General features: G+C 46.2%; 7 protein-coding genes, 1 long non-coding RNA gene and 2 other non-coding genes across 26 annotated transcripts; 7 read left to right on the plus strand and 3 right to left on the minus strand.

Moving 5' to 3' along the window:
- The first annotated feature begins 1,833 nt into the window (after positions 1 to 1,833).
- LOC105017809 (Krueppel-like factor 11) lies at positions 1,834 to 6,658 on the plus strand. 2 transcript variants are annotated; one of them, XM_034288005.1, is made up of 5 exons: positions 1,834 to 2,501; positions 3,445 to 3,666; positions 4,126 to 4,377; positions 4,615 to 5,563; positions 5,700 to 6,658. In XM_034288005.1, exons 3-5 carry the CDS (start codon positions 4,150 to 4,152, stop codon positions 5,993 to 5,995), a joined length of 1,473 nt encoding a protein of 490 aa, XP_034143896.1. In that variant the 5' UTR covers positions 1,834 to 2,501; positions 3,445 to 3,666; positions 4,126 to 4,149; the 3' UTR covers positions 5,996 to 6,658. The 2 variants fall into 2 exon arrangements, with proteins under 2 accessions (XP_034143896.1, XP_010881016.2); XM_010882714.5 differs by lacking the exon at positions 3,445 to 3,666.
- A 196-nt stretch (positions 6,659 to 6,854) lies between these two features.
- LOC105017810 (Krueppel-like factor 11) lies at positions 6,855 to 11,886 on the plus strand. 4 transcript variants are annotated; one of them, XM_029114664.2, is made up of 4 exons: positions 8,699 to 8,780; positions 9,195 to 9,250; positions 10,265 to 11,011; positions 11,137 to 11,886. In XM_029114664.2, the coding sequence occupies exons 3-4, from the start codon at positions 10,282 to 10,284 to the stop codon at positions 11,319 to 11,321; spliced, it is 915 nt and encodes a 304-aa protein (XP_028970497.2). In that variant the 5' UTR covers positions 8,699 to 8,780; positions 9,195 to 9,250; positions 10,265 to 10,281; the 3' UTR covers positions 11,322 to 11,886. The 4 variants fall into 4 exon arrangements, with proteins under 4 accessions (XP_028970498.2, XP_028970499.2, XP_028970497.2 ...); XM_029114665.2 differs by lacking the exons at positions 8,699 to 8,780; positions 9,195 to 9,250 and adding an exon at positions 6,855 to 7,053; XM_029114666.2 differs by lacking the exons at positions 8,699 to 8,780; positions 9,195 to 9,250 and adding an exon at positions 7,112 to 8,650.
- A 1,838-nt stretch (positions 11,887 to 13,724) lies between these two features.
- LOC105017811 (ribonucleoside-diphosphate reductase subunit M2) lies at positions 13,725 to 17,835 on the plus strand. Its single transcript, XM_010882718.4, has 10 exons — positions 13,725 to 13,962; positions 14,223 to 14,294; positions 15,055 to 15,198; positions 15,279 to 15,395; positions 15,550 to 15,683; positions 15,955 to 16,049; positions 16,153 to 16,286; positions 16,401 to 16,505; positions 16,724 to 16,837; positions 17,328 to 17,835. The coding sequence occupies exons 1-10, from the start codon at positions 13,870 to 13,872 to the stop codon at positions 17,478 to 17,480; spliced, it is 1,161 nt and encodes a 386-aa protein (XP_010881020.1). The 5' UTR covers positions 13,725 to 13,869; the 3' UTR covers positions 17,481 to 17,835.
- LOC114829453 lies at positions 15,739 to 15,877 on the plus strand. The gene has a single exon (XR_003777370.1). It is a non-coding gene; the product is annotated as a small nucleolar RNA SNORD94 (small nucleolar RNA).
- On the plus strand, positions 16,987 to 17,125 carry LOC114829454. The gene has a single exon (XR_003777371.1). It is a non-coding gene; the product is annotated as a small nucleolar RNA SNORD94 (small nucleolar RNA).
- A 664-nt stretch (positions 17,836 to 18,499) lies between the features above and the next one.
- lgals8a (galectin 8a) lies at positions 18,500 to 27,696 on the plus strand. 2 transcript variants are annotated; one of them, XM_020056245.3, is made up of 9 exons: positions 18,500 to 18,644; positions 19,923 to 20,011; positions 20,507 to 20,717; positions 21,799 to 21,918; positions 22,406 to 22,456; positions 22,710 to 22,736; positions 24,973 to 25,061; positions 25,252 to 25,417; positions 26,265 to 27,696. In XM_020056245.3, exons 1-9 carry the CDS (start codon positions 18,606 to 18,608, stop codon positions 26,412 to 26,414), a joined length of 942 nt encoding a protein of 313 aa, XP_019911804.1. In that variant the 5' UTR covers positions 18,500 to 18,605; the 3' UTR covers positions 26,415 to 27,696. The 2 variants fall into 2 exon arrangements, with proteins under 2 accessions (XP_019911804.1, XP_010881021.1); XM_010882719.5 differs by lacking the exon at positions 22,406 to 22,456.
- On the minus strand, positions 25,404 to 25,923 carry LOC114829429. The gene is made up of 3 exons (XR_003777346.2): positions 25,851 to 25,923; positions 25,591 to 25,686; positions 25,404 to 25,494 (listed from the first exon to the last, which is right to left on the minus strand). It is a non-coding gene; the product is annotated as an uncharacterized LOC114829429 (long non-coding RNA).
- Positions 27,697 to 27,797: 101 nt separating the features above from the next.
- On the minus strand, positions 27,798 to 47,302 carry zdhhc14 (zinc finger DHHC-type palmitoyltransferase 14). Of its 5 annotated transcripts, XM_020056244.3 has the most exons (10): positions 46,229 to 46,473; positions 38,510 to 38,670; positions 36,479 to 36,637; positions 36,103 to 36,240; positions 34,504 to 34,552; positions 33,662 to 33,764; positions 33,170 to 33,279; positions 31,015 to 31,117; positions 28,386 to 28,443; positions 27,798 to 28,211 (listed from the first exon to the last, which is right to left on the minus strand). In XM_020056244.3, the coding sequence occupies exons 1-10, from the start codon at positions 46,471 to 46,473 to the stop codon at positions 28,201 to 28,203; spliced, it is 1,137 nt and encodes a 378-aa protein (XP_019911803.2). In that variant the 3' UTR covers positions 27,798 to 28,200. The 5 variants fall into 5 exon arrangements, with proteins under 5 accessions (XP_019911803.2, XP_019911801.1, XP_010881024.1 ...); XM_020056242.3 differs by lacking the exons at positions 27,798 to 28,211; positions 28,386 to 28,443 and adding an exon at positions 28,498 to 30,192; XM_010882721.4 differs by lacking the exons at positions 27,798 to 28,211; positions 28,386 to 28,443 and adding an exon at positions 29,776 to 30,147.
- Positions 47,303 to 48,203: 901 nt separating this feature from the next.
- Positions 48,204 to 52,906, plus strand: tmem242 (transmembrane protein 242). Its single transcript, XM_010882723.5, has 4 exons — positions 48,204 to 48,511; positions 48,741 to 48,841; positions 51,028 to 51,165; positions 51,757 to 52,906. Exons 1-4 carry the CDS (start codon positions 48,427 to 48,429, stop codon positions 51,868 to 51,870), a joined length of 438 nt encoding a protein of 145 aa, XP_010881025.2. The 5' UTR covers positions 48,204 to 48,426; the 3' UTR covers positions 51,871 to 52,906.
- Positions 52,907 to 54,071: 1,165 nt separating this feature from the next.
- arid1b (AT rich interactive domain 1B (SWI1-like)) lies at positions 54,072 to 111,343 on the minus strand. 8 transcript variants are annotated; one of them, XM_020056199.3, is made up of 22 exons: positions 109,702 to 111,343; positions 104,437 to 104,640; positions 97,281 to 97,418; positions 92,875 to 92,964; positions 76,778 to 77,021; positions 75,807 to 75,896; positions 74,071 to 74,286; positions 70,955 to 71,324; positions 70,446 to 70,697; positions 67,685 to 67,836; positions 67,182 to 67,297; positions 65,439 to 65,588; positions 64,657 to 64,866; positions 64,326 to 64,530; positions 61,783 to 61,921; positions 61,289 to 61,461; positions 59,283 to 59,439; positions 58,950 to 59,066; positions 58,430 to 58,517; positions 56,997 to 57,795; positions 56,730 to 56,860; positions 54,072 to 56,257 (listed from the first exon to the last, which is right to left on the minus strand). In XM_020056199.3, exons 1-22 carry the CDS (start codon positions 110,977 to 110,979, stop codon positions 54,545 to 54,547), a joined length of 7,032 nt encoding a protein of 2,343 aa, XP_019911758.3. In that variant the 5' UTR covers positions 110,980 to 111,343; the 3' UTR covers positions 54,072 to 54,544. The 8 variants fall into 8 exon arrangements, with proteins under 8 accessions (XP_019911758.3, XP_012994053.3, XP_019911759.3 ...); XM_013138599.4 differs by having other exon boundaries at positions 97,281 to 97,421; XM_020056200.3 differs by lacking the exon at positions 97,281 to 97,418.
- Positions 111,344 to 117,090: the final 5,747 nt, after the last annotated feature.

Consider the following 117,090-nt stretch of genomic DNA (forward strand, 5'->3'; position numbering starts at 1 on the left):
CCTCCAACCACATTACCTCACTCAACCTCTCTCTTGCTCTCTCCTCTCCGACCCCTCCTTCCCATCCTTCTTTTCCTCTGTCCCCTCCCATCACCTCTCTCTCTCCTCCCATCACCCCTCTCTCTCCTCCCATCACTCCTCCCTCTTTTTCACCTCCTATCACCCCTCTCATCTTTCCCCTACCTTCTCTCATCCGCTCTTTCCTCCTTCCCCCCATCTCTCCCTCCCTTCCCATCACCTCTCAGTCTTTGCCTTTAGGTCTACTGGCTCTCTCAGCACCGTCCGTAGCACACCGTGGCTCTCAAAAAAGGCGGCACCCTGTAATTCCCAGCCAAACCTGCCCAGCTACACAAAAACAAATGAACAATGCCTTCTACACCCACCATCTCGGCAGCTGCTATGCGTTGTCTTAGATTTAAAAGCACAAAATAAACTGCTATGAGGAGAAATCACTGCTTGTACAATGTGAGACTGGGTTGTTGTGGCCTCATCTAGAACACAGCGAGATGAAAGGTGCACCCTAAAATTAAATGTTTTGCCCCCCAAAAAATAATTACTAGTTATTCTAGATATTTCAAATGGATAGTTAAGATGTTTCAGGAATTTTCACCTGTCATTTTCTAATTGATTTTCAGGCATAGAATAAATCTAAACGCAATTTCAAACAAGAAACGTATTTGCATTGTAACTTGCTTAAATATTCTAACTGTCATTAAAGGAAAGTCACAAATCAGGAAAAATCCCTGAATGGCTTTTAATTTTCTGGTGTGATTGTCTACACATTTAAGACAAAGGAAAGCTGTCCCAAACCTAAATTAATGTCCAATGACTTGTCATTTAATTTTCTCTTGTACATTGATGAAGATCTTTCTGGAAGGCTAACAACCTCATAGGAGCGTGTGGGGAAAAACTTATTTTTTTCTTTGTCTGCAGCAACCTCTCTGTCCGACTGACTGACGTGTTCTGTCTGAAATCTCTGAGACTCGCATAACACAGTATCTTCCCCCCGTTTCTCTGCATTTCAAATGTAAACAAGTGGGGTTTATTTTCTGCGGATCAGTTTACTCTCGGACAGAACAATGCCTGGTGGACCTAGATGTGGCACGGTCTCGAGCTTGGGCAGCACCGAGGGAAATACAAAGGTCCTTTTAAGGGTTAATGTACAGCCACAACAAAGCGGTTGAAGCTCCCTCCTTTTGCAGGCCCCGCCCTGAAATTCATAATAGGGAGCCTGTTTACAACCTGAATGCATAGAGTCTTCGGGTTTACTGGGTTCGCCAGCTGGGGGAGGGAAGGAAAGGGAGTCTGGGAGTTGGGTGCGGATTCAGTCACTAGAGTCTGGAGAAGAGAAAAACGTCAACGCGCAAAACAAAAAGGAAAGCAAAAAATAGTCAGAATGTGTAAATAAATCTGAAGTATATACTACATATGCAATTGAAATATAGATATAATGTACGTCGCAGTTTATTATGACTTGAGTTATTTGTACGTATTTGAAGTGTTGTTTTATTGGCGGTGTCCTCAAATGCCCTATGAATTTTCTATTCTTCCATACCATTTTCTGTGATCTGGTTACATCAGGCACGTAATTTCAGTGGGTTATTTGAGTCCTTACATTGTAGGATTGCTTTGTTAATGCAATTTAATTTCTTCATCAATATATTAATTGCATAACATTTAAGGCCCATTTATATTTTGACACGTGTTTACATTTATCAGAAAATAAAAAGCCAAATTATATTGTTTATTGTTGTATCTCTATAATAAATGTAAAATGTCCTTAATTCGTGGACACTGATTTACAAAATATATTTGCACTTATTCCCTGAGTAAAATGCATTTAATACATCAGTTATTACAAAGTGATTACACTTAACTATAACAAAACAATTTAGACGACATAAACTGGGATCAAAAACACTGCCAAGTCTTTACTTTCGAAGCCATCGTAGTCTACATTCTGCAGTGTTTCTATCCGTTTCTTTGTGAGTCCCCCATTTTGCGCATTCCCGCTTTGTGCGCGCTCCCCTGGCAATGAAAGCTAGACGCGTGCAAGTATCTCACGATTCCGACTGTTCGCCGTTTCAACCTTTCCCCTAGTTCTCGAGCACTGAGTTCACCGGGTTTACTCTGACACCGCTGACTCCACCGTCACGCCCTCCAACAGCCACGCACCCTCTTTCCTCCAATCGCGGCACAGTCACGTATTGATCACGCTCTGTCTGTGCTCTGATTGGAATGCGTCCGCTACACCTTTGTTTTTGATTGGTAACATGTTACCACCCGCCAGTCTGCTCTAAATTTTGTTTCTGTGTTTTTTTTCACCTCCCGTTTTGATTCACTCAGCTGAGGCCAGTCTCGGCTGTTGGCAACCGCAATACTTGTGTGCTCAGGGCTGGCTCTTTGAGTGGTCGCATTGCTACTGTCTCTATTACTATTTTTACTCATACGTTCCTATGCTTACTTTTACATCACCCCCGATTTCAGAGCAGTCTTGTCGGGTAAGTTTATTAAGTTTTACTGGAAATTGTCTAATTTACTAATTGCATTAAGTTGTTTGTTAGTGTCGCTATCTTCAGGTATTTTCCAACAAAGCCCACCGATATAATTACAGTGATTTCCATACATACTTGACAGTATTATTACTTTCAGTGTATGCAACCAGCCCAAGTGGACCGTTGTTTATTTTTTTATTTTTTTGCCCAGGCTGTCTGTTAGATTTGAGGTCAGACTGAAACTATCCATGCTCAACGGCCAATGGAATAACTGTGTGACCAAACATTGTTACACTGTATCCGCTCTGTTGCACTGCATTGTTACATTGTGTTAGTGATTGTAATATGATTATGCGTTTGTTATTGCGATGCAACGGAATAACAGTGGCTCTAACATGGAACTGACGAAATGCCAAATTGAGCCGATGAACTGTACACATATTTCTGCATTTTGTTGGGCTAGGTGAGGCAACAGTGGCTGTTTTGCAACGGGGCTTTTGTTCCAGTCCGCGTTTGTTGTGAACCATTTTGGACACAAACAGATTAGGAGAATTCATTGACTGGCCGATTGATAACTGATTTCACTATCTGTATTAGTTGGAAAGGGAATCTAGATTATGAGCCCGTTTCCTCTTGTGTCAACAAAACAAAGTGCCTGGCTGTTACTGCTGGGTAGTGTCCTGGGTCTTCAAAGAGTTGAATTGGGAGCGGAGTTGGGGGGTGGGGTGTTGAGTGGGGTTCTCAACCCAGTACTTTCTGGCAAGCCTGCATGTTTGCATGTTAATCACATGGACTAAAGTTGTTTTTGATTGACGTGGCACACGTTACTTGCATGTCTATTTTTGGCGCCCAAGACCAGTGTCACATTAGCTGCAGGGACTGATAGGCATTAGGGTTGGCTACACCCACCCACCAGCCACTCAGTCTAATGGCTACCTTTTGCCTGCAGCAGGGCCCTCCGCTCTCCTTTTCCTGCCTCTCCGCCCCTGTGAGGCAGCCAGCAGCCGTGCTACAGGCAACCTAGCACTCGGCAGACGCAAGGTGACTGGGCTATAGAGACACATTCACATCTGTGTCCTCGGAAGAGCCCTCAACCACTGTTCACTGACTGCTGTCTATGTGGTGTCCTCCACCATTTTGAGACCCAAACGATTCATGACTTGGACAAACGGTCTGTGGGATTTTCCTTAGCTTGTTACTGGTCATGAGATGGGCATGTTTATTTTCAGTTTCATGGGACCACAGTGATTGGTGGAGCACTAAAGAGATTTCCTGAGAATTGTTTCTGTTGGGAATGGATTGGCATTCTATCAGTTTTGGGTAAATAGGCGGGACTAAAGATGGACAAGCAGATCCATCTTTAGTCTAGTGGGGTGATCTGAAGTCAGCGTTTCTTTATTTAGCTGTTTATATGCCATGGATAAACTTGGGGCTGGCTGTTCCCAGTCTACCTCTGATGATGATCAGCAATGAATCCTGCTTGTGGACTCCCATCAGGGTGACCTAATGGCCCATGGGATACTGGTCCAAAGTAGTGCTTCAGACAGGGTATATGGTTCCATTTGGGACACGTGTATTGTGCTCTAATGGTGATTAATGGTGCGTCTGTCCTGCGGCCTCCCTCCCTCAGGCTGATCTAACGGACATCAGGGTGATGATGATGGAGAGGAAGAGGCTCAACAGCGAGCAGTCTTGCTGCAGCACTTTTGAGTACAACGACCTGGAGGCCGCCGAGGCTCTCGTCAGCATGAGCTGCTGGGGTCACAGGTCGGCAGTCCACAAGCCACGCCCCCTGACCCCTACCTCAGACTCCTGTGACTCTCTCCTCCTGCACCCTGAGGTCATGGAGTCCCCCAAAGACCTGATTGCACTTTCATCACTGGTAAGTTGAATCCCATTCCATGTGTTCCTTTTTGGGTTTTTATTACTACCATATCATTTTCCATTTCTAGCTCAGAAAAACTATTGTTTAGGATTCTGTAACCAAGACTACCATTTTAATCACATCCAAAACAATATGCTTTTTATTAAATAGAGAACTCAGTGGGTTTATTTCAAGTTGACAGTTCCATTCATGCTTTGGAATGTTTAATGTATCCCTTTTCTTTTTTTCCCCCAGTGCATGACCCCACCACACAGCCCCAGCTTTGCTGAGACCTCCACGACAACAACCGTCCTCACCGTCACCACCTCATTGGCTGGGTCAGGCCCGAGACCAGTCTTAACCCGGTCCAGACTCTGCGCGGGTCTACCCCGCAGGAATAACACCCCCCTCGTCCAACGGCCTGGCCCGGCCCCGGAGAGCTCTGCAGGTCCGGAGCTTCCTAGCCGAGCCATGGTGACCAGTGTTATCCGACACACTGCAGACCCGGCCCTCACACAGCCCAGCAACAACGTTCCACCTCAGTCCCTCATGGGACAGCGCACAAGCACCACTTCCAACAGAAATCCTACCACAGTCTCCCTGGCCGAGGCCGTTCCCATCCAGACTGAATCACGGAGCGGCAGCAATGGGCCGTGCGTTACCGTATCGAAGGACCAAGGCAGTTCATCCTCACCTGACACCAGCACAGGCTCCCCCCCTCCTCTCACCTCAAGGACCACACCCCAGCCCCCCGCCACCTCCCGGTCTTCGACACCCATCCCAAGCTCCCAGGTTCTCTGCCAGTTGTTTCCTGTCAGTGAGAGGACAGGGATGATCTCTGCTTTTGTCCAGGCAGGCCCGCTTCAGATGACCCAGGGGAACCCTAAGCCCATACTACCCCAGTCATCTTCCTCCTTCCCCCAGCCACTCCAGTTGGTGGGATCGACTCAGGGGACGGTGATGTTTGTGGTTCCCCAGAGCCCAGTGTCGCAGGCCTCATCGTGCCAACAAACTGTCATGACCCTGGGGAACACCAAGCTCCTGCCCCTGGCCCCAGCTCCAGTTTATATGCCCTCAGGGCAAAGAAGCAATGCCCCCCAGGCTGAATTCTCCCGCAGAAGAAACTACGTCTGCAACTTCCCGTGCTGTAAGAAGACCTACTTTAAAAGTTCCCACCTCAAGGCCCATCTCAGAACCCACACCGGTAGGCAACACCTCCACGTGACACTTCTAGTAATCAACTGGGTTTTCTTACGAATGGCAATTAAATTAATGGCCATGTTGAATGGTGTGGTGTGTCACGTTGCACTGACGGTTTTCATTTCTCCCCTCCCGTCCAGGTGAGAAACCATTCAGCTGTCACTGGGAGGGCTGCGACAAGAAGTTTGCTCGATCAGACGAGCTGTCCCGCCACCGGCGAACACACACCGGCGAGAAGAAGTTTGTGTGTAACGTGTGCGATCGGCGCTTCATGCGCAGCGACCACCTGACCAAGCATGCCCGCCGGCACGTGACCACCAAGAGGACCTCCACGTGGCCCGCTGAAGTCCGTGAACTGAACAAGATGGCGGTTTCGAAGGGCCAATCGAATGGTTCCAGTCTTCCTCTCAGTGTGCTGGTGCCAGCCCCAAATTAACTTGGGCTCTGGGGCGGCACAGTCATCTCAGGACAATATCCCACCAACAACACACAAAACTAGTTGGAAAAATTCAACGGAAACCACAGGCTGCTACACATTCATTGGACAGAAAACAAACTGACCTTGCACTGGATTTTTTTTTTATTATGCTTGTTTTGTACTTCTTTTGATCTCTATATGTAATTATGTTTACTATAATATGTATACAGTATGTAATGTTTAGCAAAATGTATGCATTTTTTTTTTTTTTTTGCCAAAGCCTTTGTGTGCTTCTGTGTTACTGTTTGTCTTTGTGCTTGTAAATATGTATAAGAATATCTATATATGAATGTTGCAGTATTCCAATCTACATCTATTGACAATACATCAATACATATTATTGATATTTTAAAATATGTCAGTAGACAGTATTCCTCACTGTGATACCTACTTTGTTGCTTTGCATATTATTTAATAAATGTTTGTTTTAAAGTGCTGTTTTGATAGCTTGATTGTGTTTTATTAAGGATATAGCAACCACTATAAATACCTCATATTATTACTTAATAAATACTAAACTTTATAAAGACTTACCATACTAATATTATGAGTAATCAATGTATGATTTATTTGTATAGATATGGTCGATCTTTTAAAAAAGTACTGTCCAATTTTGCCCTTCGCTGTTTTGCTAGTTTTTAATGCAGATTCAATGGTAATTATTGTAAGTTCCATTGTTTTTTTTTTATAATAAAATAGAAAATACCTAACTAATCTTGTCTGTCTGTTCGTTTTTTTCTCAGAATGTGAAGACAGTGTTGGGATTTAACAATATCTGCAGTTTTGACGAACAGTAGACTACATTTTGTTACGCAATCGCACTCGATTCCCTTTGAATTCGAATACCAGTCTCCCACACCACCCAGTAACAACGTTCCACGAATCACAATGCAGTATTTTAGAGCGCTAAAGGGGCGCGACCAATTGGAAAAGATACTATTATCAGAGGATTTTAAATGGCCAACACGTTACCCGCCCATTTGCCTTACTGACCGACATTCTGGCCGGGTGCAAAGGTGAGTGCTGTTTGGGATCCTTGGCGTGTCCCCATTTTGCGCATGCGTTGGATATCGCCCAATCACAATTCAGGGGCAATCTCAGCGCAGACTAGTTCTGGCTTCTTTGTCAGGTCAAACCTGTTAAACATATCCTGACAGAAAGTGTTTTAAATTTGTTTAAACGTTGATTTCAGTGCAATGTTATGTAGATATTTTGTACAAAATGTCAAGTGGTGAATTTGACTGTTTCAAAACAACGTACTGTAAATATGTGGATATGTTTTTTATTTCGCATTTGCCGATCCGCGGTTCAGTGAGGACATTAGCTTTGTTTGTAATTTCAGCATTTCGTGATGTAGAAATCCAATTCGTCTAATTGGTTTTGTATTTCATTTCCTAAAACGGTGTAGTTGTTTTTGTTGAGACCCAATCCCTTTGTCCACACAGCAATTGATGTCGCTTTTGACATTTCAACTGCTTGTGTGTGTCTATTTGGCCCAAATGAGCATTGGAATAATTGTAAATCAACAGTGAAAGGATTCAGTTAGTTGCAAAACTTTGGAAGAATTGCATTTTCTTACTTTTCTGTCACATCAGTAACTGTTGATTCTGCATGGGCTCTGAATTGAGTTGTGTCATTTGAGAGGGCATTAAATATGCACCCATCCGCGTGTGAATCGCGTGTGAATCTTGAATCAACAGTTCAAATGAACTGACGCAAAAAAAAATCATGGAAATTACGGCAATTATCACAGATCACTAGCAATTGATTTTTATAATAGTATGAGATGCCTACAGAATTCATCTCGAGAGAAAGATTCCAGTCAGGTGACACTACGCTATTACATTCGATACCAAATAGAAATGTCCAGTCAGTTGACACTACGCCATTACATTCGATACCAAATAGAAATGTTTAATCACTTTTCACAACAACTAAATGTAATATAAACTACACGGGGAAGAGTTGCTACTTGATGAAAATTCAAATTAACTCGGTGAAGCCATCTACTAAATTCTGATTGGGCAATGTCAACGCATGCGCAACACGAGGACTCGCCATGGATCCCGAATAGCACTGACCCCGGAGCAAGGGCTACCACTAAAATGTAGGACAATAGCGCCACTCAGAGGAAATAATGTACCATATCAAGGCAGTTCATCCTCACCTGACACCAGCAAAGGCTTCCCCCTCCTCTCACCTCAAGGACCACAACCCAGCCCCCTGCCCCGTCTCTACCCATCCCAAGCTCCCAGGTTCTCTGCCAGTTGTTACCGGTCATTGAGAGGACAGGGATTATCTATGCGTTTGTCCAGGCCGGCTCGCTTCAGATGACACAGGAGAACCCTAAACCCATAATACCCCAGATGCCTTCTTCATCCCCCCAGCCACTCAAGATGGTGGGATTGTCAGTGACTCAGGGGACAGTGATGTTTGTGGTTCCTCAGAGCCCAGTGCAGGCTTCGTAGCACCCAAAAACTTTCACAACGCAGGGCAACACCGGGCTTGTGCCTCTGGCCCCAGCTCCAGTTCCCATGCCCTCAGTGCAGAAGAACAATGCCACATTAGCTGAATTCTCCCGCAGAAGGAAATATGTCTATGATGTCCCGTTGTGTAAGAAGATCTTTTTTAAAAGTTCCTACTCAAGGCCCATCTCAGAACCCACACCGGTAGGCAACACCTCCACGTGACACTTCTAGTAATCAACTTTTGCAATATAATTAGGCTTTTTCTAGTAACAAAGGTTTGTACAACAGAGATCATGGATATAATGAAGAGATATTCAGTGTGTCTCGTTATTTTAAATGTATCCTAACAAAAGTAATGTTTAACAGATTGAGACGTAAATATGCATAACATTTAATGGCATTGTTAAATCATGATTTGAAAATACCAACCTAGCAGGGTGGAATTTTGCAGTTCCCTTTGTGAAAAGCAACACCAACAATTTTCATTCAACATAAAATATGTGTATAAACATAGAAAAATAAATACATGTATTACGTAAATAGCAACACATAATGAGATTAGTAATTATATAATACATTTTCTAACCGGATTTCCATTTAACGTATAATACTAATGTTTTACGAAAAATAATCCCATTGTTAGGGCGGATATATTATGATATCATTTCTTTGGTATAATTTGTTTTCAGATCCGCAGATACTTTTGCCGAAACTTCACTGGAATAGTTTCAGCGCCCGCTGGGAGGTCAGTGAATGTTATATTCAAATCAAATTTCCTACGTGGTGAATTCCCACGTGTAAATAAACGCACCAGTAGCATAATCGAATCCGCCCATTGGCTTAGAGCCTTATTTCGTCGTATAAGGAAGTAACTAGATAGTTCTTTAAAAGCTTGAAACTTTTCATTCTGCAGCTGTTAAAAACAATTTGTAAAAAAACATCAGCTATGTCGAGCATAAACCCGAGAGATAACTGTTCTGAATCCGGTGAGATGTTAGTTTTTTCTTCTCTCCAGTATATGTGGTGAAGCATACAGTACTTGCCTATGGAATTTAGTTCTGAATTCCCTCAGACATTTAGCTTGCTATCTGTTTAGCTATCTTACTAGCTAACGTTTACTAGTACAGTACAATCTGGTTACTCACCAGAATTATATTACGTTTAAAAACAGGTCTTATGACTAGTACAAAACCGCGTTTTGTGAGGCAGCTGTAGGTTCGGCACGAGCAAGCCTAACTGCCATTTGAAAATACTCCACATATTTGTTTGATCTCAAGTAGAGCATTGGTCAGTGTGAGATGGATTTAATAAAAACATGATTTCCCCTAATAGCCCGTATTGTGAGTAATTTTAATAAAATATTGTATACTGTCGGGGGCATTTCACCCAAGGACGGGGCGCTTGATCACATTGATCAACAATTTTGTCACTTGGTTTATTTTAGTCACGACCCCCCCCCACCCCCATACGACAAGCTGTATAGCGTATAATTCTGTATTTAAAGTTGTTACATTACTGAATTATGAAAACGGCTGATGATAAAATCAATGTAGGCTACTATTTAAACACTAGACATGCGTGATTTTAATATGACATTATCTATAGACATACAGTATGTGCATTTCTGTAACATACACCGTGTGTGTGACGAGGAAGGATTTATAATTGTATACCCGGATTCGTAATACGCAATGTGTTCTTCACATGAATGTACAATATTTTTGTGATTGAAACGAACATTTTCTGTTTTGTTGTTCAGAGCTGCTCTGCAGAGCCATGGCGATGGACAGCATCCGGCCGTCTACAGACCCGTCCCTCACACAACCTCGCAACAAGATTCCACCTCAGTCCCTCATAGGACAGCGTACAAACACTGCTTCCAACAGAAATCCTACCGCAGTCTCCCTGGCCGAGGCCGTTCCCATCCAGACTAAATCACAGAGCGGCAGCAATGGGCCGTGCGTTACCGTATCGAAGAACCAAGGCAGTTCATCCTCACCTGACACCAGCACAGGCTTCCCCCCTCCTCTCACCTCAAAGACCACAAGCCAGCCCCCCACCCCGTCTCTACCCATCCCAAGCTCCCAGGTTCTCTGCCAGTTGTTACCGGTCATTGAGAGGACAGGGATTATCTATGCGTTTGTCCAGGCCGGCTCGCTTCAGATGACACAGGAGAACCCTAAACCCATAATACCCCAGGTGCCTTCTTCATCCCCCCAGCCACTCCAGATGGTGGGATCGTCAGTGACTCGGGGGACAGTGATGTTTGTGGTTCCTCAGAACCCAGTGTCGCAGGCTTCGTCGCAGCCAAAAACTTTCACAACGCCGGGGAACACCAGGCTTGTGCCTCTGGCCCCAGCTCCAGTTCCCATGCCCTCAGTGCAGAAGAGCAATGCCACATTAGCTGAATTCTCCCGCAGAAGGAAATATGTCTGTGATGTCCCGTTGTGTAAGAAGATCTACTTTAAAAGTTCCCACCTCAAGGCCCATCTCAGAACCCACACCGGTAGGCAACACCTCCACGTGACACTTCTAGTAATCAACTGGGTTTTCTTATCAATTGCAATTCAATGAATGCTCGTGTTGAATCGTCTGTTGTCATCTTTGACGGTTTTAATTTCTCCCGTCCAGGTGAGAAACCATTCAGCTGTCCCTGGGAGGGCTGCGACAAGAAATTTGCTCGATCCGATAAGCTGTCCCGCCACCAGCAAACACACATTGGCGAGAAGAACTTTGTGTGTAACGTGTGCGATCGGCGTTTCATGCGCAGCGATCACTTGACTAAGCACACTCGTAGACACCTGAACTCCACCTGAGTACATTCATGTGGCCAGTTAATGTCAACAACAAGATGGTGGCATCTGAAGGCTCACTGGGTGGCTTCAATCTTCCCAAGTACTGGTTGCTACCCTAAAATCTCAGGATGAGATCTGACCATACAAAACTGTTTGAAGATTTTTATAAAAACAGTAGGCTGCCACATATTGACAGGAATAAGCTGCAATTTTAACAGGGTTAAGAGCAATGCCATGAGCTTAATTCCCACAGCTAGTTTGAGTTTAAGGCTACCAATTGATCATTTGTAGATTCCATGGAGTTGGAATCTTTTCAAAGAGGGTGGCCGTGTGCTTCGAAAGCATGTAATCACTGTTTCTGCCCAGTGTGGCAGGTGGACTATCAGTGGAGGAAGCAGAACTTCAGCAGTAGCAGCTTAGCTTTCATTTCCACTGGACGGGTAGCAAAATATATGGACGTTTGGATCATGATTTTGTTGGGGCTGTGTCTGTTATTGTAAATTTGAATGTATATGTGAATATCTATCAATATTATTTATTACAGTTTATTTACAGATAATACAACAATGTATTAAAGCGTTTGGTTTTTAACATGTTGGTGGGTCATAATTCTTTGTTTTTAGTGCTGTTTGATCGCTTTATTTATAATTTTTTTTAATTGCAAATACAGAACTCAGTATGGGCATGCTAAATACAATGCAATCTTAATTTAAGTGGAGAGTTGCCCCTATGTCGGTCTGGGAATTGACAATTCCCCTAATCACTACCACCACAATCTTTAGCAACTCCCACACATCGTAGGTTTAATTACATCAAAAGCGCATAAGCAGGAAACAGAAGTTAACCCGCTACAAAACCACATCCAACATTTGTCTTTCATAAACCGGAACAGTAGACTGCGTGATCTACAAATAATTGGTTTTCAATTATATGTATTGTGATTTTTAGATCAGATTAGTTGTTTGCATCCTTTAAACAGTCAAACACTGCACATTAAATGTTTATATATTTTGAAAGCCCAAATAATAGCCCTCCATGTGCTATTGTACAAAACCCAGGCTGCCAAGATGTGGTGGGGGATGAGATGCCATTTAGATATTTCCTTTTGTTCCCTCAGGGGTTGGTCAATTATTTTCAACATATAAGAGGTAGTAGATTATATAGCAGCAGTTTGTAAACATTTGAGCCTTGGGTTGGGTTTGCCAAACAATTGCTATTTTTTTACTCTTGCAAGCAACATTATTTAAATTAACAGCAGGATTCAGTTTGTATAATGTGTTTGGCGATGTTGTTTGATGTCTCTTTGCTTTCAGTGCAATCCCTACTCCAAACCAATAGATGGAGATACATTTAATTTCAGCATGGGCCAATTTCACCTTCTTGACAGTCTTTTCATCGTTGACATTGCGCCAAGCAAAGAGCAGCTGACAAAACATACGAGAAAAACGTATTCATTTCTTAAAAACTTTTAGCCAGAAAGTATAAAAGTAATTGGATATTCATATTAGTCTTTGAAATCCTACAATTACAATACGACATGTATCAAAATCAGAATGTACAGCTATTTTCATCCAGGCAGCTGCTTATTAACTGATTTTTAACGAGTGCTGGCATGCCTGAGATGACCTTGCAACTAGTTTAAGTGAAGATATGTAAGAGGAAGATTGCCAGGGCAGTTCATCCATTTTGATTGCTCTTTTCTGGAGTTACGTAAAAGTCATCAGTCACTTGGGAAATGTGACACGAGGAACACCCGTCACAGACCATATATTTAGCTAGAATCATACAAATTACTTTTTAATTGTTAATACGATTTTACTAATAATATTGATAAAAGAATCAATAGTCTAAACAAAAAAGCCCAACCAGGAGTTCAATCTGAGAATTAACTCGTGTGGCGGGAAATGAAAGGCTATTCTGTGCAAGATTTTTTTTGAAATGGCAACGTATATATAAGTTAAGTAGTGTGTAACAAAATAAGAAACTATAGACAAAAAGCATTAACCATAGCCTAGTTAATTGTTTGCAACACAACAGCTGCACTAGTAAGACGGTCGAATCTTGTTAGCCAGCAACAGTAAGAATGCGACCTAAATTGTAGGCATCCAGTTCTTGTAGACTTCCCTCAGCAGTTTTTTATAGTAATTTAAAAACATTATTACATTATATTTCCCAAATCGGCGTTTTAAACTATATGTACATAGCTATTTTGGTTGTATTGTCTCACATTAGCGCGCTTTTTCTTTAAATTAAGTTCTTCCGGGTTCTTCCTTATTCGGTTTTGTAACCATCAACAAAGGTTTGACATTTCCCGCGATATATTGAATAACACGTGACAAAATGGTGTAATATGATTGGTACCTTGCCCCTATTGGCTGCTTTCAATCAAGCGCCAGAATTTCAATATAAATTAGAACTCGAGCGTCTGGATTTAGTTGAGCTATTTTTCCAGGAGGATTTAGTTGTATTATTGATAGCTGTAAATAATTTATTTTTCTTTTACGTTGGTTATCATTTTATCAGTCATTATATTCTTAATTTATTATTGTATAACTCGTCTGTATTCAACATGCTTACATCTCGCACACCACTCTCTAAGAAGAATGAAAACCAGATCACTACTCAAATGGAAGACATTTCGCTTGATGACAAAGAAAACACCGTAAGTTTACTTGTGTAAAACTGTTATTTTGTAAAGTATTGTCTATCTTGAAATACGTTGGTGAAACTACTGCAGTGTAATTAACTTAAGATACTAGTTGTAGTTTCCTACAGTAATAATGGTTATGTAACTACAGCAGCTCCCACAATATATTTAATCAATCTAAAGTTACTGGAGCTACCTTCGTATTATATTTGACAGGGCTATACTAGTATTGCTTACCATGAAATCACCTAAAATTGCATTTTCTCCTATTACAGCCTCCTAGCTTAAACACAACCCGCATTCTGGCATCAAAAACCGCGCGTAAAATCTTTGCAGACGATTCTGAGGTGAGTACTGTAAAATGGGGAGACGTTTGCTTGAAATCCTTTAACCGTATATTCAGTGTTCATTTTTAAAATGTTCTAGTCACTATGTTAATTCACTAGAATGTGGTCTTTAGGCGGTGATTTGGCGCCAACAGCGTTGCCCATCCTAGTTTTGTAGTGTCGTCCAGGCCTAGTGTAGTCGCCTTTTTGAACAGTCAAACTCTTAAGTCAAACATTTTAATTGCGAAGTCATATATATATATATATATATATATATATATATATATATATATATATATATATATATATATTGCTAACAAACTTCGAACTGCTACTTGAGTATTAAATGTATAGCCATTTACTTAGTTATGGCGAGGTGGAGACTATATAAGGAGTCTTCCACTGAAGTCATTTTACGTAAGCCTTTGTCTTGGTGAGCTAGCCAACAATAACACGCAAGCTATTGCTGCGTGTTGTTTATAAGAATATTGCACTCGTTATGTCAATATTTTGGATTTAAACTGTTCCTTAAATTCTACTCCTGTTTCAGAGCTCAAATTACACGTTCAGTTAAGATACTGGTTTGATTTAAATTATCAAATGCTACACTTCTAGGATTAGTACTGTACCTGCAATTAATTGTGAAGCTCAGTTACTTAGTACAATTTGTACCTTGGACGGCAACTATTCTTTCAACCATGGAGGCATGTTATCATTCTCTTCAGGAACACTTTCTATTGGCCTAGCACATTTGTTACGTTTGTCTTTATTCCCGGTGAAGCCCAAAGAAGCCAAGAAGTTATACAGTGAAGACGAACCCCTCCTTAAGGAGAATCCACGGCGCTTTGTCATTTTCCCCATCAAGTACCATGATATATGGCAGATGTACAAGAAGGCCGAAGCGTCCTTCTGGACGGCTGAGGAGGTATGTCTCCATTTGACTTGTTCTTAGTTGTATGCCTTATCTGAATGTGACGAGCAGGTTCATTATGTATTGTTTTCCAGGTCGATCTGTCCAAAGACGTACAGCACTGGGAGTCCTTGAAGGATGAGGAGCGCTACTTCATTTCTCACGTGCTGGCATTTTTCGCTGCTAGTGATGGCATTGTCAATGAGAACCTGGTAAGTAGCTCCTGAACGTATACAATTAACATTTCAACCCATCTATTCATACACGGCCATGTGACTTAAGGGTTGCCCAGCATCTAGACATTGGATTGTGAGGACTTGCTCTTGACATGGCTTCTCTTTGCTTGTCCCCCACCACCACCATTAGGTGGAGCGCTTCACTCAGGAGGTCCAGGTGACTGAAGCGAGATGCTTCTATGGCTTCCAGATTGCAATGGAGAATATCCATTCAGAGATGTACAGCCTGCTCATTGATACCTACATCAAAGACCCCAAAGAGAGGTCAGTAAAAGCTCCTAGTTGTCAGAGGAGAAAAAAATAAATAAAACTGTTGTATCTGGCTGTGAAGAGACGCGCAGGGGTACGGACCTCAGCTGATCATGGGAGCTGAGTGTTGGCGCTGGTTCTCAGCTCAGTGGGCGTGTGGTCCACTGACTGGGTGGCGCCGACATGATAAAGACGCCTGACTGAGCCTCGTAGTTGACTGATTATGTAACGTGTGAGAACTTTGGAAACCAAAATGTCCTAAAGCATCCTTTCCTCTTCCATTCAGGGAGTACCTCTTCAATGCCATTGAGACCCTCCCCTGTGTAAAGAGGAAAGCGGATTGGGCCCTGAACTGGATTGGTGACAAAAGTGCCATGTTTGGTAGGCGCATTTCTTTGGATATCCTTAATGAGCATGTGGTTATGTTGTGGTCTGCCAGTTATCTGGTTGCCCAGTTTGGTTATGGGTTATATTTGTGTTTCAGGTGAGCGTGTTGTCGCTTTTGCTGCTGTTGAGGGGATTTTCTTCTCTGGATCCTTTGCTGCCATTTTCTGGCTGAAGAAGCGGGGGCTCATGCCTGGCCTGACCTTCTCCAATGAGCTCATTAGCAGAGACGAGGTGTGCTTCCTGGATTTGTCTCAATGTGACACTGCACTTTGAATTTGGTTACAAAGTTGGTGTATTTGGGGTCTTGCATTGGAATGTTTTCTGACTGGTTTTATTTCACTTCAGGGTCTGCACTGTGACTTTGCCTGCCTCATGTTCAAGCACCTGGTAAATAAGCCCTCAAAGGAGACCGTCACCAGTCTCATCAAGAACGCTGTGGAGATCGAACAGGTTTGTTCTTACTACACAATGAGGTCCTATCATCGTGGCTTATGTACGTGGCCAAAACTATGCCATTCTCACTATACTGACCCATGTGCGCTGGTCAACTGTCCTGCAATAAAAAGGACTCTTGTGGTCAGTGGGGAATCCTAGGCCTTGCTTGTTGTCTTCTGATTTGAATGATTATGGCAATTTTTCAATTTGTTCTGTTCCGTCTTGCATTTCAGGAGTTCCTCACAAAAGCTCTGCCTGTAAAGCTAATTGGAATGAACTGTGATCTGATGGCCCAGTACATTGAGTTTGTGGCTGACCGGCTGATGTTGGAACTGGGATTTGACAAGGTGAGATGAAGGCCTCTTTCTGAATCCCTAATCCCACGTATTCCATATCTGGTGCTGTCCCTCGTGACCTCTCTCAATGTCAAAGGTGCTAGATTGAAAACCTATGTTTGTAAAAGGCTGCCTAATCTCGGCAATAGTAATGAAATGTGCAAACGATGACGAGACGCGCAGGGGTACGGACCTCAGCTGATCATGGGAGCTGAGTGTTGGCGCTGGTTCTCAGCTCAGTGGGCGTGTGGTCCACTGACTGGGTGGCGCTGACATGATAAAGACGCCTGACTGAGTTTTGCCTGCAGTGCTATAGTTTACGTTTGGCCCCTTCCTAGATCAGTTTGGGCTTTTTCCATGGCCGTCATCAACCCAGATGTGACTTAGTCGGTGTTAATTGCTTAAACCAAGGGGCACGTGGGGTGCTGAGATGGACACGGTACCTCAATTATGGCAGGTGGGGAGGGGCAAACATTTAATAGGTCTGTTTTGATTGTTCTAGATCTACAGAGCGGAGAATCCCTTTGACTTCATGGAGAACATCTCGCTGGAGGGCAAGACCAACTTCTTCGAGAAGAGAGTAGGGGAGTACCAGAGAATGGGTGTCATGTCGGGCACCACTGACAACACCTTCAGGCTGGACGCCGACTTCTAATGCTCTTCCAGTCCCCTTAAAAAGGGGAGATGAAATGACAAACTATGTAAACACTTGAAGAGGACACGGACCAGTCTACAGGCTACTGGGTCACCTAAACCTCCATTCATTCCAATGAGTCAAATGGCTCCCTAGTCTGTGTAGTGCACTTCACCACATCTCTTTAGTGGTCCCTGGTTCTAGGTGCCCAGTGTGGAGGAGGTGCCATTTGGGGCGCAGTCATGATCTCATCCAAGGACAACAACTCACTTTATTCAAAACCCACTCTGTAGGTGGTACAACTGGTTTTTAGGTTTTATTGTGTCTTGTACAGTATTTTATCTTTTGTTTTTGTAATAAAAAATGAGCAATCCAACCTGCAGTGTCTTTAGTTATTTCAAACATTCCTTAAGCTTTTTTCTATTTTTTTTTTCCCTCTTTGTACTGCGTTCCATTTGTAATGGTGAAGGATATGAAACACATTAAACATTAAAATAAACTGCTTGCTGTCTGTCTTTAAGGAAGAATAATCTTTCTGAGGTTACAGGAGCAGGAATAATGGGTTGCAATATGTAATATTTGCACTGCTATGCAACTGGTTTAAAGTGACTTCACGGGCTGTTTTTGTACTTTCAGTTAATATTCATCTTGCTGTTTTTCTCTTCACATTAACTGCTATGAAATGTAGAAAAATTACAGTATCTCAAATGCTACGCAAACTATTTTGCTATAACCAATCTCATGGAAGTTGTTTTTATTACTTGCATACTTGGAAGTATTTTTTACATTTTATTGTCAATGGCAAGTGACTTCTCAAGTTTTTTGTTTAAACAAAATTCAGAACTACGAACAGTGAAAATAGTATACATGTAAAAGTCCAGCAACTATATCAGCATAGCAAAGATGTTCAAATTCATGCATATTACATTTGAAACGTCCACTTAATTGCCGTCGAGCCCATAAAACACATTGGCGAGGGCGTGGTTAGGCTCCATCTGACAACGAAAGTGGAGTTCCGAGAATTTCATTGGCTGAAAAGCCTTTTTATTTTGCGTCATATGAGGAAGTAACCGGGTGGTTAATTAAACGCTCGGGTTCTTGATATTGTGCCCATTTTCATGCTTATTTTTCGTGAAGCCGTCTATTATGTCTACCACGCACCCTAAACAAACTGTTCATAATCCGGTGAGATGAATTTATCGATTGTTTGTTTGAATTCATATTGATTGTTTGAATTCATACGCACTTAGTTATAGAAAGTCAAGCAAGATTCAGCACCGGGCAGTACGGTTGTGCTAGCTCCATGGCTATCTTACTTTCCTGGCGTAATTGAATGATGTGAAGCTTTCATATAAATGTTCTGATGACTTTTGGTAGAAGTAGCTTTGTGAAGTTTTTCTTGGTCTGTCTGAAGCCGTGGGTCTGCGGACACGTTTGCGTAATATACTGGAGATGGCTTACAGTACTGGGATTTTTTCATCGCTTTAAGACGTCAGATCATTATTTTACTTCAGCTAGATGAACAGTTAATTAGTTAATATTGAATTGAAAAAGTAAATTACACTGTTTTGGAAGCAAAAACGAAATCGGGATGACTAGATAAATCCAAGGCCTTCACAGTTTATCATTCAATTGCCTTGAAGTTGACTTTCGGTTTTGGAAATCATGCCTGGTTTCAGAAATACCTCAATTGCAGAAGGCAGTCGCAACATGGGAAATATATTAAGTTATTTAAGTGAAAGGTTAAATTAAAAACACTTGTTCACACCGTCCAAGAAAGGAAATTAGAAAGAAAACCTTTTCTCATTTATAGTCAGAATTTCAAGCATCACAGAAATCCATCTGATATGAGGGTAAACGCAAACAAAAACTGTATGTGATTATCTAGGACCCATAACGTAATAAATTAATTTGAAATGACTGCCCTAGTCCCCAAGTGGTACAGTGGTTAATCTTGCATTCATCTTCAGCACTTGTGCCACCCACAACTGTATGACAACTAGCTAGCTTGTGTTTTTGACGAGTAACCGTACATTCTTTTCAAGTAGTCTCTGATACAATATGGAATTCTTGGTTGACTTAATGATGGCCCGTTGGTCAGGATCTAAGGCAGCAAATCAGCCCAAAACCATAATCCCACCACATCCATTCTTTACAGTTGGTATCAGGTTTCTTCTGTTCAAGCAGTGTTTTGCTTTTACCCAAAATGTGGTCACATGTTTGGGAATCTGGAGCTCTGACCGCTACACCACACTCTGGAACCAATCCATTGTATCGTAGATGTAATGTCTCGTTGAAAGTTTCACGTCAGGACCGATGTTTGTTCCTTTTCATGTATTATGTTTTTATTTTGTTTTGTAAAGAAGGCATACTTGCAAAAAAGAACGTGTTCTCTGCGTGTTTTCTCGGACACGACTGAAATAAAATCGAAATAAAAAGCCAGAGATGTACTCCTCCACCCAGGCTATTCCCTTCGCTGGAACGATCCTCGGAGGACTAGAGCCAGGGGAGATGGTCCTTATTCAAGGAGCAGTTCCAAAAGATTGCGACAGGTACGGTGATGAAGACGGACATGCGTGCACGTGCCTTATTACTTACCAATATTTTGTCCTGCCTGTAGACACACACTTAAGACTGAGGGATCTCCTGGCAATAGCTTATGACGTGTGTGCGTGTGTGCTTTAGGTCTTACTAAACTCATGGGGACCAAATGTCCCAATGAGTATAGTAAACCAGAAAAATTTGACCCATTGGGACCTTTTGCCGGTCCCGTGAGGCAAAAGTCAATTTCCCTGTTTAGGGTCAAACGTACAATTTATTTTATAGTTAGAATTGGGGTTTATTTAAGGTCCAGGTGTTGTTGGTTAAGTTTAGGTTTACGGTCTGGCATTACATCTAGATAAAGTTTAGGCATAAATGTTATTTTATTGAAGTTAAGGTTAGGATTAGATTAGGGTTAGGTTAGGGCTAGGGAGCATGCAACTTCTATTTTCTGGTCCCCATGAAGGTAGCTGTACAAACTTGTGTGTGTGTGTGTGTGTGGCCAGGTTTCAGGTGGACCTTACTTGTGGCAACAGTACAAAGCCCAGAGCGGACGTCGCGTTCCACTTCAATCCCCGCTTTAAGCGGTCTCCTTGCATTGTGTGTAACACGCTGCAGAGGGAGAGCTGGGGCAAGGAGGAGATCCTGTATGAAAACCCCTTTAGACAGGGGTCCAACTTCGAGGTGATCATCCTGGTGCAGAAAGATGTGTTTAAGGTGAGGATGGCTCGTGGGCTCACAGCCTGAGTCTTGTGTCCGTTTCTGCTTTTTTGAAAGTGGCAGTTAGTTTCATTCTTTACATTGCGGCCAAATTAATAATATTATATAATTCATGATTTACAGTATTCAACAGAAAATAATGCTCCAAACATAAGCACTTTTCTCACCACTTCCTCTGTCAGACCTGACCCTCTATTCAAGATTCACTTTTATTTATTTAAAGGCATACAGTTATGAGCTTTTAATAATTCACAATAATAATTTCCCTGGATATCTGTAACATCCTATTGTTGATGACGCTGCAGAGGGATGTAACTTCATAGAGAACATGACATGCACTTCTTGGCACAGACAGACTATGGAAGCCTTTAGTGTGCGTGCGCGTGTGCGTGCGCATACACAGTAGCAATCAAAAGTTTGGACACTTAACCTATCAAGTGAATAGGTGTGTTCAAACGTTTGACTGCTACTGTGCAAAAGTTGTAGGCCACTCAAAAAAATCAATTATAACATTGTGAATGAACACAAACATGAATAAAATGAAAATACCTCTAAAACATAGTGTTTTTCAAACAAGTAATTATTTTCAGAATGCGGAGCTGAAGAAATTCACTTTGCTAAATTGTTGTCATATTTTAAGTTCTCCTGTGGTAAATTCTTCCTGCAGGATTTGCCAGAACTCTTCTTTTGGCTTTCACTGTGTTTTCTTTCTTCAGTCCAACTTGCCCAATGTCCTCAAATGTCTTCATGACATGTCCCCTAACCATCTCACAAGATATCAGTTTCCTCACAAGACATTAACATTTTTGTATTTTCATGTTTATCTGTATCTATTCTAATGTTCTAGTGTTTTGCATACAGATAAACACTAAATGGCCAAAAAATTTAGCTTTACACAAATTGCTTAGTCTGCCTAAGGCTTTTGCACAGTAATGAATATGGACAAGAAATTGAGTACATATGTATCATGTAGTGGGATTTATGTATTGGTTTATTTTTTTCTAGAAAGATTAATTTATTATGCATTGAAAACCTAAATCTGTTTATTTCAATGTTTCCTTACCTGACTTCTGCCTAGGTGGCAGTGAATGGTGCTCATGTTCTGGAATATAAACAAAGACTGGATTTGGATAAAGTGGACACACTGGCCATCTCTGGAAAGGTTACCATTCATGCCATCGGCTTCATCCCCAGCTCCGTGAGTAACCCAGCCTAACATCGTCATCATTGTTATTATGACTCGGATGAGTTTGAAACTGGTTTCATGATCTACTGTGGATATAAAAAGTCTACACACCCCTGTTAAAATGCCAGGTTTTTGTGATGTAAAAGAATGAGACAAAGATAAGTCAGGTCAGAACTTTTTTCACCCTTAATGTGACCTATAATGTGAACAATTAAATTGAAAAACAAACTGAGATCTTCGAGATGTTCATGTTATAGGTCACATTAAAGGTGGAAAAAGTTCTGACATGATTTATCTTTGTCTCATTCTTTTACATCACAAGAACCTGGCATTTTAACAGGGGTGTGTAGACATTTTATATCCACTGTAAGTCAAATTCTTCTACAGGTATCATGTATGCCCCTTGAATGAAATGTTGTGTTTGAAACCGTAGTGTGACCTGTTGTGATTTTGTGACGCATGGTGGTGAAAAGGTTCTTTGTTTCATTTCGAACTTTAGAACTCCAGTCAACCTTCAGCTGGTCTAGTTAAAAGCAGCCAACAAGCGAATGTAAGCTGGTCGTTTTCTCAACGTCAAATAAAGGGGAAACTATTAGGCAAAAACTGCTGTTGGTGCTTTTGAGGGGAATCAATGAGATTGTTTGACTGCATGGACTGTATCTGCCAGAATGTACGAAAATAATAAAATCATATTCACAATTTGCAAGCCATGTCCTTTAAAAATAAAGTATGCTGTTTCTCTGCAATGAGGGCAAAGTAATAACCTCTGTAATAAAGCTGAATATATTCTTTCTTTTTGACAGTCGGTGCTTTCAGTGTCAGATGACTTGGTAAGTTGTTATGCCATGACATTCTGACTATGATTGTAATATGAAGGTGCTGATAAATTGAAAACATTTGATTAGATTTATTTTCATTTCAAATAAAAAAAATCACAAATCCAAAAATTTGTACCAGAAGAGCTCAGTCTGACCTTAGGAAACAATCTGAATTCAATAACCTGTTCCACACATAGTCAGACATCTTAATAGCATCACAACATACAGGTGCTGGTCATACAATTAGAATATCATCAAAAAGTTGATTTATTTCAGTATAATGTACACATTCATTCCACACAGACTGATATATTTCAAGTGTTTATTTCTTTTTATTCTGATGATTATAACTGACAACTAATGAAAACCCCTGGTGCCACACTCTAATCAGCTAATTAACTCAAAACACCTGCAAAGGCCTTTAAATGGTCTCTCAGTCTAGTTCTGTAGGCTACACAATCATGGGGAAGACTGCGGACATGACAGCTGTCCAAAAGACGACCATTGACACCTTGCACAAGGAGGGCAAGACACAAAAGGTCATTGCTAAAGAGGCTGGCTGTTCACAGAGCTCTGTGTCCAAGCACATTAATAGAGAGGCGAAGGGAAAGAAAAGATGTGGTAGAAAAAAGTGTACAAGCAATAGGGATAACCGCACCCTGGAGAGGATTGTGAAACAAAATCCATTCAAAAATGTGGGGGAGATTCACAAAGAGTGAACAGCAGCTGGAATCAGTGCTTCAAGAACCACCACGCACAGACGTATGCAAGACATGGGTTTCAGCTGTCGCATTCCTTGTGTCAAGCCACTCTTGAACAAGACACAGCGTCAGAAGCGTCTCACATGGGCTAAAGACAAAAAGGACTGGACTGCTGCTGAGTTTTGTTCTGATGAAAGTAAATGTTGCATTTCCTTTGTAAATCAAGGTCCCAGAGTCTGGAGGAAGAGAGGAGAGGCACAGAATCCACGTTGCTTGAAGTTCAGTGTAAAGTTTCCACAGTCAGTGATGGTTTGGGGTGCCATGTCATCTGCTGGTGTTGGTCCACTGTGTTTTCTGAGGTCCAAGGTCAACGCAGCCGTCTACCAGGAAGTTTTAGAGCGCTTCCTGCTGCTGACCAACTTTATGGGGATGCAGATTTCATTTTCCAACAGGACTTGGCACCTGCACACAGTGCCAAAGCTACCAGTACCTGGTTTAAGGACCATGGTATCCCTGTTCTTAATTGGCCAGCAAACTCGCCTGACCTTAACCCTATAGGAAATCTATGGGGTATTGTGAAGAGGAAGATGCGATATGCCAAACCCAACAATGCAGAAGAGCTGAAGCCCACTATCAGAACAACCTGGGCTCTCATAACACCTGAGCAGTGCCACAGACTGATCGACTCCATGTCACGCCGCATTGCTGCAGTAATTCAGACAAAAGGAGCCCCAACTAAGTACTGAGTGCTGTACATGCTCATACTTTTCATGTTCATACTTTTCAGTTGGCCAAATTTTTTTTTTGTATTGGTCTTAAGCAATATTCTAATTTTCAGAGATGCTGAATTCTGGGTTTTCATTAGTTGTCAGTTATAATTATCATAATTAAAAGAAATAAACATTTGAAATATCAGTCTGTGTGTAATGAATGAATATAATATACAAGTTTCACTTTTTGAATGGAATTACTGAAATAAATCAACTTTTTGATGATATTCTAATTTTATGACCAGCACCTGTACATACAGGTGTTGAGCAGGTATGGGTTGGCTTATAGCCTGGTTGTCAAGGGCATTGGGCCAGTAAATGAAAGGCAAAAACAACCCTGCTGCTGTGCTCTTGAGGAAGGCACTCAACCCTAATTCCTCCTGTAAATTGGTCTGGATAGGCGTCAGCTAAAACACTGAAATGTAAACATATGACATGTAGCCGGTCTCTGACGTAAACAACGTTTTGAATTGGCCGTCTTTGAACGCATGCGCACCCACGTCTAAACAAACGGTGCAATTATACTTGATTACCGTGGGCTTTGAGGGACTAGGACACAATATGAGGGACTAGGAGGCAATATGAGGGACTAGGACGGAACGTCAAGCTCCTCAGAGCCTGAAAGCCCAGGTGCCCATGTACGCTGCCACACACGGCTAACCAACAACCGTAACGCCCTCTCTCTTCACCGCTCCGACACGCCTCCCGGTCTGACAAGCCAACAGGGCATTTTATTTGTGTGGCCCCGATGACAAGTTGTTCCTGATTGTTTTGCAGACCCTCCCCTTCAGGGGCCAACTGGTCAAGGGCCTGAGTGCAGGACACACCGTCACAATCAAAGGCCAGACCAGCCTGTACCCACACAGGTACGTATGGAGGCGACGTGACAGGGCTGTCTGTCCAAATACAATTTAAACAATCATTTACTCTTGTTCAAATTCCAACCCCCGCTCCCGGTCCTGAAACTCTCTGAATTGCTGCAACAGATCCGTGATGTCGATGTAGAGCAGTGTAACGCAGCTCAGTTGTAAGCGCATTTTTGCATTTTACTTTCAGCTTCTGTGTGAACCTGAGAGTGGGGAACACCGAGGACATAGCGCTTCACCTGAACCCCCGCATAAAGGCAGGGGTATTCATACGGAACTCCTACCTGCAGGAGTGCTGGGGGCCTGAGGAAAACCACCTACCCGACTTCCCCTTCGTCCCCGGGGAATACTTTGAGGTAACCCCTCGGTCCCGGCATCGTCCGTGGGCCGTGGTGTGATGAGGAGTAGCAGGGTAACCCAGTGGTTAGAGCATCTGAGGAGTAACCGAAAGAAACCTCTCATTCTGTCCCTGAGCAAGGCATTTGCCCTAATTGTGGCGCAATCGGAAGTGTTTTCTGCTTATATTTACCCAACTCTCCTCTAGGGAAGTCATGGGTATTCTCCCAGTCTTTTGCGAAAGTGTTTTGAAATCTGCAACAACCCGTTAGAATAAAGCTCCTGTTTTCTGCAAGAACCATGCAACAAAAAAAGCTACTTTAGTCTTGTACAGAAGATGAACACTTTATTTTTGGGATCAACACATGTAAATTAAATTTTCCTGATAATACGTGTGTGAAAGGACCGTCTCATTTAAAAAAAAAAGGTCTATATTTCAATGTTCTTGCTTACCTTTCCACCCCCCAAAAAAAAGAGGTGAAAGTGAGGTAGTTCTTACATCAGTAGACGTAGATGACGTAGTTCTTACATCAGTAGACGTAGATGACGTAGTTCTTACATCAGTAGACGTAGATGACGTAGTTCTTACATCAGTAGACGTAGATGACGTAGTTCTTACATCAGTAGACGTAGATGACGTAGTTCTTACATCAGTAGACGTAGATGACGTAGTTCTTACATCAGTAGACGTAGATGACGTAGTTCTTACATCAGTAGACGTAGATGACGTCAAACTGCCAAACGTCCCTTGACTTCACATCCCGTCGTGTGCAGGGCTCACCTGCGCAAGAGACCTCGGTCTCGGTATGTGACTCGTAAAGTGAATCTAATTAGGTCAATCTCTTCTCCCCGTGTTGCTTGTCCCAGATGATCATTATGTGCGAGGCCCAGCAGTTCAAGGTCGCTGTGAACGGGGTCCACCAGCTGGATTACAAGCACCGTGTCCAGGACCTGAGCTGCATCAACGAGCTGGAGATCCTGGGAGACCTGCAGCTGTTGGACGTCAAGCTGTGGTAACCCTCGACCCTGAAGAGCCAGGCTTATGTCCCAATTATCGTTAATTATCTCCCAACGCGTACACACTTGTTTTCCCGTTCACTGATAAGACAGGTAATTACTGGTTTAAGAAATATGGTAGTTAACGTCTTTGAGGCTGATCCTTTGTCAATCCACTGCTTTGAAGGGGATATTACACCCCCCCCAACCCCCCCCCGCCCGGCCTCACTGATCTGGAACCGAGAAAGAAAATGAATAGCACACGCCGTCACAGGTCTAGGTTTGACCTGAGTGTCCGGGAAGCCCCGTGGACGATGCTAATTGGCTGGCATAACCCAGGGAGTCAACATACTCAGGGATTTCCTGGCCTCATTACACTCATTCCAGAGGCCAAAGTGCGTGGTTTGGTGCCGAGGAAGAAGACATGCTGTTATTTGTTCATCTCTGATCCATTGGGAGTTTCTGCAATGACACAGGGCCATAGATATAACTGGATGCAACCAAATTAAAGTGTGGGGGGGGGGCATGTTCTTCCTATGTGTTTGGTTTAATTGTGACATTCCGTTTATTAATGGACAAATCGGAGCTGCCCTGATCAAGTATGTTTGTAGATGGGGTTGAAGTGGGTGTGGGTCACATGATAAACAGGTGTGAATTAATCATCATCATCATTATTATTATTATTATTAATTTGAGGCAGCTCGGGCGAGGCGTGTGAATTGTGAGGGAGACTATGATCAGAGCTGTAATGTCATCTCAATAGATCAAAATGGCAACACAGTCCATCGATCAATTGATGTTTAAAAGTACGCTTTACCCTTTCAACTTTACAGCCCTGTAATCTGAGGCACTTCTCTTACCTGGTTATCTAACTTACCAGGATTATTATGTCACATGACGTGTATAGAAAACGGATGAAAGCTTTTCTTGACTAACGCAGTTTCAGGTTTTGCACCGCTACTCCTTTAATTAAGTAGGACTTAATGTGGGGTTTTTATACAATATATGACTATGCAGTACAGGAGTGAGCTTGTGCATGTAATTCTTTGTATCCTTCAGGAGGGGTTTTGAATGACACCTGCTCACAATTAATGACTGACCAAGAATGTTGTATTATATATATGTTATGAATATTGTGCAAACTGTGGCTAAACAATCAATTGCTCATGAAGCAACTTAACTGCAATCAGACAGTGGCATCAACCGAGAACAACTGTAAGCAGTAGCCCACAAGCTTTGCCAGAACTAATGACTTATGTACATTATATAAATGTAACAGTAAATAAAAATGTTCCCCTATCAACGGTGTCCCTTGTTTGATTTTATTTTTATGCATAGCCTTAGTGTTTGTCTGTCACGCTTGGAACGGTTCGTCGCCAATGACAAGCTGTAGACGTGGCAAACTCACAAACAGATGTGGACCCCAAGCTCCAGGACTCTGACAGATGACGGGTGAACCCCACCCCACTAGAGAGCAGCAGAGGCACTTACACTATTTAGACCTTCTGGAATATTGTTTTTAAATATTGTTCCTCTAAACACTGTGTAACAAGGCTTGCGTTGTTTAAATATGGATTAAAATAATGTCAAAACTGCACTGGCTCAACAGTACGTGGCTCCAGAGCGCAGTGAACAGCCTCGGCCTCTGCCAGCCTTAAAATAGCATCCGCATCACGGCTCTCGCCATCCAGCAGATCCCTCACAGCTTGCCCTTGCAGACCTACCAGTACCTGCCCACACACTGATCAGAAGACCTCGGTCACCGCCGTCGACTGGCCTCCAGTTGTACACTCGAGAGAGAGGGACGTCAAGACACAGCTGTAGGAGCACGGTATTACAGGTTTTAGAACGGCCCTCGTCTTTGGTGTCATTTTGTCATTGACACTGAAGGTCACCCATCACATTTGTAGGCAATGTTCCCACATTAGTGGTGACCACAATCCACACCGTACACCGGGATTTCTGATTTGCTCAATCAGAAATCACCTTTACCTTTTAATCGTGCTCCCACGTGGATCGTTGAACTCTTGTCAACCGCTGCCTGGCGTGACTGAAAAAGGGAAAAGTGACTGCGGACAAGCGGTTGCCAGTAACTACATCCTCTTGTACATAAAAGTGAATTTATTAATCTTCCACAGGCATTAATGTAATAGCTGGAAATCAATACGAATTTCTTGGCACATAATCATTACATTATTTAGGGTCCCAAATGGCACCCTTCACAACGTAGTACACTACTTTACCAGAGCCCTTAGTCAGGAATAGTCAGGGTCAGACTATTGCATTTGGGACCCCCAGAGCAGCGACCTCAATTGTCCTTAAAACATATTTTTGGGAAAACGACTTAACTCCCGCATTAACAGATTCTCCAAGTTTTGTAATGTTTATCACAAGGCCGAACTTTGTTTTGTTCACATTGAGAATGAGGGACAAGTTTTAAAAGCTAATTTCACAGAAATTTGCCATGAAACACGATTTTGGTCAGGGGGGTCCCTGGGGCACATGCATTGCATGCCTGTCCTTAAGAAGACCTTCAGAGTAGTGAACTGAATGAGGAGGGCAACATTTGGGATGTAGCCATTTTGTTTTGGCATCATATTTTAACCAAACAAAAATGTAACTCAGCTACGGTCACATCAACACCGGAACGGACGGACGAACGCCACCGATCACCACGCACAGCGTTGACACACATCTCAAACAGGAAGTGACATCATTTTTGTACAGTGAAAAACACAAAGTAATGCATTTTGTTCAGATCTAAGTCTTTTCTAGCCATTCAACCAAGCTGGAGAACTTGAGAACCGTCCTCCGCTTATGGCGCAACGACCACCTTGGTACGAAGGTTTGGCGAGAAGAGTTGTTTTATTATCCTAGCAGTGACACGACCTGGTTCTGGTACGCGGTTTAGTACTCATCATTTCAACCGAAAACACACCACAAGTAGAGGCTACTAGCCTGGCTGACTCCTGATGGAACAAAATCTACAATTCTGTGGAGGAGTCGGAAGCTTGACTTTGGTCCCGGTCAGGTGCAGTCGAGACTGGCGGTCTGTCGGCTTGGCACTAGAATAGCTTATTTCAACAGGTGGGGGGAACAGGCCCGGCTGGGCACGAGGGCTGGGGTGGAATGTTAGGGAAACAGGAAGTATGGCTTTGGTCCTTTGCTGGCAGTGTGGAGGCTGGGGTAGTGTCCCAAATAGCACCCTGTTCCCTAGAGTGCCTCCTCATTGGCCAAAAGTAGTGCGCCATGTACGGAATAGGGTGTCATTTGGTTGCTTCAATGACTCATGCAGAATTCTCTGCTCCGTCGTTTCGCTACATACCTCAAGGACTGTCAGTGGGTGTGGAGATTTGCGAGTGAGTTTAGCGAGGCACGGGTCTCAGACTGAGCTGAGTTTGACCAGGCCCCTGACCGAGTCCTCGTGCAGAGAGTCCTGGCTGGCAGGGTCGTAGAGCTGGGCCGGGTTCAGGTGGCCTCCGTGGGCGGCGAAGGGGAGCACCAGGGAAGAGGGGCCCAGGGGCGAGGGCATCTCTTCTGGGCTGACAAAGTGATGGTGGTGGCAGTGGGCGTCGGGGTCCCTCAGGGTCAGCATGTCCCCCGCGCAGCCCAGGCCGGGCATGGAGGAGGGCAGGGATGGCTGGCTGGGGGCCAGGGAGGAACAGGGGCCACCCAGGGACGTCTTCCCAGAGGGAGGAGGTCCCGCCCTGCCCATCATGACAGGGTCACTGTGAAGCAGGGGGGTGGCGGCTGCCTGCAAAACGAATTTGGTGCTCTGAATGCAGTGCTCTTGGTCACACTGAGGAGACCAGGATAGACAGACGACAAAAAGACAATGTGTGGGGGAGGGGTGATAAAGGGATAGAAAATGCACAAATAAAACAGACAAAAGAGAAAGACGGAAAGATAAAGAGTTAGTGATTCTACAAGAACTAGTGGAAGACAGCATACCATTGCCGGAGTTAAAATGCCATGCAACTGCCACCTCTATTCCCCAGTCAGCTGTACTTGGGACTCAAACAGGTGTCATTTCCGTGTCACGTCCGTTTAAAATGTATCCAAACATGGCAAAAGTTACTTGTTGACAGAACTACCGACTTCAACACACGGCCGGGGGAGGTGTCAATCTGTTTGACATCTAGAAGTATGAAACCAGCGCTGGTAGAGGATCCCAAGACAGTGGGGGGGACGATTCAGCACAGGGAGGGCAGAGGAAAAGCAAGGACGTAACGAAGGAGAGATTAGTAGAGTCGTAGAGGAATGGACAAAATACGGGAAAGGAAACTGGAATAACGGCATGGAGAGACTTGTTGGTCGTCATAACAACCCAGCCGGATTAAGAGAGCTGATTGGCGGTGAGAGCTGACATCATAGCTGTAAGGGGAGCCTGAACACTCCCAGCTAAAAAATAACTTTCGAAAGGGTTCCTCTGTGGGGGTAAATACCCAAGTGCCAACTCAGTCCGGTCAAACACTACACACCTCTCTAGATAATGCATTAAGAACGCTCTCTCTCTCTCTCTGCAACCTAGCATGCGGGTGTGATTCTCTCTCCAACCTACCATGCGGGTGTGATTCTCTCTCCAACCTACCATGTGGGTGTGATTCTCTCTCCAACCTACCATGTGGGTGTGATTCTGGGTGGATGGGTACAGGCCGCTCCCATTCGAGTGTGACAGAGGCTGGGGCGTGTCTGGCTGGATGAAACCTCTTCTGTCGATAAGACTGGGAACATAAGACAACCTAATGTGAGCAGAAGTGTGTGTACCTGCAAAAACATCAGTGTTTCTGCTTTGGTGTGTGTGTGTGTGTGTGTGTGTGTATAGGTTGTTTAATATGGGAATGTATTTGGAAATACACTTGGAAAATATCCAAAAGTAAGCTTAACCCAGGCACCTGAAAATAATGTTTAAAAATGTTTCCAAACTCTGTGGTAGACTATTCAAAATCACTTATTAAAAAGATGTTAACCAAATTGAGGCCTTCAATAAAGACTTTGTATTTGAAAAGACTCCGGACATGCCAGGAACATGCATTTTAAGCAAGATTCTAAAATACATAGTTGAACTCAGGTCTGTCTCATCTGGAAGGGTATATTTGTACACCAGAATCTGTGTGTATGTGTGCGTATGTCTGCAAGTGTGTGTGTGTGTATAAACGGCCTGCTGTGTGTGATGCCTCCAGGCCCGTAACTTCAGAGCAGATGGCAGCCACCTGTCTACGGATAGAGAACAGCCCGCAACACATTCTACCATAGGTAACAGGAAACACGTAAACACAGTTTAACATACCCAGAGGATCCCAACTCCACTGAGCAAACTTTACACCTAACCTAACTCAACTATTACTACCGATTGCTCAACTACGCAAGCTTCATTTTGTTCATTGTGAGGGATTATTATATATATTTTTTTATGTACACAAGTCAGAGCGTCGTTTTCTGAATTATGTTGTTATATACGACCTTTGATCCCTAGGTTGGGGACCCCTAAGCTAGAGAGTAAATTATGAGCTACCCTACCAGATGTTGGACGATGTGACATGAAATTGAACCTGATATTTTATCTATGGAGTCAAATTTATATGAATAAATAAATACACACAAATTTCCAGTACATAACCATGTCTCCACTAAATTGCTAGTACAGTAGGCAGACCACATTATCTAGCCAGACCATAATCGCTTAATACAATAACCAGCCACATGCTGTGACGGAGAACGGAAACAAAGACTAGTCCCACCTACCACGACGGAGAACGGAAACAAAGACTAGTCCCAGCTACCACGACAGAGGACAGAAACAAAGACTAGTCCCAGCTACCACGACGGAGGACAGAAACAAAGACTAGTCCCAGCTACCACGACGGAGAACGGAAACAAAGACTAGTCCCAGCTACCACGACGGAGACAGAAACAAAGACCAGTCCCAGCTACCACGACGGAGAACGGAAACAAAGACTAGTCCCAGCTACCACGACGGAGGACAGAAACAAAGGCTAGTCCCAGCTACCACGACGGAGAACGGAAACAAAGCTTAGTCCCAGCTACCACGACGGAGAACGGAAACAAAGACTAGTCCCAGCTACCACGACGGAGAACGGAAACAAAGACTAGTCCCAGCTACCACGACGGAGAACGGAAACAAAGACTAGTCCCAGCTACCACGACAGAGGACAGAAACAAAGACTAGTCCCAGCTACCACGACGGAGAACGGAAACAAAGACTAGTCCCAGCTACCACGACGGAGAACGGAAACAAAGACTAGTCCCAGCTACCACGACGGAGGACAGAAACAAAGACTAGTCCCAGCTACCACGACGGAGGACAGAAACAAAGACTAGTCCCAGCTACCACGACGGAGGACAGAAACAAAGACTAGTCCCAGCTACCACGACAGAGGACAGAAACAAAGACTAGTCCCAGCTACCACGACAGAGGACAGAAACAAAGACTAGTCCCAGCTACCACGACGGAGAACGGAAAGGAGTATACATTAATTATTCCTGCCTGCGTGCACTGATGGATATCTGGGTTGCAAGCGCTGCTCATTTAGCATCGTGTCTGGCGGTTTGATACACATAAGGGGAGCTATTCTGTGGGTGCTGACTAATGCAGGAGGAGGAGGGGGGGTGTCTGAACTCGCCTGTCAAAAGAACTACGTGTGTGATACTGATCAGTAAAGAATGAGTCGCATTAATTCAGGAAAGTATCTCCCGTTTCAAAACGTGTTTTCCCTACTGAACGTTACGGCGGCGCTGGCAGAGTCCGATCTCACCTGGGGTGAAGGGGGCCGCATAGGGCAGCGCAGCAGTTGGTTAGGACGTTCCCATAGCTGTAGGGGTTGTAGTTGTTTTTCGCCCGCTTGGTCGACCAGGAGCCTTTAATCTGCGGAGAGGGAAACGTGAACACGTAGGGCAGAGGAAACGGAACAGGGCCACTACCTCATTCTCCGACCAAGGTGCACGACCTCACCGGCATGCACAAGATGCACGAGTTAAGGAGGAAACGAGAGTGAAACTCTTGGAGGAGAGTGGCACTGGACCCATAAGACCAAAGAGAGATGCTGTGGTGAGACGTAGGAAAGAGAATGTTGGGGGTCTTCGATCTGACAGATCCTCAGCAGTGAAAAAATAAATCAAGCCAGCAACTGTATTACATGTAGGCCCAAGCGTAAAATGATCCTTAATGCGAGACAAAACTGATATCAGCAGAGACAGATGGAAAGAGAGGTAGAAGAGTCGCAAGACTGGTGTGTGTGTGTACTTACATCCTCGTTGGTGGTCTGGTTGGAGCTGATCAGGTAGGTGTGGAAGCCTGACAGGCCTACGATGGACCACACAGAGAAGAAACAAACCACCACTTCCAGCACAGTGAGACCAACGGAGTCAAGGAAGACAGCAAATAGACACACAACTCCGGTCAAAGGATATACACAAAACATACACACCACTGACTTACATACATGGTCAGTGCATGAAACCTAATGCACATGCCACACACACACACAAATAAATCCTATTTTCCCAAACCAATCGCCCAACCCTAACCTCAATTGTAACTTCTACTCTAAACCCAGATCTTACACTGAAGAGCCTTTTTCCTCACAAGACGGGACAAATGTGTCAAGGTCAAACGTTCCTTTATTTACTACAGGATGATAGTGGGTCTGTGTGTATTATCTGTGTGTGTGTGTGTGTGTGTGTGTGAGCGTGGTGTCAGTGTGATCAAGGCCCAAATGATGCGTGGCAGGTTCATGATTCTCAGAAAACAGCAGGCTGGCTAGAAGGAGACTAATGGAAACAGAAGCCGTTCCTCCCTAATGGAAATTAAACGAGAGGAGACGCCGGAGTTTGCTCAAATTAAGTGAAAACGCCCCCCACCCCTACCCCCTCTCATCAGATTGAGCATGTACGTGCGATTGTGTGTGTGTGTGTGTGTGTGTATATGTGTGTTCCCCTTTTACTGACCAAAAATCCATACAACGATAGCAAACAAAGACATTTTGACCTTGTGGGGATATTTTCAGCAGTCCCTCGCGACGAAAAAGGCTATTTCTGTGTCTTACGGGTTACGTTTCGGCACAAACCCTCTCGTCCAGTCAAAGGATATCTGGCCGGGCTGTCTTTGAGAGCGTTGAGGAAGCCCGACCTGTTGGATCCTGGGGAGAGCAGAGGGGGCCACAGTTTGTTACGTTAAGGAGGGCACCAGCAATAGTCGCTGTGGGCTAGTCGCTGTGAGCTAGTTGCTGTGAGCTAGTCGCTATGCGCCGTCACATCACACGGAACGAGTGCTCCTCAGCCCCGGTCATGGAATGTCTCGCGGAATAATTGTTCCGTTGCCAAGGCAACAGCAGTAAGACGAGACCGTTTGTGCTCCGGGACGCCTCAACACCAAAACGCCTCTCTGAAGGTCCACAGAGCACGCGGCTACATGATGGATGCACAGGGCCTGCACCTTGGAGATCAGTGCTGGTGGACCCAACTCTGGTCCACCAGCATCCCCAACAGAAAGGCTACCTATTGTAGCCCAGGGCAAATACACCTGATTCAAATACATATCAGCGCCTCAATGAGTTTAGCTATATGTATACTGGCCACACAACAGAATAGTATATATTAAACCCAACCAAACTAAGACAAAACTGACAGTGATAGTACTTTTCCATTTCCTTTAGCACGGTATCAAATAAAACATATTGCCAAGCCATGTACATTTACAACACTTGAAAAATAAAATGACACGAATGCTATCGTCTTGATCAAAACATATCAACTATAATGGGGCTGGGTGCCATTTGGGATTCAGATTTATGTCTGGCAGCAAACAGTTGAGCAGGAAATCCCCCATCCCATTCCTTGGCTACACACACAAGAAGCTAAGTAGAAGAACCGACCACAGTCAAGACCCAGAACCCCTTAAGACTTATGCTGTTATCTGTGGGATAACTGATAAAATAAAATTTAAATCCACTCATTATCACCTGTGGAGTAGCTATAACCACCCAGTAAATCCATTGTGGGAATTGGAAACAAGTCGTAAAGCCGTGCCTGGTCTGTCTCTCTGCCTTCAGTGAGCAGTGCCTGTCTCTCTGCCTTCAGTGAGCAGTGCCTGTCTCTCTGCCTTCAGTGAGCAGTGCCTGTCTCTCTGCCTTCAGTGAGCAGTGCCTGTCTCTCTGCCTTCAGTGAGCAGTGCCTGTCTCTCTGCCTTCAGTGAGCAGTGCCTGTCTCTCTGCCTTCAGTGAGCAGTGCCTGTCTCTCTGCCTTCAGTGAGCAGTGCTTCCCGGCCTGGGCCCACATTGGTCACCCTCCCAGGGGCTGAACACAGCGGCTTTTCTGATACTCGGGAACAAGGAGGGAGTGAGAGAAGGAAGGGTGTGGCGTGGGAGGTGGGGGGGTGGGCCGCGGATCGATTTCAAAGCTCACTCCATTACAGAGCGGCCCAGGAGACGGAGCCCCTAAGAGCCACGGAGCTTGTTGTTTATGTGAGGATCCTGTTGACTGTTAAATACACTGGAGAACCTCGTATACACACACGAATAAACACCACAGAGGCAACTTGCCGGAGGTTAGCAAGAAAAGGACAGAAACAGGTGGAGGGGGCAAATAAAGAGTTGGGACCGTGCCAGGAAACACCCAGATTCTAAGTTGGTGGGTACGTATCTCAATGTCAACCTGCGGGTGTGTAGGTGTTCGGCTGGGCGTCACTCACTCAGAATAACGTGCGTGATGACGAAGGCGAAGATGAAGATGGTGAGAAAGGAGAGGGAGAGGATGAAGAGGTAGAAGAAACGGTAGTTCCTCTTCCCGACACAGTTCCCTACCCAGGGACAGTGGTGGTCAAAACGCTCTGCAGAGGAGGAGGGAGAGAGATAAACGGAGGAAGAACAAACACGGGGAAGAGGGAAGCAGATGAAAAGCTAATTCAAAAAGGAAACGGATGCGAAGAGAAAGCCAAGAGGGAACAAGTAGGAGAGAGCAGCTGGTTTAAAAGCCCTACATATGGAACAACTAAAGAGTCCGTCGGCTTCATTCATTAATTTTACCACAGGAGCCGGGGGGGGGGGGCCCAGCCGGCATCTACTCACCAACACAGTTGTCACACAGGCTACAGTGTGAGGCCCTTGGGGGCCTGAATATCTTGCAGGTAAAACAGTACTTGAGTTTTACTGTCTGCCCGTTGATGACCACCTCTCTGATCCGTGGGGGCGGTCTGTACCCCGGACCACTGGAGCCGTTGGCGGCGTCTGTGGATGAAAGAGAAAGGTTTACCTCACGGAGACAGCGCATCCCGGGGCTTCGGTGTGGCACCGCGGTCTATGTCGTTGCCAAGCAGAAGTGTCCACGTGTACAATTGTAACGTAACCAACTGTAACAGGATTGTGAGTTTAATCAACAATCCTACAACTTTTCTGTCAGTTTCTGAAACCAAATGTTTTACCGAGCAAACTCACAATCCTACTGCAGAAATTAATCAAATCATCATTACATTTTTCATAGATAGTGGATATTCCAAACCGTCAGAGCTATATATTTTTTTATGAATCAGAACCAGGTCATTAGGGCCAGATACAAACTCCAGTAGCTACTGGGCCAATTCGACAGCCTCTGATTTTACTTCCCTGACTCGCGTGATAAACAAAACAAGTCACTCCATCACATTGCACTATAACACATATGCCTTCTGAGCCTTGATATTTCACAGTCAGCACATTTCACTGGCATCATATGGCCAATGCAGTTTACAGTGGAGGGCCCCGGGGGGGGGGTGGGGGGTGGCACTGTGTGTACTTAGCATTATTTATCTACTCAGCAGGAACCAGCACTCAGGCATAAACAAACAACGCCTGGTTCTCCAGTTTGGAGGTGGAGGGGGGGGTACACCTTGCTGACCCAGACGGAGAGATTTAATTATCTCAGTGGGTCTGGTAGGGGCGGAGGACACTGCTGTGTGTGTGTGTGTGTGTGTGTGTGTGGGTGGGGAGGGGTCTTGAATGCCGCCCACTCAGCATCCCAGCCTTGGACAACTGTTTTCATACACTGTGCTACTCCTTGTTAACATTTCATTGCACCGTACCACAGGTTTATTGCTTAATATAAATTGAATGTATGAAGTTAACCATCAAGCTTTCATAGGCCGCTATAAAGTGAACTTGGGATCAAAAGCATCGAGCGACATCAGCCATCAATGGAATATCAATGTGGCAAACATCTGTGGGAGCGAGTTTCAGCCTAAATATTTAACCACGGCTTCGTGCGTATGAAAAACCAGACACTGACGGTAACGGTCGTCTTGGAACGAAGCATTCATTATGTATATTGCGGAAAGGGGAGGTGATCACTTGCTATCACTTCAGATGCCATTGGAGTACATAGAGGATTGTTAACGCATCAAACAACATAACTCCGGCTGGAACAGGAATGATGAGCTCCAGAAAAGGACGACACAACAGAACTGACAGAAAGATTTGTTTAACTGCCAGTGAGTTGTGGAAGCGGAAAATATTACAGGCTCCCGAGTGCCAGTGTGATCTAAGAGAGGTTCCCAACCTAGGGGGTTATCCCCAAATATGGGGCGACAATGTTTCATGGAAGACATGGAGAGGGGAAGAGGAGGTGAGGATGCAAGGAACTGACATTTCTCCAAGAAATTAGGTCACTAAAAGTCCACAACTTATTTAGTGCAGGGCTACCAAACCAACAGCTAACAATAACACTAAATATTTTGTAGTTATTCTTTATAAGCATGATTTTAAAGCCAATGAGCACGGATGACTGTGTTTTACCACGCAGCTTTTTCCCCAGTGAGACTAGAAGAAAGCCGTAGTCTGATGCCCAGAGCAAGCAATGTGCAAACTTGGTCTCTCAGTACTTACTCTTTTGTGATTGACATGTTTGTTCCAGAATATGCTGCATCCACAGGAAAGAACACAGTTCCAAAAATACAACCGGATTGCTTGGTGTTCAGCACGGGCCTCTCGTTAAACGTCACAGACTGATTCTAGTTAGCATGCAGCACACCTGACGGAGAACAGGGAGCCGTTTGGGATAGAACTCTCTGGATTCTGGACCGTCGGGGGGGAGGGGGGGGGGGTAAATCAGGTAATCTCCATAGTTACCCATCTGTCTTTCCAGGTCGGCAGCCTCATCAGGCGTGGCGCGGGGAAGAACCCCGGGGTCACTGAAGCTGGCCCGGAGCAGCATCCCCAGAACAAAGAGGAACAGCACCCCTCCAATCACTGGGATGGCTGGAGTCAGGTTGGATGCTAGGAACGGGCAGCTGCAAAAGACCAGGGAGAACCGTAAATGCAGGATTGTTTGCAGGTCAGTTTGCGTAGACTTTTAAGCTTGTGTTTTAGTGCGGTCTCAGTGCGCGTGGTTGGAAAAGTTCACAACTAACACACCTGTTGAGACAGACAGGAATGCTCACACGACTGAGCACTCAATTATTAGATTAAGACGCTTTACAGAAACTACAGTCACGGTGTTGATGTTTCACAAAATGGACAAGACTACAAATGTAACTTTCCAAGTCTGTGACTACAGCAAGGGACCATGCCCTGAAAACTGGATAGATACACACAGTGGGGAAAACAAGTATTTGATAACCTGCAAAAATCGGCAGTGTTTCCCACTTACAAAGCATGTAGAAGTCTGTCATTTTTATCATAGGTACTCTTCAACTGTGAGTGATGGAATCTAAAATAAAAATCCAGAAATTCACATTGTATGATTTTTAAGTAATTAATTTGCATTTTATTGCATGACATAAGTACTTGATACATCAGAAAAGCAGAACTTAATATTTGGTACAGAAACCTATAGACTTTCAGCTCCCTCCAAAGATTTTCTATTGGGTTCAGGTCTGAAGACTGGCTAGTCCACTCCAGGACCTTGAGATGCTTCTTACGGAGCCACTCCTTAGTTGCCCTGGCTGTGTGTTTCGGGTCGTTGTCATGCTGGAAGACCCAGCCACGACCCATCTTCAATGCTCTTACTGAAGAAAGGAGGTTGTTGGCCAAGATCTCGTGATACATGGCCCCATCCATCCTCCCCTCAATACGGTGCAGTCGTCCTGTCCCCTTTGCAGAAAAGCATCCCCAAAGAATGATGTTTCCACCTCCATGCTTCGAGGTTGGGATGGTGTTCTTGGGATTGTACTCATCCTTCTTCCTCCAAACACGGCGAGTGGAGTTTAGACCAAAAAGCTTTATTTTGTCTCTTCAGACCACATGACCTTCTCCCATTCCTCCTCTGGATCATCCAGATGGTCATTGGCAAACTTTAGACGGGCCTGGACTTGCGCTGGCTTGAGCAGGGGGACCTTTAATCCATGACGGCGTAGTGTGTTATTAATGGTTTTCTTTGAGACTGTGGTCCCAGCTCTCTTCAGGTCATTGACCAGGTCCTGCCGTGTAGTTCTGGGCTGATCCCTCACCTTCCTCATGATCACTGATGCCCCATGAGCTATCTGGTCTTGGCCATTGTGGAGAGGTTGGAGTCTGTTTGATTGAGTGTGTGGACAGGTGTCTTTTATACAGGTAACAAGTTCAAACAGGTACAGTTAATACAGGTAATAAGTGGAGAACAGGAGGGCTTCTTAAAGAAATAACAGGTCTGTGAGAGCCGACATTTTTACTCGTTGGTAGGTGATCAAATACTTATGTCATGCAATAAAATGCAAATCTATTATTAAAAAAATCATACAATGTGCTTTTCTGGATTTTTATTTTAGATTCCGTCTCACAGTTGAAGTGTACCTATGATAAAAACTACAGACCTCTATGTGCTTTGTAAGTAGGAAAACCTGCAATATCGGCAGTGTATCAAACACTTGTTCTCCCCGCTGTAGGTACGTATTAGGCCAATAGCGAAACATCAATGTTGCCCAACAGGCAGACGTGTTACAGCTCCACGGGGCAAAGGGCACAAGCTTTTCAAAACCGCCCGTCGCCAGGAATCCATGCCCTCACCACATGCACTGGGAAAAAAAGTCTGCTGAGCCAAGGGACGTTTTTTTATTTATTATACATTTTAGATGCTCAGGTTGACGTTTCCATGAACACATCCGTACGTCACATTAGCCGTGCTCAGTGTTTCGGATCATGACCAGCTGTTGGTTGGGTGTAATAATCTGAATGCTGTCATTTCCTCTGTCTAAATGTGTCGGGTGTCAGGACAAGACGACTGAGGCCCATTTGTAATGGCCTTCCTGGAGTGAAAACACACACTGCCACATAGTCTCCTTTCCTGTTACACTCCAGACTTAAAAAAAACTGTAAAAGTGCACTAAAGAGGGAACGGGACACTATTTGGGACGCTTACATGGACTGAAATCTACAGAAATCAGCCTGAGTGGAAAAAATATATCCAAACATTTCACTCAACTGGCATCCGTAACGAACCTTTCAAATTAAAAGATTAAAATGTTCACATTATTTCAAAAAAATCTACATATTGCCAGTATTCTCCACTTCAAGCCTGACCTCTTGGTCTACAGACACACATTCTGTGTGTATAGCCTTTTTCCATACCATATAGGGCTAAGGTAAAAAAAAGCACTCTATAGGGAGTAGCTTTCGACATGGGACTCAACACTGTTTGCATGTCTGGGTAACTACATGTAGACGCATGTTTTTTTTTTGTTGGAGTGGTTGATCAGGGGTCTGGAACATCTGGATAATAATTATGACTAATTATTTATACACTGCAAATTGACCGCAACCACAACCCAAAAGTATTTTGTATTTAATATGAAAAAAAATTTGAACCTTGATTGCATAGAGCCAAACAAACTGGCTAATTTCATTTGAGAGAATCCTTGGGAAAATACTTCCTAAATTAGCTCAATGTTCTGCTGAAAATCTATGGAAAATTTTGTTTATTATTTTCCAAAAACATTGTGATGCCAAAATGAAAAACAGACCTGCCCACATCCTTTTTCTAGCATGTGACTTGTAGTGTTTGGTCCTAGGGTTCAGTACGAACAAATCTTGTTATTCATGTCTTAATAAGAGGACATTCTCACATCATGATTTGGAAAGATATAAAAAAAAAGATAACTTCAATGACCCGTCTAGACTTTGCTCACAATTACAGAAAGGATCGAGAAGCATCACATCAGTGTGATTCGCCAAAATGCATATCGGCATTATATCCAATGACAAGGGTCTTAAAAAAAACCCAAGAAAACAGCTCAAGGTTCTCCAAAACACCTGGAAATAAAACACACTGAAATAGAGAAATTTTTTGATGGTTTGTCATATTTGGATTTGAAACAACTGCCTGAGGATTACAAGGAGAATGTCGGTCAACTTTTGTTTCAGTGTTCAAAGATAGGGACTTGCCCAATGAGGATGATGGCATTGCACCGAAAAAAGGGATAATAGTCAGAGGTCTGGCTTGAAGTTCACACACAGAGGAAAAGATTTAGCTGGGACATGGTGAAGTGAGTCTTTCTCAATCCCAGTATCACTGTAAAGGCAAGGGCTCTACATTTGGCATATCATTTTTTCTGGTATACCGTACTGAAAAAGAAAGTCTGAGTAAAGTCACAAGTACACAGGGATGATTCTTTGTTTACAAAAACATCTCAACCCAAAAGGAACAACCCAAAACCGGACAATTAACAGGTTAAATTGGTCATGAGTAGGTGCCCAGGGGGCTTTTATTGTAAATGTAACCCAATTATCCAAATATTTTTTGCCCAAACCTCAAGCAGAAAAAAACATCAGACACCTTACTTGAGGCGTTATGCAATGAAATGAGTAAAATTTGCTAATGAATTCAGAAATTGATCCATTCCAAGACACAACGTCCCATTTGTGTTTTCCAGGGCAAATCTCAAAACATTACGACGGTTGTGGGTGTATTTCAGAGATGCTCTTCTGTCAGGTAATAACTTAGCCTCATCCTTAAACAAACACAACTAACAGAAACCAAGTCCCGAACCGCAAACTATTACCACAGGAACATAAGGATAGCTATAGGACTCCGGTCCAAAAAAAAAACACTATTAAGGAACAAGGTTCCATTTTGGGATGCAGTCCAAATCAAACTGGGACAATCGGTGACTCTCCTCCAGTTGCCTTGGAGACGCAAGCTGTTGGTTTGATAGGACACAAAGAGCTTGAGAGGATACTGTTACCACGGAAACGGGAACACTGGGGTGCCATGTTTTGGAAGTTGCTGTATGGAATGTGGGAGGAATGAAAGGCCACAGAGAGAGAAATATGGGTTGGGGGGGGTGTACTGACTGGAAAATATCTGGCAGTCATTTCCCAGTACATGTGAAGACTGATGTCATAAGGTATGTAAAGATGGCATGTTTTGCTATGAGAACGATAAGAAATCTTGTGAAAGTAATGATTTTATACATTTTCAACAGATTACCTTAAACTACACAAAAAAATAATAATACTGTGTCTATTCAAAATATTTTGTGTTATGTAAACTGTCTCTCTTTATTCAGTTCTTCATATTATGTATTACTTGTCTATCAGTTTTATGACTTTTCACAACTGCTCTCACAATAAATGTTTTCTATTTTTAAAAAAAAGGTCCTGTTTGACTGTCAGTGACATAAATGTTTCTGATAGTCAGTATATAATCTGTAGAGTGTCTACATACACACTTTTGGGACTTTGAATTATTCCTCATTATTCTACACACAATACCCTACAATGACAAAGCAAAAACAGGATTAGAAACATTTGCAAACTTCCAGAAAACCCCCCCAAAATATATATATAACATTTACATAAATATTATTTCTAGGATATCTGACATTGAGCTCAGGTGCATCCTGTTTCATTGATCATCCTTGAGATGTTTCTAAAACTTGAACAATTGATTAGACATGGCTTAGAAAGGCACACACCTGTCTATATAAGGACCCACAGTTGACAGTGCAATGACAGAGCTAAAACCAAGCCGTGAGACTGAATGAATTGTCCATAGAGCTTTGAGACAGTATTGTGTTGAGGCACGGATATGGGGGAGGCTACCAAAAAATTGCTGCAGCATTAAAGGTCTCCAAGAACAGTGGCCACCATCATTCGTAAATGAAAGAAGCTTGGAACCAACAACCCTTCCTAGAGTTGACTTCCTCGCCCAACTGGGCAATCAGGGTAGAGGGGCCTTGGTCAGGGAGGTGACCAAGAACCTGATGGTCACTCTGAAAGAGCTCCAGAGTTCCTGTGTGGAGATGGATGAACCTTCCAGAAGGACAGCCATCTGTGTACAACTCCACCAGTCAGACATTTATGGTACAGTGGCCAGACAGGACCGAGGGAAAGATGAATAGAGCAAAGTACAGAAAGATCCTTAATGACAACCTGCTCCCGAGCTCAGACTTGCTGGGCCTCAGACTTTGAAGGTTCACCTTCAAACAGGACAATGACCCTAAAGGCAACACAGGAGTGGCTTTGGGACAAGTCTGTGAATGTCCTCGAGTGGTCCACCCAGACCCTGGACTTGAACCAATCGAACATATCAGCAGCAACTTGAAAGTGGCTGTGCAGTGACGTTCCCCATCCAACCTGCAGGGAAAGCTTTAACATCATAAAATGTTGAGAAAGTGAAAGGGTCTGAATACTTTCCAAATGCAGTGTATATGCTCCTTTTCATTTATTTATTTATTTATTTACAGTGGCGATACATACATATTAGACACTTATTTTTTTATTTTATTTTTACACAAAATGTCAGCGTCAAAGTTATTGACCCCCCCTGTTTCAACACATTTGAATACCCAAGTATACGAGGGGGGAAAAAAACACTGAGCCTTTTTCTAAAATGTTTTATGAGTTGGTGAAGACAGTGGGTGGGATCTGAGACTATTTATACCTAGCCAACAAACATCAGATTCGGTTCCAACACCCCCTGTAGAGAGTCATGTTAAAGCACCCACCACCATGGCCAACACTAACATTTAATTTCAGTCAGATGTTGTCTTGATAGCTTGAAAGTATTATGGTCCCATTTGAAAAGTGTCTGTCTGTAGTCGTTGTTTCACTCTAAATCCAAATTGGGGAGCACAGAACTAATACAACATTTGTGTTTGCCAAACATTTGCCCAAATACCTAAAGATTGTTCTGTATCTCCTAGGAATAGGCACTAATATGGCATGTCCATATCAGAGTAAGTTACTTTTTAAATGCATTTTATATCACTTTAAAGGGCAACTGAACTCACTGGCTTGAACTTGTTTCATAGCTTGTACATTCACAAATGCAGTAGCCATGACAGAAGCCAAATGAGAGCAGTCTTTGGGGTGTGGCTTGATGTGGATGTCCAATTTATTGAAATCTCAACCACATACACCAACAGCCCTCTCTTCTTGTTTACTTCACCAAAACCCACTGGGTGAGAAAGTCATTGAACCCTCTCCTTTGACTCTCTTCTAATGGGTTTGGAGAAGATGAGGATTGAATAAACAGCACGCAAAGAGAAGGCTGTAGGACTTAGCTCAGTTCTCTGATTTGTTATTTCACCAATTAGCTTAAGCTTACTTGCTTCGGGCATGTTCTGATTTCATATGGAAAATGACCACCCAATGCATGTTTTGTTCACTCTCAAAATAATTAAGATATCCAAAAAGTGCACTGTGTACTCAGATCGTTTGATGAATGGTAAGAGACGTGTAAAAAAATATATATATATATATAAAAAATACATTTGACAATAGTCCTTATGTCTGATACTCTTGTAGCTTGAATTGATGTGCCCACTGCATGTCCCAACAGGAGTTCAGAGACCTTTGAAAGATCCTTGAAAGGGGAGGTAAATTTGTGCCAATTTTTAGCTAGCAGTCCAGCCAAACTAAGTAAAAAAAGGGGGGGGTCCTTGGTCAGTGAGGTGGCCAATACCCCAATGGCCCCTCTAATAGAGCTTCAAATGTTCTCTACACAAATGGGACCACTTGCCAAAAGAACAAATATCTCCGCATCACTCCATCAATCAGGCCTTTATGGTAGAATAGGCCTGAATGCCAAGCGCTACTTAGGGTGAAAACAAGGTACCACTCATCATCTGGCTAACAACTTCACTACGGTGAAGAATGGTGGTGGGAGCATCATGCTATGGGAATGCTTCTCAGTGATAGGGACTTGTTGACTGGTAAGTGGTGAGAGAAGGATGAACAGAGCAAAATACAGAGGTCCTTGAAGAAAAGCACACAGGACTGTGGTGAAGATTCAGCATGCCTACAATACAAAGCACACAGCCAAGAAAACCTGGAGGGTTGAAATCCTTGAGTGGCCCAGTCAAAGCACAGACTTGAATCCCATTGACCATCTGTGGGGAGACCTGAAGTTTGCAGTTCAACAAGAAGACTCAAAGCTATATTCGCTTCTAGAAAGTACAGAATAATGTTTCTGAATACTTAAATAAATTAGACATTGTATTTTTATTTTTAAAACCTTTGCACAAATTTCTACAAATGTGTCTTAGCTTCTTCATTATTTGGTATTGTGTGTAGATGTATTGCATCTACACACAATAGATGTATAATGTGGAGAAAGGGATGGTGTCTGTATAGCTTCTGAATGCACAGTAATACATATACACTATGTAAACAAACATGTATTATTTCCCCCCTGTAAATAAACATGTATTAGACATACTGCATGCTACTTTTCACTTGATTGCCAAGGGCACTGATCAAATCCATTAAATGAGAAACATAACAAATGAGGATAATTTGCCGCTTAAAAAAAAAAGAAAATACAGCTATTCGATACTCCTTCTCATCTGTGTCGTGCCATATGCACCGTTGAATCCTACGTGAGTTATGTTCAGGTACTGCATGTGATACTTCAGTGTGATATGCACTTACTCGAAAGCGAAGAAAAGCCCGCTGGTGACCATGATGAGGACCAGGGTCAGGTAGAAGACCCCCGTCTGTCTCGCCATCATGACTCTTCCATTACAATAGAATCTATTTCTGCCAGGGAAGATCTGCCACTTCCTCCGAGGAGTCCTCTTCTTTTTGTGACTTAAAGTCTCCATAGGCGACGAGTTCCTCGTGCAGATCTGATTATACTGGCATTCTCGCACCGGCTCGTCAAGTCCGAGATGCATCAGTAAATAGCGCACCTTTCTCGGTTATACAAAGAATCAAGGGAAAGCAATGTGAGTAAAGATAATCCCGGCGGTTGTTCCAGAGATACTCATTTGTCACAGAAGTGATGCAATGCTGTTAGAACAGGGGCCATCACTCTACACATTGCAGTAGTGAAGTAGGCACGATGACGATAATTATTTCAAAGAACAAAACATACTTTTTTGTAACAAGGTTCCATTTTCTAACAGACATTGTCCTGAATTTGATCAGCTTTGCCACTGTGTCGGAGAAAACAATCACTCTCTCAATTGTTTAAATAACACTTCCATTGTTTGTTTGTTTTTTAAACTATGTAGCCAGCACTAGCCAAGGTGACCGGCTAGTTATATAAACACAATAAAATAAAAACCGAAAATGATTGCCACTAATACCGTTATTTGGGTGTCCTTAAAAACATTTGAAACAATAATTTCAAATAGAAAGCTCAGAAAATGTCTCAACCAATCAGACACTCTAAACGCATAATAATGATTTAAAAAATCCAACGAGGATATCCGCAAAATAAAACACGAGCATTTTACTGCAGAAAGCGTCGATTAAATTTTTTAGAGGTGCAACTGCTCTTGTAGCAAACCGCAAATGCGTATCCACGTTCTTCATAGGTTGGAAGCAAAATGTAATTAACATCACATTCTAACAGTTCTCTTGATTCGGTAAATTATTTACTTCTTAGTTATGTTGTGGAAACAAGCAATCCTATGTCCCAGGTTTTGAAAACGTGAACATTTGTATCACCACGACGCCAGCTCGCCACTCACGTTTACGTTGCCGCTGCCTGTACTGTTGATATACCTACGTGAAGCTAGCCACAATAAGGGTTTAGCCCTAACACTGGACTTTCAGTTCGGCTTTTAAAATAAATGTCCAATATTTAATAATACTAATAGTGAAATCATGCCAAATGTACACAGCAAAGCAGTTGCCAATACATGGCAATGCATATTAGCGGTTTATAGTAACATACACAATTTGAAAGAGACAGTAATCTCTTTATCATAAAATTGCTTGGATTAAGAACAAATATAATTTTGTGATTCTGAATTAAGCACATGACCTAATTAATTGTCTTAAATAAGGAAGTATGAATTCTGCATAGCTATTATTGACCACTAATTTATTTTGCAGCCAGCAAAACACTCAACCTATGTCAACTGTAAAATTAGTGATTAAAACAAAGACCTCAATCTTATTGGTAGGGAGACTTTATAAAAAGAAACATCAGTATTAATGACTGAAGAAAATAGCCTTTGCTTACCATTAGACACCACATGCACAGATTTAAGACAATTCCAGTAAGAAAAATTCCAGTACTGAAATGGATACTTTTATTTTGAAAGTGAAAACAATACATATTGTAGATAGGTTTTTGGTACGGTAGCACATGCGCGCGCACCTTAACTACGTGCACGCGCTGGCACTGCCATTGTAGTACTAGCACTACAGATAGTTGCAAAATGTTAGAAGGCACTGTATGTTCGATGAAGTGTGTTACTCTTTAACTTAAATGTACATCGTAATGTTCAACCGCTTAGCACTGAAAAATTATTCAATGCATGTTTGATGTTTTACAAGAAAACTGGTCCTTATTTGTTTATGTTTTTGTAAAAAATTAAAAATAATATATATATCCACGAATTTGCCGAGATTTATTGGCCTGCAAGCACGCGCAGTCCAACGTAACACGACCGTTATACTTGATTTTGTGCCATCTAGTGTGATTGAGGAGTGTACTTTCTACCGGATAGACTTATGTATATCTTCATAGTTAAATATCTTTCATTATAATAACGTTGTATACATCTACATTTTTACGTATATATTGTGCAGTACATAGCTTCTTAGTTGATCGTTCTTAGTTGAGCAGACTTGATGTTTCCACCGGAATTCTTTAAGTGACGGACAAAGACAAGATGTCAGTTGAGAAAGAAGGCACGAGTTTGAATGTCACTACTGAAGTTGTGACAGAAAACAATGACAAACTACAACTTATTAAAGGCAAGCGAGTGCTTAGTTTGACAAATTATTATTTGACTGTTTGGACCGATAAATATTATACTGTCCGTGTATGAATTGTTGGTTAGCGAGTAACGATAGCATTAGCAAATGTCTTCACCCTGACAGATTCAACCCCGGAGAATGCTCGAATCGGAATACTACAGTTTACTCACACAAGATTCTTGTGACTCATTAACTAAGTTTATATTAACCTATTAATCATTTCCAGGTGCAGCTTTCCTGACGACTGTCGCTTCTGCCGGGATGATAGCAGGTTTCGGCTCCACATTAGCGTTGGTTAAAAAAAAGAATCCAGGGTGGTTTACCAAGGTACCTCAAGTTATAGCAAAAATTAAAGCACAGACTTACACCTCGGAAAGTTACATACATGCCCGTTTGCAAGTGATACGTGACATGCTGGTGAATCGTAAACATAATTAAATATATACTGTACATTAACACTCTAAAAAGTATTGCATTCGTTGGATATAACCTTAATGCAAGGCGAGCACCACGGCCAATAAATCTGTTTTTTTTATGTTAATTTATTACACAGCACAAAGTTGTGTGCATATTCTGCTTGGTTTTTGCAGCTTTTGGTCTGTTCCTACAGAATTGCTACACTGGTGGCAAAATTGTAATATACGATAGTCTCCCAGTTGGAAGTGTGGTGTTATTGTTATTTGAATTACAGTGCATGGGTACTGTAGCATTGCGTGATTGTGGAAAAGCACAGCTTCTGTGTCTGCAAACATGCTGTAATGAAAAAGGGAGGGAGCATGATGAAGACGCTCAATATCAACCACATTTGAGCCTGCTGGTGCCTGACCTCCCACAAGGAGTCACTAAAATGCAGTTAGTATGCCGCAACCAGGATTTGAACTCCTGGCCACAATGACAAAGCGCGCCCTGCAAGGCAGTACGTTTGCACTGTGCCACTTGAAAGGAAATAGCAGGGCAGGTTTGTAATTATGGAAGTTATTCTTCCTATATTTTCCTCCGATGAGAAACACACTGAAATGCCTTGTTGCTTCCCAGACAAACTTGGGATAGCCTCATTCAATTAAAGTGCTTTGAAAAAGATGCTTATGAGCTCCTCCCAGGACACAATTGCAGGCAGGATGTGTGTAAAACCTTACATTGGATGGCCACAAACAGACCCTTATTGCCTACATCAAGGTCATGGGGAGTAGTAGTGCATTGTGGGCCGGTTTTGCAGACAGATTAAGCCTAGTCTAGGACTAAATAATCAGGGTCTGTTTTTTTGTTTTTTTACTCCTAGAATAGGCTGTCCGTGTAATCTATTTTGTTTAGGGACCAGGGATTTCATCAAAAGTAGTGCACTTAGAAGTCTGCAGTTAGGGATGGTGGCTAAGGGCTAACAAGCAGTCTCAAACACAAACCGCTAACATTATTACCCCTTTAATGTAATAATTTCCATGTTTTTTAAGTGGCCCGCTTATTAGATTAGCTATTTTTAGAGTTTGGTGAGAGTCGCGCAGTTGATTCTAGAGGACTACGAGGCTGTCCGAGATGCTGCGCTTGTGGGATCTCATCAGTTTGCATCAACCGCCGAAACCAATCAACTGCCTTAGCCCAGTGCTGGTACAGTGTTTTCCACCCCAACTCCAAGTCGAGTTTCTCCTTTTGTTTAGGCTATTCTTCTAATAGTTTTTTGTTGGGGGGGGGGGGGGTTACGCTGCACACATTTGAGTGACTTGGTGTCACGCTCAGTAAAAGAAATCATAAGCTACAGCAGCCCTTCACTGCAAATTTTCTGTTAAAAGCTTAATATGTGAGTTATCATTATTTATTTTTTGTGGTCTTTACAGACCTGGATGTTTAAGGTCTGGTCTTTGCAGTGTTTCACACTGCATAAGTGACAGGTTTATGGTCCGTCAACCATCTCTGGTCCTGAAGCTACATTCCTCTACCGTTTATCTCTGCCTCCCTTCGCTAGAAACTCCTAAGGCAACCAGACACATTCCTTGCAACACGCTAAATCTAATGTGACAACTTTGGACTGCATACTTGGCTGAGATGGTGTTTACAAAGACTGACCCTATTCGTCTTAAAAATAGACTTAAAAAACTAAACAAAGGCACCACTGTACTGCTCTGTCCAGTGTTGCTAAAACAGATACACTCAGGATCTGTGACTGTCCCAAGTGGCACCCTGTTCAGAAACAGCGAAGCACATCGGGATGACAGAGCCATTTGCGATCTGACCTTGAAATCCAGGGCATGTTTACAGAGTTCCTCAGTCAGATAAGTTACAGTTCACTGCGTGGCTTCCCCCCCCCCCATCCCAAACCACTTTAAATGAGGTTTCCTACTACACCATTTGGGCACACTGTGGAGAGTAACTCTACTGGGCTGTCAATAGTAAAAAAAAAAGATTGAACCATGCGTAAAGGTCCTTGGAGCCATCTTGATAATTGTAGAATGATAAACATTCCTCTAATAGCTTGCCTGCGTGTTATATTAACGTGTATATAACGTGTGCGTGTTCACCAGGGAACGATGCCAACGGTTGCAGTGCCGGAGACGGGGGCGTCCCTGGCTCTCCGGGCCCTTGGCTGGGGCTCTCTTTACGCCTGGTGTGGAGTTGGCCTGCTCGGCTTGGGGGTCTGGAAAGCCATGGGGGTCCATAGCGTACGTATTGACCGTCCTTAGCCACATTATCTTGCTTGTATTGTTCCATCCAGGGATATCTTTGGCTGGGCGTGTATTTTACAACATTGTATATTTGCCGATGTCCTTGTCCCAACTCAAATCACATCCATGATTAACACCAAGAAGTGGGTGCTCACATTACATGATGTTTCCCTAGTTAATGCTCCTTTCAGTTTCTCAGTTGTTACAAAAATAAAAAATTTGTTCCGACCCTAATTGTGTTTTATATGCCAACAACTCAGAGCCTCGTAGACCCCTTTACACTATACAAGCAACACCCAACGTTTCTCGCATGTCAGGTCATATTTGGCATGTCAGGAGAACGGATCAGAAAATGATACCTCTTTGACCAGAACACACTGCTTGTTCCAGCATTCTAGTCCAGGTTTTGGGGATTTTCCTCCAAGCATTAATCATTTGGTTCCAAATGCTGTTTTAAGTTCTGCACGTCACACGGGTGTCTCACTGACAGACAACAGACGATATACAGTCCTGTATTATAGGCAATGTATGCTTAATGTGGCCATATTTCACCTATACACCTACAACATCAAACTTCTGTCTTGACAGCTAACAGAATTCAAGAAGAAGATGCAGACAATTTTCCCGGCTATTCCCAAAAACGAGGAAAGACCTGAAAACTCGCTGGAATGGGACTCTCTCTTCCAGTCTAAAGAGGACTGAGGAAAACGACGGGCCTAGCATTCGCTCTCCCTCTCTGGCTGAGGGCAGCATCTAAGCCACTGTGGAATGGTCTCTGAGCTCAATAAGACTCATCTTAAGCCAGTGAAGAGAGTACCTGCCTGACGCGTCAGGAATGCCCAGGCTGTTGGGAGCGAGGTTTCATGGGTAACATCCCTTGGGTTATGTGTCGTTTTAATGTTTAAACTCACAAAAGTCCTGGGCGGTCTTTTACTAGGACAGTTATCTTATATGCCGCTATGTTGGTGTTATTCAGCTATACACTGTCTGCGATTCATTTTTGGTTGGTTCATGCATTACCTTATGAGGGCTCACGTTGGCCTGCATTCATCGGAGAGCGAGATGCTGTGCTGGCTTCCTGAATACACCGTCTAAAATGTCAGCAGCAGGCTGTTTTGAGTTTACCGCAGAGTTAACGACAAACTCTCGGGCTAGTACAAACATAGGCAGCCAGACCCTGGCTTTCTGATATTTGTGCATCATGTCTGGTGAAGAGATCTTATGACTTAGTGTAATTTCTCATGAAGGCCACAAGATGGATTGGTTATCTTCACAGTCTGTCAAGATGTAATTATCACTTGGTTTTGCTCTGCGATACGTCAAATGAGTTTGTGGTTTTGAAAACGGCGCAGGCTGTACAGAGGTCTGGCTTTTCGTGAACAGACTGAACAATTGTCCAATGCAACACCTATAAATAAATGTTTGCCATCAGCGATTCACATAAAAGACAAGTATCAAAGCAAGAACAGACATCTTCTTAAACCTTCTGGCTCACTGTACAACAAGGACTGTGTACAAATTCTCCAAGCGTGTACGTCATCCTTAACGTGTTGGTGAGACCGCTGCCCCAGACTTTTTGTGAACATTGGTGCCTTAAAGTAGCCTACGTTTCAGAACGTCAGAGTCAGTGGTCACAAGCTGAGCTTCTACGTATAGGGATCATCTGCTGGGATGTTATTTTTGTTGTTCATATTTTTATTCCATGTCTGCTGTTCTAAATAAACTTGTCTTGAGATTGGTTTCCATGCATGTCATTTACAGTATGCTTTTATCCAGGGTTACAAAGGCCTGAATAAAATCCAAACGCAGGTCAGGTATTGTGGCTTTTAAAGGCGATTTCCAATATAGCCAGCACATGCAGTGGGCTCTCCGCGGAATGCCTTTTAAGCTGCAATGCCTATTCCTCGCTTTTGGATTTAATCTAGGCCGTAGTCATGCGTTACATTTTACACACGGGTGGTCCATCAAAACCACTTTCCTGGCTCTGTGAAAACAGTCCTACAATTTTTCATGTTTGGTTGTGGGATGCTACGGCCATTTCTCTGCCAGGATTCACCGGTTTACATTTTCTGCACAAAAAAGTCCAAACAGCCTTCACAGTGCTCAACCAGATTTGTACATTTATTCTTAACATGTGGAACATATAGTATAACGATTTTATTCTGAAACAGTGTTCATCAAATGAAAGGGGGAGAACTACGATGTATGTAGAGATTTATTTAATTGTTTTTTTTTTGTAGTTTTTTTTTATTTTTTACATTTGTTATAACTGTCAATCGGACATGATTTTTAACAATGTTATTCTGGAATACAGTTTTGCCCATCATCTGTTAGCTAGCTGACTGTACAATCTAAATAAGTTTGTCTTATCATAACCAAAACTAGAGGCTGTCTGAAGAGACTCACTCTTCCACGCATTTCATTTACAGACCTGTGTCACAGAGCATTTTTTTATACATAAAATGACTAACCTCATTTAAAGCGAGTAACTATTCATTATTCAAATGTGTAGTAATCATAATTATAACAGTCATTATAATTATCGACTACTGACGTCTATACCACATCTCTTGGGAGAAGAAACCAAATAGAGCAGTCTGAATGTACAACTTCTATATACAAATGGGCCCACTGATGAGAGCAAAAGATAAGACTGTAGATGGAAGTACAGTTCCTTTAAAAGATTAACTGTCTGTTGCTATGGTTATGGTCACCAGGAAGTCAGATGATCAATGACTCATGTCTACCTCAAATAGGTAATATTATGCAATACCTCTGGTCAGTTTCCTGTGGTCAAAAGTCAATTTGGATGACACCCCCCCCAACAAACCAACTAAATCCTATTGCACAATAGGTAATTCTTTTCTGGATACACAATGTACTGTATATTCGGAGTAACGTCAGTGTTTTTTTCTTTTTAATACATGAGAAGAGTCTATCTACAACGATTCACCATTTAAATAAGTCTGCTTCCCCAAGAAAAACAACCAACAGAAAGATCCCACACAGACAAACAGCCACACAATTACAAAACCATTTTTAAGAGCAAGAGACCCCAAAACTAAAACTACGATCTCTGTCAGAGGTGCCAACTTTGGTTAAAACAAAAACCCAAAACAAATAAAAAGAATAGAAAACAATTTAAAATACCAAGTATTAAATATTTGTATTAAAATTATTTAAAAATCCCAAATGAAGGTTGTGAATGGGGCAGAGGAGCTATATAATTTCTATATATATTTGTATGTAAAAACATTTTTTTTTTGTGTTCTTTTATTTAAATAAAAATATAATACCGCACATACCCATGTGTTCGCGTTCAACCAAGCCCCGAGCCCCCCCCTAGAAATCCCCCTTCTCTCTGGCTGTGTGTCTGTCACGAAGAGCGGCCGATCTTAAACAGTACTTCACACATGATGGCCGCCACAGCCGAGCTCAGCACGGAGGACAGGGAGATCTCCAGGAGCCGGCTCTCGTAGAGCACAAACTCTGTCCGGTTCTCCTCCACCGTGGCCAGGGCCAGTAGAGCCTTGGCAGCCCGGCACATCATGTTGATGCTGGGCGGTTCGTGGTGGGGTGCCGGGTGGAGCAGGCTGTGGGACGCCTGCTGGTACTGGGCCATGGCCACGCAGTCCTCCAGGAAGCCGATCAGCGTGCCCACGCTGCCCTTCTGCAGGGCGACGGCACGCGCCGCTGTCGGGTCCCCCTGCGCCAGGTTAGAGAGCACCGCCACCGCCATCTCCCGGCACACCTGGGACTGCCGCTCGCCCACGTGGCGCACCAGGGTGGCGTAGAGCTTTTCCTGGCGGCTGAACGGCGGCGTGGCCAGCAGCAGGTCCACGTTATTGTCCTGGATGCTCAGCTTGCACAGGCACTCCAGCACCAGCCTCTGGGGGGTGAGCGGGGAGGAGCAGCCGGCCGTCGTGAAGGGGTCCTGGGCCTCGGCGGACGGACACACCATCCAGTGGAGCAGGCCGTCCAGCACGGGCAGGCAAATGCTCTCCGGGTATAGGGATAGGTCCAGCTGACCGGAGATGTTAGCCAGGGTGACCAGAGTGTTTTCCCTCAGCGCAGAGAGGCAATCCCACCACCACTGGTCCCGGCTGCAGGCCAGGCCCTGCTCCTCCTCCCTCTGGTAGCTGGGCGTCTTCCTCTTCCTCTCTGGGTGCTGGTGGTGGAGTAGGACCAGCCGGCCCAGGATCAGCACCAGGCCCGGGTGGCGGGACATGTCGCCGTCGTTCCCGGGGACGAAGGAGAGGCCGCGGACAACGTTGGACACGCAGACGCAGCGGCGGGCCATGGCGTCCTGCCAGGACTCGGCCGTGGACAGTGGAGCCTCGTCCCAGCAGCGGGGCTCGTCCTCCAGCGGGGTGAATATGGGGCTCTGGGTCCTCTCTGAAAGCGGGCCCAGCGCATCCCCGGTGGTCTCGGTCGCCGCGGCAACGGCCCCCTCTTCCGCGCTCCCCTCCGCTGCTTCGGTCCTCTCCTGCTCCGGCCTCTCGCCCTCCTCACTCCTCTCTCTGGCGTGGGCCTCCTGGCCACGTCCCTCCAGGTGGGTCTGGATGTGGGCTGTGGAGTCCCCCCCGCCGGCCTTCCAGTGCAGCAGGCCTGAGGTGAAGCCCCTGGGCAGACTAAGGCCCTGACGCTCCTCCACCTGGTCCTCCTCCGCATCCTTCTCCTCCACCTTAACAGGCAGCTTGTCGTACTTGCTGGCCTGTTTGGGTCTGGGCTCTGGGGGCGCCTGGGGTTGGATGGGCTCAGAGTCCTCAGGGACTGCCTCATCGGTCTCCCCCTCCACCTTCTCCTCTTTAACCGTGACCTCCATGGGGGGCTCCTCTGTGACCACCTCTGTGCTGTGGTTGGCTGTGGGCTTTTCTGGACCTGTCTCTTCTGACTTGCCAGCCCTTTGTTCTTCGTCTGAATGGCAGTCGAGCTCTGGAATGACAGGCTCCTCCTCTTCCTGGTCTGTGATTGGTCCAAGCAGTGTCCTTTGGCCCTCGGTGCCCACTTCGTACTCATCCAGGATCCCAAATATTTCAATCAGGCACCGTCGGAAGTACTCCACTATCAGCTCCAGAAAGCCAGGTAACTAGGAAAATATAGGGAAACGTATCAGCTGGGTGCTCTATGATATTACTGTGTTTAGACAAAAGTTTGTTCAGGGGTATTTGTCCTTAAAGGAAGCCATGTATGGTCATATATTGGAAGATGCATGATTGGTTAAGGCCACTGGTATGGATCCTGGACATATAAGGGGTGTGTTCATATGCATATTCTCGATAGCATTGATTTTATCACAATACTTCAAATAATAATTGGATTTGCATGAGTTTGAACTGACTGAATATCTCTGGACATCGCACTTGGCACATCCTTACTGAATACCTCTGGATATTGCACTTGGCACATCCTTACTGAATACCTCTGGACATCGCACTTGGCACATCCTTACTGAATACCTCTGGACATCGCACTTGGCACATCCTTACTGAATACCTCTGGACATCGCGCTTGGCACATCCTTACTAAAGGGATCTGGTTTGTGTCGCAGTGTCTCTCACCTGTGACAGAGTGAAGGAGGACACTGTGTTGTCATCGTACAGAAGGATGTTGATGGTATCCAGGGCCCATGTGCTCTCTGCCAGCAGACCTGACTTCAGGGACATCATCACGCGCCACGCCTCTGGGGTTCCTAGTTGGGCGAGAGGTTACAGGTCAGAGGTCACAGGGGAAGACCCAAGGCCATGAACAAAAGCGGTGCACTACAAAACTGGGCGACATTGTGGACGTGGAGGCTATGGATGTACTTAAACAGATTGTACACCTACCAGTGTCCTTGGAGGTTAGTCTGCGTCGGGCCTTTAGCTTGGGCTGTGTGGCCTCCACTGAGCCTGGCGGGAAGCTGATATCTCTGTGGAGGGGCAGCATGCCCTGTCCAGCGATCCCGGCACCGTGTGGGCCAGCCATGGACCCGGACAGCCCTGCCTTCTTCATAGAACCCACGTAGTGGCCCGCATTGTTGGGAGACAGGGGCCCGGGGCCTCCCATGGCGCGGGGGAAGGGTGAGGGGCTGGATGCTTGAGGGATGTGGTTGGCCATGCTGGGGCTGGACTGGTAGGAGGTGGGGGGCTGTCGGGAGGCCATGGAGGAAGAAGCGGAATACGAGTGGGGGGGGTACGGGGCCTGGCGTTGGCCCGGGTGCCCGGGGGGCCACTGGTCCGGGGGCCCCCCCCTGCCTTCTGGGTCATCCCCTGGACCCCGGCCCATGCCAGGGTAAGGGGGTCCCTGGCCCTGTCGTCCGGGGTAGGGCCCGGGGTAGCCCATGTCTGTCCTGGGGTGCCACACGTTGGCCTGGGGGCCCTCCGCAGGGACCCCAGAAGGGGGCCCGCCGGTCATCATGCCATGTTGCGGGGGGCCCTGGCTGGCCCCCATACGGTCTCGGCTGTAGGGGTAGGGATACTGGCCCTGCATGGGCCTGCGCTCTGGTCCCAGGTAGCCCCCCCCTCCGTACTGACTGTACATGTCCGGCTGCTGGCCCGCGTACTGCTGCATATTGTATCCCTCCCCGTCATGGCGTTTAGCGGGGGGTCCATACATCCCCTCTGGTCCCACTGGCCTCTTGTAGCCCTGACAGGACACACACAACAGTACATTAGAAAACTGTGGACCGCTAACTTCTGCTGTTGGCGTGAGCACTCCCTTAATATCAATAAATCTCAGATTTTTTTGCCACGCTGTTTGACCAGGTGGACTACACCCCAACGACGCTTACTTCGCTAAGCTGCCGTCACGAGCTGAGCTAAGTGGTTATTTCGCCCTGAAATCCTATGTTTCAGTAGTTGTAGAACAGTGCCCTCTGGAGGCGGTCTGGCTACACTACAACACCACCACGGACCTCCCTTCTACACAACGAGTCTAGATCTTAGTATGCCCAATGCTTTTCTAAAACACAACACACCCACGTGTAAGCATTTGTCATTTTGATTATCCAATCGCTGATTGCTGTAATTTGTGCCACGCCCCTAATTTTGACTTCAAGGACGATCTCGGACTTGAGTAGCGGACGATGTAGCAGTCGGTCCGCGTTTTCGGTTTCCTTTTATTCAATCCCAGCAACCACCCTCTAACAGGAGGCCCTTTTGCCTCCCGCCAGGCTGAAATGAATCAAGGATCGACTGGCCCGGCAACATAAACGGAAGATGAATAAAGCGTAGGAACTGGGTGTTCCTGTAGCGGCGGGGGCAAGGAGGCCTGGACTGACCTGCTGAGGGGGGTACATTCCTGGCTGGTGAGAGGCGTAGGGCAGGGGGCCGTGTGGCTGCTGGCCGTAACCCTCGTGTCCATGTGGCCTGTAAAGAGGAGGACACACTCAGAGCGCTGATAAACACTGCGTGTGTGTGTTTGCGAGTTGTCAGTAGTAACATCTTTACCCAATACTGTTTAAAATAGAATTAGCATTAAACTGGAGAAGTAATATATTTTCTAGTCTTTAATCTTAGCTGTAAGACATTTTGTGTCTTTTATCCTATATCTTTGGTGAGTGATCACAAAGCCCTCTCTGAATGGGCAGAATTAGAGTGCCACAACTTTAATTTGCAGAATCCCAAAATTATACAAATTATGTAAATAAAAGCAGGAGGGCTGGAGGAGTTAAATCAACTCAACTCATACTCTACTTGCCAGCTAAAAGGATGTTAAAGGGTTAAAAAGGGAATGTACTGATATATCAGTCCTGACCTGTCATGCCAAGAGTTTCTATCGCCCAGTTCGTCCCTCCTTACCTTTGATTAGGGTATCTGTTGGAGGAATACATGCTTGGGTCCCCGCTGGAAGAGCCCATGTTGTTTTGACCACCAGGGGGAGCCATACCCCCCTCCTGACCCATGACATGCTCTGGTCTAGAGGGCCGGGGGAGATGACAAACATGACCAACACAATCCCAGCACCAAGTTTACCAGCAGTAAGACTTGCATACAAGATGATGTTTTTAAACCAAGATTGACAAGAATAAACAGCGCTGGTAAAATGGCACCGCCGGAAGCACGCGTCTGGGTTCCAATATACATTTCACAGGTCGACACTATGGGCGATTATGTGGTTAGTGGGGTACACACCTCCTGTCGTAGCCCGGCCCATATGGGTACTGGGGTCGTGAGCCAGGGCCCATGCCCATCCCTGGCATGCCAGCTGGGGGGGTCCCCCGAGGGTACATGTCCTGCATGGCGCCGCCGGGCATCTGACCCGGCCCGTACGGCTCACCGCCTCCTGGACCTGTGAGGAAAAGGAGACCACCTGCTAAGTTTATCGACTTTCATCACGGCCAGTCCATGTCGTGCTGTACATTTGACGATGTCAGCGCCTGGTTAGCCGTTACTGCAATACCAGGGTTTGAATCCGGCTTGGCAAGGGGAGTCCCACGGGGGGGGTGGTGCGCAAGGCCAGCACCGTCCGGGCTTCGGGGGGAGTTAGCCGTCGAATGTGGTTGCCTTGCCTCATGACGTTCTAGCAACTCGTTGGTGCGACTCAGTCTTCTGTGAGCTCAACTAAGGTAGAAGACTGGGGACTGTGTTCCCTCCAGTGCATAAGGATTCTGGTGTAGACTGCCTGGTTGAGCGACCGGCGTGGTAAGAACCAGAGGTGCATCGGATGACCTTTGGAGGGCAAGCCTCAATATTGATTCTCCCAAGTCCGCTGATTATTCGGGCAATGGGGCAGGGCCTGAGTCACAAACTGGTCACCAAGAAATTGTGTAGCAAAATGGGGTCCAGTTTGATCTTTTCCAGAGCAAGCGCAGCGGTTTCAACACGTCAGTTTATCCTCAAGATCTTAAATAGGGTACCCAGTTTATGTAGTTCAGACTTATAAGTAAATTGTGAAACATCTGAGGTCCCAGAGGAGAGGTTTGAGAATCACTGATGGGTAATAGACTGCCATTTCGGTTTCAGTCTTCATGTTGGATGTTATAAAAGGCAAGGGCATGTAGTACATGTTTGTAACAGTGGGGGGCAGCATAGACTAAGGAAAACTACAGACTGGCAGAGGTTTAGGTCTAACCAGAAAACAAGGACAAATTCAACATGGTCATCGACATACACAAAATACCTTTTGAAGATTTTGTAGCTTATAGTTGTTTCAGTAAAACACTCACCGAAAAAAAAATAATAGCCACAAAGAAGAACACTATGAGAGCTATTTAACAGTTTCAGCTATCCGAGTTAGAACAGCTTCAAAGAGCCTTGCCATAGATTTTACGTGTGTCTGTACTTTTCTAAGAAACGTCATAATATGGTGTTTTCTTGATCATAGTGTGAACGGCTGTCTCAGAGGCTACACACCAGCTGTGGGGAAGCACCTTTTTCAGTGTATCCCTCATTTTCTCATTTAAGGGTTTCCTTAATATGGGCACTTTCCTGCACACATTCGATCAGCAGACGAACTACGCACCAGTCTATGAATACGCTCTGTGTTTTATTTCATTGTGTATTAAAAAACCAAATGAGTGAGTTCTCCAACCTGTTCTAAAATTAGCTAACCCGGTTCTAGAACCTTATCCCGATGGCTAAAGTCCTCCAAGCTTCTTTGCATGTAAGGATTCTGTACTTCATGTTCAGTCTCCACCACTATGTAGCTCTGATAAACAGTTTGTGTTTTAAATGAAGTTCAATCAAATGCAGAATCAATGTCTGCTCAATCACAAAATCATCATAATTTTAAACCAAATGTGAAAGTGTAATATAATTCAATATTACTCTAAGACAAAAACCCCAACCCATTTCTAGATTTTTGGATTAGCGTGAAAATTGTAGAATTGTTTCTTTCTTGCTGCCACAGGTCAGCAGTGTCACTAAGATGTCCACTCTGATGTGAACATAAAGACAATCAGGCAATACGTTTGCCCACTACACAGAAACTTGATACTGTCCTGACAGAATTTCCTTCAGTCCCGACTGGAAAAAACCCCAGGGGGTGGGGCTCTACCCCCGGAAGGTGGCGTCTCAAGCTACCGATATTTGCAAGTTGACCCCCAAAAATACCTAGCACCTTGCGTCTTCTTCGATATGTCTCGTAAAATGTAGCGTGGCGTAAACAAGGGTGCAACAGAGCTGGGGAAAATACTCACCCTTCCGGGGCCCTCCGTACAGATCCTTGTTGGCGTCGTACTGCATTCTCATGGGGTCTGCCGGGCCTCCGCTCTGTTGGTAGGGGCCACCAGGGGGCATGGGCCCCCGCTTGTGGAAGGCAGGGTCACTGACCTCAGAAAAGGGGTCCTGGACACTGATGCCACCACTGGTCCTAAGAGACAGCAGAGTGTTTAGTCGGGGACACCCAGCAGAGCGAGGAACGACAGGAAGGAACGTGGGGGTGTTTAGTCGGACACACCCAGCAGAGCGAGGAATGACAGGAAGGAACGTGGGTGTTTAGTCGGACACACCCAGCAGAGTGAGGAACGACAGGAAGGAACGTGAGGGTGTTTAGTCGGACACACCCAGCAGAGTGAGGAACGACAGGAAGGAACGTGGAGGTGTTTAGTCGGACACACCCAGCAGAGTGAGGAACGACAGGAAGGAACGTGGGGGTGTTTAGTCGGACACACCCAGCAGCTGCCGAACCTACCTGTTGACCGTCTGGGGGGTCATGTGTCCGTGAGGTGTGGTGGCGGGCGTGGGGCGCTTCATGGCCTCAGACGTCTCGGTCATCGAACTGCTTCCTGTGGACTGGGGGGTGTGGGGGCCCTGCAGAGACCCCGAGTTGGCTGGAGGGAAAAGCAGCAACGGGAGAGGGGTAAAACATTTACACAATATAAAACGATATACACGCTGAGTAACCAGTGCTAGGAACCAGACGCTTCTACCAAGGCACAACAAATACATCAACTTATATTAAGAAGTGACAGCAAAGGGGTCCTGGCTACATCCTGGTCGTTGATAGAGGGGATGCCACAATCTCAGTGACGTCCCACTCTGAACTCAAGCCTCCCACTCGCTAGCGAGTTATGCTGTCTAGCTGACGTCACCTGCCGCAGTTCATCTGAACACAAACGGAAATACATTTTCTCCTCAAAGTTCGGCAGCAGCATAGATGAGACATGACTTATTAGTGGTGCTGATTCCTGGATGTCAGTTTGTTTAGAGGGGGACAGCCAGTTGATGTATAGAAACGTGTGTCTTAGTGTGTATCATTACACAGGGGCAGACAAATATATTGGCGCCGTTGGACAGACAGAAATTAAAAACAATAATTCAATAATAAACTGGAAATTTAAATTGACTTTGGTCTCTACACAGTGGAAATTCAACCTTATAATTTAAATAAAAAGGTGCCTGTACAAACAGACTGGCACCACGGATCTAGAACTCGGTGGCAAAGCACTTGGCCAACATAATGACCGACAAGTTGTTTTTGTTCCAAGCAATAAGCTTGCCACACCTTCCTACAGGTTACTTGTCCCAGCCTTCAGCAGGCAAACTGCTGTAGTTCTTTAATATTTGAGGCGTGCCGTGCCGTTGACCAAACTAATGGACTCTTTGCTTGGCCACTGCAGAACTGTCCGGAAATTGTTCTCCTAACAGTTCCAGGGTTCTTTTGATGCATTTCCAAGGTAATCTCGAGCCATTTACTGATTCCCTGACGACTGTAAAACAATATTCAGGGTCACCAGGTCCAGACCACAACCAAACAACCTTATCAAAGGCCCCCCGTCTTTGGTTCTAGAGAGGTTGTGCTGTGAAAAAACTATATTTCATGAGAAAATACATTATATATATTTCACGTCTTTATTTGTCTCTTCATAAGCTGCCGCCAGGTAAGATGGATTCTACCTCAAGCAGCTTCTGCGATCTGCCAAGTGTGCTGAGTCTAGTAATGTTTCCCATATGGCACCTTGTTACCTACCAACTACCCAGCGCCTGACCTCACCACAGACCAAATGACACAGGTTAAAAAGCAGCGCACTCTATCAGGGATTTGGGAATGCGGCCAATGAAATCAGTGTTATTTCATTTTCTCTTTCTTACATCAAAAACACTCGCTTTTCTCTCATTAACAATGCAAGAAAAATAATCAAACTAACCACAGCCAGCCAAACCTAAAATCCATTTAAACCGTTTCTGAAGACATTCAAGACATTTACAACCCCGTCTGTGATACATCCCCAGAGAGAGAGCGGTGGAACTGGCGTGGCGGGCAGCATGTGAACGTGTTTGGAAACAAGAGATTCTCCATGAGGACTACTGGTGCTGGATCCAGCTGAGCCGACACGTGTTTGAAAAAAACAAACAATGAGGAGCTGACGCCACACACTCTCCTCTCTGAGCCTGTGAACTCAAGTGACCCTACAGTACAGAAATGGAGAGTGTGACAAAAAGAGAGAGCAAGAGAGAGAGAGAGAGAGAGAGAGAGAGAGAAAACAAAACCTGCCGCTTCCCTGGTCTGTCTGTGGGAAACTAGGTCAGACTGAGGTCACTGTTGTTTATATCCCAGACAGCCGCACTCCTCTACACTTCTCCCTTAATAATCTTCTCTAGGGGGAATCCCTTCCCTGCTGCCTGACAGCTCTCGCTCAACCCTTCACACACACACACACACACACACACACACTCTCTCTCTCTCTCTCTCTCTCTCTCTCTGACATCATCAGCCATCTCGCCTGAGGGGGGGATCCTTAGTGCTGGCCGACTGACAGCTCCCCCTCCCTCCCTCCCTCCCTCCCTCCCCCTCTCCCTCCATCCCTGCAGTGTGACCCAGTCACCTGTCAGACAGAAATAGGGCCACATGCTGGGAGGGAACAGGCGGGGGCCAACTCAGGGGGAATGGATTTGGATTGGACCGGCTATGTGACTGAGGATGCGCTCCAGGAATACAGCATGGGGCTCCCGGTGGACAGGAACGTCACCCCCGTTTGTCACCCGCAGGTGGGTGGACGCCTCTGGTCTACAGACCTTTGCGGATGGTGTAACGCAGCGATTGGTTGTAATGTTCCTATATACGGAATGGAGGCGGAGCGATGGGCTAGTGACGGACCGCTACGTAAAACGTAACGCCAGCAGACTGGCCACAGCCCAGCCACGACCGGGACATTTTACACCCCTCTGGACCGTAGCCCCGGGGGGCCCTGCCCTGGCACGGCTCGTGGTCCAGCACGAAAGCGTCTGACTCACCAGGGGAGGGGGGCTGGATCTTGGCCTGGGCCTGCTTCTTCGTTTCCCCCGGGATCTCCAGTGGCGGCTCCTCGCCCCGCTCCACCCGGCACTCGTAGGCGAACAGGTACTGGATGTACTGCTTCTTCAGCGAGCTGGCGGAGCTGCTGGACGTGCCCACGTTGAGGTGGGTGGACAGCTCGCGCCACTTCTTGTTCTTGTTCACCTGCGGGAAGAGAGGGGCACACGGCCGACAGGAGACTCCTGAGCAACCAGAGCTTGGTATGAAACCGTATATATGTTTCGGTGGCACCGGGACAGAGCTTGGTACGCGTGGGGGTTCGAGACTCACCATGGCCAGGCCTCCAATCTCTCGGACGCAGAGGTAGAGGCGACAGAGGTCCAGGGGCTTCTTGCCGACAGCGGGCAGCATGGGAACCGGCGTCCCTCTCTCCTCCATGAAGGACAGGTAGCGGTCCACCCACGCCCGCCTCTCAGGCTCCGCCCCCATCTCATACAGGACACGGATCTTCTCGTTGGTCATGGTGGCCGGGCTGGGCTTCTAAAAGGGGGGGGGGGGGGTCATAAAGCAGAGGGTTCCGTCAGGGTCGCTGCGGTCAACATGTCGTGAGCGAGGCAAACGTCTACGGGGGGATATGGCTCATCGGCCGTGCGTTTCGGTGAGGCCCGGTGAAACGGCCCGCGACACAGCTCTGGGCATCCCACTGGCATCTACCGACGGAGAAGTGTGTGAAACACGTGGACGCGCGCACAGCTGGAGGACTTTCTCATTAACACACCCGCCGCGAGAAACGGGCGCTTCCACACGCGGCGCGTTGGGAGAGTCACAACAGGGACGTTTCTTAGGTCGGAGGTCAACAGGTTGACAGCGCCGTACGGGAGGAAACGACACGTTAGCACGGGAACCGCTTGCCCAGCTCTACCCACACGCGTGTCTTAATGAGAAAGCCTCGGTCACACATCGCCGGGGTCTCGGCTCAGGACACAGGTCAAGGTACATAAAAATAAAAAGAATTATATTACAATCACAAGAAAAAAAAAGAAAAAAAGGCACCATCACAAAAAGGCACAGAAGCACAAGCGAGAAAATGAAACAGTGCTTGTGGCACTTACAGGGCTGGCTGAGGTCTTTGGCCAGGGAACAGCCACAGCCGGGTGGCTGCTGTCCTCCGCACCCTGACCCAGGGACAGACCAGCCGGGCTGGGGGACAGGGGACAGGGGGCGGGGGGCTGGGACATACACTGAGAGAGGCTGTAGCTGTCCTGTGACGGGGATAAGATAAGGTCGATGAAGGTAAAGCGCACATAGTCTCACGCACGCGCGCACACAGTCTCACGCACGCACAACAGGGCAACAGGATGAGAGATTAAGTGTTTATCCTTTTCTCCCCCTCGTTCAAAGAAACACAAAGTCATAACCACACACATTACAGCCAATCAGCTGAACCAACCACACACATTACAGCCAATCGGCTGAACCAACCACACACATTACAGCCAATCAGCTGAACCAACCCTCAAAGATGTCCTGTAACAGAATGCGTGCGTCTGTGCGTGCGTCTGTCTGTCTGTGCGTCTGTCTGTCTGTGCGTCTGTCTACTCTACTGATTCCATATGCAACGTGTCTGTATCCAACTCTCTATCTTCCACCTCTTTCCTTGCCTGATGCCGACACACTCTGTGGCACGCACACGCAAACACACACACACGCGCGCGCACAAACACACTGCTCCGCTGGAGTTCAGGTTCCAGAGGTGATCGGAAAGCCACACGGCAGATCATCAGGGGGCGGGAGGGGCTGGCACTTAAGAGCAGAAAGCCAAACAGGAGCGCAGAAGGAGATTTAGCAGCAAAGGCCACATCCATTATAACCACGCTAGCGCTCCTGTGTTCTCCGGAGTGGAGACGCAAAGCCATGCTAGCTACGGCGGCTGCAGCCTTTGGCGTGACGGCAGAGACGCACAAAGCAGGCAAATATAGGAGGAGTGATCATTAACTAGACTGAGAGAGAGAGACAGAACAGAAATAACAGAAGCTGCTCTCAGATCTGTTGGGCTGACAGACGTCTTCTGGTTTTTTGTTTTTTTTGTGATCAAGAGGCTTTTCTCAGCAGCCAGTAATGAGGTGAGCAGACTCGAGTCAACGCGGAGGGAGAAAAGTTGTTCACTCTGGAAACATACCGAGGAGTACTAAACCAAAGCAAGCGAGAAGGGAACTTAAAAAGGGAGGGAGGGGGTGAAAGAAAACAAGATGAGGGGTGAAAAATAAATAAATAAATAGAAGCAAAACCCAAACAGAAGCGGCGTTTCTGACAAGAGAAACAGAAGCTCATGAGAGAGCACTGCGAACAGTAACAAGTTCTATGCAGTTGGTTGGAGACGATTTATTTCGGTGTGTCTGCCTGTATCTCACATCCAAATCAGTCAGAAGACACTCCGACAGTCAAGAGTGGGGCGGTAATGAAGAACAACTTGCTGAAAAGAGAGAGTATGAATAGCTGAATGTCTTTTTTACTATAAAATGGCACAGCTATAAAGGAGCAATTATTTTGGAAGCCTCTCCCCCGGTAGGTACAGGAGAAAGGCAACGGTAAATAGAGAGAAACTCGGGTGCGTTTTCCTTTGGAGAATCTTCACAATGACTCCAAACAAGGCTGTTTTTCTCTGTATTCCTTTTAGTCTGCTGCCTCGTTAGATGCGGCGTTTTTCGCGCTTTGCCACGCTCAGGTTCCTCTCCCAAACACATGCTTTATTAGGACATGCTTTAAGAGGCAGAGAGGGAGCGGGAGAGGAAGCACGGGAGAAGAGCATGAGAGAGAGGAGGCGCGGGGGCCTCAGTTGGAGCGGTGGTTCGTACCTTGGCTTTGGGTGGGGGTTCGGTGGCAGGGGCGGTGCCCTCCCTGTGCTGCTCCGGAGGTCTCTGTTTGGGGTCGGGTGGACCCGCCATCCCCTCTCCACTTGTCTGCATGGGCCCTGTTATGGGGGGGTTCAGACTCTTATTTACTGTCATACTGGAGGCTCATGTCCATTTACAGGGATAATAACATGACACTGATCAGGTTACTAGAAGGCTGCTGTACAAGGATGTATAACATGACACTGATCTGGGATCAGGTTACTAGAAGGCTGTTGTACAAGGATGTATAACATGACACTGATCTGGGATCAGGTTACTAGAAGGCTGCTGTACAAGGATGTATAACATGACACTGATCTGGGATCAGGTTACTAGAAGGCTGCTGTACAAGGATGCATAACATGACACTGATCTGGGAACAGGTTACTAGAAGGCTGTTGTACAAGGATGTACACAACATGACACTGATCTGGAAACAGGTTACAGGATCATGTTGTAGGTACCAGAGGGAGGGGGTGCGTTGTAGAGGGGGTGTGGCCCCTGCGGGGTCATCCTTCCAGACGTGTGGGCCCCTGGCTGCAGGCCGTAGGATCCCATCCCTCCAGGCCCCAAGGACCCCATGCCTGGGTGGTGGGACATGGGAGCCCCGCCCTGCCTGAAACCCACAGAGCCAGAGTTTCTTTAATTAACGATGGTCAGACTAATGCATCCCACTATTACAAAATTGCATTTCAATCACATGTTGAAATGAGCGGTCAACAGCGGCTGGTTAGGGGAGGATGGCCAGTATCGGCGAGTGTGGCGTGAATGGAAGCCTATCAAACACAGGCAATCCTTATTAATTTCAGCCACCAACATTCAAGTTGACTTGATATACAGACGAAGGTGGAAATTGACAGAGGGATTTAAGTTGTTAGTGAGAGACCCGTATGAATAATGCATGTCGGTCATCAAAAGCCGGCCCACCGCAGCTTTTGCTCAACGGCAAAACAAAAACCCAGTTAAAACCCAAGGAGAGGGGGGGGGGGGGAAACAAAAAATTAGTATGTATTAAATCCCAGGGGAAATAATATCCACATCACATCAAAAGGCTTGGAAGCACAGTGGGGGTGAGAAACACAATTTATTTCCTGCTCTACCCCCAGGCTGCCTGGGAGCTAATAGGCTGCCTGGGAGCGACACACAAAGGGGTGTGTCCTAATAATGTCCCCATCATCCCAGTGTGCACTTGCTTACTTCCCTCCGCTGATTTAACAGGATAACGACCAGGAGGAGAACAACAGTGGAAACGTCCTCCAGCCGCACCAAACTAATGGCTTCTACATGACTGGCAAGCCAGGAGGGGCTATACCGCACCCAGACAGACAGCACTCGGGGGGCCTGGGAGGGAAATGAAGCTCTGACATTAGGCTGCTCCATTTCCCCACGTTAATGAACCCGGCAGGAACGAGGCCACCAACGACGGTGAGGAGTGGACTCGCTCATTTGGCAAGTAGGCCATTTGCCCCGTATTTAGCCAGCCAGACCGACCGACCGACACCCCGACACGCACTAAGCTGATTCCTCTCGTTCCCTTGTGTGGTCCAACCAGTCTGCCATCGTCAGAGTCCCAAATGGTGGCCTACTCCCTACGTTGTGCGACTGCTTTCATCAGGGCCCAAAGGAGGCTGGCGAAAATCTAGCGCACTATCTAGGGTATTCAAACCCTCTCCTCAGGGAGCACCCGACATTTAACAGGCTGAATCTCAAAGTACGTACTTCAGGGGTGATATATAGTAAACTAGTATGCCAGTACTGGGACCCATTGGGACACACTACTTTGTCACAAAATTGCGTCTCATTAGATCACTTTGTCGCATATTAAAATCACGCCAAGTTTGAATATGTAGCTAGACACCATTAAGCATTGTGTTAAATAGACCAAAGTTTTTTATGAATAGTTTACTTCCACTACAAATAGCATCTATGAACTCTATGGCTTTTGCCACTGGCGGTTTTAATAGCATACAAGCCAGTAATACTAGTATCTTACTACTTTAAATAGTCATAAGAATTGAGCCCATGCTAGCGAGACTGAAGACGGACCGTACACAGCCAAAGCCATTTCATTTCACAACAATGTGTTTTTCTTTCATACGTGAATGACATTGATGCCATTTGACTTTCTCGTCAAATAAAAAAATAAGAGAATTGTGCAAACGCTTCCTCTTTTACCTCTTTTACTATAAGTGTGGACTATATTACACCAAAAAGCATGCACGGATACATCCTTCAAAAATCCACCAGAAATAGTAGACAATCCGGGAACTTTTGACATACTATTTTCAGCATACTATGATTTGAGACATACTAATCTTCTGGCATACTATATAGTATGCAATTTGAGATTCAGCCACAATCTTTTTGTAGCCTTGAACAGGCACACCTGATTCACTAATCAAGGGCTTGATGATTAGCTGCCAAGCCTAATCAGGTGTGCCAGCTCTGGAATAGATTAAATACATGGAACTGCTGGAGGTCCCTGAAGAGAAAACCTCTGAAGAAAGAAATAAGGTGTCATTTTGAGGTGCAACTACAGTTTTCTATCACCCCCATGCTAATGTCTATTCCACCCTGACCAACTGGTAAGCTCTGAAGAAAACAAAAGATGTGATCTACATAGATCTATAGTCAATTTAAATCAATGCTAACTTAATTGCGCTAACAATCTAATCAATGCTACCGGCGATAGCTTAAGCAATTGCCTTGTCTCTCACACACTATTTTAAACATTACTCATCTAATTTCCTACTCAACGGTTAGACTTTGTGGGTTCATAATATTGCTTTCCCCACGGATTTGCCAGAGGATACCACAAAACACAAGACCAACAGTGACAGGTGGACTGAGGCCCGTGGTTAGCTTGGTTAGCGCAGTGACGGGTGGACTGAGGGGCCCGTGGTTAGCGCAGTGACGGGTGGACTGAGGGGCCCGTGGTTAGCTTGGTTAGCATAATGACAGGTGGACTGAGGCCCGTGGTTAGCTTGGTTAGCATAATGACAGGTGGACTGAGGCCCGTGGTTAGCATAATGACAGGTGGACTGAGGCCCGTGTTTAGCGCGGTGACTGGTGGACTGAGGCCCGTGGTTAGCTTGGTTAGCGCGGTGACGGGTGGACTGAGGCCCGTGGTTAGCTTGGTTAGCGCGGTGACGGGTGGACTGAGGCCCGTGGTTAGCTTGGTTAGCGCGGTGACGGGTGGACTGAGGCCCAGACACTGACACATACCCATACTGATCGGCCGGCTGCTTCATCACAGGGTGGATCTGAGCGCCGCTGACCTGGGGGTGCTGAGGCCGGGGCGAAGGGCAGTGGGGGTGGGGGGGTGAGGAGGAACCACGATGGGGGTGAGGACTGTGCTGTGGGTGGGTTTGGGGGTGTGGGGGGGTTTGTGTGTGGGGACGGGGGGAAGGAGAGAGGGGAGGGCGTGCCCCAGGCCAAGACTGGCCGGGGTAGGTCGGCGAACGCACGTAGGGAGGTCTGGAGGGAAGGTAGGGGGGAAGCAGGAAGAGAGGGGTGGAATGAAGTCTCCGGTTTAAAAACCTCTCATACTTTAAAGTGCACCTCATAACTGTTAATAACTAGCAGATGACAACAAATGGACTAATGAGTGAATATGGGGAAGTGCAACCCCTGCCTGCGTCCTAAACGGCCCACTATACCCCACACAGTGCCCTACCTTTGACCGGGGGCCTGTGCTCCATATGTAGGGTCCCACCTGCCCCGTCCTGACTCACCTGCCCTGTGCGGAACCACTGGAGCCGGCGTTAGGACCCTGCGCGACGTTGGTGCCGGGCCCCGGACCTGCCTCGAGGCCCGGCTTGCGGCCGACGTTTGGCGGGGGCGGCCCCATGCCCTGCCCGGCAGGCTGAGGCATGCTGGGAGACGTGGGTGCCATGGTGTTGGTGGTGGCCCCAGGGTAGGAGCGTCCGCTGGCCCCCGGGCCCACGCCCCTCCCCGCGGGCATGGAGCCACAGGGCTGTCCGGGCCCCTGACCGTGCATGGGGCTGCTGGCATTCATCCCCAGGCTATTGCTCATGCCGGGGCCGGGGCCGCTGTAGTTGGCACTGGGGGCGCCGCCGTAGTTGGACGGCCGTGGGTAATTACCTGGAGACACAGAGAAGTCATCAGCACCATCGGGACTCCCTGGGGCCCCCGGCCGGGACCTGTTTGGGGACACAAGCCTTCTGAACACAGGATTAACTCATGTTCCTGCTCAGCAGGATTCTTCGCCCAATCAGTGTTTCACAAGAGCAGAAAAACACCCAGTGCGCACATGTACACACCACTTTTGATGACACGCGTGACTTCCAAAAATACTTCAACTCGGTCGAGGCACCGGAGGGAGAGCTGCCATTTTGGCTCATCCTGTAGTAACCCCCCCCCCCCCCCCACCTCACAAGAGGAGAGGCCAAAACCCTGGCTGCCACTCAGACCTAATGCTGCATTCTGGAAATCTCCCAAATATATTTCAAATTCCCTGGCAGCGTCAGCACCTCTGTAGAGTCATACTAATCCCAGAATCCCTCAGGGCAACGCCGGCCTGTGACACAGATCAAATGCGAGGCAACTAAGGGAGGCTCTATGATTTCGGCTGACTTTTAGTGTTTTTTTTTTTTAAATACATATTTTTCCAAATGGAGGCATTTGGATAGGCGGAGTGATACTGCCTTCAGTTGACTGGGTGAAAGCCTAGTGTGCAGCGCTCATCAATCTACACTGTTGTTTCAGCTGAGGATGAAAACCAACCCGTGTGCGTGCGTGCGTGTGTGTGTGGTGTGTGTCGTGGTTGGGCGTCCCCGCTCCAGGTGATTACACACACACGGGTCGGTTTTGTGTCATTACGGTAATCCATCTGGAGTGTTGTTGCGTGCCTTAGAACGAATGCTCAGCCAGCGTGTGTTTTCATAGCTCCAGATCCATGATCAATAGTTCCTGCTGCTCTGCATGTGCGCGCGCGCGTCTGTTCCACTGCTGGGCTGGATGGCCTGTGGTGTCTGGCTCTGGACCCAACAGAACCAGCCATGGATTCAAACGCTAAATTCTTTTTCTCCCAGACACTTTCAGCAGTCTCTGTAGGCCGCCTGGAGGGACAAGTAGGTGGGTCTTTGTGTCTCGGGTCACCTTTTCTATCCATCACACCACGCTCAGTCAAGCCTGGGGAAAGTCTTTGAAAGGATTACAAATACTATTTGACCCCACACCTGCTGGGAGGCACAGTCAGACACAAGGAGACACTCCGCTCCCTGGCCTGGCAGAAAGCCGCAGAGGAGGCTACAGCACGGAGCGTTTGGAAAACTAGATGGAGGTTGATCTGTGATTTACTAAGCGGCGGGAAAGAAAGCCCGGCTCTCTCCAACCCAGAAGAAACAAGCGTTGGTGGGACGGTAAGGGGCTCCAACAGGCAGATCGATAGCCTGCAGTTAGCCATGCACTTCTGACGTGTTCACTGCACGCTTTCATAAAAAGTCAGCCAAGTCCACGGTACTAGTTAATCAAAGGAAACGCCGACATTATCCCACCATTGTTTAGCCATTATTGGCCGGAAAAAAGGCCAATCTTGAAGGCCATCACAAATGGATGCAGTTTTGATTGCCAAGTGCCAGTTCAAATAAGAAAAGCTACCCCTTCGGCCCTTGATTCATAACCATGTACAGTCTGTCCGTCTTCATGTATATATTATACGTTAGATAACACAGCGGCCGTCTGCACTGGTGTCTGATAACTCGGCAACACTCATGGGTAAGCTCAGAAAGAAGTTTGGCTTCGGTGAGCTGAACCCTAACATTTGATTAGTTACCAAGGTGTTACCAAGTTACCTTCATGCTCAAAGGTGTCCATGTGATGTGAAGTCATTCTGTATAAAACAGGGATCTTGCACCATTTATAGACCGAATATAATTTAAGACCCAAACAATTTCTAAATATCTTTGACAAGTGGCGTAGCGCTCCTGCTCTCTTCTCAATATCACGGTGTAGGTCCACCGAACTGCACCTTGCCTCGTACTCGTTTCCTATCTGCACCAACCACCACCGAAACGTATCTTCCTCCAACCATCTTTCATTCAACATGCATCTCCCCATCTTGGCTCATCCCTGCCTAGCAACTACTGACAAAAGATGACACGCAGCCAGACTTCAACGTCTATAGCTAGCTAACGTAACATAAAACGTATATTAATGGCGGAGTCTCTGTACTAAGTTTACCAAACAAATTAGATGTTTTACCCACTGTGCGTGACAATTTGTCCATTAGCCTTAAATGCACCATCTGCAAATGTAATACCTACAGCAAATGTACAGTAAATGTAAAACAATTCATGACCTTAATTCCCCAGATTTTATTTTAAGACCTTTTAAAACTCGAAGGAGCTGTGGGAAACCCTGTAAATGCAACCGCTGAATCCCATGTAAAGCTCACACACTGCCAGACACTGTCAGGTTAAGCCTTTTAAGCCAAAAACGTCTAAACAACGTTGCGTTGAACAAAGGTGATGCTGCCAGTACCCCGATAACACCCAAACGTTCCTCCAGCATAACGCGTAGCATTTCAGTGCACTTTCCATGACAGGGCAGTTGCTGTCCTGCCGTGACTGATGTTCTGCAGACACACTCAGATCTGGCAAAACTGCCCTAGGGAGTAGTAAGCCACATCACTGCCAGCTGCCCAGCCAGAGACAGGTTACTTCCCTTAACTGTGGTGCAGAACAACTTCATCTGCTAGCTGGAAAACAAGCCAACGTGTACATGCTGCCATTACAAACAATGCCCACAGACTCTGATCTGGGGGAGTTTCCTCACAATATGGCTGATTGGCTGGGGAACGCTGACCCTGGGCCCATAGGAAAATTACCTTGGGGCCCATAATGGCCAGTCTGGGGTCCATAGGAGGGGCCGGCGCCCCCCTGCTGCTGCTGCTGCTGCTGCTGCTGCTGGTGGTGGAAGGAACCCTGGTGGTGCATGGAGCCTCCGGAGGACGGGTGAGGGGACATTGGGGGCCCCTGCCCTGAGTGCTGAGGGCCAAACGGCTGAGGGACCTGGCTGTTCCGCTGCATGGCAGGTGGGAACCCTGAAGACGACGGGGAGACACGGAGCACAGTTGTGGTTAAACAGGCACACAGGCCCAGTACCTTTCAGGACTGTTCACCTGGCATGGTGGTTCCCTCACCGCCAGGATACAGACACTGAACTACTCCTGTAACTGTCTGTGGTAAGGCCAATATGAAAGCCCAATGTCTCTTCGCTGTGCTTCAGTCACTCGTTCGGACCCCATTTCAGACTGACTCCGTTCCCCAAGCTGTTACGCTGATCCCTGTAAAGCGGAACTGACAGCATTTTAAGTGCCTCGCAGATATGAAGCGAACAGGTAACGATAATATATGGAAAACCTTGCAAATATAGAGTGTTACGCTGCGAAACCGACTTAGTATTGAGTTTTAAGAATGAGTTCTATTTGACTGAAAATTCCATGACTTAGAGCAAGGCAATGATGGCAGAATAAACTGATGCAGCACAATGAATGATTCATATAATTCCACCAATACATCGCTTGGTAGTCAAATAAATAGCTATGAGGTTATAACTCAAAGATGGTTACATTGTTTTCTGCCTCCATCCATATTCAGTATTATTGCACTTTCGGTTGAAACTATTCAATATTAGTTACCAAAGAACTGAATGTCAACACAGTTAAACTAGAGAGGACAGTGATGACGATAAATCGTTGCAGCCTCGTCTATTTTCGGAGCTTAAAATCAGCTTTTAACAAAAACACAGACTGCGATGGGCAGGGTTCCATTTCTCTTCCTGTATCTTTTCCTTGCGGTAGCATCAGGCTGTAGCCTGGAGATTCGGAACGCCCGGAGCACTACGGATGTACGCAGGTGCCATTTGGTTCACAAGCTTCAAAGAAATCACGTCATTAGCTAGTTACTGAGCTCAAAAAACATTATCCACATTTCAATATTATCGGGCACCACACCTTAATAGGATTAATAAACATGGTGTAAAAAACCCTAAAGACACTGAGAAAGAGGTGGAGGCCAGCTGGACAGTTAGGTCATTCTGACTAGAAATCCCTGACTCCTGGGTGGGCCTGGAACAGACAATAGCCTGACCCCAGGGTGGGCCTGGAACAAACAACCACCTGACTGACATGGCTGCTGTTAGGCCCAGCCCTGGTTACTCCATGAAGACATAACCTGTAGACGAGGCCCAGTTCTGACAGCAGCCCAGCGGGGATTTATAATCTATGGCTAATGATCGTATGGAAAACACCTGAGAGCAGTAAGAGGAACAGATCCAAAGAGACATATTCACCGCTGTCATTAAACACTAGTTCTTGTGGTTGGGTGTATTTCTATTGCTGGTTAGGATTTTATATGACAAAGGGAAATTTAATTTTTCAAACCATCAGTGGAATTTGAAGGTGGATTTGACCACAGAAGTTGAAACAAGCTCCCGTCTGATTAATCATTTTCATGTTGCCAGGGTGTTTTGCCCGACCTCCTGGTCAGCATGCATGGCGAACTTCCTGGAACGGGAGGGCTTGTGAGTCACGGGAGGCAAGTCATGCATGGGGAATCTCACCTCTCTCCTGAGACATGGGGGACTGGCTCAGGGTCGAATGGGAGCCCACGTCAGACACATTCCCGGGTGTCTGGGGTGCCATCTGAGTGCCTGGGGGGGCAGAGAAAATTACATTGAGACAGAGAAAATCACCCCAGCTCCACAGTGACTCTGTTGGCCCAAAGAGCAGCAGTGTGTCCAGCAAAATGAGCCCTCCCTCTGCCTGCTTTGTGTCAAGCCCTACAGTGTGTGTGTGTGTGTGTGTGTCTGCGTAGCGGTTTCCGTGGCAATAGGATGCAGAACAGATCACGTCAGTTGGTACTTCATTGTGGGGGCTAATGGCTACCAGCTCTCCAAATGTAGGTGTGCGCATGTGTGTTTGTGTGTGTACATGGCGAAATGTTTTCGCATCGACCTCGTTATCACCCAGAGCAGTGAGAAAGAGAGTAAAAGGCTGAACTAACTTTGTCTGCAAATAAGAACAAATCTGTGCTAACTAGACCAGTCCTGGTGTCAAACAGCCAACGAGGATGACAATGCCCATCCCTGTGGGGGAGTAATTGTGTTAAAGTGACTCTGAACTGCTGACATAGTTTAGAAACTATTTTAATGACCAAGGCCCATGTTTTGGAGCTGCAGCACAGAGCAGATAGAAACCCTCCTCTGATTGGCCGGCAGCCTGTGAAGAACAGACCTCTCTCTCCCACTGTGACTAACTCAAAAGAATTTCAGAAAGGACCGCCTGTAATGACACAAAGAAGCTCTTTTCTTTCACAGCTGAGCCAATCACCAGGACCAGAGCTGTTCCAGTTCCACCGAAGCCATCTCCGAACTGCTCTCTGAAATAATACTAATAGAGCTTCAAGTCTGCCAAACTGGTCCTTACTACCGTGCGCGTGCATGTGTGTGTGTGTGTGTGTGTGTGTGTAGGGGGGGTCCGTGCTCTGTGCTTGTTCCATCTCAGTGCACAGTGGTTGGTTCTCTTGGCATACCTGGGACGCTGGCTGGGGAGATGGGTCCGGAGCGCGACTGGCTGGAACCCACAGGCGACCCGACGGGTGACGGCGAGGGACCACTGCGCAGGCCAGGGAGGCGTGGCGACACGTGGGGGGAGAAGGGCGACCGGGCCGGGTTACTCTGCTCGCCCTGGCTGCTGGTGGAGCCCGAAGCGCTGACCGCGGAGCTGATGGCCACGTCGGTGCCCGTGGGCAGATCGTCAATGGAGCCGGACAGGTCCTGGAGCACAAGGAGAGGAGCGTCAGGGGGGGTAAAGCGACCACGGGGTCGATTCATCAGGCAGTCAGACTGAAAACGCTACCTGGACCTGACCACCGAGAGGTTCTTATTCATTTTCCATTGCTTAATGTTTTAAAATCAACTCTGGCTCTGAATGAACATGAGCCAGGAGAAATTCTGACTCGGAGCCAAACTGCTTAGGTCAAGAACACCTCGAAATACAAACACGGAGCATTTTTCACCGGCAGGTTGTAAAAACCTTCCCAGTCACTTAATCATTTGACATAACGTCTGACGTAGAGAGAGACATTAGTGTTGGAAATCTTTCTTTCCAGTCCAGGAGAACTTTACCCAAACCATCTACAGCCAAACCAAAACCAGGCAGATGGGTTGTGGAAAATACTCCCCCCACACTCTAGTCGGGCCAGTCAGCCGTCTCCATCTCCCCTCCTTGAAACACCAGGCAGGGCAGTTTGAGAGAGAGCGACAGAGAAACAGTACGTCCCAAATGACACATTATGGCTTAAACGGTGCACTTTGGGTTTTGTTAACACAGAGGGCTGATTAGGCAACAGGTCGCCATTTGGAATGCAGGCATGAAGGCAGCAATCACCAATTGACCTGCATATCAGAAAAAACAACTGGCCAGAAACACCACCACATGCATCTAGGCAAATCTGGCAGGAGTTCAGCCAGAAGAGATGCCAGTGTCCTCCGTGCCAAATCGGAAGTGACGCCAGAGACAAACAGTGCCGGCGAGTTGCCCTCCGAGATGGCGTGGAACCAGGTAATTTGACTCCCTCCCTCTGGGTCGCTCTGCCTTGACCACAGACAATCAGATGTTGTGATCAGTCACTTTGTCAGCACTACCTAGTTCTCTGGTCAAACGTAGAGCGCTACACAGCCTGCCAACGGGGACCCAGCCAAACCCCCCCCGCCCCCCCCCCCAGCTGTCGGCCTAAGTTACATATTTCAACAACAAAGCCTTCATTTCACCCACTGAAAGGCATTAGAGGGCCACTTAAACCTGTCTGCATATTCCTCAGGACTAGTGCTGCTTGCATGATTTATGGTTATAATTATTCACATTCGTTATGGGGCCCTGGCTTACTGAATTGATGAATATAATTACTCAGCCTCATTGATCATTAAGACTTAAAAAAAAAATTGTATTTTTTTTACAACCTCCTCTTTGCTCACCCCACTCATCGGCTCGGCAGAGTGGATGAGTTAGTGCAGAGTGGATGAGTTAGACTCTCTTTGGGGGTGACAGAGAGACCTGAAAAGCAGTTGGAACTGTCCTCCTTGTTACCCCGAAATGTGTGGTTTTGGCTTACTTGGTGAACAATGTCACTTAAAGATTTTGACTGCGATTTTGCACGGGGGGGGGGGGGGGGGGGGGGGGGGTAGCCTATGAACAACCTTGTAACCTGCTAGCTAGTTGGCTAAGCTCGCTGCTAAGCACCAGTAAGCGCTACGCTAAGTGAATGAATGCTCTCTTGCCTGTTTACTTATTTAAATGTGCTAGCTTTGGGCAGTGCTCCTTAAAGTCCAACTACCACTCCCGCTCTCTCACGCTGCTGTAACTAAGAGATGGATTTCGACCAATGAGCTGATCGTAGTGCGCAGTCATCAAGCAACCATTGGTTGATACATTTTCATTTCTGGTATATCACAGGCAAATTAGCAGACACCTGTTCACTCTACGTAGTGTATCTGCACACGCTGCAATGTCGGTGGAAAACGCAAACAAATAAAAGAACGCCTGTGAAGGGCCAAAAACGGTCGGCCAAACAAGTCATCTATGAAGCTCTAGTGTGTGTGTGTGTGTGTGTCAGTGTGACTCACCTCTGCCAACCAGGCGCAGTGTGCCTACTGTTGTGCAGAACATGGGAGTCAGTACATCCAGAACCCTGCTGACCTCTGCAGTCTAACACTGGCTTTTCGGGGAAAACCCCACGCCAGGACCCAGGGCCTCTGATCAAAGACTGCTGACACACGGGCAGGCTGACTAGATGAGGCCGGGGCTCTAGCTTCATCCTGACATTCTCATCCCAGAGCGTTTCTTGTTTTTATTCTGTCCACGCACTTTGATGAAAGAGAAGTGTCTTCTTTGAAAAACACCCAATTGAGAAAACACTGAAAGCCGGGGAAGGCCAGGGGGACTGCCTGAGCCTTGATTGAAGCCCTCTCCCCCACCGACAGTGTCACTGATTAAGCCTCCTGAGTAGCAACCCGGGGCCCAAGCAGAGCACTGTGATGTGTGTGTACAGAGAGACGATCAGAGACGCCCCCAAAAGGCTGAGAGGAATCCGATTCTCCTTTACAGTAAAATGTGACAACCTGAGATGAGTCAGACTCCCCCTTACAGTAAAATGCGACAGCCTCTGAGCATCGGCGTGCTATGTTTGACGAGCGCTCCCTGGGGAGGGCCGGAACACCCCCCCCCCCCCCCAGTGTAAAACGGCTGACGGGCAGGCAGGAATCTTGACCCTGTTTTTGGGGCAGGCAGCTGGAGTAGCGTCGTGTTTAAACCAGGGCCCACTGACGCGTTTGACAGCAGATAATGTGACTCAGGGTGGCGTGCGTGCTGACATACTGGAGACACCCTGCACGGCAGCACCGGTGAACTTCTCCATCTGGCTCCGGGGTGTCGGTGCGTGTCGTCACGTCGGGGTGGGGGGGACGCGGCACTTAACAAACACCCTCCGAGAAAGGCGGAGACGGAAGGCGGAGACTGAAGGGAGGGAAACAGCCGAGTCGGACCGGACGGGAGTAACGATGAGGGCAGAGAGCCTGTGTATGTTACCGCCATTTCTGTCATGTGCACAGATGACAGAGAGAGAAGTGGACGTACCTCCTCGGGGTCAGCGCTCTCTGCAAGCACAGGCGTAGCCGTGCGATAACGAAGGCGGCCGGACTGAGACGTGAGGCGAGAATAGACGCCTTCTGCCACCACTCGGCACAGGTGGTTCCCAAAACAAACCCCGGTTTTAAGTAGTACCCCCAGACAACCCCCACGACGGAAATAGCTTTTCTGTGTGAGGAACGGGTAAATAAAAAATAAAACGTAATGGTTTTACCATCTTTGCACACACACACACACAAACACACTGAACACCCTCTGGAGCTTGTAGTTGTACATTACGTCACAGTTTCAGACGTTGCCCATCACCGATGCCCCCAGACGACCCGGCCAAGCAGAGGAACTGGTTGTCTTGAACCTGGGCAAAAGGTGGGTGCGGTGAGCAGGGAAAATCTTGGACGTTTTAAGCGCTCAAAGCACGCCAGGCTAGCCTCAGGCAGCCAATCACTGAAGAGAACCCGGGGTGGGCGGAGCGTGTCGCGGACCATACAGCAGCGAGCAGCCGTCGGACCGGAGTGTATGCAGGGACTCTCAGGGAAGTAATGAAGCCTTAATGACAGCATGTGAGAACAAGCAACCGGACAGACTTTCATGATGACACGTGTGTGATTGTGATTGAGGCTGAGCGTGTGCAAAAAAAAAAATATATATATAACCAAGCACAATCATTAAAACAACTAATTCCTAATCTGGCTGAAGTTGACTGGAGCTGCGGGCCTTGTTTGTTTTTTCTTTGGGTGGGGGGGGGTGGATTCCACAATCGGGAACAAAGAACAAAAGGAACAAGGAGAGGGGGGAGAACAAAACACACAGACAACATTTGGGATCCGTCCAAGACTTTCATTAACTTTGATGTAGACGATGAGAGAGAGGAAAAAAAAGTGTAATTAATTTGGAATAATTGGCCACTCCCTTCCTCCGGCTAACCAATGAGTGAAGGAGGGATGAGATGGGAGGCCGACAGACGAGCAGAGAGAGACAGGGATGGCGGGAGAGAGCAGTAGACCCCGCTGGCTGCCGGATCCTGATCCCACCGACCCTCCACTGCGCGCTTGGCGACGGGCCAGCTGGCGCCTTTGTCTGCCGCCGTGGTAACCAGCCGCGGTAATTTTCAGTGCCAGTCTGGCAAAGGACAGCCGGGCCGTACTCTGGCCTTCAACCCAAATGGCACACTAGTGCACTACCTTGTCCAGGGCACTTGACCGGGAACAGGCTAGGTAGTGCACAATGAAGGGGTTAGGGTGTCATTTGGGATGCCAGTCCTCACCCTAGCCCAAATTCCTCTCCCTATCTGGGCATGCTGACACTATGCCGTCGCACACCCCGGCAGGATGACCAGACACGCCAGCACGAGCAAGGCAACTGAAGCTCAACCAAACAGACAGGTTTACTTCGTTGCCGGCTGCTGGAGGCCAAACGTTTACGCTTCACCGTTATATAACAGTCACATGACCGCAGGTCCTAACGGGGCACACTCAGTTTCGAAAGCATCACTTCTGCTCTGAGGGAAAAGAGGCTTCACTTCTCAGGGGGCTTTGAAATGGAAACTAGTGCCTCAGTTGACGCCGTCAGCCATGAGATAGAGGAGTGGGGCGGGGTGGTAATGAGATGAGAGAGAGGGGTGGGGGCCCTGGGGGGGTTGGATATAGTGCAAGTAAAAAGAGAGGATGGCTGGTTTAAGACGTGGATAACACAGCAACTCCTGGGTTTTACAGAGTGGTTTGAGACGTGGATAACACAGTGACTCCACGATTTTACGGAGTGGTTTGAGACGAAGACAACACAGTGACTCCTGGGTTTTACAGAGTGGTTTGAGACGTGGATAACACAGTGACACCTGGGTTTTACAGAGTGGTTTGAGACGTGGATAACACAGTGACACCTGGGTTTTACAGAGTGGTTTGAGACGTGGATAACACAGTAACACCTGGGTTTTACAGAGTGGTTTGAGACTTGGATAACACAGTGACACCTGGGTTTTACAGAGTGGTTTGAGACGTGGATAACACAGTGACTCCTGGGTTTTACAGAGTGGTTTGAGACAAAGACAACACAGTGACTCCTGGGTTTTACAGTGTGGTTTGAGACAAAGACAACACAGTGACTCCTGGGTTTTACAGAGTGGTTTGAGACAAGGATAACACAGTGACTCCAGGGTTTTACGGAGTGGTTTGAGACGAAGACAACACAGTGACTCCTGGGTTTTACAGAGTGGTTTGAGACAAGGATAAGAGCAGGCGGAATTGTAACTGATTGCTGAAGTGTCTTTTTATAATACCAAATAGAGCTCTCTTATGCAAGAACAAGTACGTTCATGTGTGTACACTAGAAAACCTCCTTATGGAAGCCAACAGGCCTAGATTCAAGCAACATTTCTAACGTGGATAATGCTAAAGATTACCTAGACATTCTCATAGAGATGTGCAAAGCTAAAAAGAACCAACTGGCTTTCTAGAATTTTAGCCCACGTTTACTTAAAAATATTTTTATAAAGCCAGTTCTTGTAGCAACAGGAAACGACTCTTCCGTGATTTTAAAGCACTTTTAAGTGACCAGTGCTGTAAAGGAATCCTCCTCCCCCAGTGAACACAGGCACCAGCATAGATCAAGACACGCTAATGGTGACTTTATTATTTTGGAAACCTTACATGCACACCAAAGGATGGACGTTCTGGAATATTTTAATTCTAAATATTCTCTTTTCACTAGATAAAGGCGACTCCAATCCTGAGTTAAAAACAGGAGAGGAAAGACTCGGCTGCCTGCCCCGGTTTGGTCATTATTGTAAAGCCACTACAGTGTAGTGAGTCCAGGCTAACATGTCTCCCGTCAATGTATCCAAACCATGTACGTGTTATGAAAGAAAATAAAAAATAAACAATTTATTGTTTTAAATCACTGATGGCCTCATGGTGACAGCTTCATTCCCGTCCTGTAGCTCAGTTCAGGAGAACGGCCATCTTTGATGTCCGTGTGTTTAATCAATCAACCACAGCATAATTATTAACTTGCCAGTGTCATTGGTCAAACATTGGTCAGATTGGTTATTGTACAACATCTACCAATGAGGGCCATTCTTCATGAATCGATGACTGGCAGAGCCTCTCAGGCCTAATGGATGGCAACCCTGCGTCGATCCTACAGAGGTGTGTGTGTGTCGTCCTCACCCATAAAGCTACAACACGGTTTCATCTAACATTGAGACTTACAATACAGTCTTTTTACAGCACAGCACATTGAGGGCTCGTGATGTGAAGAGCAAGAACTAGCAGGTAGGGAGGGTGTCTTCTTTCATCTTTCTCACACACACACTCACACACACACACACACACACACACACACACACACACACACACACACACACACACACACGAAATAACATTCAGCCGTGTGCTGCTTTCCCCCTTCAGTGCTGTGGTGGATCTGATGAGCAGAGCTTGGCTCCATAGAAGCTCAGAGAAAAGAGAGGAGCAGAGGAAAGAGCTGCTCGCTGCACTACAGCTTCCATCCTCCCTCCCTCCCTCCTTCCCTCTCTCCCATGTGCCCCTGGGCCCCAGGCCAACCAATCACAGAGCCGTATCCCATCCCCCATCCGCCCTTTGCCAGTGGCTCAGCCAACCAGATTGCTGCTCTGCCCTGCTTTGGCAGCAACCCCCCCCCCCCCCCCCCACACACACACACACACACCTCCCCCCTGCCGCCTGCCCCCGTCTCTTCTTCCTCCTCCTCCTCCTCCTCTCCCTCTCACTCATTTTCCATCCCCCTCGTGCGCATTCTAATTACGGGGAGTGAGACGCGGCGCGCACGGAGCAGAGTGGGACGAATCAAAGGACTGAGGAAGAAGGAGAAATGAGAAGGAGAGGATGGGTATAGGAGGAGGAGGAGGAGGATGGGGGGGGGGGATTCACAGGATGCAGATCAGCCTCAAGGGCTCAGGATAAACAACACTCCTTTCAGCCTGCAAGGAAATTAGAATGCGGTGTGTGTGTGCGCGTGTGTGCGTGCGTGCGGGCGTACGAGAGAGAGAGGCAGAAGCTTGCGTGGCAGGCGGGACGTGTCTGCCTCACTGCAGCTGTGCCCCCCCCACCCCCCCAGTCTCTCTCACTCCACTCACTGAAATGCCACGGCTCCGCTATCAAAGTACAGGCACAGGGGAGAGGACAGGAGCACAGAGGAGAGAGAGGAGAATCAAGAATCATAGGAGCGGGGGGGGTGGCGGTGTAAGGGGGAAAGGAACAGCAGAAAGAACAAAAACAATTAAGGATGAGGAGAAGTGAGAGAGAGGGAGGGAGGGAGGGAGAGGAAAGAAAAGGGAGAGAGGAGGCTGGTTGCTCCAGAGGGGAGGACGTAATGACAAGCGTCAGAGAACTGCAGAACTGAAAGGCAGCGAGTGGCGAGGCCAGGGCATCAGAATGTAGGCCCTTTTCCCTGCTCTCCCTCTCTCCTTGTTATCTTTAAAACTCAGCCCCCTCCCACCACCACGCTGCTTTATTTATTGCAGAGCCTTTTTTTTCTCTGCCTCAGAAACGAGTTTCGGACTCCCGTTCCCTCACCAGACCAGCCTCTCATTCTCGGTTTGTTCCTTCTTTCTTCTACCAGACCCCCCACCCCACCTCACCCCACCTGGCCATCTCCCCAAAAACCTCACTCTCTTCTAGTCTCCCACAAGTAAGAGTCAGTTCCATAGTTTTGCAATTAAAATACTTCTTTCTTCCCATCATGTTCACTAAATAGGCTCTGGATAGAGAAGAGAAAAAAAAAGCACCGACATCAAGTGGTACTGCCTGTTCAAACTGGGTACACCATTAGTGCCCTCCACTCCACTCCACTCACGCAGAATTTGTCGTTGAAATTGCAGGGCACGAAGCAAATCGCAGCGACGTTCGCAATGAAATCGGAGGGGTTAACGCAAATCCAATGACAAACTGACGGCGAACTCAGGTGGACTATCCTTGGTGCCACGTTAACCTCCCCATAAATGCCCAGGGAAATAAAACAACAGTTTGTCCAATCTCTGTCCTATTTTTCAGGGTCCTGGGGCCCCACATGGACTGAGCAGCTCCATTCTAGTCCCCCTAAAGGGCTTGACGATCCATAGACAAGGTGTACCGGGTGGGCTCTGGAACAGTTCCAATGCATGGACTGTCTCGGGGTCCTGAAGGACAGGTTTGACAACCGCTGGTCTGTATTCATTTCTTTCCGGTCTGGACCTTGATGCAAGGCACAAAAAGCTTTCATCAGTGTCTGATCAGGAACTGCTTTAAGCCCCCGGACAGGAAGTGGGGTGCAGTTCATTATCGGGAAGAGGCTCTGGAACATGCGAGTATGTAATCGCTGTTATTAGCAATTAGCACAATCAAATGTAGCCCAAGTGTTTCGGCGTAGCAACTGGAAACACGGCGAGCTGCGTCGCGCCTCGTTTCCTCTGAATTCACACAATCGCACACGACCCGATCATCATCATCATCGTCAGTAAGGTTTTTATCATCCTCCCTGTTAAAATGTAGAATTGTTTGAGAAACCTTTCCACGGATAATCGCTACCCGCCACAAAAAAAAAAATTATTAAAAAAAAAAAAGGCGGCAGCAGCGATATGCAAACAAGGCCGCCGGCGTGCGATTAGCATCGGCCCCTAGCGCGACGCTACGTGTCTGCGAGTGCGTTTGATTGGAACGTCTGCACTTGCGAGGAGTTAATAGACGGCCGTGTTTGAAGGGGTCTCTGTGCATTGGAGCGCTCCGTTTTCATCATCCAGTATTAAAGGGAATTTGAAATGTACTGCCCCCCCCCCCCGCCCCCCCCCCTCTTATTTATTTAATCCGCCTGCCTTTCTAAAGAGAAATCAAATAAACACGCGGTCAGCCTGCTGGAGGTAATTAGGAGTCTCTTTTCGGGAAGGGTGGTGGGGGTGTGCATTCAGTGTCCCCACTGGCCCACTACCATTCCACATAAAACGTAGTGCACTGCTTTGGACTAATGGGGGCCCTGATCAAAACCAGTACACTTTAAAGGGAACAGTGTGTCTTCGGGGACGCAGACTTTAATGAGGTTTAAAGGGAAGCGGCAGGAGGAGCCCGGCTGATCGCGGCTCCGCCAGGTTACAGCCGCGCGCTAATAATGCTAGCGCCACACGCTAAGTAAGGCATCCTCCCGCTGAGCCGCACACTAACGTGTTATGCAGACTTACCTGGAACATAGGTTTCACTCATTATTTACAATGACTGGTGCGCGTGGGGGGGTGGTGTGGCTGTGGCTGTGCCCATTGTCCCATACTCATCCGCCGGCCGGCACCAGTGGGAAAACGTGTGTCCCGGTAGAGAACGGACGGACGCGGCTCAGCCAGACGCCATGTGCGTCCCTGTCATTCCCCACTTCAGTAACCGGCGAGGTCAGGGCGGTGCGGACGGTTGTAGTCATGGTTACAACGCCCGGACCACTTGACTGAGGGGTACGACTGGGAGAGTGTTGATCTAGCAGCAGCTGGGGCTCCCTGACAGAGGATTGCAGAGAGTGTCAAAGGTCACTACACCCTGACAAACTCCTCTCAGCATCCCAACCTGACAGTTAGCACCTAGCGGTTACTGTGTCAACAGGTCCCTAATGACAACCCCCCCCCCCCCAAAAGTGTGTGTGCACGCGGAGGAGGGGGTTCTACGGGTCATGGACGGCTGCCAAAGAGCCCGTTCACAGCCGCGTTTGGCAGCCGTCCATGACCCGTGGAGGGGTTAGGGCCGAGGGCACATGAACACGACTGCGTGACCACAGCGAGGCCCTGGAGAAACGGAGCCACATGAAAGAGACCAATGGGGCCCCGGAGTGCGCCGGGGGAAAAGGTCAACGTCCCGTCCGCGAGGGGTCGGCCAAGTACAAGGCTAAGTGTGTTTACCGCTGGAGGAGGTCGTGGAACGACAGACAGATGGAAACCTGGAAGACGTCAGGGCGTACAAGGACCACAGAATTGCCTAGTATGGACGTGTGTGTGTGTGAAAGAGGGAGTGAATAAGGCCAGAGAAAAAGAAGCAGAAAGAGACGTCGCCAGGTCGGGCCAGATTAGAGGACAGCTGTATGCGTCACTGGTTTCCACTCCCAGCACCGTAATCAGCCCCGTCAGTAGAGTTTCCCCTCGTCTCCACTGATCTCTATCTGAGCCAGCTGAGGAGACATCGTTTCGCTGTGGCTTAATCCCAAACGGGACAATATTCCCTGTTTAGTGAGCTGCTTTCGACGAGGGGCCTATAGGCAATACACAGAGAACAGGATGCTGTTTGGGACCCGGACAGAGTAGACTAGAGATGAAAAATGTTTATTTCCTCTAACGGATTTGATGATGGCTCCACATGAGCCAGGCGGGCCCAGGATTAAGGATGACTAATCAATCTCCCATCTTTAGCGGGCTTCAGAGGAGCAGATGAAAGGCACAGAGGAGGCCTTTGAAGACTCAGTGATGACAGATCAGCTAAAGAACTTGGAAGGCTTCTCCTCTCACCCGTTAAAGTGCAGACGAGAACACGGGGCGAAAGTGCACCCTAAACGTTTTATTTCTATTCGCCCTGGAATTCGGTATGAGCCGTCGGGCCGAAGGGGCGTCCCCGCGGGGGACAGGGATTCAACCGTCTGCCTCCGTAGCTTCCTCCCAAGGAGCCGTTCACCATGAAGAGGCCAGTGAGTGGGCTGGGTAAGGCCCAGGCAGGTCTGGAGGGGCCGACAGGATGCTAAGACATAGAGCCCTGACAGGCCGCACGTCAGGAGGGCCAGGGGCCCAGAGACTCAGGAAGACCCCCCACCCCCCCCCCCCCCCCACCGGCTTTCATTCCTCCCAACATCCCCCCGCACCCGCCCATCCTCCCTCCCACCTCACTGGATTAGTGACTAGAGCTGCTTGGCCTACAGGCCCACGAAACACAAGGGAGAAAGAAAGCGCCAACAAGCACCCCGTTCCCAATTTAGGCGCTGCCAATACGGCTCAGGTTAAGCGCAGGGAACGAGTGAGCCGTTTGGGGCTACGGCCTCAGGGGAGCAGAGGGGAGTAATTGACTAAGATCCATGTGTCCTCTCGGTCTCTCCCGCTCCTTCACACAGAGGCAGGAGTCCCCGCTCCCCGCTCCCCGCTCCCCCCCCCCCATTTCTTCCACTATTGGTTCATATTTAATCACCGCCGGTGCATCAGTGAGCCATAACACTTAATCACACGTTTTGAGGCAGACTGGGGAGGGAGGGAGGGAGGGGGGGGGGGAGAGAGAGAGAGAGAGAGTGAGAAAATGCATTTTCGTGAAGCAGAAAACCAGGTTTTTGTTAATTGGTAAAAGCAAAATTAACCCATTTGTCACTTTGGCAGCCATGTTTTTAAGGTGCCATAGAGACATAGCCATCTAACAAAAAGATTAATTCATTGCCTAATAATGTGCTGTAGTTAATGGTCAGCGTTTCAGATATATGCATCTTTTATACAGGCAAGTCACTTCCATCACGTCGTAAATCAACCTCATATATCACCGGCCGTAAGGGGCTGGATCCAACATCCACCCGTGCGGGCTCCAGTCTACTAGATCACCAGAAGGGGTGAGGTTTAAGGCCTCCCACTTTTCACGACAACCACGTCCACCTCAGCGGTAATCCACGCCCGAGGCGAACGCACAGCGTGCAAAGGCCTGGCGGCGGTTCATTGCTCCAGCATGGTGCCAATCACACGACAGGACCTGAAAGCCGGTGTGTGTGTGTGTGTGTGTGTGTGTGTGTGTTTGTCATAACACAGCCATCAGTACACAAGGTCCCAACGCAATCAGGGGCTTTTTTCTTTTGGCGCGCAACAGGCAAGACACCAAACTCTACCAGCTTACGGATGGAGCTGCCTGCCACACTGCTACACCACCCAACCGATACCCCTTAATCTCCCCTAAATTAAATAAAAGCTGTGTGTGTGTGTGTTCTAGTGGCTCCCTTGTATCTCAGCGGTCACGCACAAAGACGACTTAAGTGTTTGGTGGAGTGAGACAGATCCCGGGAGTCCCATCCCAGTAGCAGGGTGGAAGGGTCACCATCCAACTCAGCACACGGCTTTACACCAGAGCATTATGGGTAAAAGGTGCGTGCTAGGTAGGGAATAGGGTGCGATGCCCGTGCCACGGAATGCCTTGCCTCCTCTGGGTGGTTAGCGCCTTCAAGTAGATTTACAGGCGCCCTTCAGCACGTCGCCGACCCCCTCCCAAATCTGTCTACACCAGCACCATGAAAGACGAGCTGGACGTCCTCGTGTCTTCTGAGGGAAGAGACACCGGTTTGCCTACAGAGCTTAACATCGTCATATTTCACAGGAATTCTTCTTTCAAAACGCGTGACAGTCGAAAAGAAGGGAGACCATGACAATGCTTGTTCTTTTGACAGTTTCAAGTTGGTACATTTTATCAGCATGGTCAAACTCTAATGGCAGTTATGTCCAAAACGTCAGCAGCATCCAATCACTCGCTTCCGTTTGGGGAGGACCGATGACTTAATACATAAACCGTCAGAAAACAAGAAGGTGGTAACGAAATGATTAGCTAAAATACAATGGCAAAGATGATTCACTGGCAGAACTAAAGGTCCCTCAGCTTACATAATGCACAGCATTTGGGCAGCACTACTAAAAAAAACAACAACAACAACTAACCAAGCGGGTCAGGGAGGAAAGCGACTATATTAACAAATGCCATAAGAGGCATAATGTGATTAATACATCAATCAGTTTCTTTAATAATATGCATAATTCTAAAAGGGGGACGTTTTCTCAGCCCTGTTGGCATGGCAACACCAACGGCGCACGAACTTCAAAGCGTGAGGTGAAGCAGACAGAGACAGTGTGTAGAAACAGAGAGGACAGTAGTGTTGGTCCACAGAGACAGTGTGTAGAAACAGAGAGGACAGTAGTGTTGGTCCACAGAGACAGTGTGTAGAAACAGAGAGGACAGTAGGGTTGGTCCACAGAGACAGTGTGTAGAAACAGAGAGGACAGTAGTGTTGGTCCTCAGAGACAGTGTGTAGAAACAGAGAGGACAGTGGTGTTGGTCCGCAGAGACAGTGTGTAGAAACAGAGAGGACAGTAGTGTTGGTCCACAGAGACAGTGTGTAGAAACAGAGAGGACAGTAGTGTTGGTCCACAGAGACAGTGTGTAGAAACAGAGAGGACAGTAGGGTTGGTCCACAGAGACAGTGTGTAGAAACAGAGAGGACAGTAGGGTTGGTCCACAGAGACAGTGTGTAGAAACAGAGAGGACAGTAGTGTTGGTCCACAGAGACAGTGTGTAGAAACAGAGAGGACAGTGGTGTTGGTCCACAGAGACAGTGTGTAGAAACAGAGAGGACAGTAGTGTTGGTCCACAGAGACAGTGTGTAGAAACAGAGAGGACAGCATTTGGTATAGGGCCTGTGGCACCTAAACTGGTTGCCGGCGATTAACTGCAGACGATGTTGGCAGGATGCAGGACATGACGGTTGCTTCCCAAATGGTACCCTATACACCAGTGCTTCCCAACTACGGTCCTTAAGTACCCCCAAACTGTACACATTTTCATTGTAGCCCCAGTCAAGCACAGCTGATTCAACCTGTCAACTAATTATCAGGCTCTCATGGAGTTGAATCGGGTGCGCTTGTCCAGGGCTACAACAAAAACGTGTGCTGTTGGGAGTCCTCGAGGACCGGAGTTGGGAACCACTGTCCTAGACAGAGCTTATGATAACCCGTATGGCTGACATGTTTCGGAGAAGGCGTGTCCTGATCTACTCTCCTGTGCCCACTGGCTGCGCCCAGACAAGGATCAAACACAAATGAATGAATTGGGAAGAAAAAGTGACAAGTGACAGAAAAAGAAGAAAAAAATCGATTGAAATAATTATTATTCTTTGGGGAGGGTTGCCCTGTCCATTGCCACTTGTCTATTATTCCAAGTGAATACCTAACGAGGCTGGTTAAGAGAATGCATAGTTCTTTCCAAGCTGTCATCAAGGTAAATGGCAGCTACTAAGACAAAACCCATAACACGGAATAAACAAAAGAATAAATAAGGACATGGGTGTCTATATTGGGCTACAACTGCCCAGATGAATCCCCAGTCGTAGGGTTAACACCAGACACCGGTGCCCGGAAATCATCCACACAGACCACTTACAGGCACTTGGCTGATGTGGAAAAAAGTTGGCCATGTTAAAAACATCTGTTCAAACAGAAATAAGGTAAGGAGAAGACAGCTAGAACAGCGTAGTTGTGGTCGTTTACACAGTAATATAACCACACAAGCTATAACACATAATATAATAGTCCTATTTATCGTTATCGCTGCAATTCAGACAATTTATAGCTTTATCGATTTTATCCATAACGCCAAGCTCTACATGCGCGTGCGCGTGCACGCACGCGCGCACACACACACACACACACACACACACACACACACACACACACACACACACACACACACACACACACACACACACACACACACACACACACACACACACACACACACACACACACACACACACACACACACACACACACACACACACATACTTATCAGGCAGGCTTGGAGCGCATGGGAGAAAATGAACACATAATCAAATGACACACTGTCTCAGTGGGAGAGGACATTTAAAGAGCAGGCTGGCCATATGCCATCCACACAGTCGGAATCCCATGCTTTTCATCTGAAGCGCATAAAAAAGGGCATCTTTAAACTGTGCGCGAATGCTGAGACCGAAACAGGATTCCACACTCCAATCAACCCAAATCACCCTCCCAAATCAAAGGCAGCATTTAAATTTCCCTGCACACACCTTAACTGCCACGCTCTACTAGAAAAATAAATATCCCGCAATTACTCTGAAGCCGAGCTCGATAATGATTTCTCCATCTCAGGAGAGGGAGAGGAATGAAGGATGAAGAGGGGAAATCAAATCTAGCGGCGTTTAGTGGTGTGAAGGAACAACCTAATTGCAGCCGCTTCCACGCCACTGATGACCAGGGGGGCCAAAACAACGCCGCATCAGCTCAAATGGACAGTCAAATCCTGCCCTATAAACATGGGGAAACAAATGCACGGGAGCTACGAAGGGCTCCGATTGGCTCAACGTTGCCTTGGGCCCGCCCTGCCGGACGTGCCCGCCCTCCAATGGCGCGCCGACAGCTCAGTGAAACACTGAGGCACAGTGGAGGAGAACCGACTGCAGCACGGAAAGAGGAGGAGCAGGGCTGGAGAGAGAAGCCGAGAGGCGAGGCGAGCCCGCAGTCCCGTCCACACCCTCTCTCCCCAGCACTGCTCCGTGAAAAGGCACACTGCAAGGCATGTGTGGGTAAAAGTCCACTCAGAACCTCTGAGAACCTGCCCCTGGTGTCACGGGGAGCCAGCTGCTGAGCAGTCAGAGGGCAAAACGGCACCAGGCTCCCCACCATGGTGCAGGGCCGTGGCCAATCCCCCGTGCAGAAAGTCTGGGTCATCTGGAGGAGAGACATCCAGAGAGCCGAGTCTCAGACGTCACCCTATCCCCTGTCCTGGGGCACCACTGACCAGCGGGGCCCTCTTCCAGTAGTGAACAGGGCACCATTTGAGACTCCTCGTGAGACTCCCCCCCCCCCCCCCCGGGCGTCCCGGATGAATGGGTGACAGTTGGGACGAGCAGTGTTTTACACGCTGGCTCCGGGGTCAGCCGACAGGCCCGGTTAAAGCCCGGAGGTATTGTTAAATCAGTGGCACGTCAGCCCAGGCAAGTGTAAAAGGCATGGCTCCTGCACTGCAACAGATGTGCAGTGGGTGGCCTGATGTGTGTCAGTTCCATCTGCAAACGTAGTGGTCCATGTTGGGTGCAGTGGTACGACGTGCGAGGCAGTGAGCACCCTACAGTGGCTGTGAAGCAGTCGTACAGAACATTATGTGGTGTGTGTGTGTGTGTGTGTGTGTGTGTGTGTGCGCGTGTGTGCGCAGGGGCCCGTGCTTCTCGGATACCGTGAAGTGGACTTACAGGTAGACTGGAAGGCCTGTCGTCATGGTCGGGTTTTCCAGGAGTCATAGCAGACTGGCCCCTGTTGCCATGGCGCTCCTGTGACACCTCCTACACAGACAGGACAGGAGAGAGCCAGATAGGAGGGAACAGAGACACGCCGAGAGAGCCAGAGGGAGAGGGCGATCAAGGGAGGGGAGGCGATGGGAGCAAGAGGGAGAGGGCGATCAAGGGAGGGGAGGCGATGGGAGCAAGAGGGAGAGGGCGATCAAGGGAGGGGAGGCGATGGGAGCAAGAGGGAGAGGGCGATCAAGGGAGGGGAGGCGATGGGAGCAAGAGGGGGGGGGAGAGAGAGAGAGAGAGAGGTCAAAAGACAGAGCGAGGGCGAGAGTGTAGAACAGAGATAAGAGGTAGAGAGAGTTAGGAGGGTCTGCAGGGAGATGAAGTGAAACAGAAATGTACTTCCTCAGCCTAATCCATTTCTGCTGACTAGTGAAATGACCCCCACACCCTTATGAAGGCCAGTGTCATGATTCTCACTCCGGTTGGGTTAACGGGACCCCACGCACACACGCACGCCCCTGTGGATGACAGACACACAGCGGTGGTCTGAGCAAACAGCACAGAGCCTGGGCCAGGTTACGGAAAAAAAAAAACACGGGTATTACAACGCTGTGTTCAAAACTGTAAACACTGACTTGAATGGCAACAACAGCGCATTTCAGTTAAGTACTGGAGATGGGCAGATGCCTACAAGCAGAAAATAATAATGAAAAATGCCTTTAATCCCAAAGAGCTAAAACATGTAGCGGAGGGAGGGATGATTTGTACTTTTTGTTTATGTAAATCAAACAGATTAGTATGAAGAGGTCTGCTGCCCTGTGACTCGGCGGATATTAAATCTTCTGTGGTTCATTTACTTTGCAGGATTTCCTCAAAATGACAGCCCATAATTTCCTTAGGTAAGCAAATACTTAGAAGGATAACTGGGGGGGGGGGTCCTGAAAAATATGACTGGGCTCTTCATGTCGATTCTTTTCTTTTCTTTTTACATGCTCATGTACACATGCTCAACTACAACGGCCCTCAAAAAAAACCCAAAAAAAACGGAGCCAGTTCACTGAGAACGCGAGAGCCCAGTTGAAGGAGGCGTGAGCAGAAAAGCAGCCTCTACCCAGGCTGTTGTTGCTAGGGCCACTAGCCTGGTGAGGGACTTCTGGACGAGGCCCGGCTGGTGAGGTTTATTCAAGTGGAGCGATGTGATAGCTGGGTCACGGCCAGGTCACACAAAGGACAGTGTTTACACTGTGAGGATGACATCAGCGGTCTGGCTCACGCGCGGCCCACATTGGGACAGCTGCTCCGGCATGATAAAGGCCACCTCCCCCGACGGACGGTGGGAGGGGGCGGGAGGGAGGGAGGGAGGAGAGGAGCGGGTCAGTGTCTGGGAGGGCCGCGCACAGGAAACGCATCATAGTGAAAATATGCAGCTACAGAGAGGGAGAGGGAGAATACACCCCCACCAACGAACAGATGTGTCTGCTTGAGTTCTGGAGACACACAGTATAACCGGGGTTCTGTAGAATTTACAGGCACAGTAGGACAACAAAGAAGAAGAAAAAATATATAAAGAAAAATGTGCAGAACTTCTCCATAATTTAATAACCTTCCCCGATAATTTGAACCGTTGGCACTATGTAATGTGCAGTAGTATTGTTCAAGCGCTTAGCTTTGCCAGGCTGGCAGACAGCGATGTTACACAAACCTTACACATTAAAGAGTACTCCGTTGCTTTTGAAAGGCTCTGCTGCGCATTAATGAAATATGTTCAGAGGGAACGTTTGAAGTGCGGCGAGGCAGTCGCACACCTCTCCAAAAAACACCACGTTAAGGATTTGAAAAGAACTCGTCCAGGGACGGTTGCACAGCACCCTATTCCCCATAGTGTCCTACATTTGACCAGGGACCCTTGGACTTGGGTCAAAACTAGTGCACCAAGTGTAACCGAGTGCAAATTGAGACGCAGAAGAACAGCTAGGCAGTTAGTCTTATTGACGGGCCCTTTATGGTAGCGATGTAAAGGAAACTACATCATAAGTGTTTGAGTCTTTGAACATTGAGGACTCGGGAAGCGTAAAAAAAAAAAAAAGAAAAGAGAAATTGTATTTGTATTCCCCTAAAGCAGCTTTTATTCAAGGGCTTAACACTACGTCATAAGCAGGCAGGCACCTTGTTCATAATTCATATCTCACTGCATTAAATCTCACTCCTTCAGCATGTGCCCCCCCCCAAAAGAAAAACCCAAACATTTTTCAATTGCCTGTTTTATAAAGATTTGATTGGCTATTCTCTGGCCAGCATGGGCCTGCCCTGCCTGGTGAATTGCTGGTCATTTTACATCCCGAGGGAAATGGACGTTCTCGCAAGCTTGAGCCTTTTCCATGAGCACGGACACTTAATCACCAGAAGAATTGTAGCGAATCATTTCCAGAATAAAACACTAATCAACATGCCGTCTGCGAGGGTGTGCTGTTACCATAGAGACGCAGACAATGAGTGTGGAAGGGCTGGCCGACCGGCTTTCCGTCTCTTCTGGTTAACTACAGGCCTTCATCCAGTACAACAGAGCGAGCAAAGAAAAGCTACCATTTACTTTAAAGCTGACTGTTAAGGCCAAAATCATCTTTACTGCTGACTATAATCTGACCTCCAGTCTAGCCCCATCGCAGCTTACAAAATGCTCCTTGGCTCGTCTGCATTACCACTCGCAGTGAGATGCTGAGGGCTTGGACCTTGGCTGCTGCCTTGATGGAGGATCTTTCCCGACTCCCCTAAACGGAGAGCGGTCTTCACGGAGACGAGGCCTGGCCTGCGGTCACATGGCTCGCGGCGGGGCGGTCAAAATGACGCCGCATTCCCTACATAGTGTACTGCTTCTGATCACTAAACCCTTGGGTTGACTGGAACGAGGTTTCTGGCGGAGACACAAACACTATCAATGAAAACCCACGTCGGAGGGGCCGCCTTTGTTCTCGCCTTTTCCGTTCTCCGGGCTCCAATGTATCGAGCGCACGCCCGTTTTCCCAGGGTGCAAGCCGGCTCATTGTCTCACCAAGACGACCCACACAAAGCTAATTAAGGCCGTCGGGGAGAAAGGAGAGCGACGGCGTCGCGGTGGGGGGGGGGACACAGATCAGAACGCCCCTCGTCACTCACACAGGGCCTGAGCTCTTTGATTAGGGTCAGCGTTGGTTGGAACACTGCGCGGCCGTGTCCCCACAGAACGTAGGAGCGACCCCATGTCTTGTTTGGCGGGCCCCCGACAGCGAATTCACGCTTTGTGTTAGCAGTTGAGCTTCATCATTACAGCCCCCTAGTTTCACAGTGAACACTGGTCTAACGAGCACAGAGGCGGCCATCTTGGGTCTTCGGTTGCAGGAAAGGAGCTGGGGCAAGCACGGGCTATTTCTCCCATTCTCCCAGTCAAAACAAAAAAAAAGAAAAAAGTGGAACAGGCTAATCTAAGAAGGAAAACATTCATCTGTCTAGCTGTCATCTGAAAGACACTGGGCATAAGACCGGCCAAGGGGTGCGGGAATAAACCCAAGTGTAGAGTTATGAGGACGGTGCATGAGGCAGCTCACCGCAGGCTGAGAACCAATGTCCTCAGATGTTACACAGGAAACCCCAGAGGATTTTGCTCAAGGTCAATTTCTCATTACTCCAGCCAGGCTGCACCGATACGAAAGAACGCTCGCTCTCCTCTAGCTGGGCATTTCTCTCTCAGAGCCTCTCCTCTCACCCAACGAGCCCCAGGTATTACATGGACAGTCGGGGTTTTCCCTTCATCCAAGGACAACCCGGCAGGTAACAATTCACCCGCTGAATACAAATGACTGCAGCCGACCTCCCATAAATATAAGCAGCCAAATCGCTGACTCAATAAAGATCCAGAGAGGCTGGACTTCATTAAAGCCGCAGGCCCTTTATGAGATCAAGGGTCCGCTTCCCAAACGGCATTCTAGTTACTACGTAGGGCGCATAAAGCCTTGATGAAAGTAGTGCAGCAGATAGGGAAAGTAATGTCTTTTGGGACACAGAAGTAGAGTCCAGATGGACCAGATACCGATGTACTCTAATCTCCAGAGAACAGAACAGATCCATTTTTAATGACTTGCTTTTTTTTGTTTGGGGGAAAAAGAGGAAAAACAGAGGCCACCCAAGTCCTCGGGCTGAGAATGATCCTGGAACTTAGACAATAAGTTAACCAATGTCCAAGAGATCCTGTGTGTGTGTGTGTGTGTGTTTGTTCATATGCTCATAGTACCGACACTGCTTCAGTCAACACATCCACAAACGGGGCTCTCCAGGGAGGACAAGGTCAGACCCAAGTGGCGGTGCATCGTGGGTATTTCCCGTGGGCTTACCTGCTGCGGCGGTGGGCGTGGCTGCACGTAGGGGGGCTGGGTGGGGGCGGCGGGCTGCTGCTGGGGAGGGCTGAAGTACGCCCCCTGGCCCTGTGGCTGGCAGAAACCGCCCTGCTGCTGCCCGTACTGGGCCGCCACCTGCTGAGAGAGACAGGTCCACGTCAAGCCGGACGCCACACGGAGAACAACCCCCGAGGACACACGACGCCTGCCGGCGCAAAGACGTCGTGCCTCTCCCCTCGCGGGTAAAAGGAGCGCCAGCACAGAGTCGCGTAACAGTTCAACCGCGGTGCCCAAACCTATCGACGCGTTCCCGCGCGGGGCCCTAACCATTTCAGGGCGAGTGCGAAGGCCCGCAAAGTTACCGGTCGTTCTCCGTACTTGGGTTGAGTAACAGCCCAGAGAGACGTGCCGGACCTCTGAGAACGGGGGAGGGGCTGATACACTCCAAAATGACCACCCTAACCCCTATTCTGTTCATTGAGCAGTCGTTCGGGCCGACCGGGCACTACAGAGGGAGCAGGGGGACACTTGGGACGCAGCCAGAGATTTTCCCTCCATTCATCTGGAGCAAAAGTTTTACATCTCAGCTTCTGGAGAACAGCTGGCTCATCCAGACTCCCTCCGGCTCATCTGCTGGGAGACTTACGTTCGGCAGCTAGTGTCCAGCATGTCTTCAGAAAGAAAAAAGTGCAATTTATACTAGGCCAACCTCTCTTAAATGTCTGTGGGTGTGTGTGTGTGTGTGTGTACATACATAAACCAGCAATGGTCATCTCAAAATATTTACCATCACTCATCATCTCAAATTTTGTTTTATTGTAATTTCTGATTTCTACCACCTTAACAACAACACAGTTGCTTCATGTGTTAAAATGTTCCATCAAGCAACTTCACTTCAGGACACTGGGGTTAGTGGAAACACCTAATAAAATAACATCCATGTATATACACACACATACGTGGCTTTGTGATTAATACCTAACCTTTAATAAAACATAGGTATATTAATAAAAGTAGGTATATCAAACTGGCATTTTGGTCCAGTCCGTGAACCTGGATTTGATTGGCTGTACTAGACCAATCAAAACTGAAAGTGTTACAATTTGGCAACAGGGGGCAGAGTTCAGCATTTAATATTCTATAAAATATTATACTACATTTCACTATTAAACCTTAAATCAGAGTATGGCAGTGGTACATGTAAACAAATGTTGGGGGGGGTCCAAACCTCCGGCGCTACACCTCCAGTAGGCCAGTGCTCTTCGCAAATGACAACTGGTTTCAACTGTCCTGGGCAGGAAAAGCTTTCAAATGTTTGCATGTTGCGTTGGTATGGCTGTCAGGGTTAAGCATACACAGACCAAAATCACTTTCTTGTTCTAGTTATTAGGACACCACCTTGAACTGGGGTTGTGTGTTTTATATTCATCAGAAGATTGACGCTTCTTCTTCGGCCGGAATAGAGTTAAAAAATTCTGCACTTGAAGTAGTTTGAATATGAACTCATATTCAAACTTGGAATCAAAAAGGCTGCCCAAAAATAACATACTTGCTTTGATGGAGAGTATTTTGATGGCTGATTTTTTTTGCACAAATTCCCATCAGCCAGATTTTAGATGTGTCCATGTAAACAAGATTAAGGAAACCATTAGTCTTGCTGAGCATGTAAACATTTTAATCAAACCATTAAATTCAATTGAACTATCCACAATAATGGCTGAGTTCACGTAACCACGCTCAATGACTAAACACTAAATCCAAACAAAACACTAAACGGGTCAATCTATGAAATACCATTGATTACGCTTAACAGCAATCTGTGCAAACGTCACAAATCGAACACTAACATTGCCTCAAGTGCTTCCTAAATGTCACCATGATCAAGTTAAAGAGCAGTCTACTAAAAACCAGAGGGGAGTCATTTCTTACACAAATAAGACGAACACTTGAAAAATAGCAAAAGTTATTTTAGGTGTCCTGACTACACTATGGGTTTCCTCTGTGGGTCCTTTGTGTAAAATCTTTGATGGAGCTCAAATGTATTTCAGTAGATCAAATAAACAGGATGCCTGAGAACCTACAGGAGACACAGTTTCCGTGAGAATGATGACAAAGAAAGATGGACGACAGAGGAAGATGCTCCCCCAAAACGGTACCCCGTTTCCTACAGCTCATTAATCAGAGCCCATGAGAAGTTGGTCAAAAGGGCCCATGGACACCTGGGTAACCTGCATTCATTAATTATTACAATTTGTACTCACCCAGCACAGCCACAATAGGACTGGCTGCCCCTAAGAGCCTGGTTCCTCTCAAGGTTTCGTCCTAAGTTTTTGCCCTAAAATAAATGTGATTGATTGGTACAGAGTAACATATAGAATTACAGCCCTGAGACCTGGTCAAAAATAGTGCACTACAGAGGGACCCGGGTGCCATTTGGGCCACTGTCCACAAAACATATCTGTCTGGGCAGAGAGCAAGGACACTGACGAGGAGGCCCATACCAAACACATGTCTGGCAGCGCAGCGCCGGGTTTTCCTCCAATCACATGGCTGTGTGCTCATCGCCCGGCCAGCCGTCAGCTCTCTAAGCCCTCAGGGCGTCAAGGCTGTTTTTCCACACATGAGCTCATCACTGTGGAACTGAGACACTGGTGTCTGGGAGTCTAACTTCACCTCCCCTGGCTCTGTGCTGCTCTCGCTGCCCCACTCTCTGCTCTCTCCTCTCGTCTGGGAGTCTTAATGCCCCCGCCCCCACCACCACCACCACCACCACCACCACCACCACCACCACCACCACCACCACCACCAGCTCTGCGCTGCCACTCCTCTCCTCGTCTTTCAGCCGGTGGGCTGTTTACAGACCTCGGTCTGAAGCAGGAGCACTGGGGAGAGACGCAGAGTCTCCTTTCCCCTCAGGGTTGGTTTAAGGCCGTGCCTTGCGTGATCCACAGAACACAGTCAACTCTGACCGCACATTACAGACACACTCGTAGAATCAATTACGATCGCAAGCAACCATGACGGAAACGTGGAGTTGGCAAATAAATACATTTTGCTAATATCGGTGGTTGTCAGGAATAAGGGATGGCAACAGCGACACAAAAAAAAAAAAATAACTAGTAGCAGTTTAATTCTATTTATGGAAAATGGCAACAATTCTAACGACTAATTGCGATAAAAATGCTATCCCCATATAACCCAGCCGCACTGAGTTCTCTCCGTCTCCACCGGAATCTGTCCTTCACTGCTCTCCACAAACATGTCACGCTAGATCGGTCCAGGCGTAGCAAAGAGCAGTGGCTTCCAGAATGTCCCGTCCTTAACAAAGTCTCAGTTCCTTTGGCAATTGCAATACATTCTGCAGCGAGCCTAAACACTGCGACCACGTCCAACGGGCCGCTTCACGAGGCGAGTGACTCAAACACCAACAACGGGGGGGGGGGGGGGGGGGGGGGTAGCTTAAAAACACAGCGGGCCAGGTGACTGGGACACCACAACACGGCCTGTAATCACATCACCATGGTTACAAACCCACAAAGAGGAGGTACGGACGACGCCAGCCGGATGTCGAAAATAGACACCACGCTCCCTCTCTAGTACATTACCAGGCCGTGGTGAAAGGTAGCAGTCGGAAAATAGCGCACTATACTGGGAGCGGGGGCGCCATTTTGGAGAGGTGACGTCGGATCGAAGCCGGCGGGCGGCACAGAGCAACGAGGGGAGGCCGGTGTGCGTAATCGCCTGAGGAAAATCCATTCCTAATTATCCTGAAATATTACGGTTGATCTCTGAACGGCATCTCCAAACACGGCCACGTCTGCCTCCCCCTGCCAAACGCCGACCGCCCTCGCCGCCCCCCTCACCGGATGTGTCCCAGTTTACATCCCATCCCCTATATACTTCCAAGACCAGGGCCAGTGGGGATCTCTTCAAAAGAATTGCACTGAAAAGGGGAATTGGGTGCTGTTTGGGAAAACCCCCACCACCACCCCCACCCCCACCACCACCAGGCCCGGCCATTTGGCCACTCCGACGGAGGAGAACACAATCAATATAAGTAGCACAGCGGGCCCCGGTGGCATCTGACGAGTTGAAACATCCAATTTCAGGTGGGATCTGTGAGGTAATAAAGCAGGTGTCTCGGGGGCCATCTGGGGCCCGGTGCAGATAGAAGTCATTACACGGTACCTCTCTCTCAGAGATGGAAAACCAAGCCGGGCTGCCAACGCTGACACAAAGAGGCCCAGGGTCAAACAGGGAAATACCGCCGCCGATTCCTAATGATGTAACGGTTGTCTTCCGCCGGCGTGGTGATTACATTTTCTGCGGGCAATACAATTTCCTGTTTCCATGGCTAGTGAGGTGAATATTTGGCACAGGGTTCCCGTCCCTAAACGTTTATCTTGACTACGCTGTCGTACGGCTCGATGACGGCACTTACGTCTGCAGTGATTTAGACTAAAACAGAGCTGTGAAATATCAGACACCTCTCCGATGAACATGGGAATAACATGGGAATAACATGGGAATAACTCCGGTTTTGTCTCTATGACATTCAGAATCTCAGCGACAACCTAAATCCCAGGAGTCACAGAAATGTGACAAACTCTACACAATGTTACTGCAGCTCCGGATTAAATCTAATCATGTTCTGTTAAAGGATACCTATAATTAAATCCAGTATTTCATTCAAATCATCCATTCGGAAAGCAGGTGGACTGCCTAAACACACGGGGAAGTGGGACATTTTGTTTTGTAATAGCCTTGCTAAAGAAAATGGCAAGAGAACTAGAACGTGCCGGAATGACCTTCAACCAAAACAACATTTTCACCCAAACGATAATGAGGGGGGGACACTTGAAACGTGAATACGGGGGGGGGGGGGGGGGGGGTCCCCTGGGAGGAAGGGTTGGCTGACCCTTTTATCCAGTGTGACTTACAGTCGGAGTCGACACGGCATCATCAGACACGCTGTCATCTCGGCTTCAGCGTGCATCGTTCATGCTGTGCGTAAGTGAAGGAAAAGGATTGTTTCAATTCTTGGTCTCGTGTGGCTTTAGAGTGACAGCGCTGCTGGCACGGCGTCGGTAACGGACACCGTAAGACGTGGCCAGTGTCACCAGACCCAAGGTGCCTCGGACTGCCAGGAAAAACAGGCCGGGTGCCTGCGAGCACCACACACAGCCGTTGCCTTCGAGGCCAAAGTGGCGGGGAACAGAAAGCTGTTACCCATTAATATCGAATTGGGTTCCCTTTAATATTCCTGTCATCAGAAGAGTAAGAGAGGGAGCGAACGGGGCTGGGGGGGGGGGGGGGGGGGACACTGTGCAACAGATAAGCAACTACAGACAGGCCTCTTAAATTAGAATGTACACTGTGAGCACAGGTGCTCCCCACTTCTAAATCTGTTAGGAGCACCTCACGCGATTCAGGAGCACCAGGATAAATAGTCATTATGTTGACACGAACCGTCTGTATTGAGTCCAAGTGAATTCTAACGACTCTGAAGCACACTATGCCCCAGAAACCAACATGTGTAACACGCAAAGCCATTTGTTGACGACAAAAAGCCAAGATGGAAAAAAAAAAAAGAAAAAGAACACACGCCAAACAGAGAAGATCGTGTTCCTGCACGACTGCAGTGTGCACACTCCGCACAAAAAAAATGACTGCTGAGACCAACTGAAGCCCTTAATTACGACCGACGGAACACGCTACGTCAGCAGCCTGTTCCCACGTGCCTCCGTCAGGCCGTATATGGTGGTGGGGGGGGGGGGGGGTTAGAGCCAAACCCAGTGGTACGGGGCTAAATATAGCGGCAGTGCGGTCTGACTCCGTACCCAGAATAGCCTGACCCGGCCCAGTCTGTCCTGGGCCTCGCCCACGCTTCTCTGCTCGGACAACCGTGCTGCACATCAACAGCTTTCTCACCCTCACAGGCCTGTCCTCCCGGGGGGGGGGGGGGGTCCAGAATTATGCCGTGCTACCTACCAGGCACCGCGGTCACCAAGGGTCATTATCCAGGGGTCACCAATAAAAACAAAATGCTTCAGAAACAAGCATTCTGTGCCCCAGAACAATGACCTTCAATGTTTGTCATTTTTATTTTGTAGATAATACATTTGTAAATTTGATTGAAAAAAATATGTAAAAGCTCTATATTAATTAAATAGTATAAATCTAAAGGGTAACAGTGAATTTTCTACAAACGAGGTTGTGCATCAACTCATTTTGCTTGATCTTTGAGGTTTCTGGCTGGGTTAATTGGGCAAGTAGTCAAAATAGGCTCTGACAAAACTACATCTATTAACTGAGAAATCCACATGGTTAAAACAGTTTTGCTGGATCAATGAAATACAGGAAATATGTTGCTTGAGCTAATATAGGCTAAAACACTTGTGTTCTGAGCCACAAGTAACCTTAGAGAAATGTCAGGAAGTTGCCAGGAAAGTTACCCAAGATGCACAGAGACCGATGCTAAAAGAAAAAACTAATCTTTTTAAGATGAGTAATACATTTGCAGTAGTTGCATTACAAATTGTCCATACTGAAAGAAGCAGAACATGATTTGGCCACAGGTTGTAAAAGTGGCGCCCTCGAGCCAAAAGGGGTTCCTGCAGTTGGTTTATTCTATGTGCTGACATCTCATCCAAACCACTCACTATCAAAATTGGAATTTCATAGCTAACGGAGGTGTGATAGTGATTCTAAATTACGTAAATATACACATCATATTAAACATCTACTCCTACTGGGATTATTAATTATTTTGGTCATCAAAAAAGTCCCACTGCGTCTTTCAAAGTACCACCTGGGTAATGACGCTGACATTTTGCACTCCTGTTTCCTGGGTCACACAACAGGTGTCATCTGGACTAATAGGGAACAAGTTGTCGTATTGGGACGCGGCCAAGGACAGGAAAGCACACAGACCCATGTCCTGAAGAGACAGGCCAGCAGGCTAAAGCTTTTTTTAACCCGCAAGGCGATTGCTATTCAAAACCCACAAAACTCAGAAGAGCCCTCTGCCTTTCCGTCACTGGTAAAGAGGCGTTCACCACTGCAGTTTTGAGTAAAAGAGAACGCGCGGAAAGTACCGATTGCTAACAAGTGTGCTGAGAAGCCAACATCGGAGACTTATCGGAGGACATACCTGCTGCTGTTGAGGATACTGCATTCCACTCATGCCCATCTGACCCCTCCCGGGCATTCCCATTGGATAGCGGTGAGGAGAAGGCGATCCGTATGGCTGGCCAGGGTAGGACCCGCCCCCGCCCTGCTGTTGCTGCGAATAAGGGTTGTTGCCCATGCCATAGAGCTGAGAGCGCTTCATCGCCATGGCGTCCATAGGGGGCACCTAACACAGAAGTTTGAAATGGTTAGGCATAACATCAGATTTAAGCATAAATTCAACAATAATCTAAAAGTATTAAATGTAACAAAATGTATTCATCAATTTGTAAAGAAGTTTAATGGGGAACATCTCAGGCACAATGTTAATAATACTGGAAAAACAAACTGGCTTGTATTTATGCTAGCAGTACCATAAAAAGTCTTACATATGACCCCAAATGCAGTGAGATTTTTACATTGGCAGGTACAAAGAAATCCAAAATGAATCAAGTGAAAAAACATTTTTTTGAGTCATATAAATGCCAGCTCTTGCATTTTCATATTCAAATACCTAGAATTTGATGATTTTTTTTATCACCATACCCAAAACAATGGGTTCTCATTTTTCATTCACAATTATAAAGAAGACTAACGCAGCACAGTCCAATCACAAATAACAATACTCACACACTAGTATGACACCTGCCCAATTTTAAATTCTCATTGCCTTGCAACTACCAAAAGTCATTTTGATTTCTCAATACATGGCATCTCTCCATCACTAGTGCCCTATCAAACTGGTGTGAGGTTGGCAGTCACTGATTGAAGGGTTGGCAAAGACATCCAGTCTGTGTCATCAAGTGGTTTGGGAGTCAGGCTATTCAAGAGGTTTGGCTTCAGGCCAATTGAAGCAGCACTTACAGAAGATGTGAGCATGCCTTGCAAGGCTATTTTAAATGAGCAGTCTTTGTGTCAGCAGTTATGGCTGGGAACACTGATGAAACACACACACACACACACACACACACGAATAATTAAATATAAAACATTCTGATGTTTTCACTAAAGCTCAGATGGGACTCTCGTCAATGAAAGAAAGTCTGGCAATATTCAACAAACAGACATTAATAAAAATTAAAAAAAATGTGACCATTTGCTAAATGTTCAAAACACATTAAGTCGTAGAGGGTACATTATTTTAGGAAAGATCAACTGGAGAAAATGGATTCAGATCAAAGAAGGATGGGAATTTAAAATGCAAACGGGTCAAGACGTTTTTTGTCCATGGCATTAGAATTCCTGCCTGCTGTAATCTACTGAAGTTGCAATGAATCAACACATTTTCGAAAAGAAAAACCAGCATTTTCTTAACATGTAAAGGAAAGGGCTAGCAGTTTAAACCGTTAGGCCATTAACAGAAAGGCTGCTGGTTTGAATCCCCAGGACTACAAAACTAAGAATATGCTGTGCCATCAAGCCAAACCCCAAACCGGAATTGTTCCGATAACTTGCTTATGTTAAAAGTGCCTGCTTAGATGACTAAAATGTATGTGTTAATAATGAATGCAAAAAAACTATGCAGAATATAAATATTTATATGTATTTACTTGTACGTTTCTTAAAAAATGAATGATATGCACTAGCATCCTCTACCACTCAGATTTTCCACTGTTACGTTTTTTGACCGAATAGTGGTAAGTGGTAAAAATTTGTTTGCCATTTTGTACCCATTGCCTGATTAATTTGGGTCAGCAACCAATTTGTCCCCTCTTCTGTAAGTTATTTCTCTTTTCCCATGGTGACAGATGACAAATCTTATATTTCATACCCCATTGAAACAGGAAGCCACGGAAAGAACACAGTTCCCTTCGACTGACATGTTTTTATTTTGTAGAACGTCCTAGAGATTTGTTAGATCGTATTTATAAGAATCCTCAAGGGTACCAGTGAAATGTTGAGACATCTTTGACAGGAAAAAAATATATAATTAATAATGAATTCATGGCAACCAGCTCAATTTGCAACCTCACTTCTCCCATTGCCAACAGTGCTACCATGAGTAGACAGTGGAGCAAAAGGGTCAAGCAAGGAACACCACTATGTCTAATTCACGTTTCTCAAGAAGCACAGCAAAACAAATACATCAACTGAAATGCATTTGAGAAGTAGAGGACTTTGTATTCACATACAGCCAACGGTAACGGGCACCGGAAACAAATAAAAATGCTATATGTTCTCTTAAATTACTGTTTCTGACTTTCTGATTACACCCAAAACCTTCAACACATCCAAATGATTATTCATCCAAGAGCAATGTACATTTAAGGCTGTTGTGCATGTTGGGTGTACTCAAATATTATTTAATAGGAAAAGACAGAATACCAGGGACAGCGCAAAGACAAGTGGAAGGGGGGGGGTAACCTACCGTCAAAATGCAGGATTTCTTCAAATATGGACCATGTGTATATTACGATGCAGAGTTATGAGAACACATTAGGAATAACACACTATTTGGGGATAATTTGGTAACAGGAGACTGGACAATTTGTCATTTGGGCACCTATGGTGACGTGAACAACTAAGGGAATTAACACTGTGTTCATTATATTGCTGACAGTGTAAGGTTTTCATTACCAGATACCAGGAGGACACCAAAGTGTGGTAAAGCAAGAAGATTACGTTTTCAGTATGAATGTAGAAAATCATATAATCAGACAGGAAACAATACAGGTTTTTATAACATAACATTAAAAGGTGCATTAGGCCTATATAAATGGTAAGTTAATGGTAAAATAGAAGTGTGGGGACACAAAACACGTCTTGCCCCTGATAATCGAATACTGGTTTATGCTCGGCACGCACGGTGGCTCAAATAAGATGCCGACACCCACCGCACTGTACATCGCACACCCCTCATAAGTACACAGCCATCTCAGAGAAGCCCTGAGCTCCACCAGAAAGAGATTTTAAATTGGAAACAGACAATTAATGTTATCATGCAATGAGATGTTTCCACCAATCAAACTGAATCGCGTCAAATTAAAAGTATCACTCCTGTTTTGCAGTGGTTTGCATATTATACGGACGCACTTCCTTGGTTCAACTTTATTTTTAAACACAGGCGCACAGATGTAAAAAAAAAAAAAAAAAAGTAAATGTAAAACATTGTGCAAGTGTCTGTGCTCCACTAACAAGCTCAGAATGTGGAAAAATGTGAGTAAAATAAATGAATGAGATTAAGTGTGTCAAAAATTCTACCCACAACAACAGTGTGTAAATTCGATTTTAACATGTTAACTTTGACAGCCCTAATAATAGCTGGATCATATGATGACCATGTTGTAGATGAGAGCCATCATCATAAAGCTATTTCTGTGTGTCTCTATCATCCTGGTTCTTCTGATGCTGCAAGATCCCTTTGATTAAAGTCTGAATGAGAGCGAACTGCTAGAGAAAACAGGACACGTCCTCTTTAATAAGCCTAATTTAAGATTCAATTACAATACCTCAGCGAAGATCATTGACTTCCAAATTAGACTTTTTTTTAACTATAGGCTTGTCAGTGACAGGGTCTCAAAGCAAGCTACAGACAGCAGGAATACACTGGTGAAGAAAAAAAACTAGCAGAAACTTTAATCTTCTGTGTAGTACAGCAGTTTACATATTTTACAAGACTTGTAACCAAAATACAGCAAAGACCACTTGTTGTAACATTTTTAGAAAGCCAGTTTAATGAAGGAATTCTTCCTTCCACTGATTACATTTACAATAGCCATTAATGCATTCAAAAACAGGTCGTTCTTGGCAGGTGATCACAGTGCAGGCCTGAAGAGAGAGGGAGGGTGTGTGTATGTGTGTGTGTTGTTTTCCAGCTGCGGTAGCTAGCTGGCTGACAGGAACAGGCACATGGCTAATCTGCATGTGTGAAGGTCAGTGCTCAGCCACTATGGGAGGTGAGACCACATAATGGGCTCCTTGCCAAAAGACAGGATCAAATCACTAGATAAAAGATGTCAAGTCATGAGAGTGTCAGCGCTAAAATTACACATTGTAAACAGCACACAATCCTGATTACTACTGCACACTCCAGTCATTTACTGTAGGAACAAATAAATAAAGTGTAGAAACCAACAGCATAGGTAACTCTGTTTACATCAGAAAATATAATACACACTTGATAGGTGGGTGGGGAGAACCAATCAGGTGCAAGATTGTGAACAAGGGAGGTAGCTATCCAATTTAGGTCAAATTCTCTTCTTTGAAAACTTTTTAAGTGCCCTTGGAAGTCAAACCTGGACACCTAGCAAGGCCTCTACCCCTCATGTCTAATATTTTCGGTAATGGAATACACTGGTCAGCTTAAGCAACAGTAATTGTGGCAGCCCGCTAACCATTCAGTTATATATTTTGATTGAAACACATCCGAACGTGGTTGGTAACTAGCACTAGCTAGCTATTCCTTTGGTAAGTCGTTACGAACACAATACGTGCGAAGGAGCACATCTTGCAACAGGAAAGCGCGAGGCCCTTAAACTGGTGGTGAAACATCAACTTGCAATTGTAGATCATTTGATTGATTTGTATGATAGCTAGCTTGCTAAATACCAACAAACTATGCCTAGCATACCTCGTAGCTAAGAATCGTGTTGGTTTAACGTTGGACCACTTTAGTATCTATTTCACATCAACGGTTGCACACATCCTGTGCTAGCAACCATTAGCTAGTCAGCCTTGCTAGCTAGCCATTTTGAGCAAGCTCAACATTCGAAGGGTAATCGATATTTTTCACAGTGCGCCCAGTCAACACATTTATAGATAACCACTATATTTTGTTTTATTATTATGTGAATGCATACATTTTACATGGTTCAAACTACACAGTAGGTAACTTACGTTTGAAATGTTGGACCACAGACCAGACTTGAGAAACGTACTTGGGAAGTAAGCGAATCGAAACGGATGATTCTGGTTCACACCAGAAGTCACCTTGGACATAAAAATAAACTACCAACTAAAACAAAACCACTAGTCAACAGCCCGTGCAGTTGGTGAGATTTTGAAGGGTAACTCTGGGTCTCATTTCGCCAGCATGTTTACAGATTCTACAGTATAATTGGTATAACTAAGGTACATAACCCGTCAGACTCGTTGAGAAAACCTTGTCCTACTGGCAGCGCTAGCTAACAAATTAGCACTGCTAACTTGACTGTCTGACCACAGCTAAATTAACTAGACAATCCACACTGGAAATGTTAGTTACAGTTCGGTCATTAAGTAGAAAGTTGCAAATGGGAATTGTATTTACCTGTGACCTGCCGCTTCCCTGTCCGTTGTTTCCAGGGCTCATAGCAAGATTTCTTTGTTGTCCTCCCCAACCATGAGTAGCTGAACCGTATTGGGAGCTTATGTCTTTAGTCAGCCCCATGCTTGATTGTTGTTGTTGTTGAGCAGAGGGATTAGTGTAATCTTGATAGCCAGTGCCATAACCCCGCATCACAGGGCTCGGAGATGTCAGTAGCTGGTTCAGAGTTGGGGTGGCCCCTGAAGGATGCTGCCGACTTTGCCCTGGAAATCTCTGAAACCCTCCAACATTAGCACCAGAAGAGGCAGCAGCCATGGCAGCTTTGCTATGATTAGTAGCAGCGGTGTTGCTGCCTGGGCCCATCATGTTGTTCCCCTGCCGAGTGGGACTCATCATCCCATATCCACTGTTACCATAGCCAGGTCGGTAGTTCGGGTAGTGATTGTACGGGTTGTTGTGGTACCCTTCGTGAGAGTTTTGAGGGACTTGATCCATATTATTCTGTTGTACCGAATGCATTATCCCAGACCCTGGGCTTTGTTGTCCGCCATGTTGATCAAAGCTAGGCCCTCCTCTTCCATTCCCATAATAACTATTAAACTCCGAAACCGAGCTGTTCCCACTTTGGGACAGGTTGATGTTATTAGTTGGTCCCAAACTGGCGTGGTCGTACCTGCTGTCCATCCGTTCCTCTGTTTTGCCCGGTTGGTCCTCCTCACTTTTACTGAGCATTTGCTGCTGATGGCGTTCGACCTGATTAACTAAAACTACATTTTCTTTTCCTCCATGTTGGCGATTTCCACTTTCTCCTCCATGTATCGACTGCTGGTTGTTGTGAATTTGGCGTTGTTGGTGCTGAATGAATTGGTTGAATGGCTGTTGCGACTGTTGCTGTGGTGTGTGGTGGTACGATGGAGGATGATCCCCGACACCAACATGTTTCACTTTATGACTCGCAAGCATTCCCGTCTCCATACTCCCCGAACTCATACTAGAATTTGAAGTCGCAAAAGACGTCGATCTAGAATCTCCAATTTCCTTCTCACGTTGATTCGAATTGTTGTTTGCAGGAACAGCTCGAGCTCTGCTGTTCGGGTTCAATTCATGGTGATGGCGTTCTACATTATTCATAGCATGAACGCTAGTCCCATTTCCTACCCCAAGCACAGCTCCACCAACTACTCCAGACTTGCCAGATTTCAAATCCTGACTCACGCTGCTAGCTAAATTAGACTTTTTCTTACCATTTGAATTTAGGGCTGTTGCCACTTGTGTAGCCATGATCAAGTTCACATATCAAGCAGAAAACCCAGTCGAGCTAGCTAGCTGGCTAGGTGTAGAAAAAAATAACAGAGGAAGAAGAAAAGCAGAACACGATAACTAGCCAGCTAACTAGCTAACGTTAGCGTAAAAGAAGAGCGTAAAACGGTATCGAATAGTTTACCATAATTAATAGTCTATGTTAGAACGAGCGCTCGTTGAAAGTTTCGATAAAGACAGGCATTCAACTTTTTTCTTTCATGTCTAACTAGCTAACCCGGATACAGGCAAAATGCCTTTTATCGCAAAGCCCTTTGGCCCAGCATGGCATCAGCGAAAACAGTAAGTGCTCAGAATCGAGAGGGCTCTAGGGCAGGGGCTGTGCTCGAGGGTTGGATGGCTGATGATTTCCTGGTCGGGGCGGGGCGATATTTTGCTGAGCAGAGGCATCCGCGCGCTAACCTCACAATCTATCTTTTTTTGTCTGTCTGTAAAAGCGTTGGTAAAAACCCAAGCAATGGGAATTGCCAGTTTGTATACACACATTTGAAAACAAAGAAATAGATAATTATCGGAGAATGAGAGGGGTAACAACAATGTCTCAGTTAATTTGGTATTCTTTTAATCCCTTATAGGTCTACCCTGAAACAGAGTTCCATGAATTAGAAAGTGATAGTAAGAGGGCTCATGTTGATTTCTTATTATGCCATAGTTCTTTTTACTAAATAAATTCCCCCATCTTCATCCATTATGTTGGGAACAATACCGTTTTATTCTCTATTCTATTGTGTTATTATTATAACAAGAATGTAAAGATAAACAGAGCAGTGAACAGGACATAAGAGAATGTCTGAGTGTATCTATGGCCCTAAATGAGAGTGAATATACATGAGCAAATATGTTAGTCTGTGTGTGTGCGGATGAGGGACTGACTCACTTGAGGGACTCGGTGGCATGTTCAAGGGGAAATCGGCTGGGACCTCCCCCAGCAACGGCAGCAGCAGCCCACTCAAGTCAAGCAGGGAAAGTGGGTCAGACAGAAAAGCCACAGAAAGCAACAGCACAGCTCCACAGGAACACACTGACACGACAGACCCTGTGTTGTTGTTTTTCACAGGGAAGGGAAAAGGCTACTCTAATAGTCTTTGTGAGCCAAATGCGAGCCTATTACAGTAATAGCTAGTGAACTGCCATTGGGCTTTGGACAAAAAGTAGTGTACTACACAGTATAGGCCCGGGGGAGCCATTTGGGACACAGTGAGAAGAGCCAAATTGCAAGCCACTTGCAATCAGCACCCCTTCGCTATACAGACAACAGCAAGAACAACATGCTTTCAATTTCAGGCTTGAGTAACTAACAGTATTACAATTGATTTCTTTACTAGGATGGTAGCCCAATATACAGTATATAAAAAGTGACAATTTCCAAATGTGTCTTGAAGACTGACCCGCTCCAGCTAGACTATGAAACGGCTTTGAAGACAGAATGAAAAAATGAAAATAAAAAGCTGTATTTTCCATGCATTCCATTTTTCACTGGATAAGGGTAACTAGGCAACCAAAGGAATCTTCTCAAGCCTAGGTAACAAGGGTGATTGTTAAGTTCTTGTGGAAAGCAGAAGAAATCACAATACAACGTTGAAGTTGGAATAAAGACATCGTAGACATACGCGCAGAACTGATTTATAAGATATTTTATAGCATCTCTGTGACCGGCGGTCTAATATAAAAATGTAATCTGAAGCACACATTCTCATGCCTTCTCCATATAGGTGTGTTGGTGCAAATTAGATTCTCAAGTGTTTTGCAATCACATCCATAGATATTGCCAGTGTCAAGTGCACTTCAGTGTTTGGCAGGAGTCTGTGTTACAATGAGCCCTGGATAACTACACCAACAAAGAGAGACACTAAAATCTTTTTTTGTCTGTCAAAATCATTTGTCTAATGTGAATGAATTAAATTTGACAGCAATCGTTACACACAGGCATCAGAAAACAAATCAGTACTTTGATATTGGAAGGTGACCATTGCAATCAATGGATAAAAAAGTATCTGCAAACATTTCAGTACAAAGAACAGACACAAGGATGCATCCTCAGTCAGCATGAACCTTAACAATGGATATTGCGGTTTCCGCTGCACAAGGGGCACCCCATTCCCTAAATAGCGCCGTACCTAAAAGTGTGTGATGTCCAGGAGAGTCTCAACCCTTGATGAAATGCTAATCTTTACTCGTTGTCCGACTATAGTGCAGTCTAATGTCTGTGGAACCCCCTTCACACTGACCCCTCTACTTTCCCAATAGCTACTCCTAAACCATTACCTTTATCGACCCACTTAAGGCATCTTCGTGACAGTTTTAGGTGACGTCTGGTTCTTAATGAACACATTCACTGAGACCTGCCTTAGGTCGGAGCTGGCAAGGACCCAGGCAGGCAGCAGTCTCTGGGACCGGGTTTCAATTGAGCCTCCTATAACCTATTTAGAGCACTACTTTTGAACAGGGCTCATAAGGTCTTGGTCAAATTGAGTGTCCTATTTTAGGCAAGCTAAAGGGAGCCTTTTGGGAAGCAGCCTGTGGGACGAGTGACACTGATTGCGTTTCTCCTAATTAAACCTCCCCTGACCTTGGCAGAGGTAAATCATTAGTTTCCCGTTGCAATCATCACACGGCTGCAATTATACTCCATTGGACCTCCATTTGCATTTAGACCTAGCTCAGGCCATGCCAAAAAGAAGTGGGGGGAAAAAGCCGTTGACAATATCAGAGAACCCTAAGCCAACTGGCTTCTAAGCCAAACAGTATTGCATGATTGGACCATAGTTAAACTTACAGTACAGGTGTGCTCTTCTTTTTTTTTTTTTTTGCAAACTTTCTAAACAAGTCTACTTCATAATAACACCCTATATTTTGAGAATATTCAAACATAGAGGAATTGGAATTTAACATCTATTCTTAATTTCTGTGATTTTGCACCATTTTATTTATTTTTGTTGAGGACTTGAAATGCATCCTACAACTGGGGTGGAGGGAGCACAAGAGGAGGGGTGGGGATAGTCAGGGAATTACTTACATCGTTAGTAATTCATTACATTGGTAATAACATTTCCTTTCTTACTGGCAGCTGCCGAGCTGAACTAACAAGGGGTTGCCTAGCAATCAGCCTAACACACTGGGTGACATCATTCATGGCTGAATCAATCCCAATCACTTTAATTAAAATCTCCAAGTTGACCATGTAGCATAATTATCATAAGTGTGACCTTCAGGCTAAGTCAGGAAACTTGTCTCTTTCGGCTTTGTCTTTTATCTGCTAACCAAGGGGCGGGGGGAGACCAGTCTGATTAGTATGGCAAAAACGTAAAATGCTGCGTTGCAAAATCAAATCCAATCTCAGATGGATCATCTCTGAAATTCAATTTTACCATAGGGTAGGTAGAATAGGAGTGATTTGCTTTCTTTCAAACACATCAACCATGCTGTTCTAGTCTTTGAAGAACAAAAAAGAGCACAGAAGTGAAGTGCATCGCAGTTTAAAATTCTGTCAATCTTCCATTCATTACTGCAAGTTGAAAATATGTTTGTTGTCTTTAGTAGAATAATTAGGGGAATTTAGGAACGATTTCCCGACACAGAGTAGATAGGCTTAATCCCTAAAAAGAAAAAAAAGAAGCTTAACAAAGAATCTACATTGGAAGCGCTTTCTATACTAGTACCAGGGTTCATTTGTGAAACATTCCCTTTTACTGCAAGCTACAGGGCTCCAACACTAGACACTGAGAGCCACACGTACATTCACACATCAATTCTTCCTATATACCCACAAACCCAAACCCTTTACTGTCATCACTAAAAACAAATCCCATTCAGCATGTCTGAACCACTCAGGTCTTTGTATCCATTAGGGATAACCATTCATCATTTAGCCACCCAAGTGGTGGGTCGAGACCTGAGCTAAGTCGTTCTGGCACGCAGTGAAATATGGCATGTGTTCCCAAATGTTGTGAAATATGGCCATGTGTTCTATTCCCTCCACAGTGCACTACTTTTGAGCAGGCCTCACAATGCCCTTCAAATGGAATATGTTGCCATTTGGGACACATACTGTCTCCCTCAATGGCTGCCTCAGGTGAATGATTTATGAAATGAAAGGTTGTCCCTGCATTGCCAGATGGAGCTATGTTATGAGTATTTCTGTTTAATAGTATAGTATACACATGTTTAATGGTTGTTTGTGAATGCTTAGCGAGGAGCCCCCACCCAAGGCAAATTTAATTCTGGTGTGACATTGGCATAAACATGCGGAGAATGATTAGGTTTTCTTTTTGTTCTTTTTTGCTGACATTTTATGCTTTCCTGGAAAGCAACAGTGTTAAAAGACAGAGGATGGTTCTTGCTGACTTCTCAGTGGGCCAGACCCGAGCCCAATGCCGCAGCTCCACGTGAGCCTCAGAGGCATCGGCCCGGAGTGCTGGACCACCACAAACACCAGAAAACATTTTCTGAAGGCTGCGGCGGATAGTTAAAGACTGAAAGCAACACATACCTAGAATTCTGTCATCAAATCGAAACGCGGCCCTCTTTCTCTACTGCATCCGAGTCACGGCGAGTCATCATCTCTCCTCAAGCCTTGTAGATGAACAATGGCAGACTTGGAAGACACATTCCCGTAGTTATTTCCTGGTGGCTAAAATGCTACACAGTTCTTCACAAAAAAATGCAAACTCTTGTTGCTGTAAATCTACTGACTTCCACAAGGTCACTGATTAGTCCGGAGGTCCCACGGTGGGCAATGCAATTAGCAAAATCCAGTGTGTAAGGATTCTGGTATGAACTTCCTGGTTGAGCATGCAGCTTGATAAGAACCTGGATGTTCTTTGGAAGACGTATATCTCAACATTGACTGTCCTGAGTCCACTGGAAGTCGCTGTAATGAAACAGGGCCTTTCGGAAATTGGAAATTGTGAAATTGGGTGAGAAAAACTGTGGAAAAGTAAAGAATCTAATAAAAAAGCAAATTGGGGATATCTCCTTTCAAGTCCACAATGTTTTCAGACATTACAGGGCTAAAAATGTTATTATTATTGATAACATTACAACTTCCATGGCACTTCCTAGATACATGCAAATATGTGTTAAATTTATTTATTTTGGCTCTCAAACCATTAGGCCTAGTCAAGGACTTAAGAAGCTCAATGGAGTTTTCTATTGAACTACAATTTTTTGTCCTAGAATAGGCTTAATCCGTGTCTGCGCAACCGGCCCTACATGTTTAAGTGTTTTCCCATTCCAGGATCCAATCAGACTGAACTCTGAGACTCCACCGCCCTCTGGTGGAGGTTTATATACTTCCTCTATTGTCTACTAGGGAGTTTCCTAGCCACTCTGCATCAACCCAGTTGTTCTTTGAGGTTTCTGGCTGGGTATCTAGAAAAGCACTTTGTGACAACTGAATTTATTTCATTTTTATGAATAAAGTAGAAATACCCCAATCCTACAATGTAACCAATATAAAACCACTACCACAAACAACAACATAGAATTCAAATTATTATGCATGCATGCATATCATTATCTGTTAAAAACATAAATTGTCATAGGCTTGGGTAAAAGAAAACAGGGCATTACAATACATACGCACATTGTCTACATACACTTGGTCGTCGTCGTTTTTTTTACCCAGAACTGCAGTTCCTGTACCAACCGCTACGCTCATGATAATAACACAGACATCTCAAATGTCTGGGAAAAATAATAATGCTATAATTATTTTTCAGAAATAATAATGCATTTCAGAAATACTTTTGGGTGGCTTAGGGGGGTCCAGTGATATGAGCCATGGCCTCCAGTGATATGAGCCATGGCCTCCAGGGATATGAGCCATGGCCTCCAGTGATATGAGCCATGGTCTACTGTGATATGAGCCATGGCCTCCAGTGATATGAGCCATGGTCTACTGTGATATGAGCCATGGCCTCCAGTGATATGAGCCATGGCCTCCAGTGATATGAGCCATGGCCTCCAGTGATATGAGCCATGGCCTCCAGTGATATGAGCCATGGCCTCCAGTGATATGAGCCATGGTCTACTGTGATATGAGCCATGGCCTCCAGTGATATGAGCCATGGC

This window comes from Esox lucius, chromosome 18 (assembly GCF_011004845.1).
Source record: "Esox lucius isolate fEsoLuc1 chromosome 18, fEsoLuc1.pri, whole genome shotgun sequence".
Lineage (NCBI taxonomy): Eukaryota > Metazoa > Chordata > Actinopteri > Esociformes > Esocidae > Esox > Esox lucius.

Coding starts and splice junctions, on each gene's coding strand:
- arid1b (XM_013138599.4), bottom strand. CDS start 110,979: ATGGCTACACAAGTGGCAACAGCCCTAAATTCAAATGGTAAGAAAAAG. Junction 71,325..74,070: donor TGGCCATTATGGGCCCCAAG/GTAATTTTCCTA, acceptor CTGTGTCTCCAG/GTAATTACCCACGGCCGTCC. Junction 67,298..67,684: donor CAACGCACCCCCTCCCTCTG/GTACCTACAACA, acceptor CCCCCATAACAG/GGCCCATGCAGACAAGTGGA.
- tmem242 (XM_010882723.5), top strand. CDS start 48,427: ATGTCAGTTGAGAAAGAAGGCACGAGTTTGAATGTCACTACTGAAGTT. Junction 48,512..48,740: donor CAAACTACAACTTATTAAAG/GCAAGCGAGTGC, acceptor AATCATTTCCAG/GTGCAGCTTTCCTGACGACT. Junction 51,166..51,756: donor AAGCCATGGGGGTCCATAGC/GTACGTATTGAC, acceptor CTGTCTTGACAG/CTAACAGAATTCAAGAAGAA.
- lgals8a (XM_020056245.3), top strand. CDS start 18,606: ATGTCTACCACGCACCCTAAACAAACTGTTCATAATCCG. Junction 20,718..21,798: donor TGCAGAAAGATGTGTTTAAG/GTGAGGATGGCT, acceptor ACTTCTGCCTAG/GTGGCAGTGAATGGTGCTCA. Junction 25,418..26,264: donor TCCCCGGGGAATACTTTGAG/GTAACCCCTCGG, acceptor TGCTTGTCCCAG/ATGATCATTATGTGCGAGGC.
- LOC105017809 (XM_010882714.5), top strand. CDS start 2,457: ATGCTTACTTTTACATCACCCCCGATTTCAGAGCAGTCTTGTCGG. Junction 2,502..4,125: donor TTTCAGAGCAGTCTTGTCGG/GTAAGTTTATTA, acceptor TCCCTCCCTCAG/GCTGATCTAACGGACATCAG. Junction 5,564..5,699: donor CCATCTCAGAACCCACACCG/GTAGGCAACACC, acceptor CCTCCCGTCCAG/GTGAGAAACCATTCAGCTGT.
- zdhhc14 (XM_020056242.3), bottom strand. CDS start 46,473: ATGCATCTCGGACTTGACGAGCCGGTGCGAGAATGCCAGTATAATCAG. Junction 33,280..33,661: donor ACCAGACCACCAACGAGGAT/GTAAGTACACAC, acceptor CCCTCTCCGCAG/ATTAAAGGCTCCTGGTCGAC. Junction 31,118..33,169: donor TGCGGCCCCCTTCACCCCAG/GTGAGATCGGAC, acceptor TTATGTTCCCAG/TCTTATCGACAGAAGAGGTT.
- LOC105017810 (XM_029114663.2), top strand. CDS start 9,452: ATGTCGAGCATAAACCCGAGAGATAACTGTTCTGAATCCG. Junction 9,492..10,264: donor AGATAACTGTTCTGAATCCG/GTGAGATGTTAG, acceptor TTTGTTGTTCAG/AGCTGCTCTGCAGAGCCATG. Junction 11,012..11,136: donor CCATCTCAGAACCCACACCG/GTAGGCAACACC, acceptor TCTCCCGTCCAG/GTGAGAAACCATTCAGCTGT.
- LOC105017811 (XM_010882718.4), top strand. CDS start 13,870: ATGCTTACATCTCGCACACCACTCTCTAAGAAGAATGAAAACCAGATC. Junction 13,963..14,222: donor TTGATGACAAAGAAAACACC/GTAAGTTTACTT, acceptor CTCCTATTACAG/CCTCCTAGCTTAAACACAAC. Junction 16,287..16,400: donor AGCTCATTAGCAGAGACGAG/GTGTGCTTCCTG, acceptor ATTTCACTTCAG/GGTCTGCACTGTGACTTTGC.